This window comes from Oryx dammah, unplaced genomic scaffold, assembly GCF_014754425.2.
Source record: "Oryx dammah isolate SB20612 unplaced genomic scaffold, SCBI_Odam_1.1 HiC_scaffold_3, whole genome shotgun sequence".
Classification (NCBI taxonomy): Eukaryota; Metazoa; Chordata; class Mammalia; order Artiodactyla; family Bovidae; genus Oryx; species Oryx dammah.
Window position 1 is genome coordinate 5,509,700 of NW_024070187.1, and position 144,179 is coordinate 5,653,878.

The 144,179-nt window shown below is 38.8% G+C and overlaps 1 protein-coding gene and 1 pseudogene across 1 annotated transcript in view; both read left to right on the plus strand.

The window, feature by feature from the left end:
* Positions 1–5,187: 5,187 nt before the first annotated feature.
* Positions 5,188–116,729, plus strand: LOC120862265 (annotated as a pseudogene).
* A 27,100-nt stretch (positions 116,730–143,829) lies between these two features.
* The window catches only part of MAD2L1 (mitotic arrest deficient 2 like 1), a 7,399-nt gene continuing 7,049 nt past the window's right edge, over positions 143,830–144,179 (plus strand). The window contains exon 1 of the mRNA XM_040237382.1: positions 143,830–144,031. Within this exon, the coding sequence (XP_040093316.1) occupies positions 143,959–144,031 (73 nt within the window). The 5' untranslated portion in view covers positions 143,830–143,958. The remainder of the gene's footprint in view (positions 144,032–144,179) is intronic.

Here is a 144,179-nt window from a genome sequence, read left to right on the forward strand (position 1 = left end):
CCAAAAAACAAGGGGATATATACATGTATAGCTGATTTACATGGATGGATGTGAGAGTTGGACTGTGAAGAAAGCTGAGTGCCGAAGAATTGATGCATTTGAACTGCAGTGTTGGAGAAGACTCTTGAGAGTCCTTGAACTGCATGGAGATCCAACCCGTCCATCCTAAAGGAGACCATTCCTGGGTGTTCACTGGAGGGAATGATGCTAAAGCTGAAACTCCAGTACTTTGGCCACCTCATGCGAAGAGTTGACTCATTGGAAAAGACCCTGATACTGGGAGGGATTGGGGGCAGGAGGAGAAGGGGACGACAGAGGATGAGATGGCTGGATGGCATCACTGACTTGATGGACATGAGTCTGAGTGAACTCAGGGAGTTGATGATGGACAGGGAGGCCTGGTGTGCTGCGATTCATGGGGTCGCAAAGAGTCTGACACGACTGAGCGATTGAACTGAACTGAACAGCAGAAACTAACAACACCGTAGAGAAACTACACTCAAATAATGTGTGTATGTGTGTTTGTGAATGGTTGCTTCATGGTAATTTTCCAAAGTATTCTTGAGCTTTTTACATATAGTTTTTTCAGAGTATTCTCAATGTGAATGAATATACCTACTGAAGGTTGTAGAACAAAACACCATCTATTTTCCCTCCCTCGTTCCCTGAGTATAACCCTGATTTCAGCTTCCAAAGAGGATTATTATAAGGCATTCACTTATTAATTATACTTGAGCAGGCTATGGAATTTCAAATAGAGATATATTTAGGGCCACCACCCCCTTTATTATGCTGTCAAATTATTTCCAGTATGTTTCAAAGCCTAATAAAATGCATTAATTGATATTCTGATGGTTTAAGAGAATGAATGTAGCCCTCACATTTTTAATGAAATACCAGGAGATAATAAAAGTCCAAAGGAATAAAATACAGAATTAATAGTAATGATAAGAGCCAACAAAATATTTTATCCAACTGTGGTTTCACAACATAATAGAGATATGAAGAAGTTAGAGTACAAACCCAGGTCATAATACCAGAAGACAAGAAATTAAAAACTGGGATGAAGGAGGAAATTATAGAAATGATAATGATAAAATGGAGAAATATGCCTAGATATTTCCTTTTCCATCCACATATATAAAACTAAAGAATATAATATCAAGAAAAATCATTAAATGATATAGAATTTACCAGTAAGATTATGGGAGTAGGGGTGTTCACTTTTTATTAATTTTTGGAGCTTTCAAAATAGCACATGAACATTTATTACTTTTGATTGTATGAAAATGAAATACGTAACTGACAAATTGTTTAGTACTTATAGGTCTTAAGTATTGAAACATTTTCCTGAAAGAGGTTCTGAAATATCCATCCCTGGAGATTATTAGAAATAAGATAGAGACAGATTAGTTTGGAACAGGTCAAGTAGAACTTGCTTAAATGGTGACCTCTACATCTGCCTTCCATTCATAACGTCTATGATTGATTCTAAGCATTGTTTAAAACAGAAATATTGCTGTTTTTAAGGAAACATAATCTAGCATGCAATAGAAATAGATTTTTATTTGAGGAACTAGTAACGTCCATAAATTCATACCTTACTGCATTATCAAATAAATCTTTTTCCTCTTGCTTTCTGAGATTTCTCTAAATTCCAAATTATCTTTCCTTTTCTCCTTTTCAAAAACTATCTATTTTGAAGAAACTCAGAAAAAATTATAATAAAAACACAAAAATTGATTATGTAATGCAAACCCCTGTGAGGTACAAGTGTAACCAGACAAAGGATAAATGCTCTTAGCCACACATAAACCTACATTTATAGAACACTCAGGATAAGAAACAATATCACGAACCAAAGAAATAGATATTTCCCTCACACCCCCAAACCACTACCTAATGGAAATACAAGAACAAAAAAATGAATCTCTGGTACATATACAGGTGGAATATTTTGGTGTTGTTGATATTTGACTATTTTGACCTAAACAAAAGTCAATTACACGTGACTCAATGCATAGCACGTTTATTTCCAAAAAGCAACAGCAAAATAATTATCATTGTACAATATCACATTTCATTAAATAAGTGGCATTAGTGTAAAAAAACACTTTGCGACCCCAAGGACTGTAGCCCGCCAGACTCCTATGTCCGTGGAATTCTCCAGGCAACAGTAGTGGAGTGGGCTGCCATTTCCTTCTCCAGGCGATCTTCCCAACCAAGGAATCAAACCCAGGTCTCCTGCATTATAGGCAGATTTTTACCATCTGAGCCACCAGGGATGCCCTTAATGTAAGAAAACTATTCAGATATGAAATGAGAAATGATTTTGGAAACATCTGTGTCTTGGAAATTGTGACTTTTTATAAGCATGTTAACTTAAGCCTGCTCTCAGATAAATCTTTTAAAAAGAAGCAACAAAGAGAGAGAATAGAAACAATTTTATGACAGATGGATTTGAAAAAAAATTATCAAAAAATTACATAAGCCAGGCAAAATGTAGTTTTCATTGATACATAACTTACATTTCATATTATACAATTTTAGACTCAAATTCCAAATGAGACTTGCTTAGTTAAGAGCTACTTTTCTAATTATTTCCAGGTGCCTGGTATTAGTGCAAATATATATAACACGTATATGGTCTAAAACACAGTAATGTATGTGTGCAATTGCGTAATGATATCATTCAACTATTTTTGCTGCATTTCTTTATTTCATAAGGTTGTATTGAAGTTTATAGCTTTAGTTGATAAAAATCCCTAAACCAGAGCACCATAGATATTTCACTCAGGATGAAAAGAACCAACCCTAAAATTATTCAGTTCAGTTCAATTCAGTCACTCAGTCGTGTCCGACTCTTTGCAACCCCATGAATCACAGCATGCCAGGCCTCCCTGTCCATCACCAACTCTCAGAGTTCACTCAAACTCATGTACATTGAGACGGTGATTCCATCCAGCCATCTCATCTTCTGTCATTCCCTTCTCCTGCCTCCAATCCCTCCCAGAATCAGGGTCTTTTCCAATGAGTCAACTCTTCGCATGAGGTGGCCAAAGTATTGGAGTTTCAGCTTCAGCATCAGTCCATCTAATGAACACCCAGGACTGATCTCCTTTAGAATGGACTGGTTGGATCTCCTCACAGTCCAAGGGACTCTCAAGAGTCTTCTCCAGCACCACAGTTCAAAAGCATCCATCCTTCGGCACTCAGCTTTCTTACAGTCCAAATTTCACATCCATACATGACCACTGGAAAAACCATAGCCTTGACTAGACGGATCTTGTTGGCAAAGTAATGCCTCTGCTTTTAAATATGCTGTCTAGGTTGGTCATAACTTTCCTTCCAAGGAGTAAGTGTCTTTTAATTTCACGGCTGCAATCACCATCTGCAGTGATTTGGGGAAGGAATCTCTTAGAAGAAATGGAGTAGCCATCATGGTCAACAAAAGAGTCTGAAATGCAGTACTTGGATGCAATCTCAAAAACGACAGAATGATTTGTTTGTTTCCAAGGCAAACCATTCAATATCACGGTAATCCAAGCCTATGCCCCAACCAGTAACGCTGAAGAAGCTGAAGTTGAACGGTTCTATGAAGACCTACAAGACCTTTTAGAACTAACACCCAAAAAAGATGTCCTTTTCATTATAGGGGACTGGAATGCAAAAGTAGGAAGTCAAGAAACACCTGGAGTAACAAGCAAATTTGGCCTTGGAGTACAGAATGAAGCAGGGCAAAGGCTAATAGAGTTTTGCCAAGAGAATGCATTGGTCATAGCAAACACCCTCTTCCAACAACACAAGAGAAGACTCTACACATGGACATCACCAGATGGCCAACACTGAAATCAGATTGATTATATTCTTTCTAGCCAAAGATGGAGAAGCTCTATACAGTCAGCAAAAACAAGACCGGGAGCTGACTGTGGCTCAGATCATGAACTTATTGCCAAATTCAGACTTAAATTGAAGAAAGTAGGGAAAACCCCTAGACCATTCAGGTATGACCTAAAATTATTAGGTAATAAAAAAAATTAAGAATTTTTTAAGAAAATTTCTTAAAATTTCAAAATTTAGAAAAGACTTTTTAAAAGGAAAACTCTGGAAATGTGATGAGAAAATGTAGTTTTAATTCAGTGAATATTTAACATATTTAAAGTATGCATTAGAATCCTTCCTATATGGGGAGCTAGTTTACCTTTGTGTGTACAGCAGAACATACTATATACTCTGCTTTGTAGGAAACTAAAAACCTTCAGAGAGAGTTAAGAGGCTAGAGATGGGCAGTGCTTGTAAATTCACATATTGAGGGGAGCACACTTTATTTAGAGAGTACTTCTACTTCATCTATCAAAATGCAATCTGATTTCAGTTTGCTTTATCAGGTTCCTGTGCAATTGTTCCTTCTGCCAAAAGAGAGTATATCTCAGAACTTTCTGGCAAGATTCAGACCCTGCCAGCAATTCTCAAACTGAAGTAATAAAGCCACTTGTTGATGTTTAAATCTCCAAAAGCTGAGGGCAGACAGGACACTAAATAAAAACAGAGAAAGAGGATTTTGAACACAACACTCTATTTTTTAAGCAACTCACCATTATGACAAAGTTTGAACAGTATTCAATATTCTTCTTGATTTCTGACCTCTGCTGTTTTATTTTTCACATATCTAAAAGCAAAACAGAATTCCTCTCCTGCCTGTTCTAAAACCACTTATTCTCATTCCGTTCCTTCTTTTGTAATATTTTTATTCCTGAAAACTTGATACATCCAAAATCTTTTCGCATATGTCCAGAAAGGCTGAAATCAGTCTCCCAACAATTACAACAAAACAGTCCCCACTTGTAAGCCAGCAACGATCAACCTACCTAATCAAACATGCCTTGAAAGCAGAAAGCAGGAGAGAGAAAAGAGGATGAGGAGGAAAACAAGAAGGAAGAGAGGAAAGAAAAATCACTGACAAAGCCCATTAAAAATTCCGCGGGAAACAGAAACAATCTGGGTAATCAAGTCTGACCTTTCTCGGTTCTTTTCATCCATGGTTCTCATGTAGTTTCACTTGTTCATAGGATGCCACTCGCAGATTCCTGGTCCTGGGGTTACAGACCAGGCTCCCCAGGGCCAAATGCCTGCCCCAGACCCGCAGCTCTGGGAGCCGTGTGCAGAAGCGCCGCACCTGTACTTACGATGGCGGCCCGCCTGCGCAGAGGCTGCGGGAACTGCAGTCTTAAGCGGGAGCAACGCAGCTGTGCTGGCCCCGTAACAACTCCTGCAAAGCAGCCCAGTAGCCCACGGCCTGTGCTCTAGCCTGCCGGCTCACACTTCTCCACTGTGTTATTGAAGAACGACGTTTTCCTTTGCTTTTGAACCAGCGTTCGTCTCTTTCTACTGACTGTGACAAGACTAGGCAGAAGAACCGTTGTTGGGGCCCAACTCGAAACGGTCAGTAACAAAAGGAAATGTTGGTAAATCTGTAGGCAAATTCTTGTTTACTTGTATACCGCAGATCCAAAGTGGTCTAAGATAATTGTGTGGGCCTGCTAAGTTGATTCAATTGTGTCAGACTCTTTGTGACCCTATGGACTGTAATCCGCCAGGCTCCTCTGTTCATGGAATTCTCCAGGCGAGAATAATGGAGTGGGTTCCCGTGCCCTCCTCCAGGGTATCTTCCCCACCCAGGGATCAAACCTGCATCTCCGGTGACTCCTCCACTGGCAGGCAGATTCTTTACCCTTGAGCTACCTGGGAATTAGAATCCGCCTGCCAACACAGGAGACACAAGTTCAGTTCAGTTCAGTCACTCAGTTGTGTCCAACTCTTTGCGACCCCATGAATCACAGCACGCCAGGCCTCCCTGTCCATCGCCAACTCCCAGAGTTCACTCAAACTCATGTCCATCGAGTCAGTGATGCCATCCAGCCATCTCATCCTCTGTCGTCCGCTTCTCCTCCTGCCGCCAATCTCTCCCAGCATCAGAGTCTTTTCCAATGAGTCAGCTCTTCACATGAGGTGGCCAAAGTATGGGAGTTTCAGCCTCAGCATCAGTCCTTCCAATAAACACCCAGGACTGGTCTCCTTTAGGATGGACTGGTTGGATCTCCTTGCAGTCCAAGGCACTCTCAAGAGTCTTCTCCAACACCACAGTTCAAAAGCATCAATTCTTTGGCGCTTAGCTTTCTTCACAGTCCAACTCTCACATCCATACATGACCACAGGAAAAACCATAGCCTTGACTAGATGGACCTTTGTTGGCAAAGTAATGTCTCCTCTTTTGAATACACTATCTAGGTTGGTTATAACTTTCCTTCCAAGGAGTAAGCGTCTTTTAATTTCATGGCTGCAGTCATCATCTGCAGTGAGTTTGGAGCCCAAAAAAATAAAATCTGACACTGTTTCCACTGTTTCCACATCTATTTCCCATGAAGTGATGGAACAAGATGGCATGACCTTAGTTTTCTTAGCTTTAAACCAACTTTTTCACTCTCCTCTTTCACTTTCATCAAGAGGCTTTTTAGTTCCTCTTCACTTTCTGCCATAAGGCTGGTGTCATCTGCATATCTGAGGTTATTGATATTTCTCCCGGCAATCTTGATTCCAGCTTGTGCTTCTTTCAGCCCAGCGTTTCTCATGATGTACTCTGCATATAAGGTAAATAAGCAGAGTGACAATATACAGCCTTGACACACTCCTTTTCCTATTTGGAACCAGTCTGTTGTTCCATGTCCAGTTCTAACTGTTGCTTCCTGACCTGCATACAGATTTCTCAAGAGGCAGGTCAGGTGCTCTGGTATTCCCATCTCTTTCAGAATTTTCCACAGTTTATTGTGATCCACACAGTCAAAGGCTTTGGCATAGTCAATAAAGCAGAAACAGATATTTTTCTGGAACTCTCTTGCTTTTTGATGATCCAGCAGATGTTGGCAATTTGATCTCTGGTTCCTCTGCCTTTTCTAAAACCAGCTTGAATATCTGGAAGTTCATGGTTCACGTTCTGCTGAAGCCTGGGTTGGAGAATTTTGAGCATTACTTTACTAGCGTGTGAGATGAGTGCAATTGTGCGGTAGTGTGAGCATTCTTTGGCATTGCCTTTCTTTGGGATTGGAATTAAAACTGACCTTTTCCAGTGCTGTGGCCACTGCTGAGTTTTCCAAATTTTCTGGCAAATTTGCTGGTCATAACAAACACCCTCTTCCAACAACACAAGAGAAGACTCTACATGTGGACATCATCAGATGGTCAACACTGAAATCAGATTGATTATATTCTTTGCAGCCAAAGATGGAGAAGCTCTATCATGAACTCCTTATTGCCAAATTCAGACTTAAATTGAAGAAAGTAGGGAAAACCACTAGAACATTCAGGTATGACCTAAATCAAATCCTGAAGCTGTCTAAGGAGGCCTTACAAATAGCTGACAAGAAGAGAAGACAAAAGCAAAGGAAAAAAGGAAAGATATACCCATTTGAATGCAGAGTTCCAAAGAATAGCAAGGAGAGATAAGAAAGCCTTCCTCAGCAATCAATGCAAAGAAATAGAGGAAAACAACAGAATGGGAAAAACTAGAGATCTCTTCAATAAAATTAGAGATATCAAGGGAACATTTCATGCAAAGATGGGCTCGATAAAGGACAGAAATGGTATGGACCTAACAGAAGCAGAAGATATTAAGAAGAGGTGGCAAGAATACACAGAAGAACTGTACAAAAAAGATCTTCACGACCCAGATAATAATGGTGTGATCACTCAACTAGGGCCAGACATCCTGGAATGTGAAGTCAAGTGGACCTTAGAAAGCATCACTACGAACAAAGCTTGTGGAGGTAATGGAATTCCAGTTGAGCTATTTCAAATTCTGAAAGATGATGCTGTTAAAGTGCTGCAGTCAATATTCCAGCAAAATTGGAGACACAAGGGAAGCCCCTAAATTAATTACTGGGAACCAAAATGCATTTACACAAAACACAAGGACTTCCTGTGAAGTCATGTAAAGTTATAACTTCCCTCATAACTCTGTCAGTAAAGAATCTGCCTGCAATGCAGGAGACCCTGGTTCGATTCCTAGATCAGGAAGATCCCCTGGAGAAGGAAATGGCAACCCACTCCAGTATTCTTGCCAGGAGAATTCCATGGATAGAGGAGACTGGCAGGCTACATACAGTCAATGTGGTTGTGGAAATCAGACACAACTTAGCAACTGAACAACTGACCATGTAAAACTATACAATAACAACCACAACAAGCAAACACATCATAAAACTTGAAAACTCTTGTTTGTGGCAGCTACAAGATCAGAAATATTTTAGGCAGACTTTTCTTTTTATCTCTTGCCTAAGTGAATATTAATACACAATTTACGCAAAGTTATAGAGCTTGTGAAAGTTTTCTTATCTTCCAGGCTTGTCTTTCTGTGTCGTTCTTTCTCCTTTCCCAGTATTGCAGCCCTCAAGGACCCCAGTGGCTTCTTGCTTTTTTACTCTCTCCTGCCCTTCCAGTATCAATTTCTAACTGAGGGCACGGCATATTTATGAAGTGAGCTGCATTCATGGTAGGATGTTTCATGAGCTAGGCACTTAACATTTGAGCCTTTAACCTCACAGAGACAAAGGACTATTTGCTTGCTTGTTTGTCTCTGCTGATCACCTTTATTTGGAAAAAAAAAAAACAATGAAACAGAACTCTGGTCAGCCTCAGTCTAGGAAGGTAAGCATAATCACACTCAGCTGGGCTGAACAGAAAAAAAAAAATTATAATTAGGACTGTTTCTCAAACCACAAATCACCTGGAGTCTTTGGAAAAATGAAGATCCATGAGCCACATTCCATACCCATTAAATCCTAATCTCTGCCGGAGAAGCTCCACATTGCCCCAAAGTACAGATGATTCTCAACAGCTGAGCCCTGAGAATACTACTTGAAGATGATGATTCAACGTCTACTCATATGAAAAAGCTGTGCCACAACTGAACGCATTTTTTTCTGAAATAAACTTTTCCTATGATGTGTGCTTAATTTTTTTCAGTATGCTATTTCTGTTTTACTTTCTGCAATGTATTATTTAGCTTAGAGAGATTGTTATAACAATCCTCTTTAACTAAAAGCCCCCACTGGGCTGGTTTTACAAGTAAAAGATGATGTCACTGACATCTCTTTTAACATCTCTGATCTTAACATGTATTGGAAATTAAATTAATGAAAACAAAAGCCATCAAAGGGATTATAAATTAATTTTCTCTTCACTCAAATGAACAGCAGGAGAAAATAATTTTTGCCATGATTGAAAATGACATCATGCTGTCTTCTACAAAATAGCATCCTCTGAGTAATTCTATTTACTTTTTTTTAATTTAGTTCATTTTAAAACTACAGTAGATTATTTCAAAGAGGTTTTTTTTTCCCCCAAAAAAAACGTTAAATACTGTTGGCTACATCATCTTGTGTTTTAAGTTAGAGGAATTAATTGATTATGTGGTTTTCTCTTATACCATTTTTCAGTTTTAGGGTATATCCTCCTGTGTTCAGTAACTCAGTCATGTCTAACTCTTTGCAACCCCATGGGCTGTAGCCCACCAGTTTCTTCTGTCCATGGGATTTTCCAGGGAAGAATGGTGGGTTGCCACTTCCTTCTCCGGGCGATATTCCCAACCCTTCCCAGGGATCGAACCCGTGCCTCCTGTGTCTCCTGTGCTGGCAGGTGGATGCTTTACCACTGAGCCATCTGGGAAGCCCACTTAGGGTAGATCGTTTAACTGTAATTAATGCCATAACTAGGCAAAACCGGGGTTTTGGGAGAGGGTAGGTATTTAGCAAATGTTTACCTAAGTCAGATGATATTTGGGCTTCTACTTCTGGTTGACTACAAGAGAATCACATACACACACACACACACACACAACCCCCCCCCCCCCCCGCCCCGCTTTTACATGAACTGGAAGAGAGTTAAAATTTGCAAATTGCTCTCACTTTATTCTCTAATCATTTGCAAAGTATAAAGTGTTTGGTTATGACTCTGGGGCAGGGAGTTGGGAGGAGAGAGTTGAAGAGGAGAAATAAATGCATCTCTTTTTTTTTTCTCAAAGAAAGAAAATATATTAAAATTTATACACTGAAATGGTTTTCATCTGCTCATTCTATTTATGGTAAAGAAAAAAAAAAAAAAGCCCATCATTTCTTTCTTGAATTAAGTGTGGACAACAGTGGTATCGTAGAGCCATCCAATGTACTTGGAAATTTAGGAAGATGACCTGAACACGAACTTCCCATATCTCATTAGGGGAGCCATTCTATGCGCCCTGTAAAGGTTTCCAAGCTGGGGCGTACATTTCACACACAGAGACTACACAGAGTAAAGTTTGTTTTAACCACTACATTCAACTGAATCATAATGACACACTCTCCTGTTTTTACTGCTGTCTGATGTTATAATGAGTCCTTTCTTTACCTGCTGATCTGGCACAAAGAACCCAAATTCAGAGGGCATCAGCTGCTGCTAAGTCGCTTCAGTCGTGTCCAACTCTGTGCGACCCCAAGGACAGCAGCCCACCAGGCTCCCCTGTCCATGGGATTTTCCAGGCAAGAGTACTAGAATGGGTTGCCATTGCCTTCTCCGCAGAAGGCATCAACCATGGCTTTAAGTTTCCTGGGAGTTTTGCTTCCAGGCAGAAGTATGCCCTCCTAAGGAACAAGAACTTCTAGACCTAGAATCTAAAGTAGTAGAGATGGAAGCATAAACTTTCCCAAGTGAGTCACTGGGAGAGACCTCTCTTCCTTCCACCTCTTGGTCTCGTCCTGAGAACAGCTCTTCTTCCTCCTCAAGTGTCAGCTCCCAACTGGCCCCTCAGCAATGCCTTTAACAGGCTGTTCTGCAACTTCCTAGTCTACTGGATGGTACAGAAGGTGGTAGGAATACTGGAAGCCTGGCCTAGGTCTTTCTCAGTCTACTTTTTCCCCTTCTGCCCCAGACCTCTTTATAACAAAATATCCTTGAAAAACTCAGTCTTTGATTTATTTAGCTATTGTGTTGCTCAGTTGCTCAGTTACGTCTAACTCTCTGAGACCCCATGGACTGCAGCACACCAGTCTTCCCTGTCCTTTGCCATCTCCTGGAGCTTGCTCAAACTCATTGTCATTGAGTCGGTGATGCCATCCAGCCATCTCATGTTTTGTTTTTGCCTTCTCCTCCTGCCTTCAATCTTTTCCAGGATCGGGGTCTTTTCAGAGTTAGCTTTTCCCATCAAGTGGCCAAAGTATTGGAGATTCAGCATCAGTCCTTCTAATGAATAATAGTCAGGACTTATTTCCATTACGGTTGACTGGTTTGATCTCCTTGCAGTCCAAGGCAATCTCAAGAGTCTTCTCTAACACCATAGTTCAAAACCATCAATTCTTTGTCATTCAGCCTTCCTTATGGTCCAGCTCTCACATCCATACATGACTACTGGAAAAACCAAAGCTTTGACTAAATGGACCTTTGTTGGCAAAGTAATGTCTCTGCTTTTTAATATACTGTCTAGGTTTGTCATAACTTTTCTTCCAAGTGGCAAGCATCTTTTAATTTCGTGACTGCAGTCACCATCTGCAGTGAGTTTGGAGCCCAAGAAAATAAAATCTGTTACTGTTTCCATTGTTTTCCCATCTATTTGCCATGAAGTGATGGGACTAGATGCCATGATCTTCGTTTTTTGAATGTTGAGTTTTAAGCCAGCCTTTTCACTCTCCTCTTTCACTTTTATCAAGAGGCTCTTTAGTTTCTCTTCTCTTTCTGCCATAAGGGTGGTGTCATCTGCATATCTGAGATTATTAATATTTCTCCCAGGACATCCAGTCTCATGGTTTAATATACCATGTGCTGGGCTTAGTCACTCAGTCATGTCTGACTCTTCGTGACCCTATGGACTATAGCCCACCAGGCCCCTCTGTCCACGGGATTTCTCCAGGCAAAAATACTGGAGTGGGTTGCTTTGCCCTCCTTCAGAGGATCTTCCCAACTCAGGATTGAACCCAAGTCTCCCATATTGCAGGCAAATTCTTTACTGTCTGAGCCACCAGAGAAGCTCTAATATATCATATTCTCTTTCAAAATCCTGTCCCTAGCTTAGACCGTTGCCCTGAAATTATATACATGTATCTAGGCTTATATATATTCAGTCATGTCCTACTCTTTGCAGCCCTAAGGACTGTAGCCCACCAGGCTCCTCTGCCCATGTGGATTCTCCAGGCAAGAATACTGGTATGGGTTGCTGTGCCATCCTCCAGGGGATCTTTCCACCACCATCAACTGAACATCAGAAAGGACCCGATTCTCCCATCTCAGTTAACAATAATATTCTTCCAAGTTCCTCAGTGAAAAGATCTTGAGTCCTTTTATTTCTCTTCCTATTTCTGTCACATCTAATTTATCAGCAAACTCAAATGTACCTTCAAAACATATCTAGAGTCTGACCAGCTCCTTTCAAGCCCACTACTACCACTCAGATCCAAGTCACCATGATCTCTTCAGTGGATTATTTATGTAGGTTTCCAATTAATCCTTCAGTTTTAACCCTTGATCTTTTTCAGGCTGTTCTCAACACAGACGCCAGAGTGGATCTGTAAACCACATCATTTTTCTGTTCAGAGTGAAATCTAAAGTCCTTTCAATGGTCTATGAGATTTTACAAAATATGTAACTCAACAATCTTAGATTTTTCATGCTACCACCTACCCTCCGCTCATTGCTCAAAAGCCACGCTGGCCTCTGACTATTCCATAACCATGCCTGCCCATGCTCCCAACTTAGAGTTTATGTATTTAGTATTCTTGCTTGGAGAATCCCATGGACAGAGGAGCCTGGCAGGCTACAGTGCGCAGATTGCAAGAGTCAGACATGACTCAGTGACTAAACCACCACCACCACCCCCATTTGTCTTTCTCTTAGCCTGGAATGCTCTTCCCACAGATACTCCCATCATTAGCTCCCTTGGTTCCCTTAGATCTTTACTAAAAGATCTTCTTAGTGAAGCTTTCCCTAACTATCGAATTTAAAATAGGAATCACATTTACCTGAATTCCCTCTATCCCTGCTTTATTCTTCCCCAAAGAACTTATTACTACTAACATTTTATATATTTTACTATATACTTACATCTGCGTATTTGTTTCTGGCAGGCTATATTTTTTGTTCCTTTCTATAGTCCTTATTCTGAGAAGAGAGCTGTCTAGTAGCTAGCTGTTCAATATATGTTTGTTGAGTGAAGGAAAAAAACAGTATCCCCTAGAAATATGATGGTATCAACTTCTCCCTGATGAAAAGATAATTCACTTCCTTCTACATGTTTGTGCTTAAAAACCTGATGACAGAAATGGTTTCAGAAGGAGAAAAGTGAAAGTGAAAGTTGCTCAGTCGTGTTGGACTCTTTGCAACCCCTTGGACTACCAGGCTCCTCTGTCCATGGGATTCTCCAGGCAAGAACACTGGAGTGGGTAGCCTTTCCCTTCTCCAGGGGATCTTCCCAACCCAGGGATCAAACCCAGGTCTCCCACACTGCAGGCAGATTCCTCACTGACTGAGACACCAGGGAAAGTAGCATAATAAGTCGTTAGCATTCTGCTCATACTTCTTTTTAAAAGACAGTGATATGTTAACAAGACCTCACATTTTTACTAAAAGCTGCGTCATTTGAAAACATTATTTTGATTATCTTCTAAGATGTGTGAAAGTCGAACATACCTATCAATTACATTCTTAAAATGAACACTGATAATTTTAACAAAAGCTAATTAATCTCACTTTTGCAGGTGGATTCTAATGTAATGCTTCCATTAAATTAGAAGGGCTTCCCTGGTTGCTCAGAGGTGAAGAATCCACCTGGAATACAGAAGACACAGGTCAGCGGGTTCAATCCCTGGGTGGGGAAGATCCCCTGGAGAAGGACATGGCAACCCACTCCAGTGTTCTTGCCTGGAGAATCCCAGGGATTGGGGACCCTGGTGGGCTGCCGTCTATGGGGTCGCACAGAGTCGGACACGACTGAAGCGACTTAGCAGCAGCAGCAGCAATTCTCTTATACTGTCCACCACTACTTCTCTGCTGTCCTCCACCTATTAAGTGATACCAATTTTTCATTAACTCAGTGACCACTGCTAATATTATTTTGACTATCTTAATATTGTTATCTGACTTTGTATTTGTTATATTACTTTGTAAAAACTCTGGCACTCATATTTTTAATTTTTCAAAGGTTTTTCTTATGATAGTTCATTTGCATAGATTTGGATTTTCATTTGAGGATAAAATACCTTCTCTTGTGTGTCTGGGATATTAATTCAGGAAGGTTTTTTTAGATTTTTCTCCTACCATCTGCCTTTTCCTTTTTTTATATCAGATCTTTCTGTTTTGATCCCTTTGTCTTGACTGAAGCACCCTTAGACTGTATGGTTAACTTTGGCTGACCAGTCATATTTAAAATCAAAGCTTTACAAAGCTGATTGGATGTTCTGTGTCTAGAGGTGGTGACTGTTCACTATAAGGTCCTCATGTGACAAGCCATTTTTCTTTTCCCACCTTTTTTTTAACTTTAAAAAATCCTTCTCTGTCAGTATCTAAAGGTTGTTTTTCTGTGACCATTTAGATAAGAAGAATACTTTCTTTCACCTTGGGGACATAGACTTCATTGCCTGCTCACATTCTAGAACTTGAATAGTAAGAAAAAGAGCTGATGCTTCACCTTGCAGATTGGCTCTTTTTTTTTTTTTTCCATTTATTTATTTACTTTACAATATTGTATTGGTTTTGCCATACATTGACATGAATCTGCTCCATGGCGGTGTACATGTGTTCCCCATCCTGAACCCCCCTCCCACCTCCCTCCCCATCCCCATCCCATCCCTCTGGGTCACCCCAGTGCACCAGCCCCGAGCACCCTGTATCATGCATCGAACCTGGACTGGCGATTCGTTTCACATGTCATAATTTACATGTTTCAATGCCATTCTCCCATATCATCCCACCCTCACCCACTCCCACAGAGTCCAAAAGACTGTTCTATACATCTGTGTATCACAATTTTTAAAGATGTCACACACACCCATGGCTAATGTTTCCTGACTAGCCAATCTGAAAACAGTCATTCTCAAATTATGTTATCTTTAATCTACAGAAGATATTAAGAAGAAATTAAGAAGAGGTGGCAAGAATACATGGAAGAACTGTACAAAAAAGATATTCACGATCCAGATAATCATGATGATGTGATCACTAATCTAGAACCAGACATCTTGGAAAGTGAAGTCAAGTAGGCCTTAGAAAGCATCACTACAAACAAAGCTAGTGGAGGTGATGGAATTCCTGTTGAGCTGTTTCAAATTCTAAAAGATGATGCTGTGAAAGTGCTGCACTCAATATGCCAGCAAATTTGGAAAACTCAGCAGTGGCCACAGGACTGGAAAAGGTCAGTTTTCATTCTAATCCCAAAGAAACGCAATGCCAAAGAATGCTCAAACTACTGCACAATTGCACTCATCTCACATGCTAGTAAAGTAATGCTCAAAATTCTCCAAGCCAGGCTTCAGCAATACGTGAACCGTGAACTCCCTGATGTTCAAGCTGGTTTTAGAAAAGGCAAGGGAACCAGAGATCAAATTGCCAACATCTGCTGGATCATGGAAAAAGCAAGAGAGTTCCAGAAAAAAACATCTATTTCTGCTTTATTGACTATGCCAAAGCCTTTGACTGTGTGGATCACAATAAACTATGGAACATTCTGAAAGAGATGGGAATACCAGACCACCTAACCTGCCTCTTGAGAAATCTGTATGTAGGTCAGGAAGCAACAGTTAGAACTGGACATGGAACAACAGACTGGTTCCAAATAGGAAAAGGAGTACGTCAAGGCTGTATATTGTCACCCTGCTTATTTAACTTATATGCAGAGTACATCATGAGAAACGCTGGACTGGAAGAAACATAAGCTGGAATCAAGATTGCCGGGAGAAATATCAATCACCTCAGATATGCAGATGGCACCACTTTTATGGTAGAAAGTGAAGAAGAGCTAAAAAGCCTCTTGATGAAAGTGAAAGAGGAGAGTGAAAAAGTTGGCTTAAAGCTCAACATTCAGAAAACAAAGATCATGACATCTGGTCCCATCACTTCATGGGAAATAGATGGGGAAACAGTGGAAACAGTGTCAGACTTTATTTTTCAGGGCTCCCAAATCACTGCAGATGGTAATTGCAGCCATGAAATTGAAAGATGCTTACTCCTTGGAAGAAAAGTTATGACCAACCTAGACAGCATATTCAAAAGCAGAGACATTACTTTGCCAACTAAGGTCCGTCTAGTCAAGGCTATGGTTTTTCCTGTGGTCATGTATGGATGTGAGAGTTGGACTGTGAAGAAGGCTGAGCACCAAAGAATTGATGCTTTTGAACTGTGGTGTTGGAGAAGACTCTTGAGAGTGCCTTGGACTGCAAGGAGATCCAACCAGTCCATTCTGAAGGAGATCAGCCCTGGGTGTTCATTGGAAGGAATGATGCTAAAGCTGAAACTCCAGTACTTTGGCCACCTCATGTGAAGAGCTGACTCATTGGAAAAGACTCTTGATGCTGGGAGGGATTGGGGGCAGGAGAAGAAGGGGACGACAGAGGATGAGATGGCTGGATGGCATCACGGACTTGATGGACGTGAGTCTGAGTGAACTCCGGGAGTTGATGATGGACAGGGAGGCCTGGTGTGCTGTGTTTCATGGGGTCCCAAAGAGTCAGACACAACTGAGCGACTGAACTGAATCTTCTGCATAATTCTTGTCACTATCTGGTATTTTTGTTTACTTGTCTCTTTATATTATCTCTATTCCCTTCTAGAACGGTACATAAGATCTTATCTGTTTTGTTCACTTCCTAGTACATAGTGTGTAGCTAACAAATATATGCCAAATGAATAAGTGATTATGTGAATGAGTGGGATGTGACCTCCCTATTCATAAATTTCTCCAAAGATGCAGATTGGGAGAGAGCTGGGAAGGGAGGACAGATCTGCGTGACTCTCCCGTTGCATCTTCCGTCTCTTCCCCTCTCAACACAGTTTCTTTAAAACCAGTGCCCATATTTTTCGCCCAGCATCTCAATCACATGGTCTGGTGAGGTTTATGGCCCCACATTCTGAGCCTATTTCGTTCTCTGTGCTCAGATTAGCGGTTTCCATGGTTATCCACACTACACAGCTACTCAGCTACCACTCACTCCTCTATCAGCTCTTCTTGCTCTTCTCTTAGTCTGGAGTTTATACTTCTTTCATCCCTTTTGTGTTATTTATGTGGGAGAATCATAAATGATCTAAACAGCGGTCTTTCCATCATGCACACCTAAAATCAGAGTGCTTTGATATGGAAACTGTTTTATTTTTCTTCTTTTCTTTGTCTCACTATAAGGAGTGGTTGCCATTTATTCACATCTCTATATTCAAAATAATCTTTTACAATTGCAAATATGATTACTGCAGACTCCTTGCCCTCTTAAAATACTTCAATGACTTTGCATTGCTTTTAAGATAAGGGCCTAAAAGCCCTGTTCCTTGTAGAAGAGCCCTGCATTGCCCAGCCTGCCTCTCTGGTCTCAGCTCTCACAGTTTTGGACAGCTAAGCAGGGCTCTGTATTTTAGGATCTCTCACATGACTTAGCTCTCCCTTGCCATAAGAACTTCTGCATAAACTTTTAGCTCTCCTTCAAAGTTACTTCTTCAGGACATCCTTCCTTGACCTCTCAGACTAAGTAAATTCCTTCTAGTCTCCCACTGAACTGTTGTTTTACGTGTAATAGCACCTAACAGAGCTGTACATGAGTGCTAAGTCACTTCAGTCGTGTCCGACTCTTTTCGACCCCATGGATTATAGCCCACCAGGCTCCTCTGCCCATGGGATACTCCAGGCAAGAATACTGGGGTGGGTTGCTATGCCCTCCTGCAAGGGATCTTCTCGACCCAGGGATTGAACCCACCTCTCTCATGTCTCCTGCATTGACAGGCAGGTTCTTTACCACTAACATGGCTGTAGTTAATTTTTCCTTGGTATTATGTTATCAAAACTAGTGACAGGGAGACAACTGTTAACCTCCCTGAGGTCATTAACATATGTTCACAGCCTAGTCTGGTACTTGGCATGATACAGGTTCTCAAAAAATATTTTCTGAATGAATAAATAAATAAGTGCAATCAAGCACACAGTTCTAAGAAAAGACAAGAAGAAAGCCCCTACAGAGCACAGAGATCTTTGTCTTTTTGATCCTTACATTGTTTATTGGCATCTCGTGTGATTATACGTCTTGCCCTAGCCTTGGCCGATAGGAGAACTTGGTAGCTTTATATGCAGTATTACCACTGACTGCTATTTTTTTTCTTGACATTCGGTCTTTGAATGTAAATTTAATTCAAAATAGGCACAGGCTTTAAAACTCCAGTACTGTATTTGTTCTTTTGTGGGAAGCAACCGCCAAATTAGCCCTAAATCTTCTGAGTTGCTCAAGTCTATCATTCCTACTACTATGTACCATTGCACCATTGGTCTCTCAATGAAAGACTTGTTTTAATGATTTCTAAGAATTCAAAACATGGGCCTAGGGTAGTGATTTCAGGTATTCCACAATGGTGAATTAACTCTCATCTTAAAAAAATACAAAATCTACTATTTTATTCCACAATTGGAAACAGAAATCAAGTTTGCCCCACTGTATTATCATAAGAATTCATATCAACAAACAAACAAAAAAGAATTCATATCATCAAATCAGGCTGTCAACAATCTCACGCTTTGTCTACCAGAACTTGTGAAAAGCACTGATGACTAGAATCCTTATTAAGGTGTGAGCTAATGATCGCATTAAAAATTGAAGAAAAGCTGAACTTATTTGGGAAAACATAGAAAGAAAGCATATGTAATTGTGGCACTGACTTTATGGTTTTGTGTCTTTGCTACTGTCAGCTATGTAAGGAAAAAAAGCAAAAGGCACTTGCTTGACCCTCTTATGAACAGTGTCTCTCTTTTATCTCATCCTTTAGTGATCCAGCCATGACTTAAGTAGGTCAGCTCTAAGGAAAAGCCATCGGATGCTCTTCAGGCCATAATTTTGTGCAAAATGCTTCTTTCTTGACAAAGACAGAAATACAGACAAGAAAGAAAATCAGTCCTCAGGTCTGAAATTTCCTCACTGAAGAAGGTAATTTTCTTTCAGTGAAGACTTTAGATGGTCAAGTTGTTTATTACTATATGAAATGAATGTATAAAATGGAGCCAATAACGGGGAAAAATGGCTTTAATTAGGAAAGTTGTGACAAGGACTCTTATTTTCTTGGTTTCTATTTTATATCTGCTATTTTCTAAGGAAGAAATGTAATGAATAAGGCATTGAGCTCGCTGAGGAAAACATTTATTTTTAGCTACTTACCTGGTATCTTTAATAGCTAATTAATTTTTCTTTAATTAACAGGGACATTCTTGAGGTGATTATCTCTAGAATTATTTTCTGAATTAAAGGGCAATCTTTCTTATGCCTTGACTTGAGGATATCAATGTGTAACTTGTCTTAAGTATAACTCTGAGGTTTATACTTTGCCAATTTCATTAGTCAATAAGAATGCTATTCTTTTGTGAGATAGAATTTTTTCCATTACAAGACCTGTGCTTAATAAATTAATAATAGGGTCACCTGAAATAATATCAATGCTTAAATTTTATATTTTAATCATGTAAATCATATACTTGGCATGTTTGCATGTAATCAGCCTGTAATCAGATAAGAAAAGAACAGACACTTAATTTGAGAGCTCATTTATGTGCCATAGATAGGTGTATTTGTGTAATGCTCTTAGTCTAATCTAAATACCCATCTATGAAATGACAAAAGATCACTGAGGCAGATTTCTTTGTTTAGCCTTGAAATTCTGCAGAACTTATAACTTGGACAATCACAAGAGAAAAATAAACTGATTTGTGAGTTTTATGTTGCAGTTAAATAGGAACATGGTTCTCAAGTTCTCTAGGGACCTGCAGGGCACTCCATCATTTTCTCTTGCCGTCTGACACCTTAAAGGAAAGATAAAGTGGAGATGAAAGGACTTACTCCAAGGAAAACTCCAAGGTGAGTATCAAATGCTGTTAACTCTCAAGTAGGCTGAAATATTATTTCTACATAGATTTTTTTCTGATAGAATTCTGCCTTTCTAAGCACACCACTTAATCAAGGAATCTGAATGCTGGTGTTCCCCTGCAGTGATATTTTACCCAAATGCAGCGCACTGTGAGAAAACTAATTAACTTTGACTTCACTGCACCTATCCCCAGAAGACTCAGCTCTCTTGTCATTTGGGTAGAATAATTAAAGAAAAATAAAATTTCCCCAAGAGAACAACTTTTGGTTCAATATTATAAAACAGAAATGAAATAAATTGTTACCTTGGAAAGAAATGAACTGCAAACTCTTTCCATCTGTTTATTTAGGGAGGAAGTCAGGTGACCTCATCTTCACTGCCACAGACGATTATTAGCTCTTGTGTTCTGACTTCTGCAGCATCGGGACTTGCTTATCTGTCAACGGCTTCACACACTAGGCCTGGCTGTGCCTATCTTTGCCAAATGATGGGTAAGTGAAGTACAATGCCCCAGAATGTGGGTGATCTATGTCAGCCTCCCAGGCAGCTTTGTTACATTTTTAGCTGCTGCTCAGAAAAGGACAGGAGAATTTAAACCTCCAGGGCAAGACCCAATCACTGAATCTCTAGCTCAAAGCCTGAAACATCATCCCTAATCAATCAGTTGTTAGGGATCACAGAATATTCTTTTAACTTTTATTCTGAAATTGGCTAGAGATTGAATATAATGTGAAGAAACCAGAGATTATCACACATTCCATCAAATTCACTTTTGTGAGATAACCAGTGGATAAGATATGTCATTGGTGGCCAAAGTCTTGTTAATTGGATGGAGCATTTAGATGTTGATAATAATTTTCTAAATTAGAAGCAGTTTTGTAAAAATAAAGTCAACTTTGTAAAAACCTTTGAAAAGCTCTATTCTCTTTTCACCAAGTCCCAAGAACTGCAAGACTTTCTGGAGTTGTTAATTTAAGATAATAGGGAAAGTTTGTGAACCTTATGTCCTTGATTTACTTTTTAGGCTATAAATAAAATTTATACAAAACAAACTCACCACTCACATTTACAGTGATTGACAAACGTGAATACAGGAACCAAAGGGATTTCTGAAGGATAAAAAATTACCCTGCTTTTTTCAAAAACATTTTTTAAAAACTGTTTTAATTGTTAAGTATTCTTATTTGAAGCTGGCATTAACTTGTGTTGCTCGGTTTTGACTTGACAACTGAAAGCAGGTCGGCAAATTCTGTCTCCACAAACATTCTGAAGCTCATGTGAGATCTCTACATGGTAACCTAAAGTTACACAATTTCGGTAAACTCATAATACTTGAGAATAAGAATAGTGCTTTTGATACTGGTCCTTAAAGTCAGATTACAAGGAAGCCTGACATTAAAATTCTGTTTGAACCGTCTGTCAGCTCTTTCTTCATGGCTTAAAACATGAAACAAGTTTTTGACCTTCAAAGACTCGAAGAAAAACACCATATGTCTTTGACATTTCATGCTCAGTAGACAATGTTTTCTGTTTTTCTGTTCTTAATTTTGGCAACATTTTATTATTTGAGGTATGCTGCTCATGGGACAACATTCTTTTGCTTTTGCTCTCAAAACCAAGGACTCAGCTAATTAACATAGAAGATAAAATACAAATTGATGTTGGAAATATATAACTGAAACTCAGTTACAGGAAATGTTAACTTCCAAAGACAAAACCTGAAGAAACGCCATAGAAAGTTTGGCTATCTGCCTCCTTGGAAGATGTGGCAGGGAACCTAACATATTCCAAATATATTCTTCCATTCAAGGATTTAAATTTAAATTCTGGGCTCTCAAGTAAAACATTTCAAAGGAATGTTCCTGTGGACTCTGGGGTGGACTTTGTCTCACCATGTGTTGGGTGTACAACCGGTTCAACAGGGCTCAGGGCAGATACAGCAGCATTATGTCAGCAATGCCGTACACTAGCCAAGGAGCTGTTTACGGGCCTGGTATATTTCCTCCGTTCACCTAGAAGGGAGGGTTCAGTCTGGCCTCTGTGCCCTCAGGAAAGGACCATTAAAGTGAGGTACATACAGGTGCAAGGGTGTGGGGGAGAGGGGAGTGGGGGAGAGTGGGTGGGAGTCAATGTTCAACTTCTGAGTTTCAAAATCAACTCTGGAAATACATCGGAGGCAATAGTTTCAATGAAAAGGTTTTTGACTCTCCAAAGCCCAGAGGCTTAAAATTAAGGGGGGTGGCGGGGGGGGGGCAGAGGCTAAGGAATCAAAGTGTACAGTTAATGCCAAAAAGAACATATTTGGAAGACTAGAGAAGATATAAGACCAAATTTCTGTTACTCCAGTGATTTTAAAATATCCCTCTGAAGCCGAGGTGAAGCTGAATTTACGAATTAACAGTTTGATGTGGGCTCTGAGAAGAGACAGACATAGGGCAGCAGAAGCCCCTGTGGGTTTGAGGCCCAAAAGGAGAAGGGCCTTGCGTTCTGCCTCCCGTGATGAGCCCCGGAAGTGGCAGCCTTGCAGGATTCTGACCCACTACCTGGGTGGCAACCCACTCCAGTACTCTTGCCTTGAAAATCCCATGGACAGAGGAGCTTGGTGCAGGCTACTGTCCATCGGGGTCGCAAAGAGTCAGGCACAACTGAGCGACTTCACTTTCACTTTCTTTTTTTCACCTAGTGTGCAAGTGTTAGCATAGAGATGGCTAGATGGACAACAGTGCTGGAGACAGAAACGTTTGTCCTGTCAGCCCTAGGATAGTGTGGCGGAGAAGGGCAACATTTTATAAGCCCCTGAAAGTGAAAAGGGAACGTTGCTCAGTCGTGTCTGACTCTTTGTGACCCCATGGACTATGCAGTCCTTGGAATTCTCCAGGCCAGAATACTGGAGTGGCTAGCCTTTCCCTTCTCCAGGAGATCTTCCCAACCCAGGGATCAAATCCAGTTCTCCCACATTGCGGGTGGATTCTTTACCAGCTGAGCCACAAGGGAAGCCCAAGAATACTGGAGTGAGTACTCTATCCCTTCTCCAGCAGATCTTCCCAACCCAGGAACAGAACCGGGGTCCCCTGCATCCTTACCAACTGAGCTATCTGAGAAGCCCAAGCCCCCCAAAGGGGGCAGGATTTAGATGAGAAGGGTGGGATGGGGTGGGAGGTGGGAGGGAGGTTCAAGAGGGAGGGGACATATGTACACCTATGACTGATTCATGTTGCTGTATGACAGAAACCAATGCAATATTGTAAAGCAATCACCCTTCAATAAAAATAAATAAATTAAAAAAAAAGTTTTGGTGAACTCGAAGAGGCCTCAAATGACAAGCGACAAGTTTGTAGAAATAAACACAGCTATGACCACAGACAAGATTGGAAACTGAACGCTCAGCGTGTCAGCATGGAGGGCTGGTAGTGACCAGGAACGGACACTGGAGCACAGCCCACAGACGCGGTTACAGACACGTGGCGCGTGAGGACCAGCCTTTACCCACAGGGCTCGGCCTTAGTGCTATGGAGTCACCCAGAAGTGAGATGCAACCTGGGAGAGAGGGGAGAGGGAAAATCCTGAACTGCTCAGTGGCCACACGGTGGATATTGAAGTGTCAGAAAGATCTGCTACAGAGAATATATTTGTCCTAAAATGGCCGTTTTTGCACATGCTTGTGGCCCAATCTCATACTTACTTCACGTATGAAAGACTAACTTGAGTAGATCAACTGCTCTCTAACTCGATACAGGAAGCAGTCAGTAAGTTTCAGGATTACAGAGGTGAAGAAAAAGACCTGAGAAAAGAAGTAAAGTTGTTTTCCGTCATGTACTGTAGTCTTCTTCATGGCTACTTAACATGTCAATATTTGCATCTCTGACACAGGATTTGGCAATTCATGCCTCCTGAACCAAATCCAAACTGCTGCCTGCCTGTTTTGTTACAGCTTGCCAATTTAAATTGTTTTAATATTTTCAAATGGTTGTAAACAAATCAAAAGAAAATCATATAGAATTGTCAATATCTGGAAATAAAATTTTATTGGAACAGAGTCATGCCTACTTGTTTATAAAAGTAGCTTACTACAGCAAAGTTAAATAGTTACAACAGATCGTACGACCCTGACAGCCCAATATTTTTGCCATCTATTCATTTACAGAATAAATTTGACAATCCTAGATCTAGTAGGAAGCTTCCAGGTTGAACATACACAGAGCTTAAACTCATCAAACGTGTTTACTAGGATTCTTAATATTAAGCAATATTAAACTATTACTTAATTTGAGTGGGTGGTTGTATATAGAGAGCTTCCCTGGTGCTCAGATGGTAAAGCATCTGCTTGCAATGAAGGAGACCCAGGTTCAATCCCTGGGTTGGGAAGATCCCCTGGAGAAGGGAATGGCAAACCAATGCAGATTTCTTGCCTGGAGGATTCCATGGACAGAGGAACCTGGTGGGCCATAGCCCATGGAGTTGCAAAGGGTTGGACACAACTGAGCAACTAATACATACACACACTGTATGTAAAGGTTAGGAACAGAGTCTGACATACAGTAAGCACCATCTAAGTGATAGCTAATCTTCTCATGTGTAATCTTGTATAATTTGAAATTGTACTTTTAGCTGCTGCTAGGATTTACTTCTGGAGAAGGCAATGGCACCCCACTCCAGCACTCTTGCCTGGAAAATCCCATGGGTGGAGGAGCCTGGTGGGCTGCAGTCCATGGGGTCGCTAAGAGTCGGGCACGACTGAGTGACTTCACTTTCGCTTTTCACTTTCATGCATTGGAGAAGGCACTGGCTCCCCACTCCAGTACTCTTGCCTGGAAAATCCCATGGGTGGAGGGGCCTGGTGGGCTGCAGTCCATGGGGTCGCTAAGAGTCGGACATGACTGAGTGACTTCACTTTGAATTTTCACTTTCATGCATTGGAGAAGGAAATGGCAGCCCACTCCAGTGTTCTTGCCTGGAGAATCCCAGGGACGGGGGAGCCTGGTGGGCTGCCGTCTATGGGGTCGCACAGAGTCGGACACGACTGAAGCGACTCAGCAGCAGCAGGATTTACTTCTATGGTTTCAGTACTATTATTTTTTAAACTCAACAAACCAAGTTTCCATTCAATTTATCAGGTAAAGTAAAAAGTCATCTAAATGTTGCAAGTCAAACCGGTAGAAGTCAATCACCATGCCTTGTTTACTCTGAAATATGTACCTGGATTATGAAAAGATGTCACTATCGCTCCAATATTGTTTCCAATAGAATAATAACGGTAACAGCAGGTAGCTGTTCCTTCCAAATGTCAAGCATTTTAAATGCATATTTTCACTCACCTGTAATGACATCCCCACAAGGTAGGGCTATTCCCAATCTATAAACGAGAAAAATGGGGCTCAGAAAGACCAAGGAACTTGCTCACAGTTGTGGTTCATAAGTGGCAGATCCAAGACCCAAATACTCTATAAATCTCAGGTCTCCCCTGTAAACTGTATCACTTTTTCTTTACGGTTTCTGGCTTCAAGTATCATTCACTCCTCTATTCAGTCTTCTTTCGGTAAAAACTGCCATTAACAAGCTGGTTAAGGAGATCTAGCGGTCCAGCTGATGACTGGAAGCAAATTTAAGTCTGTCAGACAAGGCCCTTGTGTTAAATTCAGAGCCTTGCCCTCTTCAGCGCCCCCTAGTGGCCTCTGTGGGCCCAGCAGCTGGGTTGTCCGTGGGCCTCCTGCGGTGACAGTCGGCACTACGGCAAATGTGCGCGCACTTACCGGCTTTGCTTGTGAATAACCCGGGCATTCAGACATTGCTGTCCTGACCTTTGCTTGTCAGGAAAGTGTCCTGATTGCTGTTTTCTCTAAGAAAGGAGCTTGACTGAAAAGATTAGTGAGCCTCACAGCACTTGACTTTAACAAGGAAACTGTCTGTTCTTTCCTGGACATTTTGGTTTTCATAACCCAGTCTTTTTGATCCTCAATAAGCATACTCTGGGCATGAGAGGCTTCGGTGTTCTCTTCAAAAGTTCACTCCCTAAAGCCAGAAAGAGAAAAACAAATATCATATAACGTCACTCATATGTAGAATCTAGAAAAATGGTACAGATGAATTATTGACAAAGCAGAAATAGAAACAAAGATGTAGAGAATAAACGTATGGATACCAAGCACGGAGGAAAAGTGCGGGATGAATTGGGAGACTGGAATTGACATATACCCTATATAGATAGTAGCATATATATATGCATATATTGTGCGTGTGCTAAGTCATTTCAGTCCTGGCTGACTCTTTGCGACCCTACGGACTGTAGCCCTCCAGGCTCTCTGTCCATAGGATTCCCCAGGTAAGAATATGGGAGTGTATTGCCATCTCCTCTTTCAAGGGGTCTTCTTGACCCAGGGATAGAACCCACATCTCCTGCACTGGCAGGTGAGTTCTTTACCCCTAGCGCCACCTGGAAGGCCCCATACATGTATGTATGACCACGTATAAACCAGATAACTAATGAGAACCTGTTGTACAGCACAGGGAACCCTACTCAATGATTTGTGGTGACCTAAATGGGAAGGAAATCTTAAAAAAAAGGGTGGATATATACATACATATAACTGACTCAGTTTGCTGTACAACCAAAATTGACACAACATTGTGAAGCAACTCTACTTCCATTTTTTTTTTAAGTTCACTACTTAAAAACAGAAGATAACACAATAGTTTCAACCTAATTTTCTAAATTAGCTAATTTATTAGCTCATCTGAGAGTATATTCAACTGATAATTGTTTTTTCCCTCACACATACTGCCTCAAATTGAATTTGCCAGTCTCCGGTGGTGTGTTTGGGACTTTTCTCTCTGCCAAACTAAGATATTTTTTAATGTGTTGATTAATAAACACCACCATGTTTGAGGCTTTATAAGACCCCATACAATTATTGCTTAATAGATCTTTATTGGCAGCCTCAGAACTTTTTTATGATCTTTCCAAATATGTTTAAATAATTTGATTCATTTCAGCATAAGGTTGAACAATAAAGCTATATGCTAAGCAGATACAAAATGAAGACTATATCATCCCTGTCCTGGGGGTGCTTTGCTAGTTAGAATGGTCCTAAGCTAAAGACTCAGTGCTTGAACTCAAATACACTGAGCGTAAGAGTTCATTGCGCCCCCTCCCTGAAAAAGGTATGTAAATATCCAAGCTCCTGCTACCTAAACGTGACCCTATTTGCAAATAGTGGTTTTGCAGATGTAATCAATATAAGAAAAAGTCATTAGTGTGAACACTAATTCAGTATGACTGGTGTCCTTAAGAGAAGATGGAAGTTTAGACACACACAAACAGGGAGAATGCCATGTAAAGACAGAGGCAGAGATTGAAGTTCTGTTGCCATGAACCAAGGAATAACTGGAGCTGCAAAGTACTGGAAAAGGCAAGGAAGGTCCCTGTCCTGGAGGCTTCGCAGGGAGCATGGCCCTGCTGACCTCTTGATTTTACACTTTTAGGCTCCAGATCTGTGAAAGAAACAGTTTCTGCGGTTTTAAGGCACCCAGTTACGGGCACTTTGTTATGGCAGCCCTAAGAAACCAGTGCTGTGGGTACACAAGTCCTGTACATAAATGACTATGGCAAAAAGTGAGGGCTCAGAATCCCGAAAGTGATATAAAGTGTGAGGAAGGCTCAGAATTGGGGATCCAGAAAAGTTTCCTGGGACAAAGACACAAGATATAGATATGTAGGAATAGCAAAGCTCAGCCATCTGGAAACAGGGAGCAGGGCTTTCTAGATGAAGGGACAGTCAATTGCATGGATATTGAATAGTGAAAAGGAGAAGCACAGGATAATCAGGTAAAAGGAGAACTGAGTGGGGAAGCTGGACGCACCCTGGGCCTAGATGCTGTGAAAGGTCTGCATGCTGAGGTGTCTGCTCTTAGGGAAATAAGGAAACCATTGAAGGCCTTTGAAGAGGTGCGTGATAACACTAGGACTTTGTTTAAAAAAAAAAATCACTTTTTGTAGGATAGGTTGAAGAGGAGAAAGATTTGGAGACAAGGAGGCCAGTTAATAGGCTATTACAGTAGCCCAGGATACAGGCAATAAGGAATTGATCTAGGATAGCTGTGTGATAATTGAAAGAGAAAGAAATATGAATATAAGGCATTATACTTGCCTGTCTGTGTCTGCCTTCTTATACGGAGCTGTGTCTCCATGAGGTCATACACCATACTGCTCTGCAATCTAAAGGTCTGGGTCCAAATGCCAGCCCCATACCATACTAGCAAGTTCCTCTCTGGCTGTCTCTGTCTGTAGAAGGGGGATACAAGCAATGTCAACCACATGGTTTGGTGTGAGACTGATATAATGATATAATGTGTGAAAAGCCCAAGAAATGTTAACAATGGTTATGATCATGCCACTCTTAATTTTCACTGATACATGTTCTGTGTAGTGCTTACCACATAAAAGATATTGTTAAGTCTTCTGAATAAATTAATATACTAACAGATGAAATGTATGGAATGAAGTGGGTGCTACTGAAAGATAACAAGGGATTAGTTGATGGAACAGGCACTAAAGAGGCAGAAGGGAATTAAGGGAATCAAAGGAAAAACTGGCCTTGGAAAGATAAAGGACTTTTTGCCTAAGTATGTATACACATTTTGAAAGTCTTTGAAAATCAAGCGTTTTAACTACTCACACTTGGTAGTTTTGGTTCTTGATCTTATTTTTTGCTGTTTCAATATGACTAAAGGTACACAGAGCACATCAGATGGGACTTTCTCCAGATCAATGAAGATCAAGGAAAACCTACTTGTTACATGCTGAGGGCATGTGTTTTACTTTCTAAATGTAACGGGGCATAGACAGTATTTATAAAGGTCACAGGATGTTTCTTAATAAACATGCATCATTTGCAATATAAAGAGAAGAATTAAATCTTTACAGATATTAAAATATTTCCATCTTCTAAAGCTCTACAGTAGATTTCACAAAACACAGCGTATAGTAGCTTTACTTGACATTTAAATTGTCGCTTTCTTGACTTGACAGTTGGGGCACCAGTATATTTATGCCACTATGTAATTGGTCCACATTGCTTACAACTAGATGAGCAGTTAACAGCAATATACTTAATAATGACCCTGCCAGGAATAATTTAATATAGTATATGAACTATTAAGGTATCAGTATCATGTGTTAAGAAGTAGTATCTAAGATAAATAAATCTAGTTAGCAGCATCCAGGAAAAGAGCTCTGGGAGAATGGAAAGCTACAGTGTATTTTCATAGTCTTTATATTTTAGAATAGGATTCCTATCAGAGTTAAATGTGGGCCATTTCAGAATCAAAAACAGTCAAAAGTTAGAGTTGGAAAGGAAATTAAAGACTCCTTTCTATTCTGTAATGTGCAGCAGTAGAGAGGCCAGGAAATTTGCCCAAGAACATGAAAAGGAAGCCGGTAGGACTGTGCTGGTTCACTGTTTTAAGGCTGGCATTGTGAAGGATCTGGTGTTCAGTAAGTTCCTGTGTGTGTGTGTGTGTGTGCTCAGTCGTGTACGACTGTGACCCCATGGACTATCGCCTGCCAGGCTCCTCTATCCATAGAATTTTCCAGGCAAGAACACTGGAGTGTGTTGCTATTTTCTACACCAGAGAATCTTCCTGACCCAGGGATCAAACTGAAGCCTCTGGCATCTCCTGCACTGGCAGGCAGATTCTTTAGCACTTCATCACCTGGGAAGCCCCTTCATTAAGTAGTTCCCCTGAGAAAACCAACTAAATAGATGCTTGATGGAAACTCTTGTATTCTTACAGCTCAAACATTAAATATAATTATGCTTTCCATTTTGAATGAGGAATTACAAAGAATATGTAATGTGCCATCTTTTTAAACAAAAAATTATTTCCCTTTAATAATGCTCTTTAATATTTATCTTAATGTCTAAGAAAAAAACTAAAACAAAAAGTGCAAAAGTGAACTCAAGGATAATTTGAGCTACCAAACACGATTATTTTAAGTGAGTCCACTTATATTGAGAATGAATAATTGTATATTACATTATGTAAAAAGATCAATTATCTTTAACCTTGAAAACTGTAACTATGAATTATGAAAATAAGGTGATTTAATTTGTATCTTTAAATTTCTTGTTATAATTGCAATTTTGTACTAATTTTTCATACAATGACTCAACTGTTCATTGATTTGTATAAGAAATATTTATTCTAAGAAAACTGTGTAATGGTATATTCTACCCTTCAAATCTGAATTTCATATCACAGAAGCAAAGAGGCTCATTTCTGTTTTCAAGATTCACCTTTTTAGCCTTTTGGTTTTCATATCACTCCCTAGGCAAAGCCCATCACATACAAACCATGTTGCTTCTTCCCTCCAACTTGAGTCTCACATTTTATGGGCTGTGTTTGAGAGCCAAGCGGTTTTCCCAGGTCACTTTGTGAACCTTGACTCTTGCACTTTCACCCTTCAATCAAACTGAATTGTATTGTTGGATAACATAGCAACTGATACTCTTCAAAGCTCTGACATTATATGACAAGATGCTGACCGACATCAGTACTGGTGTTAAAAAAGGAAGGATATTCCACTGAGCATTAATTTTCTTAGTGCTTAGTTACTAATTCGTATTTTTAATTTTAAAAGTATTTTATATTGAAATATAGTTAATTTACAATGCTGTGTTTATTTCAGGTAATCACAGCCATGTGATTTAGTTATATATTTGTCCTCCTTAACACAACATGATTGTCTATTTTCAGGTAACAAATAATGGATGATACTTTTGAACACTTACAGAGATCATATGATGTTTTATATAAAGTTCCAGGGGATGCACTGTTTGTGTTCAAAGTATCACAGACATCACATTCAAATGGAATTTTCTGAAAAGCATTAATTACATTTGAATCATCTTAGAACGATAATCCTGCCTCACTTCAATATCCATCAGCAAAACTGTCTAAAGATTATTATCTCTGCTACACCTGACTTCTCCAGATTTACCCATCAAATTAGTTTTTACAGAAAGTTTCCACTTTTCCAATTGAATCAAGTTCAGAGTCCATAAGATAAAAAGGAATTTAAACTTAAAGAATATGACATTTCTTCCATTTGCCTCTAAGAATAAAGTTCTCCCAACCTATTTTCAGTTTTAATTTCACTTTCTAAAGGCTTAAGAGTGATTTCACAAACAGATACATACTCATTGAGATAGCCTTTTGGGGCAAGATGAAAGTTATACTATGTAGTTTAATATACTAGTATTTATATAATTTATATAAAATTATTTATATTTGTTTTCTTCCCTAAACTGCACTTTAAAAATGACAGGCTGACTTCTTAATGGTAGGAATTATAAGCCTTCAAATATCCTAAATGACTACATACTACTTGCATATATCTTGACTTAATTTATTATAGCCAAAACAGAGACTGTAAGTTGAATAAAAGTAATTTTGCCACCTTTCTTATATAACTTATCTGGTTGTGTAACTTACAGAGAAAGATTACTTTAGAAGAGTCCTAGTTTATGATTTATTCAAATACTAAGAACCATAATCCTAACAGCAAGAAATGCAAATCCCTGTGATTATTCTCCATTCAGTACAGAGAAAAAAACGTTTTCGGACTGGTCTATTTTATATAAATTCTGACAATACAGTTTCATTTTTCTTTCCACATAAATTTCAAGATAAGTATTCTGAAAGTCTTTTAAAAATTAGTGTACAAATTAGTATATAAAAACGACTTGACACACAACATTGGCAATAATATTTGATGAGCTTTCCTATAATTAAGAAGAACCACTCTTTTATTTCAACTTAATTTAGCTGCAATCTCGCAAGTATTTATTAAGCAGCTGCCTCAAAGTAGCAACTGTGGAGATATGAAAGAGTATAAAAGTTACTTCCTCCCTCAGATTATAATCTGTGGAGGAAATAATACTTACAGATCTGAAACTATCACAGACTTAAGAGACAAATTACAGTTGCCTCAAAATTGAGGGACCCCCTCCAGACAGCTACCTAGGTGCCCCCAACTCTTTGATGCCCCCTTCCTTTTAATATGTAAATACTGTAACTTTACTTTTTCTCATGTGCTATGAAAAACCCAATCACCACTCCACTAGATGGGAATCATTGGTGAAGCATTTCCCCTAGTGTCCTTTGGCTTCAGTTTTCTGATTTTTACATTCAACATCTCACTTCTGCAGCTGCTACCGTTGGTCTGCACAGCTTTGCTCCCCGCTGGCCACTGCTTGGATTCCCTCACTCCTTCAGGATACTGCTGACACAGGACAGAGGTTTCCTTAAGATCTGGCACAGCGGAAGGTGGGGCTTTCGGCACAGGACAGACATTAACTTAAAGCTAATAAGTGTATATATTCTTCAGCCTGTCCCAGGCATGGGTAACATCTCACTGTCCACGCTCCCTTAGCGATATTAACTACATTTTTTCAGACTCCATGTCATCTCTTCTCCAGTATTTCCAACCTCCTACCCTCTCTCATACACAACCTCAGGTAATCCATATTTCTGCTCTTTAATTTGAAGAATTTGGCAATCTTTCAGTAATCTATGCTATAAGGAAGCTTTACTATTCCCAAAGAGTCTACTGAGTTTTTCCCCTAAAAAAAGAATCCTTTCCCCTTACATGAAAAAGCTACTTGTCTAGTATATGAAAAGTGGTTGTAGTCAATTCCTGCTTTGCATATAAATTTTCATCTTCAGATTTCATGAGCAAGTGAGGATCAGTAAAAGAGAGTTCTCTGCAAGCTGACTTGTCCATCAGGCTTCGTGCAGACCATGGGACCTGGGCCAAATGCAAGGGTCATTAGTATCTGAGTCAATTGAAAAGAGAAAGATACACAGCGGAACAAACAGATATGAAACTGTGCGTGATTCACACGGGAGAGTGAGAGAATTACTTAATGAGAATTGAGAGGTGGTGAATGGTGGGAAGTGAACTCAGAGAAATAGTTTGGTAGCCAATTATAGCATAACTAGAGAGCATGAAAAGAATTTAAACTTAAAATAATAGAAAACAAGAAATAGAGACTTTGTGGGATTCCTTAACACAGTGTGGGTGAAGAAATCTTTGATGTAACAGAGATGGGTTGATGGAATAAAGGCCTCCAGCTGAGACAGTCTATATGTTATAGCGGTAACTGTGAGGGGAGACAGGAAACGCGCCAGCCTGCTGATCCTGGAAGGGAGGACACCTGTGAGAATTGAGAAATAACGCAAAGGATCCACCTGCCTGGGCTTCAGGCCGCACACAGCTACACCATCCTGATGCATGTAGCAATGAGCTCGGACAGAGAGGTGGGTAGGAGAGAAGGAGCTATTTACCCTCCAAACCGCAGGGGTTGTTCTCAAAGCTACAGTTTAATGGTACTTTTCTACTCAGTTTGCCTCTCAAGATTTTTCCTTTGTTCCTCTCTAAACGTATGTAACACCGTTAGCATAATTTTAAAATATGTATATATCTTAATCTTTTACAAACTATTTTTGTTGTTTTTTATAACAAAGACAATAAATGTTGAATGTAGAAAATGTATAAAGGAAACATAAAATAAAAGCATCAATGATCCATCATCAAGAGATACACCTGCTAATATTCCTTCAGTAAATATACTGTATTTTTAACAGGTTAATGCGTTTAATTCTGTCTTCTGCATAGTCCACTTGTATTGTTTTTTAAGCTATGGCTTCTACAGAAGCTTTCTTAAAAAGACAAATTCATTAAGCTTTCTGTCCTTTGGTTTCCCCATTTAAACCAATAAAGAAAAGAACACTTGATATTTTCTGGGTATTGCCAGGGCAGAACGGTTAAAGAAGGGAAAGTGGGAAGACAAGTTTCTGAGAGAGACTTTCAGTGACAGAAATGTGTCTCGGGTTTTGTGATTCCATTCTTTTTGGCCCATGATATTAAGCTTCTCAAAAACTTGATGTTTTTAAATGGTTAATGTTTAATAAAGAGAAGCATTGAGAAAGTATATGAAGGCAAGAAAAGATATTTTGTACCTTGAATTTTGATCCAGAAACATTTGTTTTTTAGGTACTAGATTCAAAAGAGAGGTTTTCTTCCTGCCTCCTATGGTAGCCAGGAATGAAAAACCATAACAAAATACACTATTTGAAATCAAAAGCAAAAGAATATTCTGCGACATCATTTATTTTATTTAATAACTCTTGCTATAGAAAACTCAGTAACTCCTAAAGGGACCTATTCTTTAGAATGGAGAACTATTTTCTGTCCCTAAATGATGACATTATTTCTAAAGAAGAATGACTTGCCATTATCTTCTCAGGGTTCTAAACATAGTCCAGTTTAAACTCTGCTATAAATTGTAATTTTTTTTAACAGTATAACCATTGCTTTTCTACTCTCAGTTCTGACAATAAAATATATTTCTTATTTTCAAAAGTTTTATAGACCTTAACTACTTCCTGGAAATAAAGTGTCTAGGAAGAAAGAAGGAGCTACCTTGGTTAAGTATCTTGGAGATTTGAGATGAGATCTGGTGAAAATTTGTCAATAACTAGTGTATTGACCTTAGGTCATTTAATCTCTCTATATTAAGACTTGATTCTAATATGCTTTCAACTATTTTCCTCATTTAGCTAAGCCATAACTTACACAGAATATTAGGAGAAACAAAAGAAACAATGGTTTTTAAGCACAGAGCCTATAAAAAGAGTGGCTACATGCTAAGCAGAGTTACCCACCCCTTATACAGAGAAGTCAAGTTGTCCAAATGACCCACAGAATGATTTCACTTCACACATTTGGAAATATGATGCCTAGTGATCTCAGCGCAAAACAAAATAGCCACACTTTTGACCTTTTCAGCATTCCAAAATGCTTGGGAGAAAACGATTTGTTTATTGCTTACAGTAAACATATTACCTCAAAGACATACAATTTCACTTCTTGGAAGAGGAGACATAGGTCAAAGTGATGCACGTGTAGTTCTGCGTGAATATCCACTGATGCTTTCAAATTAGAGAGAACTTTCAAGTCATAATCCTCAGCCTCCTGTTCACCTTTCCTTTCCTTGAGAGGCTATCACTCTGGAACTTCATGCCATGCAGTGCTTTGATTTCCGTGAGCTGAAAAGGGCACCCATCCCAGAATACACCTAGAACATACCAAGACAAGGAGGGCAGAGGATAGGCAAAGAAAGAACCAGCTACAAATCTGTCATCTGGCCCTGCGACTTCCAGCATAGCCTTAAAATTTTAACTTTATATTCTCAGCCGTACCACTTTTCAGAGTTGCGCGCTATCAACCTACAGTTTGAGAAGAGGGCTATTGTTCATGCCTTGTGAAAGGAAACAAAAGTTAGGTCACCAGAGGGCAACGGGTTTATTCTTGCTTATTTTCTGGTAAGTAACAAACATTTATTGAGTACCCACTATATGCACAGTGCTGTGCTTGGTCCTCCTGGGAAAACATGAAGATACAGTAGGTTTCAAGAGCTTTCATTTAATTAAGAGAAGAGATGAAAAGACATCACGTAGGGGATGCCTGGCAGACAAAATGAGGTCCAGTGGGCCAGCAGCCCCTGGGTCACCTGAAGTTAGTTAGAAATACGGACTGTCAGACTTCCCTGGTGGTCTGCTGGTTGAGAATCCGCCTGGCACTGGCCATGAGTTCCATCCCTGGTCCGGGAGGACTCCACCTGGCACAGGGCAACGAAACCTAAGCACCACAACTACTGAGCCCGCGCTCTAGAGCCTGCAGCTTTAACTACTGCACCCGCTCGCCCTGGAGCCCAGGCTCCGCAACAGGAAAAGCCACCACGATGAGAAGCCTGCGCACCGCAGCTAGAGGAAGGCTGTGTGCAGCAGTGAAGACCCAGCACAGTCCAGAAAACTAAACTAAAACGTTTAAAGGCATCTCAATATTGCAGTTACTTCCGGCCTAACTCCCAGCTACTCTCTTGTGTAACTGTAATAAAATATGTATTTTTAAAAAAGAAAACAATAGGGGCTCGCAGGCCCCACCCCAGCCCGCCTGCATCAGAAGTTGTAGCTGAACAAGATCCCCAGATGATGCACAAGAGGTGTAAGAGGCGGGGAAGAACAGAACAATGCTTTCTCCCCTCACAAATCTATGCCACAACATTCGAGACGGCCCCTGGTCCAACCCACATGCAAAGACTGCGAACATGCATGTTCACGGAGGACAAGGAGCCATTTAAATGGAATATGCCGAGAAAGCAGGGCTTCCCTTGTTGCTGGTCAGTAAAGAGTCTGCCTGCAACGCAGGAGCCCCAGATTCGATCCCTGGGTTGGGAAGAGCCCCTGGAGAAGCAAATGGCAGCCCACTCCGGTGTTCTTGCCTGGAGAATCCCATGGACGGAGGAGCCTGGCAGGCTACATTCCATGGGGTCACAAGGGTCAGACACGACTTAAGAGTCTAAACCACCACCATGCCTAGAAAGCAGGAGGGACACAGACAGCCTTAGCAAAGAGGCTGTTGTTCATTTATTAGTGCCACTGGAGTACAAAAAAACCCTGATTATCTAGCTTGCTATTTGTAAACCTCTAAAAGGTAAAAATTACTTCTTTAAAGTGGGAGAAAAAAAAATCTATTGTCTGAAATTTGTCTATATTACAAAGATAGATAGTATCTGGAGGTTACTCAATACTGTTCATAAAAAAATGTTTCTGATTTAGTGATTATGATTCTTGTTTCATTTTTTCTGGAATTAGCATGTCTCTATATTAACAAAAATATATCAGCTAAGGAATATTTTACTCAAAGAGCATTTCAGTTTGGATATAAGGGGGAAAACAGTATCAGGGTGAGTTGTGAAAGGCTGAAGCATGTAGTTTAAGTACACCCTAAGCAATATAATATCAAAGTACTTTCATATTTATTGGAAATCAACAATAGATAATTTTTTTTACTCAAAAAGGATAAACTTAAAAACCAGTTCAAAAGTGATGACTGACTTTGGCATAAAACATGCAACATTTGCTTTATGTCACTGGACCAAGAATTTTCAGTGATTACTAAATTGCTCTTCACAGTACTGATTACACTTTGTACTATATTGTGCAATTAGGTCAATGTATAATTATTATACATTACCATTATATTACTATTCTTATACATTCGTTCTTTATTCTTTCAGATTCGTTAAAGAATCAGCAACTCTCCTTGAAGCTAAAATAGATTTCATTTACATTAATGACAATTTTGATTAGTTAATAGAAAATAATTCCATGTAACTTTCTGTTCTGAATTACCTCTTACAGTTTTTTTCACATGACTGTCTACTCTTTGTTTGATATTAGCCTTTGTGATACGAAATACAGTTCAAAGAAGTAAGGTGTTATTATTCTTTTCTGACTCCATTTAAATGTAGGATTAATCACATTAATCACCAAGTGTGACTTCTGAAAGTCACATTTGGTCATTGAAGGACTATTTTTTCTCCTTCTTTGTGAACCTCAATTCCCAATAGTGATTAAATCTTAATATTAACTAAGAGATGGAAAATATAGCTGTGTTACTAAAAGAAATTTAAAATATACTCCCTTCCCAGTATTTTTATATTAATGAGAACATAAATTTATAAGAGCCTGGCAAAGGCATTTGCTTCCACTCAAAGTATTTGTCCTGCTTAGCCTGATGCTGTGGGATACAGGTTTAAGAGAGGCTGAAATACTCTATGTAAATGGCCAGTCCTTTTTCAGTCTGGAGAATGTTTTGTGCTATTCTTCTATTTGTTTGTTTTTGTCTTTTAATAAGATATCAGCAAAGTATTAGTTGACTCTAAAATGCAAATACTTTGGGAAATAAATATGTAAGTACATATTGGGAAAAATATAAAATATATACAATAAACATATATCAATGTAACATATGAAATGTGTAAATTTATATAAAATGTCAAATATTGAAACTTTTAGTTCCAGATTATAAAGTTTTGGTTTGTCATATACCTTAATTAACACATAAATATTTCTTCTTAATGTATCATCTAATGTATTCTACATTTATTGAAAAAATACAACTTGGATTTCATGGTCATTGTGGTTCACATTTGAGGTACAAAAATTATTTTAAATAGGGTGAGTAGTTTCTATTTTCTCAGACTCTCCAGGGCCTATTTCATAATCATATCCCCATAGTTGCAGTTCCCTTCAATTACAAACAAAACTATTTTAACATTTTAAAATATGGAAAAGAACCAATATCTCATTTTTTCAGTATGAGGTAGCCACTTTTTGGGCCTCATACAGACTCATGGAGTTGTTGGTGACCAAAATAAGCTTAAATCAACAGTTCACTGATTTTTCAAGTCGCATAATAAGAATGAATAAATTAGATATTGTCAATTATGAAAATGGAATAAAATAAAAATCATAAAAGAAAAATCTTACATAATGAAGCCAGGATCAAGTAAGGAAGAAAATTCTTAGAATTAGAGACTCCATGCTAAAGTTATTCTGTTCATTTTCTTAATGTTTATTGAGGAATCATAGCCAGAGTTTTTCTATACATAATCTATTTGTGAGTGAATATCTAAATCTTTATGGAAGGTTTACAGATTCTTTAAAATAGTACCCTGCCATTAGAAACTTCTATGATGATGGGTAAGTATAATGTCATTCTGAAGACATAATGAATACCCATATGGAACCACAAGATGGCCTCATCTGCTTTACAAAACTCAGGGTAAATTCTCTGAAAAACTCTATTTGTAACCAAGAGAATATCACCAACACTCCTGCTCTTTGGTTACGTGTTTGTGTGAGAATTTACTCAGATACATGAGAAGAATGATGTGACTCCCCCTTCTCCTATGCTGCGGTGTATAGAAGGTTCTTTCCCAGAATACAAACTAAATGGCATTTTATATACGATTCAGTTAATTTCATAACATGTTACATACAAAGTACCTACTGTGTGAGAAGTACAAGGCATTGTGTTAGGTCCTGCTGGAGAGAAGGATTAACAAACAAATATGACACAACTAGATAAGAAGATCGCCACTCACAAGGCTGGAAGCAGCACAGTGATTCTCAGTATACTCAGCCCCCACCAAAACATAGTGCCATGAGAAAGATTTAAACAAGGACTAGACCCTGATGGCTCAGATGGTAAAGAGTCTGCCCGCAATGCAGGAGACCCACGTGTGATCCCTGAGTCAGGAAGATCCCCTGGAGAAGGGCATGGCAACCCACTCCACTATTCTTGCCGAGAGAATCCTGATGGACAGAGAGGCCTGGTGGGCTACGGTCCATGGGGTTGCAAAGAGTCGGACACAACTGAGTGACTTTCCCTTCAGGCAGACATAAAAAAGGACAGACAATTTCTTAATAGAGAATTCTGAGGGAGGAGACATTTGATCCACATACCAGTTATGTTTTCAACTCCCATACTCAATCACACGTTAAGAAAATAACCACCTCCCCTAAACTGTGACCAGCTTAATTTCATGGCTTTAGGTCCTCACACTGGCATTTGCTGGAATGTCAAAAATTCCTTCACGGTCTCTCTCTCATCAGTCCAGCACTCCCTGTCTACATCATGTCCATTCTTGGGCTTCCTTCATGTCTCCTCCATGTGTGAAGGGGAACGCTGGACCTCTGCTCTACTTAGACCTGATAAGCTGCCCCTAAGATTCCCAATGAGAAGTGAAAAAAATCATCTTTAAACTTCTCCCTCTATTTTTTGGAGTCTCCTCCAAAAAGTTCTGCAGTTATTATAGATTATATGGAGGATACTACTTTGGGGTAGAAAGATTTGATGGCAAAGATCCTTGCAGTGAGCGCAAATGGACAGCTCACTGAGACATGGCCGTGATTTTGCCACACTGAGATGACAGCATGAAGCAGCCCCTTCAGGCTGCAGATAGGTAATTTACAGAGGTCAGGATGATGTCCGGTTTGTCCAGGTGTGAGGAGAAGGAAGAGGTGGCTCTGTCAGTCACTCCACCCAGAATGAAGTTATGATACAGCAACATGATAGAACATCCATTTTCTCAGTCATTCCTCCATGAACACAGTACATCTAATCTATGTTTTATCCAGGTACTTGTCTCTTTGAGACCAAGCCTGAATCATCTCTAAATTCTTAGCACCTAGCTGAGTCCCCGACTTAATCTAGGTTTTTCATTCATTAACTAATCAGCTAATTACTAAAGAAGCTCAGGAATGTATATTGAATAATGTTACTAAGGAATAAATCACTGAATATTTGGAAGGAATGATTAAAGGAAGGTTACTATGCAGTTCTGATAATGTTGCTTATATACTATTTCATTTTGATAATGTCACCAAAAACTTATTCTAAGTTTTCACACTGAATAAGTTCAACTCACAAAATGGACACTGACATTACCAATCTTGTGCTTTAAAAAGTATGAAAGCCAGATTATAATATTAAGTCTATGTGAATTAGTAACCAGTAATATTTAAATATATGACAATTTTTCTGGAATTAACTGTGAAAGGGCTGTTTAAAGTTTCACTTATAAATGGCACCCCACTCCAGTACTCTTGCCTGGAGAACCCATGGAGGGAGGAGCCTGGTAGGCTACAGTCCATGGGGTCACAAAGAGTCAGACACAATTGAGTGACTTCACTTTCACTTTCACTATGTGCATATAAGTGTACCCAACAGTTATTTTTTAAGAAAACTGAACCACTGATGAGTTCATGTGCTTACCTACTCAAAAAGCAACCAGAATTCTCACTGTTTATGAGGCAATTACCAGTGAAGCACTTAGGGACCACTGCTACAGAATATGACTTAGACTCTTCCACGGCTCCTATACAACATCAGTTCACTTCAGTCACTCAGTCGTGTCTGACTCTTTGCAACACCATGAACTGCAGCACACCAGGCCTCCCTGTCCATCACCAACTCCTGGAGTTCACTCACACTCATGTCCATTGAGTTGGTGATGCCATCTAGCCATCTCATCTTGTCATCCCCTTCTCCTCCTGCCCCTAATCCCTCCCAGCATCAGGGTCTTTTCAAATGAGTCAGCTCTTCACATCAGGTGGCCAAAGTATTGGAGTTTCAGAGTTAGCATCAGTCTTTCCAATGAACACCCAGGACTGATCTCCTTTAGGATGGACTGGTTGGATCTCCTTGCAGTCCAAGGGACTCTCAAGAGTCTTCTCCAACACCATAGTTCAAAAGCATCAATTCTTCAGCACTCAGCTTTCTTCACAGTCCAACTCTCACATCCATACATGACCACAGGAAAAACCGTAGCCTTGCCTAGATGGAACTTTGTTGACAAGTAATGTCTCTGCTTTTTAATATGCTGTCTAGATTGGTCATAACTTTCCTTCCAAGGAGTAAGCATCTTTTAATTTCATGGCTGCAGTCACCATCTGCAGTGATTTTGGAGACCCCCCCCAAATTCTGTCACTGTTTCCACTGTTTCCCCATCTATTTGCCATGAAGTGATGGGACCGGATGCCATGATCTTAGTTTTCTGAATGTTAAGCTTTAAGCCAACTCTTTCACTCTCCTCTTTCACTTTCATCAAGGCTCTTTAGTTCTTCTTCACTTTCTGCTATAAGGGTGGTATCATCTGCATATCTGACACACTTTTTGATAAATTGAACACACCTTACACGTTGTGTTTTTCCACCTGAGCGTGCTTATACATGGCTCTTCCCTGCTCACAGTTCCCTTCATGAAATTAAAAAAACATGCTTGCTCCTTGGAAGAATAGCTATGATGAATCTAGACAGTGTACTAAAAACAGAGACATTACTTTGTCAACAAAGGTCCATATAGTCAAAGCTATGGTTTTTCCAGTAGTACTCTTAACGGATGTGAGAGTTGGACCATAAAGAAGGCTGAGTGCCAAAGAATTGGTGCTTTTGAACTGTGGTGCTGGAGAAGACTCTTGAGAGTCCCCTGGATAGCAAGGAGATCAAACCAGTCAATCTTAAAGGAACTAAATCCTAACTATTATTTGGAAGGACTGGTGATGAAACTGAGGTTCCAATATTTTGGCCACTTGATGTGAAGAGCCAACTCATTGGAAAAGACCCTGAGGCTGGGGAAGATTGAAGGTAGGAGGAGAAGGGAAGATCCTCCTGACAGAGGATGAGACAGTTGCATTATATCACTGACTCAATGGACATGAGTTTGAGCAAACTCCGGAAGATAGTGAAAGACAGGGAAGCCTGGCATGCTGCAGTTCACGGGGTCACAAAGAGTTGGACACAATTGAACAACAAAGTACCTAAATCACTCTGAAGTTTATCTCTTCTCAGGTTTCCTGTCTCTTCCCTTTGACTTTCTCAATGTACTTTTCTTATTATTTTTTCTTCCAGTTTTATTGAGATATAATTGACATATTACATTGTGTAAGTCTAAGGTGTACAATGCAGGAGACACAAGAGATGCGGGTTTGATCCCTGGGTTGGGAAGATCCCCTGGAGAAGGAAACAGCAACCCACTCTGGTATTCTTGCCTGGAAAATTCCATGGACAAAGGAGCCTGGCAGACTCTAGTCCATGGAGCCTCAGAGAGTTGGACACAAGTGAGTAATTATGCAACAAGCATTAATCACAATAAAGTTAGTTAATACACCCCTCCCCTCACATCATTGCCATGCTATTGTTGTTACAGTGAGAACATTGAAGTTCTCCTCTCACAGCAACGTTCAAGTACGGAGCACTGTTAACTACGGTCACCACGCTTCATATTTGCTGTTGTTCATTTGCTTAGTCATGTGCCATTCTTTGCTGTATATTAGGTTCCCAGAACTTATTCATCTCATAACTGAAATTTGTATCCTTTAACCAACACCTCAGGATTTCCATCATCCCTCTGCCCTGCCAACCACCATTCCACTCTGTGTTCCTATGAGTTTGGTTTTTCTAAGATTACATATACAATGAGATTATATGGTATTTGCTTTTCTCTGACTTATTTCACTTAGAACAATGCCCTCAAGGTCTATTCATGTTGTCTCAAACAGCAAGATTTCCTTCTTTTTTGTGCCTGAATAATATTCCCAGATGTGTTTGTGTGTGTGCATGTATGTTTCTTCATTTATTCATCCATCAGTGGACAGGCAGGTTGTTTCCTTGTCTTGGCTGTTGTGAGTAATGCTACAATAATGACCCAGTTAATTTTGAATTTCTGCCTTGGTTTGATTAATTTTTAAGGAAACATTGTAAATACATCTGTGCAGAATTCCAAAAGTGTAGATCTTGAAGGGTTATTTGTATAAGTCTTTGTAAAGTTGTACATGCTAGTCCCTTTGTCTAAAAGCCCATCCTTGCATTCTTGTTTTTCAAGATTCAATTCAAATGTCATCTTTCTTAGAAACCAACTCTTATCTCCACACCATTTTACTGAAAAGGACTCATTAATTTTGCCTCTATTTTTCATGCAAGTTTATACACTTCTCAGTTCTTGTATGTATATAGTACCTTCTTATAATCATCTCTTTACAGATTGAATTCCCCTTACTACATTTTAAGATCTGGGAGGTAGAGGCTTATCTCTTTTTAATCTTTACTTCTTTAACTATTAGCACATTGTCTCTTTGCTTAGCGAGTGAATGGATCATTTCCTAAATCTTAAATAAGGCAAGAACAAAAATACCAGTGCTCTTATTTTGTGTACAAAGAAATCAAGGCTATGATAGAAGGTGTACAGTTTAACAACTCGGTGATGAAATGCAATTCAATTTCTGGGCTCTTAGTCTAGTGAGCTACTACCATCCCCTACATCAGGCTATCTTCATAGCAAACTAGGAACAGTTACAGGATTATAAAGGCAATTTCACGAAACTACCAGGAAATGACAATTCAGTTACAAGTGGTTTCCCAGGGTTAGAACCCATCCTGTGAGTGCGTGTGGGCTCAGCTGCTTAGTCGTGTCTGACTCTTTGCGACCTCATGGATTGTAGCTCGCCAGGCTTCTCTGTCCATGGAATTCTCCAGGCAAGAATACTGGAGTGGGTTGCCATTTTGTACTGCCGGGGATCTTTCCAACCCAAGGATCAAACCCACATTTCCTATATCTCCTGCATTGGCAGGGAAATTCTTTATCATTGAGCCATCTCAGAAGCCCTAAAATCCATCCGATACAAGTGTAACTTTTCTTTATCCAATTTTGATGATAATAATGATTATGTTTATTGAATCCTTGCCATATGCTAAGTAAGTTTTAAGTATTTACATGATTTAATTATCACAACATCTCATTTATTCTGTATTTTTTATCCCCATCTAATGGATGTGGAAAACAAAACATATAAATTCTATAATCTATCCATACCAAAACTGGGGTAAGTGACAAAATAAATTATATTACACAGTTTTGAATTAAGCCCAATGTTATGATTGATTGTTGTTAACAGACTATTTCCGCCATAGGAGCTGCCGTGGCCACGTGCTTGCCCCTCACATACATGGTACTCATTTGCACTTTCCACCAGAGAACCCTACTGGATGACAGTTACAAGGACCTCTGCTCTCAGTTCCTTGCCTTGAAGACACCTAAGCCTCCGAGCCTCTCTGTGACTGAAATGGGAAAAATAGACAACTGCCTCTCTTAATTTGTCCCATCTTTATCAGAAAAAAAAAAAAAGAGGAAGGATTTTGTGAACTATCAAAGATCAGACAAACATAAATGGTATTATTAAACGCGATTTTCACCACACTGTCTGCAGTTAAGCAAGGACTTTATTGTGAACCTGGTACCGAGAACAGCTTCCCTGAGGCCCAGGGTCGCTTTACGGGCCTCTGATTGCTCTAAGGGGTGAATCTTGGCTGGACCCAAGATCCGCCTCCCTGCCAGCACCTGTTCCACCATGCCATACTGCCTTTCTGCAAGTGGGGTTTTTTTGCTGGTTTCACGTCCGCATGATTCAAACCTTCACTTTTGAAACAGAAAAAGAGCCTGAAATGTTGTGGTCTAACTTATTGGTCTATATTTTGGATGCATAACTAAATAAAAATGAGAAACTGCACCATCAACTTGTAAGTGTTGTTTATCCATTAAACAAAAGCCCCACCAACCACAGCTGCGCAAGTCTTCACATGTTACCGTGATGATCAATTTCAGACCTCTCTATGAAGTGGAAATAGATTTGAAGCTTCATGTTAATTTAAACATTTCCTTCTCTACCGAGACTATCAACAAGGCCACCAGTTGGCATCCTTTTGATTTAGCATTTAAAATAGCTCCTGATAATAGTCAAAGACCTTGCCATTTTCTTTACAGGGGTAGTTTCAATGGTTTCCATTCCAACTCCAGTCATTTACACGTTGTGTACCTACCACAGAGCAGCAAATCACCTCCACAGCCTGATTTGACAGATGGACAAACAGATGTATGGGCCTTGGATATGTCCTTGGGACTCCTGAGTTTCTGGAAAATAAAGACAAACACAGTATGTACAATTAGATTAATCATAAATATGTTCACATTTTTCATTCTCACACACACAAAAATAACATTTAAACATTTTTCAATCAATCAATAAGAAACAAAACAATGTTTGTTAAATATGTTTTGTCACACTGAGAATCCTAGATTTCTAGTCCCTTTTTGGTAGATCATAACACAAATATAACATTTAAACATTTTTCACTTAATCAATAAGAAACAAAACAATGTTAAATATGTTTTGTCACACTGAGAATCCTAGATTTCTATTCCCTTTTTGGTATATCATTTTTGCGGTAACTATTTTTCTGTCTATAGTTAGAATCTTGCTCTAGTTGCAGTTGTTGCCTTTCTGTGGCATTTGGGTTCCATTCTAAAACATTATTTAACAGATGACAACCTAGGGGTGGTGGGATGGGGTGGGAGAGGAGAGGGGGCTCAGGAGAGAGGGGACATATGTATACCTGGGACTGATTCGTGTTGATGTGTGTGTGGTACAAGTCAGCATGACATTGTAGAGCAATTGTCCTCCAATAAAATAAAGAATTTGAAGTGTTTTTTTTTAAGAGGATTCCCTCGTGGCTCAGATTGTAAAGAATCTGCCCACAATGCAGGAGACCTAAGTTCGATCCTTAGGTCAGGAAGACCCCCTGTAGGAGGGCATGGCAGCCCATTCCAGTATTCTTGCCTGGAGAATTCCATGGACAGAGGAGCCTGGTGGGCCACAGTCCAGGGGATTGCAAAGAGTCAGACATGATTACGCAATTAATACTTTAAAGAATATACTGTTTGACCTGAATTGAAGGCAAATTCAGGCATTAATAAACCTCTCAATAAAATGTTATTTCAGTTAACTTAATAGCCCTATGACCATATAAGTGAACCTTGAAAATTCAATGAGATGTACCATAGATACCTAATAAGATACTATCTATGATGCAGCTTAATAACCTAAAAAAATAAGATACAGTAACAGCAGGGAGGGTGATACATTCAATTTCCACATTCACCACTAAAGTGATGGAAACACTGTAGCTGAGAGGCTGGTGGTAGGTCCTGAATTCCAGACCCTGCTCTTCACTAACTGCAGAGCCACATTTGCTGTCTTTGGACCTCTCTGAGCAGTTCCACTTTAAAGCTGACTTCGTGGCCTCTTCCACTTGTAAACCTGTTGTGAGCCTATTAAACATCGGAGGATCTACTATACAAATAAGATATGCCAGGGAATACGAAGGCACTATTCCTATCCTCAGAGAGTTACTGACAAACACAATGCAGAATAGATTTAAGAAGTTAAGCAGAGAGACATGGGCAGCGAAAAAGCTTAGCTCTGTGTGAGTCAGCTACGGCTGCCAAAACAAACTACCACCCACTGCGTAGCTTAAACAGAGTTTTATTTTCTGGCAGCCCTGGAGACTAGAAGTCCAAGACCAAGGTGCCATCAGGGTGGTTTCTGGTGCGAGCTCTCTTGCTGGTTTGTAGACCGCCACCTTCCTGCTGCATCCACACATGGGCTTTCCTCTGTGTGCACAGAGAGGGAGCACTCTGGTTTCCCTTCCTCTTCCTCTAAGAGCATCAGTTATGAGAGATTAGGGCCCCATTCTTATGACGTCATTTAACTTTTATTACCTTACCGAAGGCCACAAGTCCAAATACCATCACACTGGGGACTAAGGCTTCAATATATGAATGGGGGGGGGGGGGACACAATTCAGCCCATGACATCTCTCTTTTAGGTCCACCATGTAAAGCTCAATGATTCAGACCAAACTATTTAACTTCAGGTTCTTGTTTTCCTTACAGAGAAAATAATAACCATGCATTCTTCAAGAAGACTTTATGAGGATTGAATAAAGATTACAACATATAATGTTAATTATAAAAAGATAAAGAAACACCATTCACTAATATTATAAAAATGAGGGGGGGTGGTCCCAAGGTGGTGGAGGAATAGGACATGGAGGCCACTTTCTCTGCCACAAATTCATCAAAATATCATCTGAATGCTGAGCAACTTCCACAAAACACATTCTGAACTCTGGTGGAGGCATAAGGCACCCAGAAAGGCAGCCCATTCTCTTCAAAAGGAGGTAGGACAAAATATAAAAGACAAAAGGAGAGACAAAAGAGTTAGGGAAGGAGACCCGTCCTGGGGAGGGAGTCGTGAAGGAGGAGAAGTTTCCAAATAGTAGGAAACCCTCTCACAGGTGGGTCTGTGGGGAGTTCTGGAATCTCAGAGGGCAACATAACCAGAAGGGGGCGGGGTGGGAACCACAGAATATGTGCCTAACCTCAACTGCCAGCAGAGAAGTAGCCCAGATGCTCGCATCCACCACCAGGGAGCTGGGGCTGGGCAGGGAGGTGCGGCGGAGAAGGCAATGGCACCCCACTCCAGTACTCTTGCCTGGAAAATCCCATGGATGGAGGAGCCTGGAAGGCTGCAGTCCATAAGGTTGCTGAGGGTCGGGCTCGACTGAGCGACTTCCCTTTCACTTTTCACTTTCCTGCGTTGGAGAAGGAAATGGCAACCCACTCCAGTGTTCTTGCCTGGAGAATCCCAGGGACGGGGGAGCCTGGTGGGCTGCCATCTATGGGGTTGCAAAGAGTCGGACACGACTGAAGTGACTTAGCAGCAGCAGCAGAGAGGCGCGGGCTGCGTAATCAGTGCTTAGGGTAAGGACAGCCCGAATGCCCTGAGGACAATATGAGGGAGCTAACATGAGACAGCAACCCAAACTTGGATCGCCAGAGAGAGAAAAAAGAAAGAACTTTCCCAAGAAAGGCTCTAATGGGCAGCCTGGCCTGCTCACAGAACAAAGGATTGAGTGAATACCAAAGGAGAGCTAGCTGGCTGCATGTAGGCCCCTCCCCACCCACCTCCGGAGGCAGAGAAGCAGGCGTGTGACAGCCAGGGCCAGAAGGCAAGGGGCTGCTGCACTCTCGGCCCCGGAGAGTGGCATCTTCCACCAAACTGCGAGCAGGCTCCCAGTTGCTAACCACGTCTTCCTGGGATCCTGGATGTTGACATCTGCCAGAAGGGTCACAGCCTGAGATCAGCTCCCCAGAGGAGACACACAGCACACCACAGATGTTGCTTTCATGGTGCACCCGGGGAACTGAGCGGCCGGGACCAGGGAGGTGATTAAGATACACAGCTCACCTGGGACAGTGCACTCGCCAAGCACCTGGCCGCCTGAGCTGCTCAGACCTGGGAAGGGCACAAAACACATGAGTCTGTGTGCTTGTGAAGTACCCAAGAACCTGAGCAGCTTAGAACTGGGAAATGCGCAAAACACACACCCAACCGGGCCTGTGCCCTTGCTGAGTACCCGAGAACCTGAGCAGCTTAGGCCTGGGAAGTGCACAAAACACAGGGCCCACTTTGGACAGGGCCCCTGCAAAGCACCCGGGAGCCTGAGCACTGTAGACCCAGGAAAAACACACCACCTTGAGCTGGGGAAAACTCAGTGTGGTCCATACACTGTGAGTACTCCCCACACACGCTAGCAATATTTGTTTGCAGTGTCCCTCCCTGCAACACAACTGAACAATTGAGCCTCAATAAGCCTGACACCTTCGCCCCCTTGTGTCAGGGCAGAAATTAGACACTGAAGAGACTTGCAAAAAGAGGAAGCCAAAATAAACAGAGGGAACCGCTCTGGAAGTGACAGGTGCAACAGGTTAAAACCCTGTAGTTAACAGTGACTAAGAATTGGAGGGGGTCTACAGATCTTGAGAACAAGTACAAACTGGAGCAAGGAACCATCTGAAACTGAACTAACCCCATACTGCCCACAGCAGCTCCAGAGAAATTCCTATAGTTTTACCATTATCATTTTTAATTTTTTTAAATTTAAGTTCTTTATGACTCCTTTAATTTTCATTTTTATAACCTACTATTACCTTGCAAAAAAGACCCCATTTTTAAAGCAAACTTCAATATATATATATATTTTATAATTTTTATGATTGATTTTGTTTTGTTTTGTTTTTTAATAATTTTGAGAGTCTAACCTCTACTCTAGATTTTTAATCTTTCTTTTTGATATTTGTTATCAGTTTTTTACCTTTAAGAATCTAACCTTCAGTATCCATTTTCACTTGAGGTATGAATACTGGCTTGATGGCTCTCCCCCTTTTTGACTGTCCTTTTTCTCCCCCAGATCACCCTTATCTACTCCTTCCCCCTTCTCTTCTCTACTTAATTCTGTGAATCTCTCTGGGTGTTCCAGGCTGTGGAGAGCACGTAGGGAACTGATTACTGGCTAGCTTGCTCTCTCCCCTTTTGACTCCCCCTCTTCTCCTTCTGGTCACCTCTACCTCCCTCCTCCCTCTTCTCTTCTCCATATAACTCTATGAACCTCTCTGCATGTCCCTCACTGTGGAGAATTGTTTCACCATTAACCTAGATGTTTTATCATCTGTGCTGTATGGATGGAGAAGTCTTGAGGCTACTGTAAGTATAAGACTGAAAGCCAGAGGCAGGAGGCCTAACTCCAGAACTTGAGAACATCAGAGAACTCCTGCTTCCAGGGAACATTAATAGACAAGAGCTCACCCAAAAGTCTCCATACCTACACTGAAACCTAGCTCCACCCAAGAGCCAACAAGTTCCAGAGCAAGACGTACCACACTAATTCTCCAGCAAAGCAGAAACACAGCCTCAAGCATTAAAAGATAGGCTGCCCAAAGTGATGCCAAACCCATAGACAACCCAAAACTCAATGATGGACACCTCATTGCACTTCAGAGAGAAGAGATCCAGCTTCACCTGCCAGAACACATATGCAAGCTCCCCTTACCAGGAAATCTTTACAAGCCACTAGTCCAACCCCATCAACAGGAAGCAGGTTCCACAATAAAGAGAAACCACAAACTTCCAGCCTACAGAAAAGGCACTCCAAACACAGCAATCTAAACAAAATGAAAAGGCAGAGAAATATTCAGCAGGTAAAGGAACATGATAAATGCCCACCAAACCAAACAAAAGAGGAGGAGATGGGGAGTCTACCTGAAATAAAATTCAGAATAATGATAGTCAGTTCAGTTCAGTTCACTCAGTTGTGTCTGACTCTTTGCGACCCGATGAATCGCAGCACGCCAAACATCCCTGTCCATCATCATCTCCCGGAGTTCACTCAAACTCATGTTCATTGAGTCGGTGATGCCATCCAGCCATCTCATCCTCTGTCGTCGCCTTCTCCTCCTGCCCTCAATCCCTCCCAGCATCAGAGTCTTTTCCAATGAGTCAACTCTTTGCATGAAGTGGCCAAAGTATTGGAGTTTCAGCTTTAGCATCATTCCTTCCAAAGAACACCCAGGGCTAATCTCCTTCAGAATGGACTGGTTGGATCTCCTTGCAGTCCAAGGGACTCTCAAGAGTCTTCTCCAACACCAAAGTTCAAAAGCATCAATTCTTTGGTGCTCAGCTTTCTTTACAGTCCAACTCTCACATCCATACATGATCACTGGAAAAACCATAGCCTTGACTAGACGTATATTTGTTGGCAAAATAATGATAGTCAAGATGCTCCAAAATCTTGAAAACAAAATGGAGTTACAGATAAACAGAGACAAAGATTGAGAAGATGCAAGAAAAGTTTAACAAGGACCTAGAAGAAATAAAGAAGAGCAAATCAATAATGAATAATGCAATAAATGAGATCAAAAGCACTCTTGAACCAACAGTAGAATAACTGAGGCAGAGACAGGGCAATTGAGGTGGAAGATAGAATGGTGCAAATAAATGAAGCAGAGAGGAAACAAGAAAAAAAGAATTAAAAGAAGTGAGGACAACAGGGACCTCTGGAACAATGTTAAATACCCCAACATTCGAATCATAGAGTCCCAGAAGAAGAAGACAAAAAGAAAGGGCATGAGAAAATATTTGAGGATACAATAGTTGAAAACTTCCCTAAAATGGGAAAGGAAATAGCCACCCAAGTCCAAGAAAACCAGAGAGTCTCAAACAGAATAAACACAAGGCAAAACACCCCAAGACACATATTAATGAAACTAATGAAGATCAAACATAAAGAGAAAATATTGAAAGCAGCAAGGGAAAAGAAACAACACATAAGGGGATTCCCATAAGGATAACAGCTGATCTTTCAATAGAAACTCTTCAGGCCAGAAGGGAATGGCAGCACATACTTAAAGTGATGAAAAAGAAAAACCTACAACCCAGATTACTGTAGCCAGCAAGGATCTCGTTCAAATATGAAGGAGAAATCAAAAGATTACAGACAAGCAAAAGCTGAGAGAATTCAGCACCATCAAACCAGCTCTTCAACAAATGCTAAAGGATCTTCTCTAGACAGGAAACCCAGAAAAGGTTATAAACTTGAACCCAAAACAATAAAGTAAATGGCAATGGGATCATATTATCAATAATTACCTTAAATGGAAATGGGTTGAATGCCCCAACCAAAAGACAAAGACTGGCTGAATGGATGGAAAAACAAGACTTCTTTATATGCTGTCTACAAGTGACCCATGTCAAACCAAGGGACACATACAGACTGAAAGTGAAAGGCTGGAAAAAATATGTCATGCAAATGGAGACCAAAAGAAAGCAGGAGTAGCAATACCCATATCAGATAGAATAGACTTTGAAATAAAGACCATGAAAAAAGACAAAGAAGGACACTACATAATGATCAAAGGATCATTCCAAGAAGAAGATGTAACAATTATAAATGTATATGTACCCAACATAGGAGCACTGCAATACATAAGGCAAACACTAACAAGTATGAAAGGGGAAATTAACAGTAACACAATAATAGTGGGAGACTTTAACACCTCACTCACAGCTATGGATAGATCAACCAAACAGTAAATTAGCAAGGAAACGCAAACTTCAAATGATACAATGGACTGGTTAGACCACCCCAAAACAATGAATTTCATCTTTTTCTCAAGTGCACACAGAACATTCTCCAGGATAGATCACATCCTGGGCCATAAATCTAGCCTTGGTAAATTCAAAAAAACTGAAATTATTTCAAGCATCTTTTCTGATCACAATGCAGTAAGATTAAATGTCAACTACAGGGAAAAAACAACTATTAAAAATACAAACTTATGGAGGCTAAACAACACGCTTCTGAATAACCAACAAATCACAGAAGAAATAAAAAAGAAATCAAAATATGTATAGAAACAAATGAAAATGAAAACACAATAACCCCAAACCTATGGGATTCAGTAAAAGCAGTGCTAAGGAGACAGCTCATAGCCATACAAGCTTACCTCAAGAAACAAGAGAAAAATCAAATGAATAACCTAACTTTACACCTAAAGCAACTAGAAAAAGAAGAAATGAAGACCCCCTGGGTTAGTAGAAGGAAAGAAATCTTTAAAATAAGAGCAGAAATAAATGAAGGGGGGGAAAGAGACTACGGCAAAAATCAACAAAATTAAAAGCTGCTTCTTTGAGAAGATAAATAAAATAGACAAGCCATTTGCCAGACTCATCAAGAAAAAAGAGAAGAATCAAATTAACAAAATTAGAAATGAAATTGGAGAAATTTTGATTAACAGATAACACAGAAATACAAAGGATCATAAGAAATTACTATCAGCAACTATATGCCAATAAAATGGACAACTGGAAGAAATGGACAAATTCTTAGAAAAGTATAACCTTCCAAAACTGAATCAGGAAGAAATAGAAAATCTTAACAGACTCATCACAAGCACAGAAAGCGAAACTAATCAGAAATCTTCCAACAAACAAAAGCCCAGGACCAGATGGCTTCACAGATGAAATTCTGCCAAAAATTTACAGAAGAGCTAACTCATATCCTATGCAAACTCTTCCAGAAAATTTTGAGGAAGGTAAACTCCCAAACTCATTCTATGAGGCCACCATCACCCTAACACCAAAACCACACAAAGATGCCACAAAAAAAGAAAACTACAGGCCAATATCACTGATGAACATAGATGGAAAAATACTCAACAAAATTCTAGCAAACAGAATCTAACAACATATTAAAAAATAATATCAAGCAGGCTTTATCCCAGGGATGCAAAGATTCTTCATTATTAACAAATCATCAATGTGATACACCACAGTAACAAATTGAAAGATAAAAACCTTATGATTATCTCAATAGATGCAGAGAAAGACTTTGACAAATTCCAATACCCATTTATGATAAAAATACTCCAGAAAAGACGCATAGGAGGAACATACCTAAACATAATAAAAGCCATATATGATAAACCCACAGCAAACATTATCCTCAATAGCAAAAAATTGAAAGCATTGCCCCTAAAATCAGGAACAAGACAAGGGTGCCCACTGTCACCACTACTATTCAACATAGTCTTGGAAGTTTTAGCCACAGCAATCAGAGAAGAAAAAGAAATAAAATATTTCCAGATTGGAAAAGAAGTAAAACTCTCACTGTTTGCAGATGACATGATCTTCTACATAGAAAACCCTAAAGATACCACCAGAAAATTGCTAGAGCTAATCAATGAATATAGTAAAGTTTCAGGATATAAAATTAATACACAGAAATCCCTTGCATTCCTGTACACTAACAATGAGAAAACAGAAAGAGAAATTAAGAAAACAATTCCATTCACCATTGAGACAAAAAGAATAGAATACTTAGGAATAAATCTATCTAAAGAAACAAAAGACCTATATATAGAAAACTGTAAAACATGATGAAAGAAATCAAAGATGACACAAATAAATGGAGAAATATACCATGTTCATGGATGAGAAGAATCAACACAGTGAAAATAAGTATATACCCAAACCAATCCATAAATTCAGCACAGTCCCTATCAAGCTTTTCCATATTCACCTAGAGCCAGACATCCTAGAATGCAAAGTCAAGTGGGCATTAGGAAGCATCACTATGAACAAAGCTAGTGAAGGTGATGGAATTCCTGTTGAGCTATTTCAAATCCTAAATGATGAAGCTATGAAAGTGCTGCACTCAATATGCCAGCACATTTGGAAAACTCAGCAGTGGCCACAGGACTGGAAAAGGTCAGTTTTCATTCCAATCCCAAAGAAAAGCAATGTCAAAGAATGCTCAAACTACCACACAATTGCACTCATCTCACACGCTGGTAAAGTAATGCTTAAAATTCTCCAACCCAGGCTTCAGCAAAATGTGAACTGTGAACTTTCAGATGTTCAAGCTGGTTTTAGAAAAGGCAGAGGAACCAGAGATCAAATTGCCAACATCTGCTGGATCATCAAAAAAGCAAGAGAGTTCCAGAAAAACATCTATTTCTGCTTTACTGACTATGCCAAAGCCTTTGACTATGTGGATCACAATAAACTGTGGAAAATTTTTCAAGAGATGGGAATACCAGAGCAACTGACCTGCCTCTTGAGAAATCTGTATGCAGGTCAGGAAGCAACAGTTAGAAATGGACATGGAAAAACACATTGGTTCCAAATAGGAGAAGGAGTACGTCAAGGCTGTATATTGTCACCCTGCTTATTTAACTTATATGCAGAGTACATCATGAGAAATGCTGGGCTGGAAGAAGCACAAGCTGGAATCAAGATTGCTGGTAGAAATATTAATAACCTCAGATATGCAGATGACACCACCGTTATGGCTGAAAGTGAAGAAGAACTAAAGAGCCTCTTGATGAAAGTGAAAGAGGAGAGTGAAAAAGTTGGCTTAAAGCTCAACATTCAGAAAATGAAGATCATGGCATCCGGTCCCATCACTTCATGGGAAATAGATGGGGAAACAGTGGAAACAGTGGCTGACTTTATTTTGGGGGGCTCCAAAATCACTGCAGATGGTGACTTCAGCCATGAAATTAAAAGACCCTTACTCCTTGGAAGGAAAGTTATGACTAACTTAGACAGCATATTAAAAAACAGAGATATTACTTTGTCAACAAAAGTCCATGTAGTCAAGGCTATGGTTTTCTCCAGTAGTCATGTATGGATGTGAGAGTTGGACTATAAAGAAAGCTGAGTGCCAAAGAATTGATACTTTTGAACTGTGGTGTTGGAGAAGACTCTTGAGAGTCTCTTGGACTGCAAGGAGATCCAACCAGTCCATCCTAAAGGAAATCAGTCCTGAATATTCATTAGAAGGAATGATGTTGAAGGTGAAACTCCAATACTTTGGCCACCTGTTGTGAAGAGCTGACTCATTTGAAAAGACCCTGATGCTGGGAAAGATGGAGTGCAGGAGGAGAAGGAGATGTCAGAGGATGAGATGGTTGGACGACATCACTGACTCAATGGACATGAGTTTAGGTGAACTCTGGGAGTTGGTGATGGACAGGGAGGCCTGGTATGCTGCAGTACATGGGGTCACAGAGTCAGACACAACTGAGCAACTGAACTGAACTATCAAGGTACCAATGGTATTTTTCACAGAACTAGAACAAATAATTTCATAATTTGTCTGGAAATACAAAAATCCTGGACTAGCCAAAGCAATCATGAGAAAAAAGAAGAGAACTGGAGGAATCAACCTGCCTGACTTCAAACTATACTTCAAAGCTACAGTCATCAAGATACCATGGCACTGGCCCAAAGACAGAAATATGGAACCAAAAAAAAAAAAAACAAAACAAAACAAGTAGCTAAAAAAAAAAAAAAAAATAGAAAGCCTAGAGATAAATCCATGCACCAATGGACACCTTACCTTTGACAAAGGAGGCAAGAATATACAGTGGAGAAAAGATAATCTCTTTAACAAGTGGCACTGGGAAAACTGGTCAACCACCTGTAAAAGAATGAAACTAGAACATGTTCTAACACCATACACAGAAATAAACTCAAAATGGATTAAAGATATAAATGTAAGACCAGAAACTATAAAACTCCTAGAGGAAAACAGGCAAAACACTCTCTGACATAAACCACAGCAAGATCCTCTATGACCTACCTCCTAGAGTAATGGAAATAAAAGCAAAAACAAACAAATGGGACCTAATTAAACTTAAAAGCTTTTGCACAACGAAAGAAACTATAAGCAAGGTGAAAAGACAACCTTCAGATTGGGAGAAAATAATAGCAAACAAAGCAACTGACAAAGAATCAATCTTCAAAATATACAAGCATCTCATGTAGCTCAATACCAAAAAAATAAACAACCCAATCAAAAAGTGAGCCAAAGAACTAAACAGACCTTTCTCCAAGGAAGACATACAGATGGCTAACAAACACATGAAAAGATGCTCAACATCACTCATTATCAGAGAAATGCAAATCAAAACCACAGTGAGGTACCATCTCACACTGTTTAGAATGGCTGCTATCAGAAAGTCTACAAACAATAAATGCTGGAAAGGGTGTGGAGAAAGGGGAAACCCTCTTACATTGTTGGTGGTAATGCAAACTGGTACAGCCACTATGGAGAACAGCGTGGAGATTCCTTAAAAAATGGAAAAAAAAAAAAAAACCCTGCCCGACGACCCAGCAGTCCTACTGCTAGGCATACACACCAAGGAAACCTGCACTGAAAGAGACACGTGTACCCCAATGTTCATCGCAGCACTGTTTACAATAGCCAGGACATGGAAGCAACCCAGATGTCCATTGGCAGACAAAGGGATAAGAAAGTCGTAGGTGAAGGTGAAGTCGCTCAGTCGTCTCCGACTCTTGGCGACCCCGTCTACTGTAACCTACTAGACTTCTCCATCCGTGGGATTCTGCAGGCAAGAATACTGGAGTGGATTGCCATTTCCTTCTCCAGGGGATCTTCCCGACCCAGGGATCGAACCCAGGTCTCCCGCATTGGAGGCAGACGCTTTAACCGCTGAGCCAGCAGGGAAGGATAAGAAAGTCGTAAGAGACATGGATTTGATTCCTGGGTTGGAAAGATCCCCTGAAGGAGGAGGGCATGGCAATGCACTCCAGTATTCTTGCCTGGAGAATCCCATGGACAGAGGAGCCTGGTGGGCTATAGTCTATGGGGTTGCAAAGAGTCAGACAGGACTGAAGCAACTTAGCACAGCATGAATAGATAATTGGAGGTGAATCAGGAAAATTGTTCAGAGCTGCGGGCAAAGCAATTGAAATATTGCTAGCAGCATTTTCTATATTCAAGACAATTTTAGATGGTGTAAGTCATTCTTGAGATCGCTATAAAAGAATATTCAGGAGAAACATGTCTGAACTACACAGAAAAAGCAAACTAATGATAAAACCCAAAAGCAAAACAATATGTTTGGTAAAGTGAAGTGGGTTCAAAAAAAAAATGTTTGAGAACACAATATAGTGTAGTTGTGTGGGAAAATTTATCCATGAAGAAATCCTGCTAAACCTGACATTTCCAATCATAGCACTCTCACAAAGTGTTTTTAACTATGTAGTAGTGGGTAAAGGCAGTAATACGAAAACATGCATTTTTTTTTAATCTTTGTTTCTATAGAGTTTAACCAACTAAAGAAATCAACTGCATTCTAAAATATAAGGTAAAATTTACTAAAATTCCCATCAGGAAGTCCAAAGTGTTGTCAGAAAAAATAATAATAATAATCTTTCTCCAAGTAAAACCTCAGCAAAACTATGAACAGGCTCTGTGATCCCATTTAAAATACAGTATTGTAAAATAAAAAAAATTTAAAAATTAAAAAAAAAAATAATAATGACTGACAACAGACTTCCGTTTGCCAACCAGGTAGAAAATGACATCACCTTACAAAATAACCTCAGTACCCATGGCCGGATTTCCAAATAGCTCTTACATTCTTAGGTTGACTTCTTTGTGCCTAAAAGAATCCTTAATTTTATACTTTTTTTCTGCAGGCAAAAGGGTTCTACATATTTTGTTTAAAGGTTTGGTTCCCTTTGGTTCTTTAAACAGTATACAGGCCCCAAACCCATGAAACTCACAAATCGAGCTTCAGCATTCACGTTCTAAAGAAGCTGCCTTTCTACAAAGTGGCCTTGTGATGTCCCTCTGTCTGGGTTCCGTGCAGGTTCAATTGCTTCATTGAAAGCATAATAAAACTATGGAGAATGGAACTTGGTGACCTTGTTTCACAGTTTTCCAAAGCACAAGAAAAGAATCGAGGGCATTGAAAAGTGAGTCCCAACTTTTATGGTTTTTCTTTGCCCCAGACCTCAGACAACAGCATTGTCAGGAAGCAGTAGTATTCCTAAAGGGGAGTCTGGGTATTGATATGCAAATACAGGCTACAAACATCCCATTTGGCTCCAGCATTCCTTCGTCTAGCACTGTCACACAAATAGTTTTTGAATCTGAGCAGTTTATTCAGGACCATAAACATGTGTTTCACCCTGTGAGCAAATTCTGTTTGCTCACAGAGCTCAGAAGCAGTGAAATACAAGGTAGGCTATAAACAGCCCCATTGGATAAGATGTGCCTTGAAGCAAAGACACCTTTAAAATGAATCCAGTTTTTATTTGCTACCCAAGACTTTTATGAAAATGTAGCATACCCTAGATAGTAAGTTTTTAAAATTATTATTTTAAGGTAGGTCCTCTGTATTGAAAAATCTTAGTTGCTTTTATAAAAAGAGAGACATGTAAAACAATTTTAGTTCACGTGACAAAACATTGTTAGTAAAGTCATAAAAGCCTTACTATTGCTTAACAGATCAAGTAGTGAAATGAAGAAAAATAATTTTTAAGACATCTAAGAGGGAGACGGAATGCGGATGGAACCTACTCTGGGAAACAATGTAAATAAACTTCTACAATAGCTTGAAAAAACATTCCAACCACCAGAATTCTACTTACCTCACAAAATTTGTACCAGCTGTACCCACATTTCCCAGTGCTATTTCCAGCTTCTCCCAACCACCCTTCTTCTTTCTATAACTGCCCCCTCCAAAGTAGCTGCTTGCATGCAGCAGACACACGGGATTCTCACCATTTCACACTTTACTACAGAACACACATAGGGCGGTGTGAGGCAGAGTATGGGAAAGTCCTCTTTTTTCATGAGCTCCATCTTGATTCTTTAAAGGACTGAACCCATGAATATGTGTCTATTTTCATGACAAATCGAAGCTGAAAAAAGTTAGAAAAACTCAAGATTCCAAAGAAAAGCATAAGGCATACATGTCTATATGGTTAAGTCCAATAGGGCACATAACCACGCTGCAGTGTTCCAGGTAAATTCTTCGGACGACTGCAAGACAACGAGCCAATGTAGAGCCTGCAACTGCACGCCACGTAGATGACTGGATCGACTCACAGGCTAAGTGACTTTCATTTTCAGGGTCAGATTGTGCGGTTCTTACGCAGAGAATCTCATTCTTGGTTTTCCTTCCCTTGATTCTCTCCGTACTGAGGATGAGGACATCAGACATGGATGTGGAAATGGATGAGTACTGAGTCACAGTGGGTGAGGAGAAGGAGTGCTTTCTCAGAGACTCAGGGGAGTCACAACAGGCTACCCTGTTCCTTTGTTTGAACTCCGTTACTAAATTATGCAATTTAAAAATTAAAATTCTGTCATTTTCACACATTGCTTTAGATGTTGATCCTTAACAATTACATATTTCATCAAAAGCATTCTAGAACCATAAAATTTCTCTAAACAAATAGCTTCTCTGAGTATTTCTTAAATCTCTTAAGTAGGATGATATATTAAAGAGCTATCTAATGACAAATTAATAATGTTATGTGTTTCAAATGATTAATTTGATCAAATTAAAGTGAGAAAAATTACGATAACATGTTAAAACAATATGCTGTCATACCTCACAAAAATATTAAGAAATACTACTTTTTAATATGACTTGTGACTTTTAATCAGTTAATAAAATCCATTAAGTTTGGATAAAGCATAAGCTTTCAAATAAAGGAAATGGAGAATCTAAATTAGTTAAGTTGTAAATAGTTAACATCTAAGATAGTCTAGTTTCTTATATTAAAAAAGAAAGGCAGTACGGGGTTTTAAAAAAATCAAAGGAAAACAAAAGACATTCAAGAACTTGTGAGTAAACATTTGTTCATTTTTAATTTTAAAAGGAAAGAAAAATTGTTAATCAGTCCATTGGGAAAAAGAACATAACAATATTCAGGAAGGAGGATGTTATGATTATGAATCGAAGCTTTCAATGCCAAGAAAGCTTTGAACAACGTTAACCTTCTCAAGTTAAGTTTTGTCAGTACTGGCTGCCCCTGGCTCTCCTCTTCCAGTTTCCGCTCTGCCTAATACACATCTCTTCATTAGTTGCAAACAGTCAGTCAGCAGCCAGCTGCAATGGAGGCAGAGGACAGCTTAGGAAAAGGAGAAATGGAATAGTCTTTATTCCTTTTTTGATTGTTTTTATAATCTTTTCAGGGCAAACACATCTAAAAAAGGCATCTTGGAACTCATCCTGACCTTAGAGGAAGCATTTTTGCTGAAATAATCTCCCAGTTTGTGTTACTTTTTTTCTATGTAGTCTTTACTTTCCTAGAATAACTGCGAAGAATTACAAACTGAAAATTTGAAGACATTTTTAGAAAGATAAACATGTCATTTTATTTTGCATTTAACTGAAGATCTGAATGATTGTGTAATATTCTCTTGGATTTTAATAACATCTGCTTACTTTTAAATGTGGGCTTTTTCTAAATTTAGCCACATGAGTTTTATTTGAGGCACTGGTGGCATCTGCTGGACACAAATAACAATTACAGGCTCATAACTGCTGTTCTGCCTAAAGTCTTAACAACTATAGACTTTGTTCCTAAAAATATAATCTTTGTAAAAACACTCATTATTCTTTTTAATGCACCTGAAAAATATTTATCTTCAGACCTATGTTTCAATTTGTCATTCTGGGACAGATTACAATGAAAAGTCATCTTGGAATATTTGCCATCACAAATATACTTTTAAAGTATATTCAATGCCATTCTCCCAAATCATCCCACCCTCTCCCTCTCCCTCTCCCACAGAGTCCAAAAGACTGTTGTACACATCTGTGTCTCTTTTGCTGTCTCACATACAGGGTTATCGTTACCATCTTTCTAAATTCCATATAATGCATTAGTATGCTGTATTGGTGTTTTCCTTTCTGGCTTACTTCACTCTGTATAATAGGCTCGTTTCATCCACCTCATTAGAACTGATTCAAATGTATTCTTTTTGGCATTGAAACATGTATAATATCATATATGAAACGAATCACCAGCCCAGGTTCGATGCATGATACTGGATGCTTGGGGCTGGTGCACTGGGACAACCCAGAGGGATGGTACGGGGAGGGAGGTGGGAGGGGGGTACAGGATGGGGAACACTGTATACCTGTGGCAGATTCATGTTGATGTATGGCAAAGCCAATACAATATTGTAAAGTAATTAACCTCCAATTAAAATAAATAAATTTATATTTAAAAATTACAAAAATTAAAAAAAAATAAAGTATATTCAACATTCAACAAAACATGCATTGAGTTTTCTAGGAACACAAGATGTAAAGGACTCAGGGACTGGCCTTCAAGATACCTATACTCTCATGGGTTGATAGGTTGCAATAAATAAATATAATACAATTAAAATGATGTCACAGAATAATTCCATCATTCTTGTGAAAAACGAATGCAAAGATTACCTACTCAAAAACAGCATAAGACTAACACTGTAATCCCTTATTAAAATAATATTGCTAATTGGTGTCAAACCTGAAACCAGAACCCAGATCACCTAGTGATGTTTTCATGATTTCCTCTTTCTACACAATCAATTCTCATTGGTTATTCTACAGATAACAAAGTGAATGTAAAAATACTAATAAAAGTGAACGGATGTAACAGGCAATAAAGACAATATCCAAAAGAAAATGTGATACACAAAATAGAAAATTATGCAACCATAACAAGCAGAAATCTTGCCGTTTTTAACACACTGATGGATCCTGAAGCCACTAACTAAGTCAGACCTAGAATGATAAATACTCATTTACATTTGGAATCGTAAAAAGAAGAAGAACAAAGATACAAAGAACAGGCTGACGACTGCCAGAGGCAGGGACTGGGAGGTGAGCAGATGAATGAGGGTGGTTAAAAGGTGCGAACTTCTAGTTGTAAAATAAAGAAGTCCTGTGGTGTAATGTAAAGCATGATGAATGTAGTTAATAATACTGTATTTGAAACTTGTTAGGAGAGTAAATGGTAAAAATTCTTATCACAAGAACAAAATGTGCAACTATGTGTGGTGATGGATGCTAACTAGATTAACTGTGATCATTTCATAATATACAGGTATACTAAATCATTAAGTTGTACACCTGAAGCTAATATAATGCTATATGCCTATTATATCTCAATTTGAGTAATGATAACAACCAAAGAATAAAAACAATGAGAAAAAGTATTTCAAAATCTTCTCACATTTTTCAGTCATACATTTATGTTTGTTGCAACTGATATAATGTATGCCCTTTTCCATTAGATTATAAGCTTACATAGCAGAGTCTAGTATGAATGCCTGGCAAATGCACAATGGGTCTGTGATGAATGCAGACTGGTGAATATAAAAAGAATGAATAAAAATTTGATACAGTAATAAAGAAGGTTGGCATTTGATCTTATTTTCTTCATATATACACTGGAATCCCTAAAGAAAGAAAAAGAAATTAAAGTTGCTCAGTTGTGTCCGACTCTTAGCAACCCCATGGACTGTAGTCTACTAGGCTTCTCAGTCAGTGGAATTTTCCAGGCAAGAATACTGGAGTGGGTTGCCATTTCCTGCTCCAGGGGATCTTCCCAACCCAGGGATGGAATCTGCATCTGCTGCACTGGCAGGTGGATTCTTTACCACTGAGCCACCGGGGAAACCCACACTTGGGTATAATGGATACAAAACTGCACTGTCTGGGTGCTCTTTTCATATTCACACCAGATAATATTTCTTGCAGTACAAATATATGTTGTAACAAAATTACAAATGACTAGATGCCATGGACCTTGGGAACATTTAATCACACTGAATTAGATCATTTAAGGTTTTGAACACCATGATAAGTATGCTTCTCTGCATGTTGTACAAAGTCAATTAAGACTTTGAATATTATAAAGTACAGATATCTGTTGAGATGTAGTCTAAGGAACAGTGTAGTGAATCCCAGCTCAGAAGTACTGGCCTGATTATGCCATCAGTTAACTAGCAGCATCATCAGTAAAACAGACACATTCTGGGTGTTGTTTTTTTCATGCCTCATGTTTTTAATAAGGACTACTTTGTACTAAAGGCATATGGTGAGTATAAAGTGCTGTTCAATAATAGATGCTTATGTTGATGCTGGCAATGGCAGTGACGACTCAAAAACCCAACAGTTACTATGACTTTATGAAGACATAGTATTTATTCTTCTTCTACTCATATACGTTATTCTAGAGTCTGAGAAAATGGTGGTAAGTAAATGGACAAGAACTCAAACTAACGGAAACATGTTTTTAATAAAAAATATTTTGGCATACACTGGGAATCTATTTATTCCCAGATATATTTGCATTAAGAAATATAAGCACATATAAGTTATATGGAGACCATATTAGATGATATTTTCTTGATTTTTTTGGTGATTTTTGTAAAAAGTTTAACAAAAGAAGATAATTGCAAAATGGTGGAAGTTACAGAATTTTGCAATTTGTTGATGGGTATGTTCCAAAAGATACAGTATATAGTCTGAATTTTATCTAGACAGAAATCACTAAAGAATTCATTAAAAATAAACAAAACCAAATAAAGTTAGTAATTTAATCAGGTTTTGTGGTTTATTTTCCTAAAATTGACTCAAATATGTTAAAAGATAATCCCCTTTAAAGGATTTCCTAGATTTGCATTCTATCCTATAATGAAAAGAGGTAAGGATATTGTGTACACAAACATAAACAAAAATTCTGCATATACATAAATACATATGCTGTATATACATATCTTTGAATAAGGGACTTACTTAGGTAAAATATATCATAGACTTTTGAAAATGTCTTAAAATTTTTCTTTCCCATAATGAAACACACTAGAAAAGGGGATCATTTTACAAGAGTGTTTTATTGTTGCCATATATCATCATAGTTGAAGAGAAGCAAAAAGTTAATCTTATGGCGATGCCAGACTCTGATAAGCAATGCTACTTGGTTTTCCCAGTAGATGTAGCCACAGATAATGAGACTGCCACTATTCAACTGAATAAAGCAGGTCTACTGACAGTGAGATTGATAACAAAGATATTAAAGCCTTTTGCCAAATATACATACTCACACACAGAGCTAGTTCACAAAGGCATAGAAACTGAAGTCGTTCGAGAATGATTTACTAACAATCAACTACTTTGCAAAATACGAAGGAAAAGCTTACACACAGACTTCGGGAAAATTATCCAAGTCCTGTTTACATTTGAGCAAGTATCTTCAGCTATATTTATATGAAAAAAATTAAGCTGATTTAGAAAGACTCTATGAATTCCAAAGTTTCTCTTTGAAAACTCAGCATTTATTGAAAGTATTTTCTTCCATGGTTTTCACCTCTTCAGGTATAAGAAATTACATATAAGGAATTAACAGATCAAAATTAAATTCTTCAAGGTGAGAACTGACTTCACTGAAGATAGAAAATACATAGTTTGAAAGTAATATTTGAAAATTTCAAAAACTTAGTCATTTCTGACTTTCATTGGGAAAATGAAGTTAAATATACTGGATTGTCCATTTAATAGAGAATTCACCCCTTAACCACAGAGGAGAAACTGTCCAAAGCAGATGAAACAATCAGTCGTAATTGTGAACAGCTGCACACCTACAGAAACTAAGGAAAAATCCTTACAGAAAAAGGAGAAAGAAGCATTTGTTCTTTTAAAAGCCAAATGATTTCCCACGAGGAACAAAACTTACAATAATTGGTCAAAAATTCTATTGGCCAAGAGAAAACTCAAGAATAAGAAAAAATGCATATGACAGGAAAATTTCAGTTAGGCAGAGCTTAAATTTAATCCGTCTGATGAAAAGGAGCTTCTTACACCCCAGTGTTTAAAGAAGAGCATGTGTCAAAGGTCTGAGAGGACCACCAAGTCCTCTACTGGATTACCAGATCATTGATAATCTGATAAAAAGAGCATCAAGTTGCAATGGCTGAGGGATCAAGTATCTAAGTGTATCCTCTGGGGACCAAAGGTCACTTCCATGGGATCAAATTCATGGAATGTTCCCTCCATCAATTTGTTGTACTTTTTCAGTAATTTCACTACAAATGCCATATGCAATGTATCCTCATGTGCCTAATTTGGCAGACTCACTCTGGAACAGAACGTAAAGATTTACTATGCCTTTTGTTAATGCCATGGAGAAGGAAATGGTAACCCACTCCACTTTTCTTGCCTAGAGAATTCCAATGGCAAAGGAGCCTGGCAGGCTACAGACCATGGGGTCACAAAGAGTTGGACACGACTGAAGCACCTCTTAGCACTTTTGTTCATGCCGTTGGATTACACGCGTTCAAAGATGGAGTCCTGTACAAATGACACTGAAGACGAGTTTGGCCATTTATGCAACCTGGTTCAGCTTCAGCCTTTCTTCCTCTCCTGCATCCTCTAGTCAGATGCTGAATATGAGTTCCAGGGGACAAGGGAAGTATGGACATAGCGAAGAATAGTGATCATTAAGAGACAGCCCTAGCCCAGCACATTCTCCATCAGCAATGAGAAATGTCTATGCTGCTACTGCTGCTGCTAAGTCGCTTCAGTCGTGTCCAACTCTGTGCGACCCCAGAGATGGCAGCCCACCAGGCTCCCCCGTCCCTGGGATTCTCCAGGCAAGAACACTGGAGGGGGCTGCCATTTCCTTCTCCAATGCAGGAAAGTGAAAAGTGAAAGTGAAGTCGCTCAGTCGTGTCCGACTCTTCGCGACCCCATGGACTGCAGCCCACCAGGCTCCTCTGCCCATGGAGTTTTCCAGGCAAGAGCACTGGAGGGGGGTGCCATTGCCTTCTCCAAAGAAATGTCTATACCAAGCACTAAATATTTCCCACCCCACATCCTGAAAGCTGAATAATCCAGCCCCCAACTGGGCCAACTGCTGAAGATCCTGTACCACAGCAAAATTACTTTTGTTTCTTTTCTAAGGAAGTTTGCTTTCTCTTACCTTGATTGCTGTTGAGTGAATATTTGTTGTTGTTCAGTCACTCAGTCGTGTCTGTCAGCAGCCTCGTGGACTGCGTCCTTCACTGTCTCTCAGAGTTTGCTCTGATTCATGCCCATTGAGTCACTGATGCCATCTAACCATTTCACCCTCTGCTGCCCTGCTCTCCTTTTGCTTTCAGTCTGTCCCAGCATTAGGGTCTAATACCATTGTTCAAACGGTAGCTTAACAGAATTACAACTCAGGTAATATTTTACAAATGTAGAATTTTTAAGCTTGAGTCTTTTTTTAAATTTTTAAATTAATTAATTTATTTTTTACTTTATTTTACAATACTGTATTGGTTCTGCCATACATCAACATGAATCCGCTACGGGTGTACACGTGTTCCCAATCCTGAATCTCCCTCCTACCTCCCTCCCCATAGCATCTCTCTGGGTCATCCCAGTGCACCAGCCCCAAGCATCCTGTATCCTGCATCGAACCTAGACTGGTGATTCGTTTTAAGAGTAAATTGCTCTGTTTTAAATTTCTTTTGTCTATCTTTTAAAATAATATTGTAAATTTTTTGTCTCACTGATATTAAGTGAATATGCAGTTGCTTCCATTGAAACTTGGTAGAATTACAATTCTTAAAATATTATTTTATAAATATAGATTATTTAAATATGACTCATGCACAAACTGTTAACACTTTATTCTAGTTCTAGACAGCATACATATAGCATTTTTGTTATCATTTTTAACAAGTCCCCTATAACCTGAACTATAGAACAACCGAATATATGAGAATTAAGGGTCATGTCTGCATTCCAGGGACTGCATTTATGTGGGGCCCTAAATGGGAAACCTTAAAAAAGAAGGGCTAGCTTTGTGGTTTAGAGCTAAGATGGCACCTGGCGGAAGAGATGAGGGCGTGGCCTAAGTTGTCTGTCAAAACTTTTGATTGGCTCTCTTGATTTCCGTACACGTAGACAGTGCGTGATCACCATAGACTCCTGTTATAATGATGGCACATGACGATTTGATCTTTAATGTGATTGGTGCAACTATGGAAAGTCCCTCGCAAACCCCTCCCCTGCGTGCCTTTATAAACCAAGAGCTTACGGCAATAAAGCGGAACTGCTTAGACGGAACCCCTGTCGCATCTGATTGTCTCCCACTCACCGAGGGGCTAGGTTGGTGGACAGCAGGCTCACCTCTCCTTGGGACCCCTCGGCTTTGCTGAGGGAAGTTCCACTGCCTCTCTCTGCGGAGCGCCCCCCACATATTTACTCTGTTTATAAAGCAAAATAAGAGAGTTTGATATCTGTATGACCAAATTTTAATTCATTTTTAAAAGTAACTATTAATTGCTCCTTACTATCATATGTGGGCTTCCCAGTGGCTCAGTGGTAAAGAATCTGTCTGCCAATGCAGGAGACATGGGTTCAATCCCAGGGTTGGGAAAATCTCCTGGAGAAAGAAATGGCAACCCACTCCAGTATTCTTGCCTAGGAAATCCTGTGGACAGAGAAGCCTGGCAGGCTTCAGTCTACAGGGTCACAAAGAGTCAGACAGGACTTGGCGACTAAAAAAAAAAACAACAAGAACAATTATATGTAATCCTCTGTTCTGCCCTGTAGAGTATATATATATAATGAGTAGTCTACGCCCTTAGGGAGTTTACAACAAAAAGTAACCATTTAAAATTCTCTAGTTAAAATTAAAGTTTAAATTTTATATCCTTACCTCCAAGAGCACACATGCAGCTTCCACTTTACTGTAAGAAATGGCATCCATTTGTCCTGATGAAACCTTCCTTCTCAGCAGGAACCACCAGTGCAGATCAGAATCTGTGAATACAGTAGGCCTACAAACATTGTACATTGATTGATGATATGATATGAACCTATTACACATTCACACAGCACCTGTGTTGTGTAAAATTTAGTCATAAGTATTTTATGATAACTAAAGATTCTCCTGAGGTAACTACTATTACAACCTCTTATTTAAATATGGGTAAACTGAGTTACAGGGAGAATAAGTAACTTATCTAAGGACACACAGTTCTCGGTGACACAGCTAGGGTTCGAATCCAGGTGACGTGAGATCATGAGTCCACCTGTTTAAACACTGTACCATTCTGCCTTGGATGAGCAGCAGCAGCATCCAGTGATTGAATTTTACATTCTCCCAGTCTAAATTCTTTATGATCTAGGTAATTTCTTTGACTCTCTGAGACTCTAACATTTCACTAATTGTTTATATATTGACATAGAGATTTGCCAGCAATTAGTAGTTTAATAATTGAAAAGTAGCTATATGAAATGTTTTATCTAATGTGGATAGAGTCATTTATACAATGTCCTTTTCCCTGGAAGAAAAGTCCATTTTCTGCCACATCTTTAGAGGTATGATCAAATGGTTTGCTTTTCTAATAAAATTATTCCTCAGAAGTAGTTCCTGACTTCCCCCAAAGGAACTAAATACTCAAGTAAAATAAGGTCTCTGAGAAAGAGAGAATTTACCTTAAAAGAAAAAGAATGTATAACAAACATTCTAGGACAACAGTATGTAATAAATCTAAGAAAATTTTGCACTGTCCTCACCATAAAATGCTAAGGTTATCACTGAGAAATTGTCAAAAGCTTTTATCCCTCAAAGAGACAATGCTGCCTACTTGGAACTGAGCAGAGGGCCCTGGACTGCTACAAAAACTGTTCAATATTCACAATCGTAAGTGGTTCAACCCTGTCTGGGACAGATATTCAGATGGCAAACGGCTCCTGTCTTTCCCCTTGTTACTGAGGTTCTCACTTAATCTGCTTTTTATGACAAATGACTTGTTAGTCCATAAAATCACATAATTTTGGCAACTATTATATAATTCTGTCAGCACTTGAAGTTAGACTTGAAGGTGGTCAGGAAGGAAGGCTCTAGCCAGCCTCAAGGTCAGAGGTACTGTTCTTGGGGGGAACTGGAAAGAGAACAGAAGAAGTTCTGTTAAGCATCCACAGTTAAGTATCCCATGGGGCCAGCAGCTTAATCAGTCACCGGTTTCTTTTGAAAATGTAGTTGAATTAGCCCCTATTCTCAGAAAGATTTTTTTTTTTAAGGTGCAATAAGACAGCCAGATTACATGCTGCTGCTGCTAAGTCGCTTCAGTCATGTCCAGCTCTGTGCAACCCCATAGACGGCAGCTCACCAGGCTCCCCCGTCCCTGGGATTCTCCAGGCAAGAACACTGGTGTGGGTTGCCATTTCCTTCTCCAATGCAGGAAAGTGAAAAGTGAAAGTGAAGTCGCTCAGTCGTGTCCGACTCTTAGCGACGCTATGGACTGCAGCCCCCTAGGCTCCTCCGTCCATGGGATTTTCCAGGCAAGAGTACTGGAGTGGGGTGCCACTGCCTTCTCCAGCCAGATTACATAGTGATGCACTAAAGATTAAAAGTGGTGTCAATAATAACCACATGCGACAAAAGGTAACACGTATGTTGATTTTAGTTTGAAAAGAAAGCCAATTAAAATAATAAAGTCAGAAGTCAATGAATACCAGTTTCACTACTAAAATATTTAATAATACAGCTATTCCAGAAGGTAGAATAAATGTATTTAGTTTAAAAAAAAACTGAAAATAAAGTGTAGATTCCAAAGATATTCTTCATTGAAATAATTTAGAAAGTAGAAAACAAAACTTATTTTTTTATTCCTGTTCACTAAGATAAATATCTAACATCACAAAAAAAGCTGGTCATAATCTTGTAAAATCATCTACAAGCCTTTAGACTAAAGGCAGATCTTGAGAGATAAATAGATATAGATAGACAGATAGATGATAGATGGGGATAGTCTAAGAGGAAAAGTGAAAGTGAAAGTCGCTCAGTCGTGTCTGCTCTCTAGGTCCATGCATATTGCTGCAAATGGCTTTTTTTTTTTTTTTCCTTAGATTTATATCCAGCACAGTATTGTTACCCATTCATCTGCTGGTACTCTTGCCTGGAAAATCCCATGGATGGAGGAGCCTGGAAGGCTGCAGTCCATGGGGTCGCTGAGGGTTGGACACAATTGAGCGACTTCACTTTCACTTTTTCCGTTCATGCATTGGAGAAGGAAATGGCAACCCACTCCAGTGTTCTTGCTTGGACAATCCCAGGGACCGGGGAACCTGGTGGGCTGCCGTCTATGGGGTCACACAGAGTCGGACATGACTGAAGCGACTTAGCAGCAGCAGCAGCAGCATCTGCTGGTGGGCATTTCGGTTGTTTCCATTTCTTTGCTATTACAAATAGTGCTTCTGTGAACATTGGGGTGCATGTTTCTCTTTGAATTATAGTTTTGTCTGGATATATGCCCAGGGGTGGGATTGCTGGGTTATATGGCAACTTCATTTTTAGTCTTCTGAGGAACCTCCATACCTTTCTCTATAGTGGCTGCACTAATTTACATTCCCACCAACACTTTGGGAGGGTTTCCTTTTCTCTACAACCTCTCCAGCATTTGAAATTTCTAGCTTTTGTCTTATAAATACTTACTGTAGATGTTCAATCACAAAACTTATAGATTATGAGCTAGTCATGTCAATGCAATTAAAAATACATATATAAACACACACACACATATCTGAAGTTGGAGGCAGCATAGAATAGAAGAAAGCACATAGGTTTGGAGAAAGAAAGACCTTTTTCTAAACTGATTTTCTGCTACTTACTAACTCTATGATATTCAGAATATATGTTAATGGGCAACATGCTAAGTGATCATCAAAAGTAATCTGTTTATAACTACTCTTCTAAGATCTTAAACAACTAACCATAAGCACTGAATAAACAAATGAGACCTAAAGATATAACTAAGAAAACAAATAATTATTACTATTTACTGAGTTTCAATAAATAAAACGTTTCAATAGTCAAAGCTATGGTTTTTCCACTAGTCATGTATGGATGTGAGAGTTGGACTATAAAGAAAGCTGAGTGCTGAAGAATTGATGCTTTTGAACTGTGGTGTTGGAGAAGACTCTTGAGAATCCCTTGGACATCAAGGAGATCAAACCAATCAATCCTAAGGGAAATCAAGCCTGAATATTCATTGGAAGGACTGATGTTGAAGGTGAAACTCCAACACTTTGGCCACCTGATGCGAAGAACTGACTCGTTGGAAAAGCCCCTAATGCTGGGAAAGACTGAAAGCAGGAGGAGAAGGGGATGACAGAGGATGAGATGGTTGGATGGCATCTCTGACTCAATGGACATGAGTTTGAACAAGCTCTGGGAGTTGGTAATGGACAGGGAGGCCTGGCATGCTGCAGTCCATGGGGTCTCAAAGAGTTAGACATGACTGAGCGACTGAACTGAACTGAGTTTCAACCCATGTAATAGGCACAATAGGTAGGTGCTTTTAGGTATAATATTTAATCTTTCCAGCAGAGCTGTCAGACATTTTATTGTTCTTTTTCAGATGAGGCAGTTGAGATTTAGAGAAAGCAAGAAAGTTACCTGAGCCCAATGAGCTAGCAAATGATACAGCTGGTAATCAAACCCCATCTTTCAGTAGCCAAAGCTACTATAAACCCTTAAAATGTATCAGCCCATTTTGGGTGGTTGTAGACCCACTGAATCTCTGTAAAGTCCTCAGAAAATCTTTAGAAAATTTTCTCAAAATGTCACTTCATATACGGCACCATTCATGGATAGCACATAACTGAGACCACAGTGGCCTCTGGGGCTTTTTAGCTAAGTTCACTGTGAGAAGAGGCACCAATGGTAAGAAACAACCATATTTGAGAAGGCTCAACATAGTAAATCCAATTCCAGAAAATATATTTTTCTGCAAGAAAATAATAAAGTAGTTTCATGGAAAATTTTTGCAGTAGAAATTGAAAAGTCTCTGGAAAATTTTAGGTTTCTTCATTTTTGAATTAAGCATGTAGTATAACATCCATACTTTATACTGAGTGAAATAAATGTCAAAGATAAGCAGAATTCTTTCCTATGATTTCACTCCACCAAAAATGTTTAACCTGCATACCAGACAAATCAAAGTTAGGTAAGATTTTTAAAAATCTTTTTATGAGTTCATGCCCTACTGGTATTACATACTAATTTTCCAAATCTGTAATTCTAAAAAGACATATTTCCAAGAAGACCCACAAATTCCCAGAAAATAATATTTCAAACTCTAGATTATAACAAAAGATAAGTGGTAATTCTTATTGGCATTAGTATCTTCAGTATTTGACCTCCAATTAATTTGAATATGGTCAAATATTACAAAGATCTTCATTCAAGGCAGAATAGCAAAAATTTCACTAAAGATTGCCTCTGAGTATCGATGCCTTTTTATTGTGCCTGGAAATATAAATATGTGTGTGTATGTGTGTATGTGTGTGTGTGTGTATACATACATATTCCCTTTTAGAAATAGATTTTTATGAGCATGGAAATATTTTCTTCTATGACTCTCTGACAACATGGCATTTGTTTTCCCAAATTCCTAAGTTTTTCCTAACAATTTCAAGCCATCTTGAATATTTAAAATATATATACAGTATCATCTGTATGCTTATTATTATTATAAAACTATACAATAATAATAATGCTGTATTACATTAGAATCATAGTATCATTTTCCTGAATAAAACAAGCTTTATTATGTGAAAGAAAGGTTTAAATTTTTAAAGATTTACATTATGAATTATGTATTTGTTTTAGTATATATTATGTTTGATTGTATAATACAAGTGAAGGGTTAACCTGAAGCCAAATAAAAATTTTCAAGATTATCTGACAAGTATTTTAAAAGCTGCAACTTGGATGATATCACAAAATACATTTTAGAAATATGAAGGAAAATAAAACTAAAAAGTGCTTGGATTTTAGAAACACAAAGCAAAAGATTAAAATTATAAGTGATTAGATGTCATCTCTTTTCTTTGCTTATCCCAAATAAATACACTGTTTATTACTCATTGACTTCCACTCTGTGTCTATCTCTCACATTTGTTTCTTCACATCTTTTTATTCTGGTATCTCTCCTGAGCAGTTAGTCAGAGATTTTAATGGCAGCAAAGGAGACAGAAGCAATTTGAAGTTTCTAGGTGGACTTCATCAGTGACATTCTGTACCTCTTACTACAACTCAGTGAGAGCTCCTGGAGATGCTAAACGGCCTTAGACAGTCTGACATTTAACATCAATCAAAGCATGGAGGATAGCCATTCTGACCATAAGACTGTATTTTACCCTTAGAAACAGTGTTCTGCATATAGGCCATCAATATTCATTGCTAGTGAAGTCAAGGCATTTTCTTAGTCTTTGTATGTCTGTCTTTTAGATCTCAATAATCAGGATTTAAATTCCCACGTGACATAGGAGGAGACATAGGAGACGCGGGTCTGATCTCCGTGTGGGGAAGAGCCCCCTGCAGGAGGGCATGGCCGTCCACTGCAGTATTCTTGCCTGGAGAATCCCACGGACAGAGGAGCCTGGCGGGCCACAGCCCGAAAGGTCGCAGAGTCAGACAAACCAGAAGTGACTTAGCACGCACACACAGGAGACATGGTCTAAATAAATATATAAATAAACATTTATATAATATACTATACTATAATTAATATAATGTACTTAATTATGTCATTAATTATAATATAATATAATCAATTAACTAAATATAATTAATTATATAACTATATATTATATATAGTAATAATGATATATAATATATAATATTACTAATAAATATATATTATAATTATATATTGTATAACATATATTATATATACATATGTATAAGAATTATATGATATATATATAACATGTAACAATATATAATATATTATAGTATATATTATATGTTTAATATATACTATTATATATTTATATTAATATATCAATATTATCATTATGTTAATACAATAGTATATTATGTATTATATAATTATTCATATATTTTAATTAATATATAATTACACAATATTAACAATTGAGTATATTAGAATAATAATGATAAGAAATAATGTTAATTTAAATATGATATAATTAATATACTACATTATATATTTATAATTGCATATTATATTTTAAATAAATATATATTTATATTTATTATAAATATATATGTATATATTTATCTATATATTTATATGCATTATATAATTATAGTTTATAATTATATTCATTATTATTATTATTATATAATCATATAATTATAAATTATATTATATATATTTAATGTTAAAGTATATGTTTAACTAATATTAATAATATATTTAAATTATATATATTTAATATATAAACAAATATTTATATTTATATATTTATATCTTAAATATATATTTGTATTATATTTATACTTAAATACATATTTATATTCATTATATTTATAAATAATTATAATTATATTTATATTATAATCTAATATAATATAAATAATATAATTATTAATAATAATGATATTAGTTATGAATATATGATGATATATTAATGAATATAATATCAAATATAATGTGATATGTGATATAATTATATAGTATATATAATTTTATATATTATATACTATATATTACATATTAAAAAGCAGAGACATCACTTTGCTGACAAATATCCATATGATCAAAGCTATGGCTTTTTTCAGTAGTCATGTACAGATGTGAGAGTTGAACCACAGAGAAGGTTGAGTGCAGAATTGATGCTTTCAATCTGTGGTTCTAAAGAAGGCTCTTTAGAGTCCCTTGCACAGGAGATCAAACCAGTCAATGCTAAAGGAAATCAACCCTGAAAACTCACTGGAAGGACTGATGATGACGCTCCAATACTTTGGCCGCCTGATGCAAAGAGCTGACTCACTGGAAAAGAAGATCAGGGTCTTCTCATGAAAGACTGAGGGCATCGGTAGAAAGGGGTGACAGAGGATGAGATGGTTGGATGACATCATCGACTCATTGGCCGTGAGTCTGAACAAACTCCAGGAGGCAGTGAAGTACAGGGAAGCCTGAGGTGCTGCAGTCCATGGGGTTGCAAAGAGTCAGACATGATGGAGGGACTGAACAACAATTTTCCCCAGCACTATTGGCTACCACCTCTTCTTGCCCTTTTCCTTTGCCTTCCTTGACCACACCTGAACAGAATATGGAAAAACATGCCCTCCCTGGAGCTGAGAAGCACTTTTGGCCTGCTCCATTCCTAGAGAAAGCTGGAGGTCCACAAAAGCCACTCAACTGCTATATCAGGCTGGAGATACTCTGCATTAAAACTTGTGTCAAATTTTTTTGTATCGTTTCTTCTATTTATTTCATCTATTCTGCTCCATATATTAAAAGACATGTTCACTATTCTTTTACCAACCTTTTCTCTCTAAACTGAAGCACATTTTTGGCTTCAAGAGATCACTCCTTTGGTTTATTTTTCCTGAACCATTTTGTCCAATTGAAAGGATTTACTGAGGGACATCTTAAGCCAATCAAAAGGCTTGTGCACATGCCAATAATTTGGGCTTTGTCCCTAAACTGAGTCTTAATCTGTGTCTTAATTAGTCTTTGTGACTCAAAGTGTTTCTATTTTAACCAGTTAGAGATGAAAAACAGTTTGATTTTCTAACCCTTTGAATCCTTTACTTTCTCATTTTAATTTCCTATTCATCCTAAACAAGTCATTTGAGATCATTTTCCTTCTTGTGTTATCTTATCAAACACAGCTTCTAACAACCCAGTCACATTAGCAATATTTCAAATCCTCTTTACAGAAAGCCTTGAGAACATGATATTCATGTTTGCCTTTCAAGTTACCTCAAGTAACGTTTTACCAAATGTTTATTTACTGAATAAAAAGTGTCACCAATTTTCCAGCCTCCATCAAGTTTCCTCACGGCTAGGTCTCCTGCTCCCAGAATCAGGGCCACATATTTAAAGTTTTTATATGGGAACACTCCTTGTCTAAGTATCAGATTCTGTACTTTTCGACTTTTCTGCATAACAGATGTAAAATCTCATGAGCTTACAAAAACAAGCATCTCATTCTTAATGTTTCAAAGAGGCAGCGGCTGGATGGGTGCAGCTAGTTGCTCTGCTTGACCTGGCTCTGTGGGTCTTGTGGGAAGGTTTGGGCCTGAGCTTGAAGCCTTTATGTGGAGCATACCATTTTTCAAACTAACATTTCGAAAAGGAAAAGGCTTTTTCCTTAGAATTTCATTGAAAGCTGCTAACTGTATATAGTGTAGTAATATCTGTTCACATTCCAACGACCAGAGAAAATTGCATGGCTAGATTCAGAAACAGTGGAGAGGGAAGGAAAATACATACTCCCCACAACAGGAAGCATGCAAGCCCCATAGCAACAGGATAGAAGACAAACACTGACATGAGGAAGGGGTACATTGTATAACTGTGCATAGAAATACGCCTGGGTCCAGCCCCGGTGGATCCAGGGAATTTGAAGGTGGGGACGGCATCGGTGTCCTTGGAAAAATACATATTTAATTACAGATATATAGAGAGATTAGAAACGGATAGTGTAGTAGGAGAATTAGTGGAGAAAAAGAGGCTGAATAACTTGGTTTACGTGGAATAGCATCCATGCTCCAGATGGGAATTCAGCCAGAAAAACCGGGAGCAAGAAAGAACGACATGGGGGTATCAGTCTTTTCGGAAACTGATCCGATTTCTTTATTTTTGGGTTTGCTTATATACATTTTGTTACATATAGGGATGAATACAGTCACGTGGGGGTCAGCAGTCCTGACCTTTGTCAAAATCAGGTGCTTCACATAAATGTATAAAAAAAAGGTCTTAGGGATATTACATCATCTTCTGGCCATGAGACCTGCTGACATTTTATGATCCTTTCTTTCTGATAACCAAAAAACTTATTTTTTCCAAGGGTGTTTTTTCTTAAACCAGGCACCACCCTCCAAATTAAGTTGCATTCCTATAGGGTGAGGGTGTAATGAGTTACAATCAAGAAAGGAATTTATTTAACCCAAGGTTAACATGATTAATCTTAAAGGTTAAAGCTTATTTCTCCTATATGTTTAAAGGTTAATACTTATTTCTCCTATATGCTAGTTATATTCATGATAAGGGCAGGGAATATGGAGATTTAGCAGCAAACATCAGCCTAACAAATGAAAATCCTTTCACCAATGTTCCCCTTAAGATCTATTTAGTCTTAAGATAGTGATAAAGTTACATTTTTACATAGCAAGGACACAGTGATTTATAACCAAGTACAGTGATATATTACAAAAGAGAAAATTCACTAACTCAAAAAGTCTAGTATTGCTAACCTTAAAAACTACTATATTTCCTTTTCTATATTCCAAATACATTGATTAATATATTCCCAGGTGCCTAAGGATAGGGAGACCAGGCGGCAATCATTGACTCAAGAAGAAGAAAAAGCCCTATGCTAATTAAGACTCTCAAAATACTCCAAAACTCTCTGTGCTGTTTATGGTTAAGAGGTAGTAAACAATCATGTGGCAGGAGTATGGATAATCCTGTCACACAAGCTAGTCTGTCAACAGAGAGGTTTGACCTAAGACATCCTTGTCCCACCCAGAGCAGGGAATTAGCAGCAATTATTGGCACAACAAATGAAAAACCCTTCACCAATATAATTCCTAACCAACCCATTATACTAATAATTTGCAACTCCCCAAAAGAATTTGCCTTTAGTAAGTCTAGAACATCTCGTGCCTCTCAGATTGGGAGGCTGTAAACAATCACATGTGGCCGGACGAACCTATACAGGTGGGCTAGATAACCTTCAGAGGAGTCCATAAGCTGAAACACTCTTGTCACGCCCAGGAATTTTTATTGCCTTGAAGCTACACATTACTCCTTCTCTGAGAGAAATGGTTATGGGGGAGAGCATAAAACAGACTCTGGTTTTGGGGTAGATGCTCGGGATCAGGGGGTTTCCTGAGGCTTGATCACACCTTTGCGAATGCCAAGCCTCCTTTCTCATGACCTTTGCCATGGGCGGAGTTCCTCATGCTGGCCCCCGGCAGAAATACAACCTACCAAATGCAGTTTCAGCTCAATTCAGTCACTCAGTCATGTCTGACTCTTTGCGACCCCATGAATCACAGCACGCCAGGCCTCCCTGTCCATCACCAACTCCCGGAGTTCACTCAAACTCACACCCATCAAGGCAGTAATGCCATCCAGCCATCTCATCCTCTGTCGTCCCCTTCTCTTCCTGCTCCCAATCCCTCCCAGCATCAGAGTCTTTTCCAATGAGTCAACTCTTCACATGAGGGGGCCAAAGTATTGGAGTTTCAGCTTTAGCATCAGTCCTTCCAAAGAACACCCAGGACTGATCTCCTTTAGAATGGTCTGGTTGGATTTCCTTGCAGTCCAAGGGACTCTCAAGAGTCTTCTCCAACACCACAGTTCAAAAGCATAACTTCTTCAGCGCTCAGCTTTCTATATAGTCCAACTCTCACATCCATACATGACCACTGGAAAAACCATAGCCTTGACTAGATGGACCTTTGTTGGCAATATAATGTCTCTGCTTTTTAATATGCTATCTAGGTTGGTCATAACTTTCCTTCCAAGGAGTAAGCATCTTTTAATTTCATGGCTGCAATCACCATCTGCAGTGATTTATAGTTTAGCAGTTTCTTAACATGGTCTATGATGTAAACACCCCCAGTAAAAATAAGACTCATTCCACTTTCCCAGAAAATCAAATCATTTATGGAGCTTCAAACATAACCTCTGTTTTAGAAAACGGTATTAAACCTTGTTTTAGATTTCTCTCATTGGTAGGAACTATTTAGGAAGTTATTTCTCTGCTCAAGAAAACCTCCCATTCTCCTATCTCAATTGGGCCAGATCAGAACAGCTGCAACTGCAATTACCATATTTACAATAACCTCTGGCACACACCTGGAAGACGAGGGCCAACCAGCAGGAAAGAGAAGGGAGTTCAGGGGTCATAGCTTTGTCGTTCTTGTTCATTCGAATCTTCATGGCTATCACTGTCATTACCAAAACGGGCACTGCCGTGAGACATGCCAGGACTTCGAGGCCAGCCAGTGGCTGGGGCATAACAGGCATTCTATCACCATTTCTTGAATGCTGTTAAACTATCTAACATTACCAGATAGAAATAGCACATAAAACACTGACCAGCTTAAACTGGTTCTGCCTCTTCAAACAGGTGGATCGATTAATTAAACCTTCAGTTATCTTACAGAGAAAGCCCTGCACATGTGCAGGATAGGAACTATATCTCCAAGATATCTTAAAGCCAAGAATTATCAGTCTATGGAACTCAAAGGAGAGAAATATTGCCGTCAGAGCTCTTTAAGAACATTTGGCTTACAGCAGCAAAATTAGCTTATATGAACTGATTTCAGACTAGCTACTCAGTTTCCAAATTTGAAACTCCTCTAACTACTAAAAATTTCCCCCAAATCCTGGACCAAGAAGACAGATTTGAGACCCTTGCCTCTGTCTCCTTACCCCTTGACCTCCCAATAAAGCTCTTTCTTTTCTCAAAAGCTGATGCCATGGTATTCGCTTTTATGCAGGTCAGATAAGATTACTGGGATAGAATCTTCACATGGTCCCCACCATAGGGCCTATCTGCTGAGTCTGAGCATACAAGCAACATAATTCCACTGTGGCCCTCACTGCCTTCTCTATCTGGAGCAACTGCCTTAGAACCTAATTATATATTGATGCTGTTTCCTTTCAAAAATAATTTGTGTTAAGATGGACTTGATTTCATCCTTCCAAAAGATATTTTATTTTCAAAGAGGAAAATTCAAAAGCTTTTTCTGGTAAGGGAAACCATTGTCGAGAGAAAGCTGCTTTTCCCTCTCAGTTTCAGAGTTTTGTCCTGACAGTTTGCTACTGCACAGGGGGTTCTTTTCTATCCCAGGGACACTGCACATGAGGTTCCTCCTAGAGCTTCTTCTTCCACACTCCACACTTCCTTAAATAATTAATTCCTAATTATCTTATAAAGCTAAGCCGAGGAAAGATTTTCATGACCCTCTAGATCACCTTCTGATGCAGGCTTTTCTAGAAACACATGCTTCTTGTTCCTAACACTGACCATATTTGAACAATTTAAATTATCTCTGTAATTGGTTAGTGATTGATTGTTTCTCCAGCTAGAATTTTATCTCCATAAGGGCAGACACCACATCTGCCTTCTTCACAACTGTATACCAGATGGTTATCCTATGTGGTTACCATCACATATTTGCCAAATATATGGCTGTGTGACTGAATATATAAATGGGAATTTTATCCATCTTGCTACACAATTCATTTTAGAAAGAGCAGCAACTTTCTACATAGCCTCCTGAAGGAGGAAAAATGGCAGAAAAGTTCCTAAGTACTTTCTTACTTCCCTTCTGAATTCATCTACCCACTCTTGGTGGCCTCTTCCTGTTGGCTTACCTTAACTATTCCTTAGTATTTTTCCTGAACCTTTAGTACTTGATGACCACCCACAAACAAACATGTCTCAGAAATTCCGCTAGTTGCACAATGTCAAGCTGCACTGTTTGCATGTGTGAGTGTGTATGTACATGTGTGTGACTTAGGAACCATGTCTTACTTAAGACATGATTACGTAAGAGACACAATTTTTCTTTTTAAAGCGGTTGCATTTTTTTTTAATTGCAATCTGGGAGGTACTGAAAATGATGTCATTCCCTAATGACCTCATTCATGATAGAATTGTGAAGTGGGTTATGACAATGAAAGCATTACTGGGAGAGCTTCCAAATCCATCTGGCAAGCACAGGACATATATTTTAAAAGTGATCACTCAGTTTCCAAATATAATGTGCCAGGATTCAATGTTAAATCGGTGGGAAACTAAACATAAAAGACAGCAAACATAAATGATTAGTATAGGCCCAAAGCAAGAGGAAAGTTTACATTTTATAATGTGGTTATCAAGGTTTTCATATATGAATATCATGAACACACATTTACTGGGTATTTCTGAATTATGCTTCAGGAACTTACATTGTTCTCCTCTAATAACTTTCAACCAATTTTTCCAGACAATACATTTTTAATCAGCTATATTAAAATATAAATCATATGTAGTAAAATTCACCCAATTTTAAATATGTAATTCAATTACTTATAATGCAATTTTGACATATTTTTTCCTTTAAAATAGAATTGTAAATTTTATGAAAAAGAAAAATTACATGAACTGTAATCTTGCATATCAAAAATTTCTCTTTAAAGTGAATTTTCAAAAGCACATAGTCTTTTGCCCATTAAGAGCTTCACCTTAGAGAAATAGAAGATACATGAAGGAATTAAAAAAGAATTAGGCTAAAATGTTAAAATTAAAAACATTAATAAAGTGAACTTTCTGTATTGCTAAGCAATGAATGTGATATTATTCATTATGAAATCATTAATTTTTAAATCACTTTAGAAAAAAATTATTTACTAACTCGTTTATTTACTAATGAGTTATTTACTATCTCGTTACTAGTCATTTACTAACTTGTTTATTTACTAACGAGTGACTAATGCATGGGATATGCTGGACAAAGGAATGATTTGCATCCAGGGCAGAACAGAGTGGGATGGTAGATCATACAATTCAGAATGGTACCAAAAATGAATAGTTTGTTTCTGGAATTTTACAGTTAATATTTTCAGGCATGTGTGTGTGTGTGTGTGTGTGTGTGTTCTAGGACATACAGTTTATTAAACTTAATTTCTCATCCACTAAATTTCTCAGGTGAGGGTCAGACCCCAGTTCACTATGCCCAGCATATATCCAGTTCTGAAACGTCTTTTCAAGAGGCTGTTCTCTCTCTCAAATGAGTATAAAAGGAAAAATCTCCATTCTTCCTACCCGACAAGTTGGAAGAGTTATTACAGCATTCAGATACTTCCCTCTCAAATATTCCTCTTAATCTTTAACTCTCCTAAATATTTAATATTTTTTGATAGAGGTGAGAAACTTAAAAACATTAAAAATGGTTTATGACACATCCTTTGAAAATTTGGTATCAAGAGTCTTCTGACTTCACTTTGGAGAACAGTGTGTTCTCCAGTGCATAAGCCAAAAATTTCAATCTAACTTTAATTGTTTTTGTGCCGCAAAACAAAGACTTCACTGTAGGTTATCTCCTAAGGACTTGACTTAAACTTTGTTTTTCAAAGGTACACAAGAAATTTCCCCTGACTATTCCTGGGATACCTGTAGTAAATTACTAATTGTTAACTCAAGAAGGTAGGAATGCAGGGGATTGGAGATTTCTACTTCATTCCTATCCATATGACTAATTTTTGTATTTTTCATATGCCTCCAAGAAAATATATTACTTCTGTAATTTAAAACATGTTGAAGATTTGAAATACCAGTAAAACATAGATATAAAAAAGTCTAAAAATAAACAATAAAGCAGAAAGTAAAAATCTTCCTTATAAGCATGGAATAAGGAGACAATTAGTAGAAGGGATATCTTTCTTCAGTCAAAATGACTGCATCAAAATGAATTTTTTAAATGGTTACATAGGATTTGCCTGGCGGTCCAGTGGGTAAAACTCCATGCTACCACTGCAGTGGACACAGGTTCAATCCCTGGTCAAGGAACTAAGATCCTGCATGCCAATTAAAAAAAAAAAATTGTTACAGTAGTTCCTCCTTATTCACAGTTTCTTTTTTTTTTTTTTTATGATATAGAGTTTCACCTTTATTCTTTTGCAGGTGAATATACAGTTACCCACCACCATTTGTTACAAATTTTACAAAATGTTACAAAAATTACTTTTCACAATTGAACTGTCTCTACATCCTTGTTTAACAAGAATTGACCATATTCAGTTAAGCAGGATAAACAAGTCCTTCACAGTTTTGCTTTCTGAGGTTCTAGTACCCCACCCCCTGCCAATACACACACACACACACACACACACACACACACACATACATGCCTGAAAATATTAACTGTAAAATTCCAGAAACAAACAATTCATTTTTGGCACCATTCTGAATTATATGATCAACCATCCCACTCTGTTCTGCCCTGGATGCAAATCATTCCTTTGTCCAGCATATCCCACGCATTAGTTACTCGTTAGCTTCTCCTATATCAGCTTGATTAATCAACAGTTGTGGTATCACAGTGCTTGTGTGCAAGTAGCCTTTATTTTACTTAATAATGGCACCAAAACACAAGGGTAATGAGGCTGGCCATTCAGATATACCAAAAAGCTTCCTTAAAATGAAATGTCAAAGTTCTCAACATAATCAGGAAAGAAAATAATGTTAGTAGTAGGCTGAAGTTACTAAGATCTACAGTAGGCATGAATCTTCCCCTGTGCATGAAACTGTAAAGAAGGAGAAAGAAATCTGCGCTAGTTTTGATGTCTCACCTCAAACTGCAAAAGTTACAGCCACGATGCACGGTGAATGCTTAATGAGGACAGAAAAGACGTGAAGGCTATGGGTGCAGGACATAAATAGAAAACATAGCCCAACTGACAGCAACATGTTGTTCCAGAAAGCATGGAACCTCTACAGAAACTTCAGTGAGGAATCCCCTGAATTGAGTGACACCAGGCCATTAACTGCAAGCTACACAGATTCAGGAATAGGTTTAGACTGAAAAACACAAAACTTACTAGAGCGGCTACATCTGCAGATGAAGAAATCACCACATTTGCAACAGAGTAGAAGAAGCGGATTGAGGAGAGAAAGGACTGTCACATAACTTTCATTATAGTATACAGTTATAATTTTTCTATTGTATTATCGTGTATATGTGTGCTCAGTCATGTCCGACTCTGCAACCCCATGGGATGTAGCCCTCCAGGCTCCTCTGTCTGTGGAATTTTCCAGGCAAGAATATTGGAGCAGATTGCCATTTCCTCCTCCAGGGGATCATCTTGACTCAGAGATCAAACCCATATCTCTTGCATTCCCTGCATTGGCAGACAGATTCTTCACCATTGCCCCACCTGGGAAGCCCATGTTGTATTTTAGGTAGCTGTTGATCTCTTCTTACATTGCCTAATTTATAAATTAAACTGTATCAGTTCAGTTAAGTTCAGTCACTCAGTCGTGTCCGATTCTTTGCGACCCCATGAACTGCAGCACGCCAGGCCTCCCTGTCCATCACCAACTCCCGGAGTCCACCCAAACCCATGTTCATTGTGTCAGTGATGCAATCCAACCATCTCATCCTCTGTCATCCCCTTCTCCTCCTGCCCCCAATCCCTCCCAGCATCAGGGTCTTCCAATGAGTCAGCTCTTCGCATGAGGTGGCCAAAGTATTGGAGTTTCAGCTTCAGCATCAGTCCCTCCAATGAACACCCAGGATTGATCTCCTTTAGAATGGACTAGTTGGAACTCCTTGAAGTCCAAGGGACTCTCAAGAGTCTTCTTCAACACCACTGTTCAAAAGCATCAATTCTTCTGTGCTCAGCTTTCTTTATAGTCCAAATCTCACATCCATACATGACCACTGGAAAAATCATAGCCTTGACTAGACAGACCTTTGTTGGCAAAGTAATGTCTCTGCTTTTGAATATGCTGTCTAGGTTGGTCATAACTTTCCTTTCAAGGAGTAAGGGTCTTTTAATTTCATGTCTGCAATTATCATCTGCAGTGATTTTGGAGCCCAGAAAAATAAAGTCAGCCGCTGTTTCCACTGTTCCCCCATCTATTTCCCATGAAGTGATGGGACCGGATGCCATGATCTTTGTTTTCTGAATGTTGAGCTTTAAGCCAACTTTTTCACTCTCTTCTTTCACTTTCATCAAGAGGCTCTTTAGTTCTTCTTCACTTTCTGCCAAAAGGGTGGTGTCATCTGCATATCTGAGGTTACTGATATTTCTCCCAGCAATCTTGATTCCAGCTTGTGCTTCCTCCAGCCCAGCATTTCTCATGATGTACTCTGCATATAAGTTAAATAAGCAGGGTGACAATATACAGCCTTGACGTACTCCTTTTCCTATTTGGAACCAGTCTGTTGTTCCATGTCCAGTTCTAACTGTTGCTTCATGACCTGCATATAGGTTTCTCAAGATGCAGGTGAGGTGGTCTGGTATTCCCATCTCTTTCAGAATTTTCCACAGTTTATTGTGATCCACACAGTCAAAGGCTTTGGCATAGTCAATAAAGCAGAAATAGATGTTTTTCTGAAACTCTCTTGCTTTTTCCATGATCCAGCAGATGTTGGCAATTTGATCTCTGGTTCCTCTGCCTTTTCTAAAACCAGCTTGAATATCTGGAAGTTCACGGTTAAACTGTATTAAAGTGTATAATAGGTATGATACAGAGGAAAAAATGGTACATGTCTATATAAATATAATGGTAAGTATAATAATAAATATATATTAGTATATTTTATGTATAATAAACAGATAACATAAATAGTATAGTATACACATGATTACAATAATAAACATAATTATAATAACACATATATTAACATAATTATAATATTGAACATAATTATTATGATAAATATATAAATATATATAATAAATATAATACATAAATATAATAATATGTGTCAGTACTACCTGAGGTTTCAGAATCCACTGTGGATCTTCAAAGCTCCCTGTGGATGAGGGGGAACTCCTGTACATCAGTGTCCTGCTTCCCTCACCATGGAGACCCCGCATCACTTCACAACTGGGAAAGTAGCATACACTCTGACTAGATTCTCAGAGCCATCCTTGACTACATAGCCTGCATCTCACAGTACCCACTCTGTTCTTAGATACAAATTTCACTTACCTCATTAGGATTTGATCTTGTCTGGTACCTAGATACTCTTTCTGGTAACATATTTAGCTTGACCCTGATGCCAAAAAAATCTATAATGTTGCTTCTATATGAAAGTACTTCATGCTGTTCATCAAACTATCTCCTGAATCTTGAAATGTGAGCTTCCTCACCAGCTCCTTCTACTGTAAATAAATGGCCCCAGAGTCTATTTCTAAAATTGCATCAGTCACTTCTCCAATTTTCCTCTACCTAGGTAAGGGTACCTTAAACGATGTGAAAATTCCAGTGTCTTTTCCACAAAGCTCCTAGAGGCACTAACAGCATGCGTGGTATGCTCACCAAGCACTGAAATAACGCTGCCCAGCATTGCTGCTCTCTGGCAGTTGACTGCTGTTAACACAGAAAGTGTCATGGTGCTGGGAACCAGTGAAGACATTTCAGGTTAGACTTCAAATGCAAAGTGACTCCCACCAAAGGGGACTTTAAATATCTCTCCCCTCGCCATGGCTCTGCCACATATGAATCCTGACAGAGATCCACAACCTTCAAAGGTAACAGACCATAATTAGAAACTCAGGTGAGAGACCAAGAGCTCTCCTCACTGAACCATTGCAGAATTTACACATAAAAAGAGAACAAACAGATATACAAAGGATACTGGGAAAGAACAACCCTCTCCTAGAAACAACTGATGAAGTTCAGAACTTAAAACAGGACAAGTCTATTCATAAAAATAACTGATGGGGTTCTGTAACTTGAGACTTTACCAAGAATGTACAAACTTATGGTCTAATCTGAGAACTCCACTCAGTTAACTACACAAATGTGTATACACCACAAACTCTGCTGCAGTAGCCACTGTGCAGGGGAAAATATACCTTCTATTGCATTTTGTTAGGAAGTAAGACTTTTATGAAGAGCAAGTGCACAGGAGAATAAGTTGTGTTTTCTGATGACAATCACAAGGTGCTTTTTTACACTGAGAAGTTGGACTTTGTGTTGTTGTTCAGTTGCTAAGTCATGTCCACTCTGCAACCCCATGGACTGCATCACGGCAGGCCCCCCTGTCCTTTACTATCTCCTGTGCTCCCCTGGTGGCTCAGATGGTAAAGAACCCATCTGCAATGCAGGAGACCCAGGTTTGATCCCTGGGTCAGGAAGATCCCCTGGAGAAGGGAATGGCAATCCACTCCAGTATTCTTGCCTGGAGAATCCCATGGACAGAGGAGCCTGGTGGGCTACAGTCAATGGGGTCGCAGAGAGTTGGACATGACTGAGCAACTAACACTGATGGAGTCTGCTCAAACTCATGTCCAGTTGAATCAGTGATGCCATCCAAACATCTCATCCTCTCCCACTCCTTTCTCCTCCTGCCCTCAATCTTTCCCAGCATCACGGTCTTTTCCAGTGAGTCAGCTCTTTGCATCAAGTGGTCAAAGTATTGGAGCTTCAGCTTCATCATCAGTGAGTTGCCAGTTAAATGAGATTAGAATTTCCATCTAATCCACACTTATTTCAGTGTGTTTCCTACTGAAGCCAGTTAGTACAAACAGAAATACACATACCACCCATTAGACTGCTTGTTGAGTCTCCAAAGTATCCTATTTCTCTAGTAGAATTGAAAGGGAAAAAAATTAATCCAAGTATAGGAGTGAGGAGACTAATTTTTAAAAAAAGGGTCATTTACAAGGCTGAGTTAATTGAGTCCATTAAGCAGAATCCTAAACATACTCTTTATTTTCTCAAATATTTAAGATGTATCCAAAATGTTCAACTTGGCATCTTAGGAAGCCTAACTTCCTCCGTATTCTGCAAACCATAACAACCAAAATGCCCCTTCAGTTCCATCTTTGACAATTCCATCAGTTTGCCATTCCAGAGGAACAGAGATGCATCACACTATCATAGTAGCATGATACTTTAAGTCTACCAGGCTTTTTCAGCCAATAAAAATACCTGAGAATTTGCAAGCATCTGCTTTGGTGCAATCCTGATGTATAGGTGCAATACCTATACATCTCTCTCTCTCTTTCTCTCTAGATATATATCTCACATAATCACCATAACCACCAGTGATATTTGTCCATTTGCTGCTTTTAATTTTTAAATGTAAAATAAGATGAGGATGATAATGACTGTGAAGTAGCTTTGTTGATCTTCTGAGACATCATTCGATGCCAGTCAAGCTTTCATTTCCTACCTATACAGCCTACTCTATTTGAAAATGGAGTCTGGATTCATAGTGAGGAGGGGAACATATATTTGGTGTGAGTCAGGGCATTTGATTTCCCCTCACGAGAAGTTAGCAGGGTCCCGCCGGGGACTATTCTGTTTGGTCAATATTTTCTGTTAGTGGCGTATGGCACTGTGTGTGCAATTTTTACTGCTCTGTTTTTATTTTATCTAGATATCCTTATTACTTGAGAAAAATGTAACAAAACCTTTGTTTCCCTGAGAGCAGTTCTATCCTTCACTTTCAACAGCAAGTAAGGGTCCTTCAAACATTTCAAAGGAAAATGTGCAACCCAATAGATTATTCAGCTCACACATCCCACATAACACAGTGGTATGATTAAATCCAGAAATGTATTTACAACAGCATGTCTAACAAGGCAAAACAATCAACATAAAGAAAGAAAAGTGGTTCAATATAAATAATTCCCCTTTACAACCCACTGATAACACATAAGTAACATGGCATCCAGTCCCATCACTTCATGGAACTAGATGGGGAAACAGTGGAAACAGTGACATATTTTATTTTCTTGGTCCCCCAAATCACTGCAGATGGTGATCACAGCCATGAAATTAAAAGACGCTTGCTCCTTGAAAGAAAATCTATGACAAATCTAGACAGCGCATTAAAAAGCAGAGACATCACTTTGCCGACAAAGGTGCATGGAGTCAAGGCTATGGGTTTTCCAGTAGTCAGGTATGTGTGTGAGAGTTGGACCATAAAGAAGGCTGAGTGCCAAAGAATTGATGCTTTCAAACTGTGGTACTGGAGAAACTCTTGAGAGTCCCTTGGACAGCAAAGAGATCAAACCAGTCAATCCTAAAGGAAATCAACCCTGAATATTCATTGGAAGGACTGATGCTGAAGCTGAGGTTTCCATACTTTGGCCACCCGATGCGAAGAGATGACTCATTGGAAAATATCCTGATGCTAGGAAAGATTGAGGGCAGAAAGAGAAGAGGATGAGATGGTTGGATGGTGTCACTGACCTAATGGACATGAGTTTGAGCAAGCTCCAGGAGACAGTGAAGGACAGAAAAGACTGGTGTGCTGTAGTTCACTGGGTCACAAAGAATCAGATACGACTTAGCAACTGAACAGTAACAACTCCTCTATCACAAAGTAAACAAAGCTGAAACATTACATTTCAGAAATTTCATAAAAATGAAAAGTTACAATATCATAACTTAACAAAGAGTCAACCAAAAAGAGGAACTAAAAGGGATATGTCTGTATTCTTTTTTTTTTTTTTTAGTTAGCAAGGATTGAAAGTAGCACTTTCTTTTATAGATGAGTGGATATATGCCTTTAAAAAGGACCCTCTTTGAAATGATTATCAGTTCTCTCCTGATCTGAACTACTGGTTAAAATCCATAATGAAACACTGAAGTTGAAATAGCATGTATAATATACATGCCTAATGGACATGAGTTTGAGCTGTAATATGCAGCTCATCTATAATATACTGCATAAAGAAAAAAAGTAAGAAAAAAGAAGCAAAACTAAAGAAATAGTAATAAAAATGAGACAAAATATTTTACTATAGTTGGCTAACCACTTGAGTTTGCAGTTTCAGGTTTTCTAAAGCTAATACTCAGTGTCAGTATAAAACATCTGTGTATTGCCATTTTTCCAGCTCACAGGGAATCATAAATTAGTTGTCTTCAACAGCACATCTGCCATAACAAAATTCGATAAACTGGGTAACAAAGAAAAGAAACCTATTTTCTCACAGCTTTGGAAGCTGGGGAGTCCAAGATTGAGATGTGGGCCAAATGAGTTCTTGGTAAGAGCTCCCTTCCTGGCTTGCAGATGGTCTCTTTCTCACTGTCTCATGGTAGAGAAAGGGGGAAAGCAGACTCTCTGGTGCCCCTTCTTATAAGGGCGCTAATCGCATCATGAAGGCTCCACCCTCATGACTTCATCTAAACTTAAGAAACTTCCCAAAGGCCTTATCTCCAAATACCATCACACTGGGGAGGGAGTGGTTAGGACTGTAGCATATGAATTAGGATGCTGGGCGGTGGTGAGGGGGGAATGTTACCATTTAGTCTATAGCAAGCAGCGCACTCCATCTGTCCTCCCATCACACACACAGACATGCCCATGCGTACAGCCCCAAGACAGAGGACTAGAGTTTATGTGCCCCACCGTCATCATCCAGCAAGGTATACAGACCTTTACCTTCCTTCTCCTGTCTTTACAGCGTCCTAGCTTGCTCTAAGAGGGTACGTTGGAATAGACTGTGGAAGATCTTCAGGTGCAGATGGGCAGCACTCCATCTGGTCATCAAAAAAAGGCCCCAAAATCATTAAGCGAAAAGTATATTCAATGGACATAGATTGAAAAAACAGGCCATCTACATAGTCCCTGGGCACAAGAAATGGACAGTATTTGGAGGCTGGAGAACAGCATAAGGAAATAATCAGAAATGCAGGCAAAGAATTATGTACCAGGATGTTCACAGAAGCATTACTCAAAATTGTAAAACAAGCCAAAAAAAGAAAAAAATATTGGACACAAACCAAATAGCCCCAAATAGGGGATGGTTAAATAAGGTTGACTGTTAAACAGACATTAAATAACATGTTTTCAGAATATACTTAATTAAATGGGAAAATACATATAATATATTGTAAAGTAAAAAAAAAAAATACACAGCTATACATACAATATGTTTTACATCAGTGTCAAAAGTGCTCTGTTCAAAATGAACTGAGAATTGTAAAAAATACTTAGGACAATATAAAGTACTTTTCCATCATATTTTCGGCAATGAGGAAAGAAAAGGCAGGAAAAGAGAGCAATTTGCTAACATTCAATAGAATTTCATTTTCCTCCAGCAACAAAAATGATCTTCAAGTTCTAAAAACAGAATATACAATGGAAGTATATAGATTTCAGCTCCAAATGGTGAAGAAAGCTAGTTTATAAGCTAGGTAAGAATAAAAACCATATCCACTTCTGTGTACCACCATGTCTATAGCACCTGCTATATCAACACATCATGGTATCTCAGCTAAGGTGGTGACAAACATATGCATTTAGAAACAGATACACAATAATAAAGTTAAGAGTGCTACCAGCGACTGGGTGAGAGGGCTGGTGGCAGAATGGGGAGATACTGGTCAAAGCATACAAATGCCAGCTGTAAGATTAACATGGAGGTGCTACGGTACAGCACAGTAATTGTAACTAATTCTGTATGATACACGGGAAAGTTTCTAAGAGCCTAGACCTTAAATGCTCTCACCACAAAAAAGAAATGGTGACTCTGTGACAGGATGGAGGTGCCAGCCAAAGTTATGGTGGCAATCATTTTGCAATATATAAACATATTAAATCAACACATGAACCCTTTAAACTTACACCATGCTATATGTCAATTATAGCTCAACGAAATTGGAAATTAAAGCAGGATCAAGTACTTTAAAAGGACTCACTGGCATCTCAAGCTGCTAACAAAATGTACAAGTATGTCCTTGAAGTATCTGTAGATAAGTTTAAAATAGTCAGTGAGTGTTTTCAGAAGAGTGTGTAGAGATTTCCCAAGAATTGACTGGAGATACATCAAGATGGACATATTGATGCATTCAATCCTGATGCTCAAGGAGAGTTTAAAGTAAACTGTCATACAAATGATTGGTGGGAAAGGAAATGTGATTCTTAAAGTCAAAATAATTTGATATCCTTTCATCCATCTGTGACATTACAGAACCAAGCTTCTGTTGGCAATTGTATTTTAATAGTTGGCCAAAAAATTTAATTAAAAGGGAACCACTGGAGATTTTTGAACAGGGAAACACTGTCAATTCTGTATCTAATAAAATGGATATTGAAGAAACTGGAGGCCTAAAGATCAAGCATATGGCAAACTAAAATTTTCTAGGCTGAATGTGAAAGTGTTAGTTGCTCAGTTGTGTCTGACTTTTTGCAACCTCATGGACTATAGCCCTCCAGGCTCCTCTGTCCATGGAATTCTCCAGACAAGAATTCTGCAGCGTGTTGCCATGCCCTCCTCCAAGGGATCTTCTTGACCTCAGTCTCCTGCATGGATCAAACCCTGCTGTCCTGCATGGCAGGCAGATTTTTTACCATCTGAGCCACCAGGAAAGCCCCAAGAATATTAGAATGGGTAAAGAATCTTCCTAACCCAGGGTATCTAGCAAAGTGATGCTTAATTCAATTATTGATCAGAATATTGAAATTCTGTCAAAAATAGTGCAGTGACTCTCAGGGAGAGATGGAAAAAATAAAGAAGGTTCTGGCTTTCAGTATGATGCTGGGGAAGACTGGAAAACCAAGAGCTTAGAATCCCAGCTCATCTAGCAGCAGAAGTCTGCTGTTACTGTAGCCATGTTGATTTATATTGCACTAAATATCTGATACACACACACAAAATAGTGCATGAGATAATGAAACCACTTGTCTGGGGAAATCAAAATACACATCTGAGAGTCCCATTTCTGGGGTTGTAACAGACCCCTGGAGACCAAGGCCCCTGAGCTGGGCACACAGCACAAGGGGCCAAAACACACCATCTGCTGTAACTGATATTCAGAATAACAAGTCTACAAAGAGTGAACACTCATTTAGTGTTGAGAATAGTCCACTCTCAAGCTTCTCTTGTGGCTCAGCTGGTAAAGAATCCGCCCATTCCTCTTATCTCATTGTTCACTGTGTGCTAAAGACCCATCAACAAATAAGGCAGTTTCCCCTCCTGTGATGGCCATGTGTGTGTGCTAGTCGCTCAGTCATCTCCAACTCTTTGTGACCCCATGAACTTATGTCCATGGAATTCCTCAGGCAAGAACGATGGAGTGGGTTGCCATTGCCTTCTCCAGGCGATCTTCCCAATCCAGGGGTCGAACCCCAGGTCTTCTGCATTGCAGGAAGATTCTTTACCATCTGAGCCACCAGGAAAGACCAAGATTGCCATATAACACATATGTTTAAGGCTTCAATTTCCAGTACTCTTTGAAATAATACAAAGGCATTTTGTAGAAATAGTTCTATCAGAAATAGTAAATGAAAATGTTAGGTTTGGCATTTATTCGCCTATGCCTCCATTATTTGAGAAGTTCACTGACATGAAACGTTCCTTCTTGGACAATGCTAGGAAGATCAGGTGTCTCCTCATTGGTTTAGTGATATCAAATCATAGATTACATATAGATGGGCTTCCAAGTGGTGCTAGTGACAAAGAAACCACCTGCCAGTGCAGAACATGTAAGAGACACAGGATCGTCCCTGGGTCAGGAAGATCCCCTGGAGAAGGAAATGGCACCCCATCCCAGTACTCTTGCCTGAAAAATCCCATGGACAGAGGAGCCTGGCGGGCTACAGTCCATGTCATCATAGAGAGTCAGACATGAGTGAGCAATGTAGCATGCATGCACGCACATAGACAGCAAAGTGACTGAAAGGTAATTTTGATTTCCTCTTCAGGAAAAGGGATCAGAGAGATTTAAAAAATAATCATCATCATCATCAAGTGCAACAATGGCAAACATTCTCAAAATACTGAGTGTTACAAGCTATTTATGATGTCTATTTCCTTTTAGGAAAGATAGTCAGTTGATACTGCAACCTCAAATATAAACATGCAGAGTGCTAAATCCTCTTCCAAACCAAACTTCAAAAACCTCAAAGATGATTGTCCACAATAAACAAGCCAAAATAGTTTACTTAGGGATCAGAATTAGATTTTGAACTTTGCCTTTAAAGAACATATTTGGAAGTAGTTCTCAAAAAGAATGTTACTTATGAGAATGAAAAGCTATATTAAATCCTTTAAAAATTTTATTTTTAATTCTCTTTGAGCAATGCTTTAATGACTCTTTTGATATAATATGATTCATAACACCCCCTTTAAAACACAGCAACAACAAAAACTTCTTTAAAATCAGCAATTCACAAACAAAATTTAGTAATTCAAAAATTCTACAATCCCACAATTAATATCCATCTCAGAAACATAATACCAAATTGATTGTAAGGATGCTCTTACTTCATGTACCACAGAGATAGGAAAACAAATACTGCTATATAAGTAACAATACAATGTTTTTGGTAACTCAGAACTTTTACTGCATACTTATTGATAAGACTTTTTAATATTTATTAAGGTGTAGGTTTTTATCTTATGTCATTCTTCAGTTCAGTCGCTCAGTTGTGTCCGACTCTTTGCGACCCCATGAATTGCAGCACACCAGCAAATATCAATAACCTCAGATATGCAGATGACACCACCCTTATGGCAGAAAGCAAAGAAAAACTAAAGAGCCTCCTGATGAAAGTGAAGAGGAGAGTGAAAGAGTTGGCTTAAAGCTCAACATTCAGAAAACGAAGATCATGGCAACCGGTTCCATCACTTCATGGCAAAGAGATGGGGAAACAGTGGAACCAGTGCCAGACTTTATTTTCTTGGGCTCCGAAATCACTGCTGATGGTGGCTGCAGCCATGAAATTAAAAGATGCTTGCTCCTTGGAAGAAAAGATACGACCACCATAGACAGCATATTAAAAAGCAGAGACATCATTTTGCCAACAAAGGTCTGCCTAGTCAAAGCTATGGTTTTTCCAGTGGTCATGTATGGATGTGAGAGTTGGACCATAAAGAAAACCGAGCATTGAAGAACAGATGCTTTTGAACTGTGGTGTTGGAGAAGACTCTTGGGAGTCCCTTGGACTGCAAGGAGATCCAACCTGTCCATCCTAGAGGAAATCAGTCCTGAATATTCATTGGAAGGACTGATGCGGAAGCTGAAACTCCAATACTTAGCCACCTGATGTGAAGAACTGACATCATTTGAAAAGACCCTGATGCTGGGAAAGATTGAAGGCGGGGGGAGAAGGGGACAACAGAGGATGAGATGGTTGGATAGCATCACCAACTCAATGGACATGAATCTGAGTAAACTCCAGCAGTTGGTGAGGGAGGCCTGGCGTGCTGCAGTCCATTGGATCGCAAAGTGTCAAACATGACTGAGTGACTGAACTGAAATGAAAGCTCAGTCCCATTTGAAGTCCAGTCTTGGAAAATACATTTAATTGAAAGTCCCGGGGCAATGGGTGACCATGTTTTTCTGCACACACTGTCATCTATGCCATCAAATGTGCTGGTGATGCTGTACTGTCTCTTTTACTATATAAAATTAAATCGCAAGTTGCTGACACTCATTCTGCATGTTTTCATGCACACAGACAAGCAAGGACAAATCCATCAGGACTACCTCAAGATACAACCTGTTTCCAGAGATGTTAAAGCATGAGGAAAAAAATGTGAATGTTAGACTCTTAGAATTGTGGTATATCTTAAGTGCCAAGATTTGTAAAGAAATTTGGTCTACAGCTCCAGGTTCTTATAGGCATCTTGGAATTTCTTCACTGTTCATCTGAGCATGTAAATCTGGAATTTGAAAAACTGTTATCTTCACCTTAAAAGGGTTAAGTTAGAGCTTAAAAAAAGTAAACAGCAGTCTTTCTACTGCTTCTTTTACTGAAGTGATGATGCCAGCACTGGCACTTTTACCAGCTGCAGCAAAGCCATCGTTTTATTTGCGCCTCCATCTGAGGGGCCATGAAGTCTACACAGAACTGAAATCATCCCATTCTCACATTCCCAAGATTCAAAAAAGTCCTTGCTTCTCAGCCGTTATAAGTAAATCTAAAAGAGATGGCTTTATTTTGAGAAAATATTGTCTTCTTATTTCAAATCAAGTTTATAGGCCGATTTCTGAAAATTAGGTTCAAATTTTCTGAAGCTATAAACACTGGGTCAAGTATATACTCCTGAAGTAAACATCCTAGGAGTCAGACTAGTACGATACATATGATTAAGGCACTGCTGTGTTCATTTTTGGAAGTTTATACTTAAACCAGAGAAAATCAGCTACAAGATGAATCTAAATAAATATTATGCCTGAATATATTACATACACTGAAGTTTTAGTCTTTCAGCTTTCATAATAGCAGTAACAACATAGATCAACTTAGAGATTTTATTTTTTTACTTACCAAAAATCCCATAAAGCAGAAAACACAGAAATAGTGAAATGTTTTCTAGAATTTACAGGTAAAAAAATGTGTTTAAAAGCTAAATTCTGATCTATGTACCACTGGGAAAATCATATATAACTGCATCTAGATTTTGAGGTAAGGAGATTAGGAAAAAAGCAAACAGAAAATAATATGCTTCACTAGATACTTTTCTTTATGAGTATATCATTTCTTTAAGATATTATTAATCTTTGATTAAAAGCATGAAAGGAAAGCAATCTGAAATGGGTCAACCAAGAAAAGAGAATCATAATAACCATAAAACACTAAAAATAAAACTACATTAATGGTCTCCTTTATTTCAAATAGGAAAATAGACATGGGGTGATATTCAAAGTGTTTCATATCTACTGGGCACAGACATACATGCTAAGTTGCTCCAGTCCAGCTCTGTGTGACCCTATGGACTGCAGCCCGCCAGGCTCTTCTGTCCATGGGATTCTCCAGGCAAGAACACTGGAGTGGGTTGCCGTGCCCTCCTCCAGGGGATCTTCCCCACCCACATCTCTTATGTCTCCTGCATTGGCAGACAGTTTTTCACCTCTCGCGCCACCTGGGAAGCCCACTACTCGGCACAGGCACCAGTTAATGATAGTGGCTCTGCTGTCAAGAACCAACACGAGCTTCCAGTGGCGCCAAGTGACACCAAGCCAACACCCACAGAGATGCTGCACTGCGCTCAGTTGCTCGGTCGGGTCCGACTCTTTGGGGCCCCAGCACTGTAGCCCATGAGGCTCCTCTGTCCATGGGATTCTCCAGGCAAGAATACTGGGGTGGTTGCCATGCTCTCCTCCAGGGGGTCTTCCCGACCCAGGGATTGAACCCAGGTCTCCCCACTGCAGGCAGATTCTTTACCATCTGAGCCACCAGGGAAGCCCAAGAATACTGGAGTGGGTAGTCTATGCCTTCTCCAGGGGATCTTCCCGACCCAGGAATCGAACCAGGTCTCCTACATTGCAGGTGGATTCTTTACCAGCTGAGCTGCCAGGGAAGCCCCGACATGAGATATTCTCCACAAAATTACTCAGTATCTTAGTATACAAAATAGACAAATGAAAGATTTAAGTTATTTATTGTTTGTTTACTTACCAGAAGATTTTTTTTTTAATTTCTTTGGACTGATCAGTTAATGTAGGGGGAAAATTCTGATTTTATTTGTTCAGAAAAAAATTGTGAACCTTTTTCATTAATGGGCAAAGGATGATGCAGATATGGTGACCAGGTACTTGGATTACTAGGGAGGGCAGAAAAATCAGGTAGAGGAAGAGAAAAGGAGCTCAGAAAAATGACAGTGAAGACAAATGGCCAATGAGGAATTCCAGCCAGCATGAGCAGAGGACGTTTAGTTCTCATTTAACTTGTTTTTTTTTCCTTTCTGTATCAACCATCAATCCTCCTGTATCAACCATATAATCTAAGACACACGACAGTCTTCTTGTGGTATAATTTGGGGAAATGGGGAGAAAAAAAGCATGGCTGAGTTTATACCTAAGAAAGAAGCAGAGTAGGAAAATGACAGAAGCTAGAGAAAAAGAAAAACAGGAATTGAGGCTGGAATTTAGAGTACACTAAAAATGACCCAGCTTAAACCAAGAATCAGTAGAAGTACTGGGCAAAACAGTATGCCTCTCACAATATTTAAGATAGAAGTTAGTCTACTAAGATTGAATATATACCAAAAAAAAAAAGAGGTAATACCAGAAAGCTAGAATAATTGGGACATCTTTGCTTTACTATATAATATTTTACTCTATAAGAATTCTTGTCATTAGTTTTTAAATTCTCAGGGTCAAAGAATATGAAAGCGATTTTAAAATAGGCATAGAGTTATATTTATCTAATATATATGTTACTTTTTTCATTTTTATTTTTTAGAAACATACACTTCTAAATTATTCAAACCTTTGACTCAGTATTTTCTAACACATTGCAACATTTTAAAATATTAAATGTTTCCGTGAAATAAACCAAAAAACTTTCTCTCTTATCCTAAAAACTATAGTCATTTAGTGTTATTCTCACTCAAATGCACGGGTAATCTGTCACATATTTTTTAACCATCTGGATGGAAACACAGAAAAAAGAATATTTTTGATGCCAGTTAAGCATAATCACTTGTGTGGACCATAACCGACACTGCAACCAATTTCTTCGTCAATGTTTATATAGGAGATGGCTTGGAAATGCGCCAACTCTTTAAGCCCCACCTGTGTCAAATCAAACCCTGGGAACTGGTGTAGAGGTAGGAATTACGTGATGCAGCTAAAATTGTTATTTACTTCTTGGAATTTTATTTTAGGTTTCAATATCTAACACAGAAATTCCTTGAATATGGCTATTTAGAACATTTGAGTGAAATAAGCTAATTAGACAAAACAAAAGACTGAAGAATGAAGAACATGAATCTCTACATTAGATAACAATTCTTGATTTCTGTGAGGTCATATATTTGCCAATACAATAGTGTGGAATGCAAGAATTAGGTAGGACAAATAAAGAACAAAATTAAATAGAATAAAAAGTTGAAGAGTTTCAGAGTCCTAAGTGTAATGTTTCAGAGGACATCCTTAATAGTCTGAAGGGAGAAAACAAAGCAGATTTCGTCCTCTGAGGCTATTAACAACGTGGTATCCAGGAAAGAGTGGTCCATACTAATAGAGCAGTTATCAACAGGTTTTTTATCTTTCTTCTTTTGTTAATCCTAATACAATTCAATTTAACAAAACTACTGATAGAGGCCTTATCACAACCGATATTTTTGTTGGTATATTGATTTTGTGTCTTGCAAACTTGCAAAATTCACTTAATACATTTTGAATTAGTGTAAATAAGTTTTATTTTTATTATTTCACTGGATTTTGTACAGAGACAATGCTGCCATCAGTCAATAAAGACAGTTTTACTTTTTCCTTTGCAATTTGTATGCCTTTGGGTTTCTTTCCTCCCTCCATGTCTAGAACCTATAATATTGAATAGAAGTGGTAAAAGCAGAAAACCTTCTCTTGTTCATGATCTTAGTGAGGAAAATACTCAACTCTTCATCATGGAGTATAATTTTAATTGTAGTTTTTTCTTATAACTCTTTATCAAGTTAATAAAGTATCTCTTTACTTCTACTTCTCTGCAAGATTTTAATCAGGAATTGATACTAGATTTTGTCAAATGCTTTTGTCTTCATATATTGAGCTGATCATGGTGTATTAAATTGACAAATTTTCAAATGTTAAAACTAACCGTGCATTCCTGGGTTTATCTTGGTCATGATGTATTATCACTTCTACACATTGTTGTATTTGATTTTTGAAAATTTTGTTAAAACTTTTTGCATCTACATTAAAGACAGATATTGGTCTGTGATTTTCTTTCCATGTAATGTCTTTGTCTGCTTTTAATATCAGGGAATTCCTGCCTCATAGAATCGTCTGGCAAGAAGTATCTCCTCTAGATTTTGAAAGAATGTACAGAAATTTGGTATTATTTCTTTTTACATTAGAATTAAGCAGTGAAACCAGCTGGGCATGTTTTTTTCTGTTTTTTTGGGTTTTTTTTGGAGCAGGGGAGGTTTCTAGCTAAAAATTCAATTATTTTAATATATAGGGCTGAATTTTTGAATGAGGGTTGATAGCTTTTAGGGACTTGGTCTGTGTCATTTATCTAAATTACTAGTGTGAAAATGTATATAATATTCCCCTATTATCTTTCTTTATTGAGATATAAGTGACATATAGCACTGAATTAGTTTTACGTGTACAACACAATGATTATATATATATATATATAGCAAAATGATCACCACAATAATTTAGCCAACCACGTTTAGGTACAGGCTTCCCAGGTGGCACTAGTGATAAAGAACTTTTTCTATTGATGATGACTTTTATGGTCTACTATCTTAGCTTTCACAGTATTGCTAACCATGAGTGAGTGAGTGAGTGAAATTCTCTCAGTCGTGTCCGACTCTTTGCGACCCCATGGACTATATAGTCCATGGAATTCTCCAGGCCAGAATACTGGAGTGGGTAGCCTTTCCCTTCTCCAGGGGATCTTCCCAACCTAGGGATTGAACCCAGGTCTCCCGCATTGCAGGCAGATTCTTTACCAGCTGAGCCACAAGGGAAACCATAGTCACAATATTGTACATTACATCTTATAACTGGAAGTTTGTACCTTTTGACCATCTTTTATCATATCACCACTCTAATACCTCCCACTCCCTAATTCTGGAAACCACCAATCTGTATTCTCTATCTATGAGTTCAGCTTTTTCTTTTTTTTCTTTTAGATTCCACATATAAGTGAGATCATTCAATATTTGTATTTCTCTATTTGACTATTTCACTTAGGTCCGTCTATATTGTCAAAACATTGTATATATGTGAAGAAGATATATTACATCTTTCTTCATCCATCAATGGACTTAGATTGTTCCCAAGTCTTAGCTGTTTAAAATAATGCTGCAATGAAAATGGAGGTGCAGATATCTTTTCAAGTTAGAGTTGTTATTTCCTTTGGCTATATACCCAAAAGTGGAGTTGTTGAACCATATGATTGTTCTATTTTTAATTTTTGAGGGAATCTCCATACTGTTTTCCAAAAATCACTGCAGCAATCTCCACCCCTGCCCCCAGCAGTACACAATGGTCCCACTTTCTTCACATGCTTGCCCACACATTTCTTATCATTTTGATAATAGCCATCTTACAGATGTGAGGTCATTGCGGTTTTGATTCACATTTCCCTGATGACTAAGGATGTTGAGTATCTCTTCATGTATCTGCTGGCCATATGTATGTATTCTTCTCGAATCTCTTTAACATATTTGTATAATCTGCAGTGATGTCATCTATCTTATTCCTGATTTTTGCAATATGCATCTCCTCTTTTTTTCCTGATCAAAATATTAAGTTTTATCAACATTATTGATATTCTCAAGAAACCAGCTTTGAGTTTCATTGATTTTTGTGTTATTTTGTATTATAATCCATGTATTTTTGCTAGCATTTTCATTATTCTTTTTCTTCTGCTAACTCTGGGTTTCATCTTCTCCTTTTCTAACTTCTTAAGGTTAAAGCTTGGATCCTTCTTCTTTCCTAAAATGTGAAATCAGTGTTACAAAAATTTTTCTATGTACTGTTTAGCTGCATTCCATAAATTTTAACTGCTATGTTTTAGTTTCATTCAAGCCAAAATACTTGTTAATTACCCTTTTAATTTCTTCTGTGAGCTATGGTTTATTTAACAGTGTATTTAATTTTTGATGATTTATCAAAAATTCTTCCTCTTACTGATTTCTAATTTAATTCCTTTGTGGTCAGATAACATGTTTAATATGATTTTAATATTTTAAATTGTATTTAAACCTATTTCTTGACTCAGCATACAGTCTATCTTGATAAACACTTCCTGTGCACTAAAGAAGAATGTGTATTCTGCTATTATTAGTTGGAGGGTGCTATAAATGTCAATTAGATCAAGCTGGTTGAGGATACTGTTCAACTCTATAATTTCCCTAATATTCTGTCTTCTTATTCCATTAACTATTGAAAATGAATATTGAAATCTCCAACTATCATTGTGAATTTATCTACTTCTCCTTACAGTTCTGTTTTTGTTTCATGTATTTGGAAGTTCTGTTATTAAGCACATAAACATCTGGAATTGTTATGTGCCAGTGGCACCAGAAAGTAGAATGCTGCTTTAGTGAAAAGTGAACGTGTTAGTTGTTAAGTTGTGTCCAACTCTTTGTGACCCCAAAGGACTATAGTCCACTAGGCTCCTCTGCCCATGGAATTCTCCAGACAATACTGGAGTAGGTTGCCAGTCCCTTCTCCAGGGGACTTTCCCAACCTAGGGATCGAACTCTGGTCTCCTGCACTGCAAGCAGATTCCTTACTGTCTGAGCCACTAGGATTTAACAGCTACCTAAAAATGTGTAAGTGACTTTAAAACTGAGAAATGGGAAAAGGCTAGAGGAATTTTGAGGTACATGATACAAATATGGACATTAAGGGTGATTCTGATGAAAGCTCAGAAAGAAAAGGTTCTTCTTAAAGAATACATAAATAATCATGACTAGAACCTTGGTAGAAACATGGATAGCCAAGGACACTCTGACAAGATCTCAGACGGAAATAAGGAACACATCGAAAACTGAAGGAAAGGCACTCCTTGCTATAAAGTGGCAAGGCACTTGTATAAATTGTATTCATGTTCTACTGCTCTATAGAAGATAGAACTTGCAAGCAATGGGATTGGATATTTAGCAGAAGAGATTTCTAAGCAAAGTATTGAAAGAGTGGCTTGATCATTCCTGACTACCTACAGTAAAATGGAAAAGGAAGAAATAAATTAAAGCATAACTGCTAAGTAAAAAGGAACCAGAACTTGGAGCTGTGGGAAAAAAAAAATCACAGCCTATCGATATTGCAAAAGTGAGAAAACTTGTTCTGAAGAGAACACTCAGTGTGTCTGAGCCATCATTTGATAAAGAGATCATGAGTATGGCTCATGAAATTATCAGCCATCTCAGCAGAGACCAGAGATATCGATAGGATTAAATCAGCAAAGGCACTGTCAACTGAAGTAAAAGGGGACAAAGAAAGTGGGAGAGGATGAAGGAAGGCTGTAAAACATCTTGAATTTTACACTGTGAATATTTTTCAAGAAAAGTGAAGGGAAGAAGGACCCCAAAGATGATTCAGAGATCGTCAGGCCTACCCACTCCCACCACAAGCCCAGTGCACAGGCCCTGGGAAAAGGCAGGACAAAGGTATCTCCATTGTGGTTTCAGAAGAGGGGCCCACTGCCTCCGCATAAAGCCCCAGTGTGGTTAGGGCCTCTGCAGAAAGCCTTGGCCCTGCCTAGCCCCAGGGGTGGGGTCAACCAGATGAACTGGGAAGGTGACTGTTGCACCATAGTAGGCTTAGAGGTTAAAGGATTGAACCAAGAAGGATTATTCCTGCACCATCATAGCTATCAAGCTAATGGAATTTCTCTGATAGGTTTTAGAACCTTTGGGACCTATCACCCCTCCCTTCTTTCTTATTTCTCCCAGTTGGAATGGGAGTGTCTATCCTATAGTATGTCCTACTACTGTAGTTTGGAAAATAATAACTTGTCTGATTTTTCAGGTTCACAGCTAGAGAAGAATTTGGCCTCAAGATGAATTGTACCTTGAGTTTCATTTATATCTGATTTAGATGATACTTAGATGAAACTGGACTTTAGATTTTAGAGTTGATGCTAGAACAAGCTGAGAGTTCTAGGGACGCTGGGATGCACGCTCTTTGCATGCAAGAAGGACACGAATTGTGGGAGGCCTGTGGCAGAATGTTACAGGCTGAATATTTGTGTCCCCTCCCAAATCCATATATTGAACCCCCAAAGTGATGGTATGAGGGGTTGGTGGTCTTTGGGAGGTAGTTAGGTTTAGGTGAGGTCATGAGGGTGAAGCTCCCATGATGGGATTAGTGCCCTTCTAAGGAAGAGGAAGAGACATCTCAGTTTCCTGTCTCTACAATGTGTGAGCACAGCAAAAGGACAGCCATATGCAAGCCAGGACAAGGGCACCCTGATCTTGGACTTGCCGGTCCCTCCAACTCTGAGAAATGAATTTCTATTGTTTAAGCCTCCCCAGTCTATGATAAACTGAGCAGAGTAATATACCCAGTGATATATTTTGACAGAGAGTAGGAATTCCAAAGGTTGGAACTTGTTACAAAGTCTACATAGTAGACTCTCAATAAACTGGCAATAATATGGATTAAGAAGAATCAAGAATTAAGAATTCTCACAGGAATGAAGGATAAGCAAATGTTTTATGGATAAGATCAATGTTGGGAGAGAAGTTACTTTGTGCTGAAATAAACAAAAGCTATACAAAAAGACTGTCTTGGATCTTACACAATTTTGTAGTAGAGAAAACCTTTGAAAAGGATGTTCCAGGAAGAAAGAACTATAAAAAAAGAAGTGGAAATGAGAAGCATGACATAAATGAGGTTAGTGTGTAAATTAAGTTGCTTGCAAAGGAAACTCAGTGTAGGGAATAGTAAGAGATAATATAGGACAGAGGCATTTAATTTGTATTGGATGGGGACTTGAATAACAGATCTTTGCATCTGAACATTGTCATAAAGCCCATTAAAGAGTTTTCCAGGGGGGACAGACATTAAATGAAACATCTGCTATACCCTGATTCATTTTCTCTGCTTCTTTCCCAAAGTTGATTCAATGACTGTAGGTTCATCCCCACAGTAGTTTACAACATCAGTACCACTGTTGGATTAGATATGATGATCCAGCACTAACAGCTGGATTTCCTCAAGCCAATCGCCTCCATCACTAACCAACACTAAGGTCCAGTGAACCAGGTATAAGCCTGGGGAAATCACGTAGACAGATACGGTTGGCCTCATTCATCAGACTGAGAGTCTGGCTCTATTTTCCTCTCTATTTTCTGCCAGATTAATTAGTCTAAAATCCCAGCTCCTATTTTCCACATATTCCATCCCACCACACACAAAGAAACTATAAAATTGAAATCCTGTTTTGAACCTCAGTGAGTAACAAGGAGTCCCTAATTCTCTGCCTCAATTATGATAAACTCTTTCTTCACCTGATTACTGCACTATGAACTTAGCCCCCACTGGCAAGGGAGCTTCCTAATAGGAGGCTTTTGTGACATGCATGTCACCTCCCTGGCTTCCAAAATTTCTGATTAGTGTTCTTTATTGCTATTTCCCAGTAAAAGCCATGATTCCTGTTACTATGTGAAAGTGTTAGTTGCTCAGTTGTGTTCAACTCTTTGCAACCCCCATGTACTGTAGCCCACAGGCTCCTCTGTCCATAGAATTTTCCAGGTAAGAACACTGAAGTGGGTTGCCATCCCCTTCTCCAAGGGATTGTCCTGACCCTGGGATCAAACCCAAGACTCCTGAATTACAGGCAAATTCTTTACTGTCTGAGCCACAAGGGAAGCTCTCCTGTTACTAAAATTGCGCATTTACTGCTTGAGTTTGTGAGCTTGCCATGGACAAGACCATATATGCAGGTCAGTTTGCCAAAACTCAGTTTCATCTATTATATTTCCCTCCTTTTCCTAATTAGTTGAGAATTACTTGTAGTCCCAGGATATCTCTTAACTATGCCCATCCAAATTTAATATGGCCATTATCCTGGCAGTCAAAAAAAAATACTTTAATAGCTTACCAATATGTACTTTATAAAGTCCAATATGTACCAAATTCATGCTCCAAATTGAAGTTTCTCAAAAATCTGTCTCAATTTTCCTTTTTAAAATATCTATTATTATCCAACAAAGCTGGTTATTGAGCTACCTCCAGAATGTTACTGACCTTCTCCCTATATATGGGTTTCAGCTGACAATTCTAAATAAGTGAAAGTGTTAGTCGCTCAGTTGTGTCCAACTCTTTGTGACCCCAGGATCCCATGGGATTCTCCAGACAAAAATACTGGAGTGGGTTGTCATTCCCTTCTCTAGGGAATCTTCCCGACCCAGGGTCTGAACCTGGGTCTCCTACAAATAAAGCATAACCAACTAGCTTTTCTCCTAATACTATAATCATATTCCTATTTCAAGTCTCAGTTGAAATCCACCCTCCCTGGGCTGAAGTAAGAGGACAGAATACTAAGTAGTAGAAATTACCCAGGAAGAAAGCTTCACAAAGGACGTGAGCTCAAACATAATGGACTATAAGGCTTCTTGAGAGTCAAGCCATGAAGAGTACATCCTTATCCTTTGTTCAAGAGACCCTGTATCCTTTTCTTCTTTACCAGACAAGAAAAATAGCTTTATTATAGCCAAAAAAAACCACATCGTTTATATTACCTTAAATTCCCCTTTAATTAGTTATGGCAAGATCAGAAGCAGTGCAAATGAAAATGGCATAAAACACAGCCTATCACTTTTAGAAGTGTTAATGAATGCCCCGTGGATTTTTTTTTTTTTTAATTGCTTGAGAACAACAAGGAAATGTCTCCATAAAACTGGTGCTTCTCAGGGAAAAGTGTTAATGCTATGCAAATTAAAATCTGAAAGTCTACTTAACAGAAATCAGCAACACCAAGAGTTGTGCATGTGGAAAACACAATTGATCAGTCCTGAGAACAGAGCCGTCCAAGTTCTGATAGCTGTGCATATCTCTAGCTTAGCCATTTTAGGGGATGCTCTCATTTTATGATGCAAAGTAAACAAGGAGTTCTAACAGATTTCAAAGAGATTGTCCTTGGTTGAGGTGAGGAGGGAGGGCTAACCTGATTTCTTTCTTTGAGAAAATTTTACAAAGGCTAAAGACTTCTTGAGAAGTTGACGCAACTGCACATGCCCTTAAGAAACTTTTCATCCTATGTGATCCTTAAGTTTCTCCATTAGACAACTTGTTATTTCTAAAAAAATTTGAAATGAAAATCTGGGGGTTGGGCTATAGATATTAAAACATATATTAAGTAGTTTTCCTATGCTTCTTTTTATATACTTTGAATGTTAGAAAAGCAGTTATATTCTCACTCTTTTTCTCATTCCTTATCAGCTTCAGGCAAAAAAATTTTAATCATGTTACTCTCTGACAGCACAGTTAAGAGAAATCATCAGTCACAGGGTGTATAATTTTATAAATTTTAGCTTGGCATTAGCTAAGAGAAAGCCTAAGGCTTTACAACCTTGAAAAGATACACTTCTCTGTTAAGAACTAATAGATATACATTATGGATATCCAATGCTTTGGGTGATTAGCTAGAACACTGAAGAAAATTTAAGAAGTATAGAAGTATTTTACATAAAGAAATGCAAAATCAATACTTTAAGCTTAAAAATCGCTTTTTAATTTACTTGAAGTAACATTTGCTATATAGAGTGATCCACCGCTTCATTTATCGGCTTCATTTATTCAAGAAGTATTTACTGGGTACTACCAGGTGCCCTCTGTGCGAGGAGCCATGCAACTTACGGAAGAAAGAGAGACACGTGCCTGACCCCCAAGGAGCACCGCACAAGAAGGAAAATCATGGATTTAAGTATCAGTGGCAGTGCAAAATGATGTATGCTGTAATAAGAACTATTACAAAATACCATGGGGACTGGAGAAAGCAAACATTTGGGAAGTTGCAATGATAAATAAAATGGACACTTGAAGAAAATTTTATAGAGAATATGATCTTCGAGCTAGATAGACCTTGAAAGATGAGAATGATTTCATTAAGCGCAGAAATAAGGCAAGGTCAGTCTGGACAATGAGATCAGACTCATGAGAAGAGCCAAAGTTACAGGGACATCATGTAACCTTGCAGGGACTTAATGTACTCTAGTACCATGCTTCTCAAAGTGTGGTCCAGAGACCAGAAGAAACAGCATCCCCCGGAGGCTTGTTAGGAATGCAGAACCTCAAACCTTCTGATTTAGGGTCTGCATTTTAAGAAGATCCCCCGGTGAGCTATAGGCACATTAAAATTCATTAAGTAGCAGTCCAAAGTCTGTGGTAAGTGGGAGAAGACTGATGTGAGAGATGAAGATGCAATGACAAGTGTGCGTCCTCGGTATACGACATGATTTGAAGGATTTCTTAAAGGGTTTCTGAAGCAAAGAAATTGTATAATCTGTAGCTTAAAAGATAATTCTAGTGGCAATATGGAGATACGTTTCTGTGAAGAGAGAACTGGACACAGGAATATCGGCTATAAGACTACAATAACTTAAGAATGATAATCACTCTTTATTAAGGGACTACTACATGTCAGACATCACGACATAAAGCTTATATTTTATATGTGTTACTTTAATATTCCCACAATCTCCACTCTGCAGAGGAGAAGAAATGTAGGAAAGGTTTTAAAAAATTGTCTGAAGTCATTCAATCAGTAAGCCACAGAAGAATTTTAACCTCAGTCTAATTGCAGATTTGACCTTCATCCAAAACACATTCCAAATCTATCTACTTAATTTATCTCCGCCCTAGCATATAATACCACCATTTTATGCATTACCACAATAGTCTATCAGCCTTCATTCTTGCTTGCTCCAGTCCATTTTTTTAAGGCAGTAGTCCAAGTGATGTTTAAAAACAGAAATCCTCTCTTTAGTAACAAACAAATAATAAAATGTAATTTTTTAAACCATAGTCCACAAATCGCTAATAATTTGGATCCTGTCTCATGTTGGAGATCTCATCTTGTGACATTCACTATTACTGTATTCTGTCACATTAGACGTTGAATAACATTAAGCAGTTTCCCTCTCAGATTTCGCACTTATGGTATGCTTTTGCCTGCGACACTCTTGTCTCACATCTGTGCATGATGACTGGCTCCAAATCAGCGACAATTTGTTGATCCCAGGCAGCAGGGTCATCTCTCATCCCATGTCCCCTCTATAACTGTTTCCATCCCAGCTGCTGAGACCCCTTCCTTTTCTAAGGCCATTAGAGCATCTCGCTGGCTCCATTCAGTGCTTATTTTCACAACAGAGTAAAAATTATCAACATAATTTTTCATTTCCCATTTTAGAAACAAAGTATCAACTGGTCAACTGATGGGAGAGTAAATGGGGAACCAAGGGACAGTAATAACGTATTAAAACATCTCCCCTTTCAACTACAATAATTCTCATTTGGGATTAAGCCTGAAGATCAAGAGTTACTTAGCAGCTTGTTTTTTCCAAGCTGGTGGAGAAGCTCTTCACTATCCAGTAATCTGCCTTGATAAAGGATGCAAGGAAGAAAAGCTTAAGAAAAATGTGTACTAGATTCATGTTAAAACTTGCTTTGCATACCATTCTACAGTTTAAAATCAGTTTGTGTACCTTTTATCTTATTTGATTACACACTAATCATATGAATTAAACATTGGGCAACCAGAATTTTCTACTGGGTTACCCTCATCAGCATATATTCTATTGTTCCTGTTTATATTTAAATAATTTTTTTAAAAAACCTTCTCTTGAACCCACATCTCTTCAGAAACTACCACATCCTGTGCACCAAAACTCCTCTAAAGACCTCTTAAATCCATTCTAGCCTGGCTTTTGCATGCACCATTCCACAGAAATTGCTCTTAGCAACTCTGATGAAATTCATCAATTCCTTAAAAGATCCAAAGTATCACATTTCACTCAAAAGGAAAAAGGGCATATTAACAGTCTTATATCTATTAAAGGGGTTGAATTTGTCTTTAAAACCTTCCAACAAAGACAACTCCAGGTCCATATATTTTCACTGGGAAATTCTACTCAACATTTAATAAAGAAAAAGTATAAATTATGCACAGCTTGTTGTAGACACTAGAAGATTAGAAAACATTCCCCAACTCATTTTATGAAGGTCTCATTAATTTTGGTCTCAATTATCTGAGACCAAAAGCAGATGAAGACATTACGAGGAAATAAAAGTATAGACCGATATCCATCACAGACACAGATGTAAAGTTCTTCAGCAAACTACTAGCAAACCCAATCAAGCAATAAAATGATTGGTTCATCATGACCAAGTGGAGTTTACACCAGCATGTAAGGCTGGTGCAAGATTTTAAAAAATCAAGCAACAGGACTTCTACTTCATTTAAGACTGAATAAGAGGGGTTAAATTTACATTCTCTCTTGAAACAACTGGGAAAAAAACAGACAAAATATACCAAAAAAAAAAAAAACAGTATTCAAAACATTGGATATCAGGAAATGAAGGACAGGGAAAAGTTAAAGTTCAAGTGAGCCCTTTGATTCCTAGCTTACTGCCTGAAGAACATTTCCGGTGTATTGCACAGGGAGGGGAATGTCAGATGGAGCCCAGGTATCTCCTTAAGTTATGAGACAGAGCTAGGGGTCCAGGAAAATTAAGATACTAAAATTTTCATCACAGAGTACTGGAAGGGACAAAGAGAGACCTCCTGAGATGTGCAGACTGAGATCTGCAGAAGTCTTTGCTGTGTATTAGGTGGAGTCCTGATCAGTACATACACAGTGAGGAAACTACCTGAGGTCAAGAAAGATTCACGGGGCCAGTGTGAGCAGCCAAGCAGGGTCAGGGACAATGTCGGTCTCAGCCATCAGAGCTTCCCTGTTCGCTCAGGTGGTGAAGAATCTGCCTGCAGTGCAGGAGACCCAGGTTTGATCCCTGGGTTGGGATGATCCCCTGGAGAAGGGATGGCAACCCACCCCAGTACTGTTGCTTGGAAAATCCTATGGACAGAGGACCCTGGCAGGCTACAGTCCTTGGGGTTGCAAAGAGTTGGACATGACTTAGTGACTAAACCACCACAGCCATCAAAGTGTAAAATTTCATTATACTCTTAGTTCAGAGTACTAAGAAGGATCCTGCCTCACCAGTGGGGGTGAGTTAGCTCTAGACTAAATACAACTCTAGTTTCACCTAATAAATACAACTCTAGTTTCATCTTGGAAAGCAAGATCCATATAGGATCAAATATTTGCCAGCTAACTCTATCCTAAAACAAGCTCAAGAGTACCTTAATAGAAAATAAAAACATTAAACACCCAAGATAAAATTTATAATGTCTTATATAAAACTGAAAAATTACCAGGCATACAAAGAGGTAGGAAAATATAATCTATAATGATAAGAAAATCAATCATAACCAATACAGCTGATAAAATTAGTAGACAAGGACATTAAACCAGTTACAACTGTATTCCATATGTTCAAGCAGTAAGAGAAAGTTTGAAAATAAGTAAAATATAGACGATATAAATGTAACCCAAATGGAATGTCTAGAGATTAAGATTACAATGTCTAAGAGGAAAAATATATGAGATGAAATTAATAAATTACACACTGAAAATAAAGTAACAATTAATAAACTTGAAGCCACCACAACAGAAACTATCTAAAATGAAACATAGAGAAAAAAAGATGGAAAACATTAATAGAGTATCCATTAACTGTGAGATGACTAAAGGCAGCCAAATATGCATATAACTGGAGTTTCCAAAAGGGTGGGTGGGAGGTGGAAATATTTATAAAGCAATAGCAGCTGAAAATGTACTAAATTTGATTAAAATCATAAACTCACAGGTCCAAGAAACTTAGAAAACCCCAAGAACAAGAAATATGGAAGAAAAAAAGAAAAAATACATCAAGAGATATTATAACAAAATTATTTAAAACTAGTGCTAAAGAGAAAAATCTTGAAAGGAACCTAAGTACAAAGATAATACATAAACATAAAGATAGTAGTGACAGATTTCTTGCAGAAAACAACACTAGCTAGAAGATAAGTGCAGCAACATCTTCAAAGTACAAAAAGAAAAGCATGATAAACTCAAGGTTTATTTCAACATAAGAAAGAGGAATATTGTGTGTGTGTGTGTGTGTGTGTGTGTGTGTGTGTATGTGCTTAATCAGTCAGTCATGTCTGACTCTTTTGTGACCCCATGGACTGCAGCCACCAGGCTCCTCTGCCCATGGGATTTCCCAGGCAAGAGTACTAGAGTGGGTTGCCATTCCCTTCCCCAGGGTATCTTCCTGACCCAGGGATCGAGCCTGCATCTCCTGTGTCTCCTGCACTGCAGGCATATTCTTTTACCCACTGAGCCATCAGGAAGCATATATAAAACAAATCTTAGAATTTCATAATACTAATTTCTTGCTCTTAACACACTAACTTGTATTTACAATGATAAAATTTCCTATCTGCTTATACAATAATCATTTCACAATCAGTTATTTAAACATGTATATCAACACATTTTTATAGACTACATTATATTTTAAATTATAATATTTGTTTCCAAATCAAACCAAAGATTCTTTTTTGCATTATTCTCAAACATTCTCAAGCAATTCTCAGATTGTTATCTCTATAGAAAACTTTTAAAATTAAGAAATATATGTCAGTGCCTATAAAATGAAGTGAAAACATGTATTCTTCAACTACACTCACGTAATTTGGTTGGAACATGAAGAATGCTAACAAATGACCATTCCTACTTCCTGATCTATAATTCAAACTGGTGGAAAAATCACTCAGACTCCAACATCTTGGTAAATGGACAGGGAACCTTGAGAAATAAATAAGAAATAGATGAAGGAGGGGACAAAATAGCAGGGGAAATCAGTGTTTGGGTCAAGGCTGGGGCTTTATGGGCTTTGTGGGCTATGTGGACTTTCAAGCTTGAGTGGGGTACACAGTCAGTTAACTTAGGACTCCTGACAGCTTTGGCTAACCCTGCAGGTGTGGGAGGTAGGGATTAGGTGTTTTTAGACCTTGCTGCATGGAATATTTGTAGCTTTTATTGTGTTTCTGAGCCAATTCTTCAGGCCTATACTTTGAAGCCCAAGAACAGATGTATGATATGGCCTTGAAATGTGCTATCTGGGCTTTGTCCACTTTCAAGCTGTGTCACCTGCTGTGGGACCCTCAGGTCACTGTTCTTGATATTAACCCCACACTGCAACAGAATGGGGGCAAAAAGTCCTTTACAGAGAGGAAAAGTGTGTCTTTTTCACATGGTCCATTCAAGTCAGAGTCTTTAGCAAACAGATGTAAAATCAGCCCAGAGGGTTCTGTTGCCTCCAAAGAAAATAAATGATGAAGAATGAGGACAAAACAGAGGAAGTTATGAAGACTGCTTTGATGATGATTATGACCACCTACAGCATTTGAAAGAAGCATCTGGGCCCTACAAGCTTAAATCCAAACTACCTTCAGTACACATAACAAGAGAGAGGAGAAAGAGGAGACTGATAATTCTAGGCCCTGGAATTAATTTGCCTTCCTCAGAGTTTAAAACAGAATGTAAGGAAGTTATTGACTGGTAACTAAACCAGCTCCTATTTTGGGCTCTCATCTGGATTTGGATCCTGACATTGTTGCAGCTCTTGGTGATGATTTCGACTCTGTTACCCAGAAAGTCTACGTGAAGGGGACTTTATCCTTCAGATTAATGAGGAACAAGAGAGGAAGAGAGAATGACTAGAAAGAAATCTGAAGCTGAAAATGTCAGCAAGTGGAAAGATATGGATGGGAAGAAAAGTGATAGGGAGAAACGATGACTGATTTGTAAATGCCAGTCTCAAATGAAGATGATCTGGCTGCCAGGACAAACCTCATGAAGGCAAAGGATGCCGGTTTTTTCCTTTTTTTTTTTTCTTCTCTTTTTAAAAAAGAAAAAAAAAAAGTCACCTTGTAGAGAATTCTATGACTTTCTGAGTCATGAGAAGAAATGAGCAGCATGAGTAGTTTGAGTATTATGAGCAGTTAAGATGGTAAGATTGGAGCTCTCGGATCAGTTCAGTTGCTCAGTACTGTCCAACTCTTTGCCACCCCATGGACTGCAGCATGCCAGGCCTCCCTGTCCATCACCAACTCCAACAGTTTACTCAAACCCATGTCCATCGAGTCAGTGATGCCATCCAGCCATCTCATCCTCTGTAGTCCCCTTCTCCTGCCATCAATCTCTCCCAGCATCAGGGTCTTTACAAATGAGTCAATTCTTCATATCAGGTGGCCAAAGTATTGGAATTTCTGCTTCAACATCTGTCCTTCCAAAGAATATTCAGGACTGATTTCCTTTGGGAGGGCTGGTTGGATTTCCTTGCAGTCCAAGGGACTCTCAAGAGTCTTCTCTAGCACCACAGTTCAAAAGCATCAATTCTTCGGCACTCAGCTTTCTTCACACTCCAACTCTCACATCCATACATGACTACTGGAAAAATCATAGCTTTGAATAGACAAAGTAATGTCTCTGCTCTTTAATATGCTGTCTAGGTTGGTCATAACTTTTCTTTCAAGTAGCAAGCATCTTTTAATTCCATGGCTGCAATCACCATCTGCAGTGATTTTGGAGCCCTCAAAAATAAATCCTGTCACTGTTTCCAGTGTTTCCCCATCTATTTGCCATGAGGGGATGGGACCAGATGCCATGATCTTAGTTTTCTGAAAGTTGAGCTTTAAGCCAACTTTTTCACTCTCCTCTTTCACTTTCATAAAGAGCTTCTTTAGTTGTTCCTTGCTTTCTGCCAAAAGGGTGGTGTCATCCACATATCTGAGGTTATTGATATTTTTCCTGGAAATCTTGATTTCAGCTTTTGATTCATCCAGCCTGGCATTTCTCATAATGTATTCTGCACATAATTTAAAAATGCAGGGTGCAATATACAGCCTTGGTGTACTCCTTTCCCCATTTGGAACAAGTCTTTTGTTCCATATCCAGTTCTAACTATTGCTCCCTGACCTGCATACAGAATTCTCAAGAGACAGGTCAGGTGGTCTGGTATTCCCATCTCTTGAATAATTTTCCACAGTTTGTGGTGATACACACTGTCAAAGGCTTTGACATGGTCAATAAAGCAGATATAGATGTTTTTCTGGAATTCTCTTGCTTTTTTGATGATCCAGTGGATGTTGGCAATTTGATCTCTGTTCCTCTGCCTTTTCTAAAACCAGTTTGAACATCTGGAAGTCCATGGTTCACATACTGCTGAAGCCTGGCTTGGAGAATTTTGAGCATTACTTTACTAGTGTGTGAGATGAATGCAACTGTGCTTTAGTTTGAGCATTCCCTAGCATTATCTTTCTTTGGGACTGGAATGAAAACTGACTTTTTCCAATCCTGTGGCCACTGCTGGGTTTTCCAAATTTGCTGACATATTGAGTGCAGCACTTTCACAGCATCATCTTTTAGGATTTGAAATAGCTCAACTGGAATTCCATCACCTCCACTAGCTTTATTCATAGTGATGCTTCCTAAGGCCCACTTGACTTCACATTCTAGGATGTCTGGCTATAGGTAAGTGATCACACCATCGTGATTATCTGGGTCGTGAAGATCTTTTTTGTATAGTTTTTCTGTGTATTCTTGCCACCTCTTCTTAATATCTTCTGCTTCTGTTAGGTCCAATCCATTTCTGTCCTTTATTGTGCCCACATTTGCATGCAATGTTCCTTTGGTATCTCTAATTTTCTTGAAGAGATCTCTAGTCTTTCCCATTCTATTGTTTTCCTCTATTTCTTTGCACTGATCGCTGAGGAAGGCTTTCTTATCTCTCCATGCTATTCTTTGAAACTATACATTCAAATGGGTATATCTTTCCTTTTCTCCTTTGCCGTTCACTTATCTTCTTTTCACTGCTATTTGTAAGGCCTCCATAGACAACCATATTGTTTTTTTTGCATTTCTTTTTCTTGAGGATGGTCTTGACCCCTGCTCGTGTACAGTGTCACAAACCTCCATCCATAGTTCCTCAGGCACTCCCTCTATCAGATCTAATCCCTTGAATCTATTTCTCACTTCTACTGAATAATCATAAGGGATTTGATTTAGGTCATAGCTGAATGGTTCAGTGACTTTCCCCACTTTCTTCAATTTAAGTCTGAATTTGGCAATAAGGAATTCATGATCTGAGCCACAGTCAACTCCTGGTCTTGTTTTTGCTGACTGTAGAGAACTTCTCCATCTTTGACTGCAAAGAATATAATCAGTCTGACTTCGGTACTGACCACCTGGTGATGTCCATGTGTAGAGTCTTCTCTTGAGTTGTTGGAAGAGGGTTTTTGCTATGACCAGTACATTTTCTTGGCAAAACTCTATTAGCCTTTGCCCTGCTTTATCTGTACTCCAAGAATGGTTGGAGCTCTGGATCATGCCAACTTGGAGGGTTCCATTCATGTAGAAAGCAAATGGCTACATGAAAGAGAAGGTAGAGAATTGTGTAAAGCTGAATACACCTAAGACTCTGAGGATGAAGGTCTGCCAGTAAACGAGACTGATGAGTCTGAGGAGGAAGAAATGTTTTTTGTAGTTTACCAGCAGCAAGAGAAGCAGGACTGTGAATTCATTTGTAGCACATGCTCACATTTAACCATTCTTAATTTGTTAAATAACCAAAGCCCAAACAAATTCAAATATTTAATAAGACAGGAATACCTCTCAATGCTTTATCAAAGAAAAGATTCAGAGAAAAGCAAGTTAATAAGTGCAGATGATTAATGGCAGTGATCTGCCTGAGGTACCGACTCAACCACATTTTGAAAATGAAAGCAAAGCAAATGAAAGAACAAGAAATCAAGTTATAAAAGAACAGCACAGGGAACAGAGGGTGGAGAAACTAGCTAACAAATCATCCTGCAAACTGGAGAAGGCAGGAAAAGGAGCTGCTGCAGTTAAATATTAAGGGCCCAAAGTTATGAAAATGGGACTGTTAGGAAAAAGCACACCCCCCATTAGGGATGCCTCATTATGTTCAATGATGAATTGCAATGTTCAAATGACAATACTCTGCCATTTTTATTGACAGGTACTGGTAAAACAAGTATAGTATTTGCACTAATTTTATAGCTCAATTATAAAACTGTTGAACAAGTTTCCCCTGAAGACCATCACATACATAGTGTCAAATTTTTAATGTTTATTCATATTGTTTTTAATGTTTAATTAAATTTAATGGTGTGCTATAAATTTACATCAGTGCTAAAATGACTTCATGAATGTGAAATGTGTTGATAAATTATCAGAAAATATCATCATGGCTTGCAAAAAACCCCAAAGGCCACAAAGTCTGATAAAGGCTCAATAGTAATGGATGGAGTTCTAGTTTTAAATTCCTAGTTCAGGCCCTTGATGGGCAGCTTAGATCAGCTGCCCTGAATACTTTTCATTCTTACTCTGCTTTAAACTATGTTCAGGGCCAAGGAGAAATCTCTGAAAGAAATCTGTGAAAGGGTTCACTTCAGGAGCCATACAGCTTTGTCTAGGGCCTCAAGCATTGCCCACTCACCACTACAACACAGCCTGTCTTTGGTGCATAGAATCTGATCATAGTTTTAGACATCAGTGCAAACTATTATTTCACCAAGGGAAGAGGGATGGATCTTATTAATGAACAACTAAAACTGGAGGAAGCTGTTACAAAAGAACATTTCACCTTCTTAAGGTAAATAAACAATTCTGAATATAGACAACAAAATCTGAGAAAAATAATTTAGCAGGGCTGCCTGTGGAACAATCTAATTCTAGAAATTGGATATACTTTAGAAATTAGGAATAAATGGGAGTGGCTTAAAAATATGTTTGAGTCTTATTTGCACAATTAGAGAAGTTTCAGTATAATAACAAAGAAAGAAAAACAATAGCATTAAAATAGAGAGAACTAGAAGAAAGCCTATGATCTTAAAAAGGCAGGTGAGACCCAGTGACAAGGGAAATAAGATGATTTATCTTCAGAGGTCAGGCCAGAAAGACATTAAGAAAGAGGTGCCCTAAAGGCAGTCTTTGAAAACTCCCCAAAAAGCTCCATGTTACAGACTAGCTCTGCTCTTCAAAGATGCCCTCAATAATTCCAGCCTCATGACATTCATGCCCCTATATAGTTTCTTCCTACTTTTTACCTGGGTTCATCAATGTATGACCAATAAAATATAGCAGAAGTGATATGTTACTATCAAGGTTAAGTCATGATAAGATGCTGTGACTCTCTTAAATCACTTCCCCTGGTGGAACCAGATGCCATCTCCCATGAACACTCAGGATACACTCTAAGACCAATACACAAGGAATTAAAACCTTCTGCCCAAGTCATTAAAGAGCAGGGGTCCTGCCAAGAACCATGTGAATGAGCCATCTTGGAAGTGGATCTTCAAGCCCTAGTAAAGAGGTCAGATGTTTACAGATACACACACACACAAAAAAGACTAAAGGAAATGTTCATCTCTGGGGTGTTGTGATCATGGACTTGTTTTTTCTCTGAAATGTTTTTATGTTGAAAGTTTTCTAAAATTGGCACTGTTTTAAAATTTAAGACTGAAAACAACAATGATGGAGTGTTGTAACCATGGATTTTTTTTTCCTCTGTAATGTTTTTATGTTCAAAGTTTTCTAAAATTGGCACCGTTTAAAATTTAAGACTGAAAATGACAATAATGTAAGTAACAGTTGGGAAGTGGGGGGACATGCATGGCCAAGATACAGGCTTGAACAGAACCACAAAAGGCACAGAACCAGAAAAGGATGAGTTTACAGCTCAATAACTTTGGCAACCCTCAGAAGAAGCACCTGAAACTAGGACTTGATGCAACTTGTTCCCAGAAGCTCTAGTACAAAAGTGGACAGGTGAGACCAAGAAGGAAAGGAAAGCAATACTGATGTGCTCAACAGTCAGATACCAGTGCGGGCAACTGGAGCTCAAGTCCATTGGAGGTTTCTGGGAGACCCCCCAAAAGAGAAAAAAGCTGGGGAATTTAATCACTAAACCTCTGTCATTTGTTGGGGGCTTTACAGCAATGTACACATCTTGCAAACTACCTTATACCTAGACTAAAGCCAAACCTGCAGTCAAGATGCTCCTGATAAGAAGTACACAGGAATGCAGAAAACTGGGGAAAGATGGTCACGTGCACACACTGAGCAGTCTGCTGAGCTGCTATATCAGCAAAGGATATACGTAGGAGACACTGGCCGATGACACTGGGAAGATAGACTGAGACTGACCTGTGGCTTTCAATTCTTAAAGAGCTTGGACTTCATTTTATGAGCACTTGAAGCACTAAAGAGTTGACTTAATGTTTATTATGCAGAATTTCAAACATACATAAGATTATAAAGAACAGTCAGCATCAACTCTAGCCTATCTATGCTGCCATTCATGCTTTCTCACTCTGTATGATTTGAATCAAATCCCAGGCATCATATCAATTATTCATAAACATTTTAGTATATGTGTATTAAATATAAAAGATAAGGACCTCTTCTTTTTAATACAACTTCATTACCACTATCAAATCTAAAAATAATGAATAATTCCTTAATACCATCAAATGCCAGGGCAACATTCAAATTATAGAGTGAGAATTTTAAGAGGAAACGTATGTGGGAAGAGTTACCCTCGTACCAGCATACACGATGTTTTAATGCCATGAGAATGGGAGCAGAGGAGGGAGAGTGTGAATGCCACAACCACAGGACGGGCACGAGCAGCCAAGGTGTGAGTTAGTGTGACGGTAACTGAGACGGAAACAAGGACTCTTCGCGAGAGAGACCTGACGGGGCTCAGCGAAAGCAAAGATGAGGCAGCACAGAAGTCACCAGGTCACAGAGAAGCCGCAAGGAATGACGACAGAGGATGGGAGGCGATGGAAGACTAATCTCTGGCTGGAAACATAGAGAGAATACCTGGAAGATACAGAACCGTGGTTTGAGGGAGAGACTGGAATTAGACTTAGATCTGAGAATCACAGAGGTTATGCGTGATTGAGAGAAAGTGTACACAAGAGGAGAAAGCAAAGGGCAAGGCAGAACTTCACTCTCACCTTAAGGAACTAGAAATTAAAACAAAGGCCATGAAAGCAGACAAAAATGGAACAGTCGAGAAGGCGAGAAAGAAACAAGAACTGAGTATTATCACAAAAGCCACTTTCAAGAAGGATGAAGAATCCCCAAGTATAAAAGATACAGAAAAATATTCTCGGGACACCAAAGTACATTAACTGCTCAGTGGTATTCTATCATACGTGTGGTTGGTTGGTGGTTTAATCGCTAAGTCATGTCTGACTCTGCAACCCCATGGACTGTAGCCTGCCAGACTCCTCTGTTCATGTGATTTTCCAGGCAAGAACACTGGAGTGGGTTGCATTTTCTTCTCCAATCTATCATATACTACCCTGCAAATCTTAAAGAGTCCCCATTGTGTACCAAAGACTGTGCTGAAGGTCCTGGGCATGAGATAGAAAATTCACTTCAGACCTTTCCGTCTAGGAGCTAACCCTGTAGTGAGAGAAGTTATTCAGCTGACTGTGCAAAGAGATAATTACCCACTGCAATGACTGCAATGTGGGGAAGTCCAAGGTTGTAGGATTGAGAGTGCACATTAGGAGAATCAGGTCTATTCTGGGAGAGTCGGGAGGATAACAGATGGTTTCCTTGGAATCTTGAATAGATTGGACAGTCACATCTACAGGAATTATCTGGCATTACTCCTGGACTTGTTAGTGAAGAATGACGACATTGTTTTTGTCACTCAAAAAAAGAACATGAAAACACGTCATCCACATTTCCTGGTAAAGTCAACTAGACCTTTATTTTGAAAAAAAGAAGGATTTTAGGAAATTTTGATAATGGATTCCTTGTTGAGATATTTTGTACAAACCTTTACAAAGAAAAGAGATATCATCAAAAGCAATGTGTGGGAACTTCTAAATTATTTTTAGTAGGATCTGACATATGAGTGTCTTAAAAGAAAACATGTATTTTGGCTTCAGTTTTTGTCATAAAAACTTATGACTGAAACAAGTATTTTCTTTTGGAAATCAGTATTTTGGTTTCAGGGCTCAAGCAGTCATTTTGTTTGGAAATTATCTTTTCATACTTACAGCTGGGACAGAACTCTGCAAAAGTACCACACCATGCCAACAACCACTGATCAAGTTTTTACTGTATTCCTACACTGCTCACATCTGATAAATTCATATATATATATATATGAATATTATATTCATTTATATATATATAAAATTACCTCCAAAGAGATGAAAAGTAAAGGCTTTAAGACATCATCCATGCAACAAATAGTAAACTCTAAAGTTGATCCATCTAAGAATTAAGAAATTTAGCTCAGAGATTTGAGTGGTGCTCAAATGTTTTAGAAAGCAATCTGGATGCAAATTAATCCTTAAAATATCCTCAGAATATTCTTGGGATTTTTTTTTATTATTGGAATATTATACTTTATTATTTTTAAAATAAAAATTCAGATTCCTTTTAGAAACCTTCCTTGAGAAATAAGTCAATGATGACCCTGTATGCAGGACAGCAAAAAAGACACAGATGTGTATAACGGACTTTTGGACTCAGTGGGAGAGGGAGAGGGTGAGATGATTTGGGAGAATGGCATTGAAACATGTATAATATCATGTAAGAATCGAATTGCCAGTCTATGTCCAATGCAGGATATGGCACGCTTGGGGCTGGTACGCGGGGATGACCCAGAGAGATGTTGTAGGGAGGGGGGTGGGAGGGGGGTTCATGTTTGGGAACGCATGTACTCCCGTGGTGGATTCATGTCAATGTATGGCAAAACCAATACAGAATTGTAAAGTAAAATAAAAAATAAAATAAAATAAAATAAAATATAAAAAAAAAGAAGAATAGAGCCAAACTTGATGCAAAGGCCCATCAGGAATATTATAACAGGTTCATATTACTATTGTCTTTTTGTTTGTTTTGAAAACTGATAGTTTTACTTAAAAAGGATGTTTTTACTATGTATCAAAATATACTGATATGACCAAAAAGTAACCAAAACCTTGTTTATAACAATAAAATCTGGAATGAAGTACTCAAAAAAAAAAAAAAAGTATTCAAAGTTTACTGACATGGTTTCAGATTTCACATGACAACTTGTCTTTAACAAACTACTACTTGTTGAGATTTGATGTAATATTAAAAAGAATATCCAGAACTATCTGGAAAAGTTATTAAAATTGTCCCCCCTTTCCAATTACATATTTGCATGAAGTCAACTTTTCTTCCTATATGTCAGCTTACATACTATAATGCAACAAGCTGAATGCAGAAGCAGATTATAAGAATCCAGCGGTCTATTAAGATATATATTCAAGACATTTACTAAATGTAAAACAGGGTCACTTTCTCACTACTTCTTGTTGTTCTGAAAAATCTATATTACGTATTTTGACAGGTGAAGTTGTTGTTTAGTCGCTAAGTCATGCCTCTTTTGCCACTTCATGGACTGTAGCCCGTCCTTTGTCCATGGGATTCTCCAGGCAAGAATACTGGAGTGGGTTGCCATTTCCTTCTCCAATGCAGGAAAGTGAAAAGTGAAAGTGAAGGCGCTCAGTCGTGTCCGACTCTTAGTGACTCCATGGACTGCATGCAGCCTACCAGGCTCCTCCGTCCATGGGATGTTCCAGGCAAGAGTACTGGAGTGGGATGCCATTGCCTTCTCCATTTACCATGTTTACTATTTGTTATTTTGGATCATTCCTGGGTTGCTTTAATCTACTCCAAGTGTACCTTCCATTGAATGTTTGATTTCAACAGTATGGCCAAGTCAGCAGTGCCAAGGAAAGAACAGGGTATTTGACCCAACAGGTTTTACGAGGTTCAAGAGGAAAATAAAAAGTTATTGTCAAACTATATTATAAAATTATTGTCCAATTACATATCACCTATGCTGGAACTGTATGTTGTTTGAAACTGAAAATATTTATATCTTTCCTAATTATAAAAGAATCAAAAGCCTATATAATACAGTACATAAGATTTAAGAAATCACCCCCAAATCACCCAAAGATATCCATTTTGCTATATTTTCTTTCAGACTTCTTTTTTTCATACTAGAGTTAATGTGTGTGCCTGGCAAGGATGAAATAATCCATACATAAATTTAGCTATAAGAGTTCTAGGATAATAAAGGATTTCAGACTGGAAATCTCTGGATCCTGAAAATCATTGGGATATAAGAAATCTATTGTATAAACCTAAGTGATTTGATTTCATTGAATCAAATGTATACTGCCTGATAAGCTATAATAATTAAGTTTTCAATCTAAAATATAGCTGAGTAACAGATCTAGACATTAAACAGTCTTCCAGTTAAAAATTTTAATATACAGAAGTATTTAACATGCAGAAGTTATTCTACTAACAATATTAAAATGTTGTTTTACAGTAGAATGGGCTTCCCAGGTGGCACTAGTGATTAAGAACCAGCCTGCCAATGCAGAAGACATAAGAGATGCAGGTTCGATCCCTGAGTTAGGAAGATCCCCTGGAGGAGGGCATGGCAACCCACACCAGTATTCTTGTCTGGAGAATCCCATGGACAGAGAAGTCTGGCAGACTTCTCTGCAACAGTCCATATGCAAAGACTCAGACACAACTGAAGTGATTTAGCATGCACATGCATTATAATAAGCATGAGTAAACATCATAGTTCTATTTTGGTATTTGGTATTATTAAGAATGCCTGTTTAAAAAAAAAAAAAGCAATGCCTGTATTTTAAAAGTCTTGTTTCAGTGAATCACTATAATATCTACCAACTTTGCCTTAGAACCTTACTTATAACAGTGAGGATCCCCTTTTGGCTCAGTGGTAAAGAATCCACCTGCCAGGAGCCATGGACTGGATCCTTGGTCAGGGAAGATGCGGCACGCCACGGAGTAGCTAAGTCCATAGGCCACTACTCTTGAGCCTGTGTTCAAGAGCCTGGAAGCCCCAACTATTGAGATACGTGCCACAACTTCCGAAGCCGAAGGACCCTAAAGCCCATGTTCTGCAACCAGAGAAGCCGCCACAAAGAGAAGCCTGCACACTGCAACTGCAGACAAGTCCATGCAGCAACCAAGAGCCAGCACAGCCCAAAAAAAGAATCCTGCTTAACACCCATGGTGGATTCATGTCAATGTATAGCAAAACCAATACAGAATTGTAAAGTAAAATAAAAAATAAATAAATACATTAAAAAAAAAACACAGTAATTTAATCCCATACATGTGCTGGTATTTGTGTGAAAGATACAAAGTAATTAGTGATAACTGTTTCTTAAAGACCATCTGCTTTCAGTTTTTCCTCAGATGTTATATCAACTGTCACTATGAGAAATATTAACTTTCCAAAAATTAAGCACATCTGAGACAATTTTTAAGAGGGGAGAAAAACTGATAGAACTGGCCATTACAGAATAAAGTTGAACGGTAACATACAAAATATGTTTGAGAATACTTTTTTTCTTAACTACCTTGCAAATGTTTCAATACTATATTTTTAAGTATGGTTAAAGTATGCTTTCCTAAAACAGGCAGTTTGTGGCTTCCTGAATTACTTTTGTATCACTTTCAAGCATCACTGATAAGTACCAGCAATCACATTTGAACAATAATTATCTAAAATAACTTACTGAAATCCTATAATTTTTGTCGTACTATATTGAAAAATACTTCACTACATTTTAATATCTTGGATTAAATGAGCTGAGTTGTGTGCAAAATTAAGTCTGTAATTTTAACTTAACACACGCTGTTTATAAACTTTAATTTTTTTAATTAATATTTATTGGAGTATAGTTGCTTTGAACTGTATTAGGTTCTGCTGTACAACAAAGCGTATACACATACCCCTCAGGTACATGTGTGGGAAGACTTCCTTCCCATTTAGGTCACCATATAGCACTAAGTAGAGCACACAGTATCAATAGTGTATATACATCAAGCCCAGTCTCCCAATTCATCCTGCCACCACTTTCCGCTTGTATAAACTTCAATTTTTAATTATTTCTTCTTGGTTTCAAAGTTGTCTCACATGACCTATTTGCATATAGCATGAATATGAACTGAAAGGCATCAGATATAAAAATAAAAGGCATTCACAAACTAATATAAATGTGGTCCAAACAACAAATATAAGAATCATGTTAATCTGTCATAGTATTTTCAGTCTGTCTGTTGTGGTTTAATGTAATAATTATGTTATTGTCACTAATGAACATAATAAATATGAAAATCATCTACTAAAAACATATACACTGCTTTTAGATATTATCAAAATCACAGTGTAATTCAAATGGGTATTAAATATCTGGCCTTAAAATAATTTCATTTCTATGCATGTAGACGTTCTCACAGGCTGTAAAAAGCCCCCACCATATTCATTTTAAAATGGATATATACAGCATTTACTTCAGTTCACAAAGTGTGGGCATAAAACAATCTATAGAAGCTTTTTACAGGGTTTAAAAGAGTTCTAATCACCCATGCCAACTGCACTTCTTTCTCAACACAAAACTGCTTTTGAAACCAAGCATTCATTTGCTAAAACAAGGAATCTGCTGTTAAAGAGATTGATTATCCTAGGGCCTGACCTAATTGGGAGATTAGATATGGTTCTCTATTCTGGGTGGCATGGTTTATAGAGGGAAAAAAACAACAGAAAAAGAGCAAACTTCTTTTGAACTTCAATGCACTTTTACTTACTTCTAATTTTCTTTAAATAGAAACAGTATTGCAATTGTCAGATTGGTGAAACTGGTGTGTTATAAATTAAGAATTCATTGAGTTTATCACATCACATTTTGTTAGTAACAGGTACTTTCATCACATAATCCCACTTTCATCACATAACCCAAATATTATCCAAAAAAATGACTCTTTTTGGTCATATTCCACTGAGTTAAAATCACTATATAATGCACACACATACACATAAACACAAATCAGGACTTTTACTGATGTATCATTTCAGTGTTTTCTATAGCCAGTTAGATACCAGGTTTTTCCCCCAAACACAGACATCACCTCATTGCTGTGGCTAATTGCATTTTTCTTCCTAGCCTTTGATAATCAGACCTTTGTTAATGCTATTCACCAATATATCAGACTCAGGTCATCCATCCAAAACACCACAAAAGACCCAGATGCTCATGTAAATTGCACTCCCCCAAAGCACTGCCCTCTTCCTGCATAAGGATACAGATCTAGGACCCCCTCCCATTTCTGTTCACCCTCTGTATTCATTTAATCTGTCATGGTTGGAAAAAAGTATTCAGAGGCTTTTAGAAACATTATGCTTTGTTTACTTGATAAATCAAATAATCAGATAATTATGAAGTGAGATACAATTTTCTATACAAAATTTAACAATTTCTTATTCCAGTTGAACTTCAAAATTAGGTCTGTTTTTCAGAATAGACTCTTTTTGACTCATTTTTCACCCCTTCTTGAACTCTTTCACTGAAGAAAAAAGGTTTCAAGAAGAAGGGTGGACTGAATCGTTCATAAACTATCTCAGAATTAAATAGCTAATTTAACTACATGATGTATTCTTGTTGTCTTTAGTTAAAATCTGTACTAAGTACTCAGAATCTCTACTTTCTAAAGCCTTCAGTAGCTTCAAATTGAATAATTTCAAGAGACTTAAAAACTACTATAACGATGCTTTTAAATGGAAATTATTATAGACTCAAATTGCATCAGGATCATAATATGTGTGTAGATGAATCCATATTCCAGGATTAAAACTTTCTGTTCATTTCACACTTTACTTTCATCCTATATATTCTAATATCCACTATGCTGTGTATACTAAAGTAGAAACAGACAGCTGTTTTTTCAGAAACCCTTTATTGTTCATTTATTTATTTTTTGGCTGTGCTGGCTCTTCATTGCTGCGCTTGGGCTTTCCCTAGCGGCGGCGAGTGGGGCTACTCTTGCTTGGCGAGCAGGCTTCTCACTGTAGAGGCTTTTCCCTTCAGAGCATGGACTCTAGGCACGCAGGCTTCAGTATCTGCAGCATGCGGGCTCCAGAGCATTGGGCTTTAACAGTAGCGGCCCATGGGGTTTAGCTGCCCTGTGGCATGTAGGATGTTTCCAGAACAGGAATCAAACTCATGTCCCCTGCATTGGCAGGTGGGTTCTTAATCCCTGGACCACCAGGGAAGCCGATTTTAAATAGAAAACAATTAATCCAAATAGAAACCAACAACAACATTTTGGTATTTCAAAGAGAGCATAAAGATCAAATTAATGTATCTGAATTTCTGCTCTCAATTCTAGAGGGTTTCAAATTTAATTAAAATTGAGTGAAAACTCAGTAAAATGGTAAGAAACTTCTAGGGTTCCCAGGGCTACTATCCAGTCACAAATACAACCACACTAAATTTAATACACTCAACAGTTGACCATAGTACCAAAAAATCAGAAATATTTTATTGCACTTACATAATAATATGATATCAAACATTAGTAGCCATGAAGTTTAATAAATATTACAGAATATACCATTGATCTTAGAAATTAAATGGCGCAGGCCATCAGTTTATTAGGATTCTCTGTGATTGAGGCTGAATAAAGTCAGGACAGAGAGAGAGCAGCACAACTCATACAAAAAGAACAGTCAAGGCAGAGCAAACAAGGTCAAGAGGAAAGGATAGGAGATTTCTAAATGACTGGAAATTTAGGGGAGTTAAAGAACCATACATAGAATACACAAAAGACACCTTTAGGAAGAGGAAAGGGGGAAATTGATGAATCTGTGATAATGAGGCAAATCCTGGGATTCTCCTGGTAATTACAGCACTCACCAGACTTTAAACACTGAAGAAGGACTCAAGCACTCTTGCTTTGCTTGTTTCTGTAACTCTGTAGTCTGTACTGTATGCCACACTCCTCCATCCATAGGATTTCCCAGGCAACTGGAATGGGTTACCATTCCCTTCTCCAGGGATCTTCCGGACCCAGGGATCGAACCTGGGCCTTCTGCACTGCAGGCAGTTGCTTCACCATCCGAGGCACCCGGGAAGCCCACAGCTCTATAATCTGTACTTTACATCAGCTATGCTAATACTACTAAACATCACTCTATATTCCCAAGTCCAAAATCTTCAATGGCTCTCTAAAATCTCAGAGGACAACTTTTCCAGCCTGTTACAAAAGGAAAAAGAAAGAAGACCCAGATGTGACCTGATTACATGAGAACTGTATCCCAGGTAAAAGCAAGCTAGTTTGGTGTTTAAAGCTTGGGTCTGTTGATTTTCAGTTCTCTGCCTGTAATATCCTACTTATATGTTTCAGTTCAGTTCAGTTGCTCACTCGTGTCCGACTCTTTGCGACCCCATGGACTGCAGCACGCCAGGCCTCCCTGCCCATCACCAACTCTCAGAGCTTACTCAGACTCATCCTGTGAGTCAGTGATGCCATCCAACCATCTCATCCTCTGTTGTCCCCTTCTCCTCCCACCTTCAATCTTTCCCAGCATCAGGGTCTTTTCAAATGAGTCAGTTCTTTGCATCAGGTGGCCAAACTACTGGAGTTTCAGGTTCAACATCAGTCCTTTCAATGAATATTCAGGACTGATTTCCTTTGGGATGGACTGGTGGGATCTCCTTGCAGCCCATGGGACTCTCAAGAGTCTTCTCCAACATAGTTCAAAAGCATCAATTCTTCAGTGCTCAGCTTTCTTTGCAGTCCAACACTCACATCCATACTTGACCACTGGAAAAACCACAGCCTTGACTAGATGCACCTTTGTTGGCAAAGTAATGTCTCTGCTTTTTAATATGCTGTCTAGGTTGGTCATAACTTTGCTTCCAAGGAGTAAGCAACTTTTAATTTCATGGCTGCAATCACCATCTGCAGTGATTTTTGGAGCCCCCCCAAAATAAATCATGTCACCGTTTCCACTGTTTCCCCATCTATTTCCCATGAAGTGATGGGACCAGGTGCCATGACCTTAGTTTTCTGAATGTTGAGCTTTAAGCCAACTTTTTCACTCTCCTCTTTCACTTTCATCAAGAGGCTTTTGAGTTCTTCTTTGCTTTCTGCCAAAAGGGTGGTGTCATCTGCATATCTGAGGTTATTGATAATTCTCCTGGAATCTTGATTCCAGTTTGTGCTTCATCTAGGCCAGCGTTTCTCATGATGTACTCTGCATATAAGTTAAATAAGCAGGATGACAATATACAGCCTTGATGTGCTCCTTTCCCTATTTGGAGCCAGTCTGTTGTTCCATGTCCAGTTCTAACTATTGCTTCCTGACCTGCATACAGATTTCTCAGGAGGTAGGTCAGGTGGTCTGGTATTCTCATCTCTTTCAGAATTTTCCAGTTTGTGGTGATCCACACAGCCAAAGGCTTTGGCATAGTCAATAAAGCAGAAATAGATGTTTTTCTGGAACTCTCTTGCTTGTTTGATAATCCAACGGATGTTGGCAATTTGATCTCTAGTTTCTCTGCCTTTTCTAAAACTAGCTTGAACATCTGGAAGTTCACATCTATAAAAGGTTGTTTCCCTACTTTATGACTCAAATTGACCTTAGTATTTGCCATTAAACCTTCCCTAACCACCACCCATCTCGCCAACCAGTTAGAAGCACTCTTAAAGTTGTTTTCCAAGAAACATTCCCATAGTTATCTTGGAAATCATTGTGCATTTGCTGCATATATTCACTTGATTCTCATCTGATACCTCCTTATTTGCAGCTATTTTTGTGTATTGGCTTCCCAACTAGATTTCCCTGGCAAAGCAAGGTTATTTTCTTTTCTCTCTTGCAGCTACACAGTACCACATCACAAGATAAATATTACTCAATAAATATCTACAGAGAAAAAAAAATCTCTTGAGAAAAAATGCTCTGTATTGTTACTAATATTTTGGCCACCTGATGCGAAGAGCTGACTCCTTTGAAAAGACCCTGATGTTGGGAAAGATTGAGGGCAGGAGGAGAAGGGGACAACAGAGGATGAGATGGTTAGATGGCATCACAGACTCAACGGACATGAGTCTGGGTAAACTCCGGGAGTTGGTGACAGACAGGGAGGCCTGGGATGCTGCGGTTCATGTGGTCACAAATAGTCATACAGGACTGAGTGAACTGAACTGATTGTTACTTCTCTTTGGTTGACTTTTTTCTTCCCATTCCCCACAATGGCTCCGCTAAAAAACCTTGTCTGCGTATCTCTGCCTACTTCCCTACCTGCCACTCCCTCCACTGAGAACTGAAAGTTACTGCAATACTGTGATTCATAGGAAATTTATATATTTGTTCATGACCAAGTATATGTGAGAAATACAGACACACACACACACAGACACATGAAGGTGTGTGTGTGTGTGTATGTTAGGTAGCAAGTGAGGCATACACCCCCACAGTGTGGCCCAGGAGAGCTCACAGATATGCTACAAAATAACCAGAGACTTTTCCAACTCCTGCCATTGCACTCTAGGCACACAGTATATACAAACTAAACACAGGGCTTCTCCACCTCTGGCACCTGCGCCCTTGATGCACAGCTGTGTCCTCAAGAGACATCAGGAGCCCATAGAAGAGTCATAAATATTCTATACATACAGACATCTGATTATAACAGACTCAATTATGGGAAAGAAATGCACAGGAGAGCCTGCTGTTATGTAACTTCCAACTGTAAATTAAAACCGTTAGCTCACGTCCACCTAAATAAGTATATAAAAGTTCAGTCTTAAAAAAACCCATACCTTGTCTCTTGGGCGCCAGCGCCTCTCCTGGCTTGGCCCACCTCTCCCTTGAGATGTTCTGTTCTTTCCTTAATAAACTTGTTTTTGCCATGGGTAAGGCCTCAGATTCTTCTCCTCGTCCTTACCGAGAACTGAGGTCTGCGAGAGAGGGTCCTCTTCAACCCTCCCTTACCAGCAACATATATAACATACATAGAGTGGCCAAATACATACATAACGATAGACATTTGGTCTTCATTCACAGTTTCTGGCTCACAACTTCCAAAACCCTTGAAATTTCCTGATTGATAAGTGCAAAAAAGGTAACATTTGTTCCCTTAACCTTCAGTTGCAGATAAAGCTTCAGGGAAGGTGACTTTTGGCTCCCCATCAAAGGATGAGGGTTGGCTACCAGGAAAACCAACCCTGTGATTAGACAGAACTTTCAGTCCCACCTCCGGGACTGGAGGTGGAACCCACCAATCAATCTTGACTATGTAATGAAGCCTCTTTAAAAACCCAAAAGGACTACACTTGCCCTTTTTCAGGAAGTTTCTGTGTAGGGAAACCAGAATACCTCGCACGCCACACAGAGCTTCTTTGTCCAGGACCTCACCCTATGCATCTCTTCATCTGGCAATTTATTCATATCCATTAACAGTCTTTTATAATAAGTGGGCAATTAGTGAGTAAACAAGCTTTCCTGAGTTCCATTAGTTGTTCCAGCAAATTAATCAAAACCAAGGAGGCGGCTGTGAGAACCTCTGGTTTGCAGCACAGGGAAACAACTTGGGCTTGAAACTGGTGTTGGAAATGAAGGGTGGCCTTATATAAGAGACTGAGCCCTTCACCTATGGAATCTGACTCTATTTCTGGGTAGGTAGTGTCAGAATTGAGTTGAATTCTAGGATACTGCTGGCATCACAAAATTGCTTGTTGCTGTACTGAAGCCTACACACACACACACATGATGATACTTGGTCCAGAACCCTTTGCAGCCATCCTCACTTAATGTTTCATAAAAAAAAAAAAAAAATAAGAATTCTATACTCTCACTTCTCCTTTCTTGCATATTTTCATTTCCCAAGAAGAAATGGTCTCTTTTAAGGCTTTTCTCCATCTAGGTCCTTGACGCTGCTATTTTCTGTGGTCTTGGACTCTGTTAGTTACACCTTTCCAACTTCCAACCACAGTTTATATATTTCTTCTGGCTCTCTTTCCTCTACATTCCTAAAAATAAAATTTCCAAATTCCAGCAATTGCTCATGTTATCACCCCACTCTCCATTTCTCTTACAAAATGTTCTGTCTCCCTTCCCCTCACTTCCAAACTCCTTAGAAAAGACGTCCATCACCTCTGCATGACCCAAATTGCTTCCACTTAGTTCACCAAAGATCTTTTAAGTGAAAAATCTGACGACGTTTTCCCATTCTTATTTGCACTGAATTGTGAACTGAACTACTAAAATATTCTACCACCCAACTCAAATTCATTAAGTAGGTTTTTAGGCCATTCATCTCATGATTTGCCTCCTACTTCTTCATTTCTTCTAAGTTTCCATCACTGTCTTCTTCAACCACGTGTCATTTTTATTAGTTATTACCCCCAGATCCTTCCAAGTCTTTTCCTGACCCAAACTCACTTGAAGGAAAATTAATCCAATTCCACAAATTTAGTTATCGTGAACTCCATGTATACAATTCCACAATGACCTCTAAGAATCCAGACTTAATTCTTCAGAGTTCAAACACTTGAACACATTTTCAAAATGTCTCACAGCTTTGTCATCCCTTTATATTCTCATGTCCTTTTGTTGGAACGATCCAAAGTTGGCAAGCTGAGAAGGCTGGACTTCAATCACCAACCTGTTTCTTAGCCAAAGCATTTATATAGTGCATAAAATAAAACCACTTCTGTTTTTCCAGTCCTACTCAGGTACCCTTTCTGGTTGCCCACTCTCAACCTGAAGAGACAATACTTCAACCGAGACAACCCCTTAAGCCCAGGCTCTTCTCTCTCCACTAGGTTTCCAGCCATTCAGCTTTGTTGTATTCCACTGCTGGGTGGGTTCCAGGAGTTTCACATCAAGAATAGAGGGAAGGACAGAGCATAAAGGGTCCCTCAAGCTAGATTATTAAAAATAGAGTCAGACCTTCCACACTTTCAGGATTCATATCCTGCTATCATCTCAATTTTCCTGGACTTCATTTCTGTTCTTGTAGCTGGGTGACCTTGGATAAATTAACCCAGCCTCCTTCTGCAACTTAGTTTCCTCCACTGTAAAAAATTCAGGTAATAATAGTACATAACTCATGGGTTTGTGAAGGGATTAAATACATTGATTCACATAAACACTTAGAAGTGTGCCTGGCAGAAAATAAGTGTTTAATTAAGTGGTAGTTAGTAGTATTATTATTTCATCTTTGTCATAATGTTAAGAGAGTGTGTCCCCGTCTTTGCTTTAAGTTGCTTTACCTAAGGACTCCTTTAGTTATCCTAAACATGTACCTGACCTGGGAAAGTTACATGGGAAAATGGAGGAAAAGCTACCTAAACAATAATATTAACAACAACAATAGTAATATAATACATTAACAGTAAATCAAGGCTTTACTTCTATTATCTAATGGAATCCTCACAAAAATTTTATGTGGCAAGTACTATTACCACTTCCATTTTACATACAAGGGAAAAAGGTCCTTAGATGATTTTTCTTAAATTGGTCAGATAGTCTGCCTCTAAAACTTTTCTGGAACATGCTATTTTGGCAACCCTTTCTTGCACATTTGCCTATGAAGTCTGCTTCTGATAGACTGCTTGCAGATTCCTGCTTCTTCAGACAATGCCATGACACTCTACCCCTATGCTACCAGCAGTAAAGCTTTTTCTTGTGATCCAAGTGGGTTTTTATCACATAAGAATTTGTCAAAACTCCTAAGAGGGTATTTATTCTATGCCTTCAGCACATTTAAGTGGAAAATGAATGAATGTGCCTTTAGCACATTTAAATGGAAAAGTCTGGGGCACTCTTTCCCAATAAAGATCATGTATTTTCCTCACAGGATTGCCTTGGCAGAAGCCAGCAAGGAGAACAGTAACTCAGATTTCTACACAAAAATGCAAGTTGACCATCCCAGCTACATCTATTCCATGTCTGCCTTGGAGAGGGGGACAAGAAAGGACCACAGCCATCCCCAGCTCTAGGTGATACGTCCTGTAACCAGTTGGGTCTCTGCATATACTATCTAAACCAACTATTTCCAGAGTGGCATCTGCATAAACCGATTCACTGGGGTACAGGGAGAAATGTGGAATTCCCATTTAAGCTGATTGTTTTATCCAAGAAAATAAACTAAGCTGTATTAAAATGTAACAAATGGATCAACACCGACATCCTCACAATCTGCACGTCAGAAAGTCACTGATCATGACTGGTGTCCTAAAGAAATGAAAGTCAGCAGTTGCAAATCTACTGGTGCTTCCTCTGTGCAGCTAACAATAGATACTGTGCAGTCTAACAAGAATTTCAGAAAAATTAACATTTATGTTCTTTCGAAGAAAAAGTGACTTAAAATGAGGAAATTTTTTTTTCAAAAGACACTTGTGTTGCTGAAAGAGCATGTCTGTGTCAATTATTTTTTTTAAAAGTCTCATCTGCACATTAAAAAACTTGGAAACAAGTTTTTCTAATCTATTTATAATACTTTTAAATTACAATTTAGTTCCAAAGGCAATTAAGATGAAAGCAATTAGGCAATATGTTCTTATAGTTTAAAGAAATGGGCCAAAAATACTTAAACTTTTGTTTTTAGATCCAGTCATTAAAACTATAAAGATACAACATTTTAAAATTAGTTTGTAAGAATATTTGATTGGTACCAAGAAAATGGGGAATTTAGTAGTTTTTCAAGACTCTGCATAATTGCTAAATACTGATAAATAACAATAAGAAGTCAACAATGCACTTCCACTTGCATCTTCGTATCTCTATGATGTATCTTTTTTGGCTATGATGGCCAAAAAATAAAACTAAAACAACAAATTAAAAAAACCCAAGTATTAAATTAAGCTGAAGTATCTGACTTTTAAATCACTCTTTGTAAGTATTTAAACCAAGATTTTTAAGAATAAGGAAGCATGTTAACCACATAAGTCTTAATATAGTTAATATATTTAGTGATAGTAAAATTATTTTCTAGTGATATAAGAATCATCTTTAAATAAATACTTCTTTACATCTTTCTTAATTTCCTACATACATATACACACACGGACACACTGTACCTAATACTGTGGAAAATGTCTATCATTAGAGATAAATAAACCTATATTGTGGAGAAGGAAATGGCACCCCACTCCAGTATTCTTGCCTGGGAAATCCCATGGACAGAGGAACCTGGCAGGCTACACAAAGAGTCAGACACAACTTAGTGACTAAACCACCAAACTTATATTGGGGTGCATTCATTATTTTCTGTTATTGATGAGATACATTATTTTAAACAAGGTCTTTGAGAAAGAGAAGAGGAAGGAACATTTATGTTTCCAGAGTCCTTTGAATAACCTTCCTTCAAGTTCCAGTCTCCCTGGAGGCACAAGCAAGCTTACCTGGGGTACTGAAGGCCTGCTCTTCCCACCCTGCCCATCTTTTTCTTAAGGCAGGCAGCCATCCTAGGAGGAGCAACATACCCTAAGTCCCTAAAATGCTCTTCTTCTATGTTAACAGTGGTATTTTGGACTGTCCTTGGAAAGTAAATATTATAATTTCTTATTAATTTAATAGAGATTAATGATAACTCAAAATTAACAAGAATCTTCACTCAGATCAGGAAGATCCCCTGGAGAAGGGCATGGCTACCCACTCCAGTATTTTTGCAGAAAAATACCATGAACAGAGGAGCCTGGCAGGCTATATTTCATGGGTTACAAAGAGTCAGATATGACTGAATGACTATCTCAATAAGAATCTTAATGTAAAATTCCGAAAAGAAAATGCTGTGCTGTGCTTACTTATTTGCTCAGTTGTTTCCGACTCTGCGACCCCATGGACTGTAGCCCACCAGGCTCCTCCATCCATGGGATTTGCCAGGCAAGAGTACTGGAGTGGGTTGCCATTCCCTTCTCCAAGGGATCTTCCCTACCCAGGCATCCAACCGAGGTCTCCCTAAATGCAGGTGGATTCTTGACCAGCTGAGCTACCAGGAAGCGCTGAAATCTATCTTATTAATACCTTTTTAGTTATACAAAAAACCCACACATTTAATAATAAAATTCTGTGAATAAATTAAAACCATATATGTGCTACATTCTGTTGGTTTCTTACACTAGAGTCTGCAAGAATATTCTTGGAGATACACTAATTAAATGAAATTTGATTTCAAGTTTTCTTTTATTTTGATAATAGCATAACACAGGTTTAAAGAGGTATATTCTAGATCACCCAAACAACTGCAATCTATTGAGAAGTAAAATTTCCATCTATATTTACAAGCATACTGGGACTTAGCAATCATAAAAAGACACTATTTAATATTTAATCCACTTGATCTTCAACATTAAACCAAAAACTTTGGGATTCGGTACGTCTCTGTGCTGTTAGTTGATGTTTACGGGTTATATACGTCATTCAAGAATTTAAAATGCTGTCATATTCAATTTATAAGTAGAAAAGCTCAGCAAATATAATAGAATTAATGTGCATGACTGGTCTGTAACCTGATAAATATGGCTTGACTACTATATTGTTTGATTGAGGTATAAACACAAGGCAAGTTATAAGAAAACTGTTCCAGTTGAAAAAAAAACAAGGTTATATAAATAGAAAAATATAAACAAATTTAAAATGAAGTGATTTTTCATTTCACAAGCATTTTCTTCCCATAAATGTTTTATAAAATGATACTTACAAATATTTGAGAAACACCCAACTTATGGCTTATTTTGTCTATGGAATGTCTCAAAAAATATTTTCTACTTACTCAACTAACATCTTAATTTTATTATTAGTTGGTAGATTTAACAAAACTAATTCATTTATATTTACATATTAAGAACAATAAAAATGATTTTATCTACAAAAGATTCAGAAGCAACATGATTAAAAGGTACTATAGGCATAAAATAACCAAATTTAATATGTAATTATAATGTCATATAACACTTTAAATCTGTTTTTATTAATTTAATTGCAACCATGGCTTTTAATTTTTCACGGAGTCTTTGTGTTTTTAGTTTCCATATCAGACCCTGTTCTGACTTGTTTGAAATTTCCCTTGTATTTTAAAATATACTCTGCTGTTAGAGGCAACTGATTACAGGACCCATTTTTCATATACATATCACACATCCATATTTGTTGATATATGTAAATATATAAATGCTCCATCAAACAATATCTGAGAATTAAATATGAATAAGATTTTCATTTTACTTTCAAACTATACCTTTTGGTGCCTAATTATGGTTGAGCTATGGAAGACTCTAAGTCTCTATGTATCCTATAACAGAATTATAATAAGACAATATAACATGGTAATAATTTCTGATAAAAACAGCCCATATTTTTCATTATAAGAACTTATGGAATTATTATGATGTTTGCAATAATTTTTATACCTAATTTTTACTAAGGTAAAATTTTAATATCCTATGTATGCAACTGGATCATTAAAAATTATGAATTATGCAAGTACAGAAATACATTTGTTAAGTTTATTAAGCCACTGTTTATTAATAAAATTTCATAATTTAAAATTGTTCTATTATTTTGAACATGTGGAACAACAATCAAACAGTCCTTAGGAGGAAAGTATTTGGAGAAAATGGATCTTAGGAGCTTTACATTATCTAACTTAATTTTTAAGCTTATGAATAAATGTAAACATTCATTCTACCTACAGAGTAATCTGACTAGAAAATTTCTGATTTTAATTTTTGCTCTTCAAATCATATGAGAAAAGATCTATATAAGAAATAGAGTAACAGAGATTCATGACATCATCCTTGCTGTTCAAGAAGGCAAATTTCTCATATTGACATAATATAAATGCCTATGTGCACAGAATTTTTACCTAAACTTAGTAAACAAATGTCTTATTAAAGCTATTATAAAGATAAATATTCTTGCTTCACCCATTTCCGAATAAAATGCTCCATTTAAAGATACTGGACTCAAGAATAAAATAACATCTGGGAATTTGATGGAAAACTGTCCTAAGTCTATCAGAATAGTGATTTAACTATCCAAAATGTTTTCTCTCTCCATGTGAAAACAAATATGCAACTTAAATGTAAATAAATATGCTTTAGGGCCTGAGTGTGTGCATACACACCACATAGTTAAAAGAGGGATACCAGTTCTGTATTATCTTATGATCCAACATTTCATTCTGATGTGTTCCACATATACAAATACCTTAGAAATCACTAAATTCTTTTTCCCTCATTTCACTTTGAACTAAAGCACATATACAGGGACTGAATTTTTTAAAGGCATTATTTCACATGTAAACACTGACATCTTGTGGCAGTTGCAGCTATTTGCATTCTGCCATAAAACTGGATTGTAACTGCCATGATTCCTGGGTTGGGAAGATCCCCTGGAGAAGGGATAGGCTCCCCACTCCAGTATTTTTGGGCTTCCCTGGTGGCTCAGCTGGTAAAGAATCTGCCCGCAATGCGGGAGACCTGGGTTCAATTCCTGCATTGGGAAGATCCCCTGAAGAAAGGAAAGGCTACCCACCCCAGTATTTTTGGGCTTCCCTGGTGGCTCAGCTGGTAAAGACTCTGCCTGCAATGCGGGAGACCTGGGTTCAATTCCTGCATTGGGAAGATCCCCTGGAGAAGGGAAAGGCTACCCAACCCAGTATTCTGGCCTGGAGAATTCCATGGACTGTATAGTCGAGGGGGTCGCAAGGAGTCGTACAGGACTGAGCGACTACACTAACATACTGACACCTATAAGGCTGCTGAAAGTTCCCAGGGTTTCCTCAGTGGCTCAGTGCTAAAGAACCCACCTGCTAATGCTTCCCCTGGGTGGGGAAGACCCCCTGGTGAAGGAAATGGCAACCCACTCTAGTATTCTTGCCTGGGAAATCCCACAGACAGAGGAGCCTGGAGGGCTACAGTCCATGGGGCTGCAAGAGTTGGACACAACTTAGCAACAGCTCAACAATCTAAGGTTACTGAACATGCTTAGTCTCAAATCAGTTAATATTTTAAAAACAAGCATCTTCCAGAGTATCTTCAAACAGAAATACTTTTAAAAGAAACTAAATCGGGAACCCTAGATTCTATTACTAAATTTTCTACTAAACAGATACTGGGTTAATAGACAGGAAGCCTGGCATGCTGCAGTCCATGGGGTTGCAAAGAGTCAGACACGACTGAGCGACTGAACAATAACCAGATACTGAATAGACTATATAATCACTCTGGACCTCATTTTCCTCATCTCTAAGATTGTCCAGCTAAGTTATTGTCACTTTCTCTCTAAAATTCCATTTGACTCTAGCTTTAGAAATTTGCATGAGTATTTCTGATTTTAGCATCCTAATATGGAATACAGGCCTGTTTATGACATATGTTTTCATATTTATCTCTTTTATTAATTCTAATTGCTTGGTTATGCAGTCTGCTTGAATTTTCTTCAGAAATAAATCTTAATTTATACTTCTCCCTGTCCAAAAAACCTTCAAAACACATTAGAAAGATGTCACCAAATTGTGAATAAAAGTCAACTCAAGTAACTGAAAACAAGTTTTAAAAAAACTTTTTGTAAGGATAAGAGTGTATGCTTTAGATAAGATGGGGTCAACATCAAACCAAGGACTCAAAAGTTAATGGGAAAGGAGTTCCACCAAAGCTTCTAGAATCACGTACTATCATGATAAACAAGAAACAGAACAGGCTCAGAGTTAAGCAGCTTTGACTAACACCAGCATATACTACATGCTTGACACCTTGGATTCTGTACTACCATTTCATTCTTCCTCCACATCAGTCACTAAATTCTTTTTTCAAAACATCTAGCTCTGATGTACATCTTCTTATTTAAGCTCTGGCAACCACTTTGTCCAAGAATTCAAGCTCCTAGGCCGGCATTACTAAAATCACCATCACAGTTCACTGCTTTTCAAAGAATGATTTAAGAACTTGCATCAGAATCATTTGGGATTCTGGTTAAAACAAGTCATCTCTTAGATTCCATAAAAAAGACCAGCACTATCCAGTATAAATAGAATACAAGTTACATACATAATTGTAAAATGTTCTGGTAGATTAAAAACCTAAAAAAGAAAAAAAAGTGAAATTATTTTAATGTTTTATTTAATCCAATGCACATATAGTAGTCATTGCAATAAGTAATCAATTAAAGACATATCAATATACTTTACAGGGCTTCCCTGGTGGCTCAGAAGGTAAATAGCCAGCCTGCAATGCGGGAGACCCAGATAGGATCCCTGGGTCGGGAAGATTGCCTAGAGAAAGAAATGGCAACACACTCTAGTATTCTTGCCTGGAAAATCCCATGGACTGAGGAGTCTGGTGGGTTACAGTCCATGGGCCCCAAAGAGTTGGACACGACTGAACATCTAACTAAATATATATATATATATATATATATATATATATACACACACACACACACACACACATATACATTTGTTACATATATATATATGCACACATATATACATTTGTTTCTCATACTAAGACTTCAAAATCTGGCACTTTATTCTTGTAGCATATCTCAATTCAAACCAGCATATTTCAAGTTCTTAAGTCACATGAACTTAAGTTCTTAAGAACACAAAAAAAGTACTAACAAATACTTCCTCTACAGATGGAAACCTCATATATTTCACCAGCCTTCTAGAATTTCCAAATTATATTGATACTAATGATTGTTTGCATCTTCAAAAAATTTACAAACTATAGTATTGTGAAACTGAAGGATGTCTTTCCTGAAGTGCTAAGTAGTAAGCTCCTTAGAAGAGAGACAACTTCTACACGGAGAAAGGTGGGCATCACGCTCTACCGTGTGGCTCTAACCCAAAATCCTGGTGGAAGAAATGAAAGGTGATTTAAAGACACACAAACACACTTGTACCACAGAGACTAAAAGATGTAGGGAAAGTATTACTGGATCAAGTCAGCTTATTACCTATATAGCTGTTTCACTCTTCAAACTGATTAAATTCTGATATATAACACTGTGTATAGGCAGAGTTCTAAGATGGCCCCCCAAATTTGTGGCCTCTAGGGAACATATCCTATATAATCCCTCCCGTTGAGTGTGGCCAGACATGTATTTATGAGGCAAAATCATTTTGAAGATTCAGTTCAGTTCAGTTGCTCAGTCGTGTCCGACTCTTTGCGACCTCATGAATTGCAGCACGCCAGGCCTCCCTGTCCATCACCAACTCCCAGAGTTCACTCAGACTCACGTCCATCGAGTCAGTGATGCCATCCAGCCATCTCATCCTCTGTCGTCCCCTTCTCCTCCTGCCCCCAATCCCTCCCAGCATCAGGGTCTTTTCCAATGAGTCAACTCTTCACATGAGGTGGCCAAAGTACTGGAGTTTCAGCTTTAGCATCATTCCTTCCAAAGAACACCCAGGACTGATCTCCTTTAGAATGGACTGGTTTGATCTCCTTGCAGTCCAAGGCACTCTCAAGAGTCTTCTCCAACACCATAGTTCAAAAGCATCAATTCTTAAGCACTCAGCTTTCTTCACAGTCCAACTCTCACATCCATACATGACCACTGGAAAAACCATAACCTTGACTAGATGGACCTTTGTTGGCAAAGTAATGTCTCTGCTTTTGAATATGCTCTCTAGGTTGGTCATAACTTTCGTTCCAAGGAGTAAGCGTCTTTTAATTTCATGGCTGCGATCACCATCTGCAGTGATTTTAAACCCCCCCAAAATAAAGTCTGACACTGTTTCCATTGTTTCCCCATCTATTTCCCATGAAATGATGGGACCAGATGCCATGATCTTCATTTTCTGAATGTTGAGCTGTAAGCCAACTTTTTCACTCTCTTCTTTCACTTTCATCAAGAGGCTTTTTAGTTCCTCTTCACTTTCAGCCATAAGGGTGGTGTCATCTGCATATCTGAGGTTATTGATATTTCTCCCAGAAATCTTGATTGCAGCTTGTGCTTCATCCAGCCCAGCGTTTCTCATGATGTACTCGCATAGAAGTTAAATAAGCAGGGTGACAATATATAGCCTTGACGTACTCCTTTTCCTATTTGGAACCAGTCTGTTATTCCATGTCCAGTTCTAACTGTTGCTTCCTGACCTGCATACAGGTTTCTCAAGCAGCAGGTGAGGTGGTCTGGTATTCCCATCTCTTTCAGAATTTTCCAGTTTATTGTGATCCTCACCGTCAAAGGCTTTGGCATAGTCAATAAAGCAGAAATAGATGTTTTTCTGGAACTCTCTTGCTTTTTCCATGATCCAGCGAATGTTGGCAATTTGATCTCTGGTTCCTCTGCCTTTTCTAAAACCAGCTTGAACATCTGGAAGTTCATGGTTCCCATATTGCTGAAGCTTCGCTTGGAGAATTTTGAGCATGACTTTACTAGCGTGTGAGATGAGTGCAACTGTGCGGTAGTTTGAAGATGAGGTTTAACAAAGAGGAAATCATCTGCCTGGGTCTGACTTAATCACGAGCTGTTCCAGAGGCCCTCCTTGGAAAGAGACTGCAAGTGTGACAAGGGCTCCAGACTGGCCTCTGGCCAACAGCTACCAAACCAGTGAGGACAACTTAAGAACAAAGATATTAATTCTGCCAGGAGCCAAGGACCTCAAACCCGGAGTTTAGATGAGATCTCTCTTGCAGACAGGTGCCTTTAAACTTACCAGCCTACATAGAGCACCCAGCCATGCCATGCCCAGACTCGTGATCTAAAGACTGAGATAATAAATGGGTGGTGGTGTTGTTTTTAAACCACTAATGTGTCATAATTTGTTACACATCAATAGAAAACTAATACACTCAGGCACTTTTTCATATAATTAAATAACTACATCTGGGCAGGTATCTCAGATTTCATTTCACAAATCATTACTCCACCTGCTGTAGAAATACAATTGCTTCACAATTGACATGACATTAGTAGTGCACTGTCTGCTTAATTGGGTTTCCCCGGTGGCTTAGTGTTACATAATCTGCCTGCCAATGCAGGACAAGCCAGTTTGACTCCTGGGTGGGAGAAGACCCCCTGGAGGAGGAAATGGAAACCTACTCTAGTATTATTGCGGGCAGAATCGCATGGATACAAGAGCCTGACAGGCTACAAGTCCACGAGGTGGCAAAAGAGGCAGACACCACTTAGCGACTAAACAACATCTGCTTAATACTTCTCATAGAAACATTAAAAGCCACTGGATTTGAGTCAGAATTCACTGAGAAGCTCTTCAGTGTTGACGAGCCTTTTTGGTGAGAGGACTTTACTCCCTGACCAGTTGCCTAGGGGTGGCGGGGTACACAGAGAAGAGGCTGGACTATCAGACGCAGACTTTTGCTGCCCCCAGGCTCCGCCTAGCCGCGGGGTCGGGGGTAGACGCGAGCTGAGCCAGGGCGAGGGGACAGAAAAAGGGATTCCGTTCGTCCCTTTCAGACCTAGCCCAATTGCTCAGGAAAAACACCACGCCGGCACAGTAATACCTCTAAAACCTGCGGCACGCAGCCGCTTTGAAAGAAAAGTGAAAGTGTTAGGCGCTCAGTCGCTTCAGACTCTTTGTGACCCCATCGGCTGCAGCCTGCCAGGCTCCTCTGCCCATGAAATTCCTCGGGAAAGAATCCTGAAGTGCTTTGCCATTCCATTCTCCAGAGAATCCTCCCAACCTAGGGATCGTGCATTGCAGGTCTCCGGCATTGCAGGCAGAGTCCTCACCGTCTGAGCCACTAGGGAAGCAAACTCCCAGAGCACCTAGCAAGTTCCGAGCGTGACTAAGGATCACTGGGGCCACTCAGGGTGGCGGACAGTTCATAACACTTTCAAAGAATCTTTCAAACTCGGGAATTGTGCTCCTAGGTCGCTCTGTTCACAGACCCAGAGAGCGGCCACTAAAACCTGGACCTACCGTCTTGCCCTCTAGCCGCCATCTACAGCAAGAACCCAGACAGGTGTCACCACCCGGGAACGGCGGCGCCACGCCTCCCCACTGCGCCTGCGCGAACCGTCGCTCCCGCAGGGGCGGAGAGTACTGGCCGGACGCCGCCGCGCAGGGCGGGGTCTAGAGGCACTTCGCGCCTGCGCAAAGGGCGCGACAGGCGGGGTCTAGTGCTCTTTGCGCCTGCGCAAAGGGCGCGACAGCGTCCTGCGTCGTTCCTTTTGAAACGAGTGGCGGGGAACTGCTCCGGAAGCCCCTGGCGTCGCTGTCTGCTGGGTGGAAGCGCGTACCGTCCTCCGTGGGCCTGGCCATGGCGCTGCAACTCTCCCGGGAGCAAGGCATCACCTTGCGCGGGAGCGCCGAGATCGTGGCCGAGTTCTTCTGTAAGTCTTCCTCGCGCGGGGCGGAGGGCGGGGAGAGCCGAGCGCAGGCCGCCCGCAGGCCCGCGGCTCGGCCGGAGCGGCCCCGAATCCCGGCCCTTGTACCGCGGCCTCCGGGGCCGGCAGGAGGGATCAGGAAGTGGGGCGGCGG